The sequence below is a fragment of the Uloborus diversus genome, chromosome 4, assembly GCF_026930045.1.
Source record: "Uloborus diversus isolate 005 chromosome 4, Udiv.v.3.1, whole genome shotgun sequence".
NCBI lineage: Eukaryota > Metazoa > Arthropoda > Arachnida > Araneae > Uloboridae > Uloborus > Uloborus diversus.
This window is the reverse complement of record NC_072734.1, coordinates 89,375,617-89,519,795: the sequence shown is the minus strand read 5'-3', so window position 1 is coordinate 89,519,795 and position 144,179 is coordinate 89,375,617. Positions and strand designations below refer to the sequence as shown.

Genomic DNA, 144,179 nt, shown 5'->3' with positions numbered 1-144,179 from the left:
CTTCATTGCGTGTCATTTTTCCATTAAACTCTTTTATAAGGGCTATACCCCTTTCAGCATTATCATTAACCACTGAAATTCCTTGAATTATCCTTTTTTCTTTCTTAAAACCTTCCTGAAGCTCCAAGATTTCTGGATCTACGTGAATGAAGGTATCAGATAAACCCATGCTTTGAAAAAATGAAATTGACCCCTTTGTCACAAGTTTTTCAAATTTCATATCCATAAAATGTTTTAGCAAAATCTTAGGGAGCTTCACCACATTATTTTTCTTGTTTACTTCATTAATCGCTTTCACCATCTGTCTTTTAATGCAGTGTGGCACTTTATTGACAAAAAGGGCTAATGCCACGAGCTTTTCTGACAAATACCACAGGTGACAGGCAAATTTCTGCATTGCAGTTTTACTTATGTATTCATCAATCTTTTTATACTTCAATAAAGATTAAAATCGTTATACGGTGCATTTTGAGGCATAGAAGCAGTCATCCAAGCCTTTAAATACACACGTACCACAAATATGCATATTTTTTGCAATCCCTTTCCTTCTATTGACGTGATGGTAAATTGACATCTAAGCATCCATATTTTGAAAGAATACAAAATTTTGGACATTCATCTAGCATGATGCATAGTCCCAGGGGCTGCAAATTTGATACCATGTAGAGGAGCTTTAACAAGAAATATTAAGCATAGTTCAAGACATTCTCGATAATCATCTTAATCTTTCAGCAAATACTATTGTATCATCCTTTACATCTGTCACTTGTGCTAAAATGTCCTTATTATTGATGCCTGTGATGTATTTGTCTTTGTCTATGAATTCCCAGTAGGAATGGAATCTTTCAAAAAGAGGTACGTCTGGTGCGGAAGAAAAACCCAAACATTTACTAAACACTGCACCAATAATTAATTCCATAATGTGATGTCCACATGGAAAATATAGTAACCTTTAATTTAGTTTTTGCTCTAGTAAAACACAGGTACCCTTGCTTTCCCCGGTATTGACACTCATTGTGTCAAAGCACATTGCAGAAACTTTGTCAGTTAGGCCCCAGTCCTGCAAAGCTCACCTTTTTTTTTTTTTTTTTTTTGTGTCATTGTCCTTCTGTTTTTTTTTTTTTTTTTTTTCAATAACTTCCATTGTTAATAAAGTTTTTCTAACTTGGGCTGACAGTTTTGGGGTCTTTGTACGGTTATTCTGGCTTTCTGCCAAATTTTTTTAATTTCTTCTATTGTATTTCTTGAAGATTCTCTTACGGTTTTCTTTAATTCAATATGGTAATGAAAAAACATACCCAATGCCATACGAATTGAAGGTAGTTTACTACCTGTCAGCTCACTTATGGTTGAACTAAGAAGATAAACCATGATTTTGATCTAATTGATGTGTTTGCCATGCTCAGTTATTTTAAAGTAAAGAGACATATGCATTTCAAAAATAAGTGCAAACTGCCATTCCAACAGTGGTGAAATCAAAACCAAAACAATTAAGAATACATACATAAGCAACAACAAGTTGAAAATTTATTCGATCACGACTGTTAAAGGAATAGATTTTATGTATTTACTTGTATTTACAAAAGTATTTTCATAATGGCTACTGTTAAGTCTCTATATAAAATAGCAATTTTATAAAGCAATTGTTTTCTTGTCAATAAAAATAGCAATTGTATTTTACCTTAGTGAGGTCAATGGTCGTGTGTCATACGCGTTCTATTCAGCAATGATGAAAACTTGATCAATGTTGAGCTACCTCTAAATATTATTGAAATGTTTTCAAATTTTGTCTGATTTTTTTTTTTAATACTTGGGAACAAAATGGGAGGGTAGGACTCGAAAAATTTTCACCTTCGAAATTTTGGACCACCCTTTGGTTATATCTCTCGATTGATTAATATTTATTTTAATCTATTGTTGAGCAAGAACTGAAATAAATATTTAACCCGTTGCCAAAGGACAATAAGAAAGCCAGCTCTGCTTTTTGTAATGAAATTTCCTACTATGATATGTCAATTGGGAATAGATAAAACGTAGAAAGAGAAAGAGAGAGTGAAGCCTTCATTTCTTGAAAACAACGATTTTAGGTCCCGTGATGTATTTTAAAGTACTGGAAGGTTCACGCAAAACGTGTGTTCTGTCGTCGTAGTTGAACCATGTGACCGGATCGGTGCTTTAGGTTTTCCTAACCAAAAGATCAGAAATTACCATACCTAGCTACATTTGTATCTTGGCTGAAATCCATCTGAGTTTTGACACCAATGCCAAAAATACTTTAAGGATTATCTAACTAATCAGTACATTACATTATTAAAGGAAAAGATAATGGAATTTAAAGATGAAACAAAATTAATTTTCTTCCAGATAAATTACAACAGGGTAGTTCTATACACAAAAGATCACTGCAGTGGAAGATTTTTATCTTTGGTGGAAAGAACAAATTAGGCAATATATGAAGTTTTAAAAGTCTTCGTTCAAAAGATCAGACTGCTAATCGGTTGAAGTTGGCTTTGCTCACTGATCGACTGACTTACAGTAAGGTGGTGGTTTGGCGACTTTGACTATAAATAATAGAGTTGCGTGATCATTTGCTTACATCTTAAAGCTACTGTTAATGTAATTTGTTGTATTTTTTATTTATTTGGCGAGATATTTCAAATTGAAAAGAAATGCTTTTTTTTTAAAGAATTTTTGGTCATTTTAGTTGAAGAATGCATTAATTTTACACCGGGGGGGGGGGGGGATGAGTGATTTTCGATCATTCTGAGAACTGCTTTTACCTTTATCATTTTTTAAACGATATGGCTGAAGGAACGACAACCATCAAGTATGGGAGAAAAAATAGTTAATAAAACAACTGCTCAGTGGACATTAGATAAATCAAAATGTAATAAATATATGCATTCTGACACCATATAGCAACTTAAAACATTTTTTTAAACTTATTTTTTTCAACAGAACGGTTCAAACACTTGATAGTTTATTGAAATTTTTTAACTTTTCAATTTACAAAGTTTGAACAGAACTACGTCTGTCGGGTCCTCTAGTTTTTATGATATATTCTGAATTTATAATACACTTCATAACAAAAAAATCGACATACCAAGAAGTAATCATCCGATTGCTTTGAAATTTTGTATGCATGAGTATTTTGATCAGATATGCAAATGATTAGAATTTGGTGTCCAATGAATGAATAGTTTGATCTCCAGTGCATCAAAACTGTGCATCCAGCAGATGTATATAAAGAGCAGTTCTTCAACAGTTGTTTAAATTTTCAGTTTGATTGCAATTCAGATTACCTTCCAACAACTTAAAAATGCCTCGCCACATTGTTTGGGCACATTACGAGCAACTGTCAGAGTTTAAAAGAGGTCGTATCATTGGATTGAAAGAGGCCGGTAGGTCAAATGGGAGAATAGCTTGTCATTTGAGTCGAAGCGATGCGGTGATTCGAAGATGCTGGCAAGGATAGGTGGAAAATGGCAGAGTTCAGTGTCAGGATGGTAGCGTTAGACCTAGGGTCACAACAGATCGTGATGACAGAGTGATTGTCCGATCAGCTGTCACAGTGCTTTCTTTATCTCTATGAATCATCAGACGTTCAACCCAAACTCCAGTGTTCAACATGACTATTTACAGACGGTTGGGAAAGCGAAATCTACACTCACGCCGACCATTACGCCACCTGCCACTGACGTCTACACACTGCCAAGCCAGATTACAGTGGTGCATGGCACAATCAGGTTCGAATGGTGCCGACTGGGGACGTATAGTCTTTAGTGACGAATCCGCTTTGAACTGTGTAATGACGATCATCAAAGACGTATTTGGAGACACCTAGGGCAGAAGGGGGATCCTGGTTTAATTTTTACATGCCACACTGGCCCTCAGCAAGGCATTATGGTCTGGGGTACCATTTCCTTTGATAACTGAACCCCTTTGGTCGTAATTAGAGGTACACTTACTGCACAGTGGTACGTTGACGACATCCTAAAACCTGTTTTGTTCCCGTTCCTTTTGCAGTACCCTCGGCTGGTTTTCAGCAGGACAATGCCAGATAACGTACGGCACGTGTTGTTATGAACTGTCTGCTAGCTTGTCAAACTCTTCTGTGGCCTACCAGATCGCCAGATTTCTCTTCCATCGAGCATGCCTGGGATATGATGGGATGGCGATTGCATCTGGCAAGGACTGTTGATAACCTTGTCCGACAATTGGAGTGAATTTGGCCGAAAATACCGCAGGACACCCTCCGACAGCTTTATCGGTGTTTGCCACGCCCTGTTTCAGTTTGTATCCAGGCTAGAGGCGGGTCAATACCTTAATTGAATTTGTTACTGTAACTCTCACATAAATTATTCAATTGTTCTTGAGAATTTAATCATTTACTATTCTGTGCATTGTCTTCCTATCCACCAATTTTCATCTGAATCGGATCACTCCTTCTTGGTACGCCGATTTAACAGTTACGATAAAGTTACAGAATGTATATTAATTCATAATATAGTTGAAAAAAATTCTTAACTTCAATAAAGAAAAAATATATATTAACTTGATAATTTTAATTAAAAAAATTATCAGCATTTTCTTCGAGCAAATTCATGGTAATTTAGTGTCAGAGCATCAAATGGGCTACAAAAGTTTATTTCATTATTATAGTTAAGAGGAAAAAAACCATACCAAAGCTGTAAAGGAGTTTCAAATATGTATATTTTTCTTAAGCTGAAAAATTGCCATTTAAGGTCAATTATTGCACTACATTTTGAACATAGGAAATTTGGCTCCTATTAAAACAAAATTAGTTATATTCATGAGTACTAATTTGAATTTTTAATGAACGACTGTAACTTATGTAACCAGATTACAATCAGCTGTTTAAGTTTTATATGTATTCAAATACATTTTTGAATTTTTGCATTCAATAAATTAAGTTTTGATTTAAAGTTTTTAACTAATAAAATATTACTGAAATAGATTTTATTCTGCTTTTGATAATTGCACAAAACACAATTTTACTAAAAATAGTTTTGGACAGGATAGAAAAAACAGTTTTTACCATTGCATCCAAAACCTTGCCAGTTCTGGGCCATTGAGGGAGCCCAGCTTGGAATTGGAGTTGTTTCAGTTATATAAGTTTTACAGGGCTCAGTGAGCTAATTGGAAGGGGGCCTGTCCTGGCTCTTGGCAGTCAGGATTGCAACCAACCTTTGAATAATTGGCATCAAAATCAAATTGATTGCTCCACCACTATAGGAAAAATTGGCGCCAAAAGCTAATGGGCACCAATTCACACTTGGGTGCATAGGTGTACCAAATTTTCTTCGATTTAATAAGAAGTTTCCACACTTGAGTGGCCACAAAAAACCACACCAGTCATGAACGTACAGATGCACAGACAGACATTTTCCAAAAATGGTGAAAATGGGTTCAGCACACCCAAAAAATGTCTAAATTCATAGGAATTCCAAATTTGAAAAATTTCATCAATTCAATACTGTTTTCTACATATAGACATAGAAGAAAGTAAAAATGAAGTGAAGAAGCATAAGAGTAGAATTAGGCAAAGAAGAAAGATAAATACCAAAACGGAGAACAATAAAGACCAAACATGGTATGACATATGCATACATTAATCTCAATATACTACAGTAGAGACAAAAAGGTATAAAACAAGCTGGATGTGTATGCTCAGTATTGTGTGAACGCAACAGTAAGGCATACATTAGTTTGAACAATGTACACAACGTAGATTAGCTGTAGGTGTATGACATGTTCAAACCCTCTCGATTATTCCAATAAATGGGAAACTTTACACACTTTAGACACTAAAAAAAGGATTAGCAGGGATGAAAAACTCGTGATCAACATCAAGACATGAAATTTGATTCTTTTTCCAAAAAAAAAAAAAAAAAAACGAAAGATAAAAGGAGTCTAGCTGTCTAAGGGGTTAAGCCATGATTGTTAACAAGAGTATCAGCAGCAGAAAGAAAAACATTTCATCCTATGGACAAGAGGGACATGTAGTAAACAGAAAGAGAAATTACAAGATGTATCACATATTATACTCCAGGGTCCCCCATACCTACCACTATTTAAGGTTTAAGTAGTTCGATGGGGCTCTGAAGACAGCTCTCTTTTTTGATCCAGACCAGAAGTCAAACAATCCCTAGTCTAGTACCCCCAGAGGCATTGATTCGCTTGGAGGACTTTGTAACCAGGGCAAATGTAACATGCCCCAGTCACTATAACTGAACATGGAGGATCTTGGACCCGGGACACTTCGGTTGCAAACCCGGCGTGTTACGATCAGGCCACCATGACCCAATTACAAGATAAATGCAACATGCTGAATGACTTAACCTTTTTTTAGTGTGAATGGCATAAAGGGGAAGGTCATGTCAAAGGGACATGTCACCACAACATTGTGCCATTAGTGCCTGCTAATATGCGAGAAATAGCAGATTGATGGCACCAAAGAGAACAAAACATTTGTGATTTTTAACTTCTGAACAAAAATTAGTTAATATTATTTTCATATAAAACAGCTCAAAAACTGGGAATCACAGTTGAAAATTATACAATTGGGAAAAGTATTCCAAGTGCTATAATGTATTTACCTTGTGCTTCACTTCTTCACCATTCATTATAATATCGTTTTCCCATTCTGACTGTGTGACAAGGAAAAAAGCATCATCAGGTAATTCCTCTTCAATATCTTCAACCTTTTGCTCATCTGATAAGTCAGAAAGCTGTTTGAAGTAGAAGAAACATGATATTCATGTGAACATCAGTCATTTATTGCTCTAGAAATAAAAACTTGTAAGCATAATTTAATAATTTCAAAAAATAAAACTTTGTGATTTTATTAGCTGATTATAGAAACATCCGAGGATTGAAATTTTAAGAATGCGTTTCTGAAAATTAAACATAAAAACTAAGCTTTAAAAATGGACAACTAAAGGCTGGTAAACAGGTAAACATATTGGGAAACACCATCACATTTTGTGACAAATGCACAATCCCAAATATGTCATATAATTTTAACTCTCCCCTTCAAAATCTAATCGTACTTATTCAAAGAAAAGTAAGTATTATCAGGTTCTAATTAACGTATGGGCCAACTAGACCCAGGTCTTTGGGCCTCCATTTCTTTTCAAAATTGCTTAAAGAATTTTCATTTATTCTACTTTAAAATTTGGATCAATAAAATAAAGTGTAGTTGTTAAAAATGTTTTTTTTTTAATCACTTTCCCTTTACTTTCTCTATTTTTTTGCTGTTTAAATTAAGTAAGCACTTTTTTTTTGCATAACAAATTATCTTAAAGCATAACATTAAAATTATACTTTAGTTTTTACATATAGAGTAAATATTGCATTTAACTCTCTGATGGTTTTTAACATCTTATCACACCCTACTGATCATGTTTCAAAAACATTTAACAAAAGCTTATTTTTCTGATGCTAAATGTTCAATTGTCAAAGGATCCAAGGCGCAAGTTGATAGCTAGGCATTGATAGAAGCAGGGCACTTGAATTCCACGGCAAGTTACTCCAAAATAGTACAGTAAAATTAGGTCAAAAAATGGTAAAACCCAAACATCCAAAAAAAAAAGGTGAAACCTGTTGCAAATTACTTCTTACGCTTCCAGCTAGAGGGGTAAAAGTCCCAGCACTTTGCACGTCGGGTTTTGGAGGGAAGTGGGGGGGGGGGACGAAATAATCCTCTATTTAAATAAAAATAATTTCTATTACTTAAAAAAAAAATCTCAAACCTCACAGAAACCACTCTATAATAGTAAAACAATAAACTATCACAGAAAAAAATTCTAATCAACAGGGGTGCACAGGCAGGGGCGGAAATGGGGGGGGGGGGTCCATGGAGCAGCTTTGCGTCATTGGAATTTTTAAGGTAGTTTTTCCAAGGGGTATTTCTTTCATTTTTGAGGACTTTTATTCTGGATGGGTACTCCGTCACACTTAAGGGGAGCGCCATCGCTTTGAGGGGGGGGGGAGGACCCTGAATTTACATTCTAAAATCAACTATTGCAGTGAAGTTCACAAAAAAATTTCCCTGACTTAAACATTCCTGAAGTACAAAATGCCCCACAACGATATGGTAATGTCAGAATGATAATTCTAAAAGATCCAAGCGAGCTCAGTAACAAAATTATTTGTGACTGGAGTTATTAAACTGTTTCGAGCGCTGGAAAACAAAATTCTTGTGCAGCATAAAAAAGTCCAACTTGTGACCAAAGTTTCCCTACTTCTTCTTGATTAACTTACTTCAACTTTTCTACAATCTTTTGCCACCACCGTAAGGGTGGGACAAACCGGAATTGCCAATAGTGAAACGGGCAATGCTGCAATTCTGCACCCTCTAAGTTGGTGGCGGTTCTCATTTGCAAACACCAAGCTACCTCTCTTTTACGCAGCTGTGAAATTGCTAAATATGCAGACATATACTTGCAACACTATCTGAAACTTTTGAGTACATTATGCGATAAAAAAAATTTGATCACATCAAACATCAGCTAAAACATCAGCTATCCAACGATCTAATGTAGTGACAAATTCAGTTGGTCTACAACCTGTAGTGATTCAACGATAGAACAAGTCTTGATGAGAGCAATGAGCAATACAACAATAGAATGCCAAATATTTACACCTTTTTGTTTCCCAGTTTGGAAATCACAATCCGTTTCTAAAGTCCCCAGAAGTTTCTTCCCTCTCAAGTTGGTAGTGGTATTGCTTGCTGATGATAAGGTGAGTTGCGATGAGACCTTTAACGTTCGGGTAGTAACATCAAAGGATATTGAAGGCAAACTATTTTGTGGCATTTCTTTGTAAAGGAGGTAAGCAGTTATGTCTTTAGCTTCTGTTACGAGAGTAGTTAGGGTCTGGTGGGGTAAAGTGGTCATAAAATCGTAGGTTTTCAACTTAGGTGAATAATAAATATAATAAATTCTTTAAACACTTAAACTTTTTTTGCTTTTATTTTACATTGCATTATTAAAGAACACGGTACATTGAGTTTTAGGAAAATAAATATTGATTTAAGTAGTGTTATAACACTTTCTTTTCCCTTTGTATTTATGACCACTTTACCCCATGGGGTGGGGGAAAGTGGTCATAACATGGGGTAAAGTGGTCCTAGTTAAAAATAGATGCAAAACCATGATAAAAAACCCTAAAATTTGTATATTTCGGTTATATTTATAGTTACAAGTATATGCACAAGCATATGTGTGTATACACGAGTATATACATATCATGTAAACATTAGTAAACACGTTCATATATGAGTAGTAACATGTATGCATCAGATACATGCATGCACGTGCCTATTCAAGTATATTCGTGTATACGCGAGTATATAAGCATGTATACGTGATTACCTACAGGAGTGTATACATGTCTACACGAGTATGTACGTGTCACATGTATTGTACGGGTATGTACGCGTGTAAACAAACATCATATGAGTATACACTTGTATCTCGAGTATATACGTGCATACATCAGTTCATTAGACTCACACATGCATACGTGATTACCTATAGGAGTGTATACGTGTCTACACGAGTATATACGTATCACGTGTATATGCGAGTAAAGCGTAGAAAAGAACATCATATGCGTGTTTTGCGCTTGTATCTCAAGTATATGCGTGCATACCTGAGTTTAAACGTGTACAGTAGACGTATACACGCATATATAAGTGTACATACACACATATACGGGTATACACGAGTTAATTCGTGGATACATCCAGTGTGTGTTTGTACGTGTCTACTCACATTGTGAAGCACGAGTATACGTATGTATATGTGCAAACACGATCATATACCTGTGTAGACGTATATACATACATTTACCTGTATACACCAGTACATGTATGTATACATGAATATATAAGCTTATATACATGTGTGCCTACAGAGTGAATCCAAGCTCTTGGAAAACTAGTATGTTGTGGCCATCACGAAACTTTCTTCTATATCTTTCTTGTGAATTCTGATCAATCCCTATGCTTGAAAAGAATGCAATATTCCCAGCAAAAAAAAAAAAAAACTTGACGACCGTCCGAATTCCTGAATTCCCGCAAAAGCAAAGCAAAGAACGACTTGAAAGTTATTTTAAAAGCCTTGCTTGAATTAATTAGATGTTTTATTTGTTAACAAACATAAAATGGCAACAGTTATTAATTTTAAATCATTGCGATAACATTTCCGATTATCTCCCGAAAATTAAAATCACGTGAAATAAGCAGACGAGAATATTGTAATTTATCTTTCTTATTGTTGCATTTATAAAGCTATTTTTATTAACACAAAAAAAAAAAAAAATCAGACCCCCATGGAGCGATTGGCGCCAAAATTGAAACAACGCCTATTTACAAATAGATTCACATTTATTCCAAATTTCATCCAGAACGTAGCATTACTTCTTGAGAAATGGCACTCACAATGAAAAAAAAAGAACATTCGATTGCGTCACCCCCTTTTCAGTTTTTGACACCAAAATAAAATCAGCTCTTATACCCACTAAGGTCTACTTGCCGATAAATTTTTCTTTCATTCCGTTCATTATTTCTTGAGATACAGCAGTCACAATTGACGACAAAAAACATTCTATAGCTCAACCCCCGTTTGAGTTATTGCCACCAAAATTGAATCAGCACCTGTTCCTGTTAATGGCAACATATGGTCCAAATTTTGTTTGATTCCGCCAGTTACTTCCTGAGGAATAGCAAGCACGCGTAACTCAAAAAACGTCCCATTGCTCCACCCCCCTTGGAGGAATTCGCGCCAAAAACCAATGGGCACAAGTTCACATAGGGGCACATATGTGTACCAAATTTCGTTCGATTTCGTGCGGTAGTTTTTGCTGTAGAGCGGCCACAAAAAACTGGTCACACACAGACGTGACACACACACATACACACATACATACACACACACATACACACACAGACAGACATTTTCCAAAAATGGTCGAAATGGACTCGGCACACCTCAAAACGTTCGAATCCGTCAAAATTCGAAATTCGAAAATTTGCACGAATCCAATACTTTCTTCTATATATTAGATATAGAAGAAAGTAAAAATCTAAGGGGTGTGAGAAGGGAGGATAAGAAGCAAAGAATTATAAGGAACTTACCTTCGCTGACACACTACATGCACACAAAGCAAGAAACTGATGGATGCTAAACAAATCTCAAATTTGTTACACAAAGATGATTTTACCCAAGATTTTAGTTTTTAAGAAATATTTAGAGCAGTTGTTAAAAGTTACGGCCTATAGTAGCTATAATACACTGATTGCAACAAAGGCGCAGCGGCTGATGAAAGTTTTTACAAAGTCTCGTTATTGCAACAGAGCGTGCTTTGTGGTTGCGACGCACAAGTATTACAGCTGCAGGCCGCAAATTTCATCAATCGCTTTAAAATTTTCTTGATACCTAAAATGTTGTGTAAAATTGTCTTTGTGTAATAAATTTGTGACCTGTTTTGCATCCATCAGTTTCTGGCTTTGCGTGCATGTAGCGCGTCAGTATTGTGTTTGTGACCATATGTTCCTTATGATTCTTGCTTCTTATCCTCCCCTCTAACACCTTTTAATAATTTTCCCAAAAGTTTAAACTCACCTTGTATACTTGTATATCATATGCTCGAATGTGTCTACTGGAGTACGTACGCGTATATACGTGTCTACCTGAGTATATAAGTGTTTATATATATACGAGTATAAGCGAGTATATACGTGTATAGTCGAATGTATATCTGTATAGAGTAGAAATACTTGCAGACACCCTTACACGTATTTATTGGTGCATTTATGTGAATACGTCTATATACGTGCCTACACGAGTATATATGCGTATGTACTCGTATATTTAACCCCATTTACTGTAAAAACAATACATATTAAGTGAAATTAATATTTAATTTATATCTGCCTTATACTTAATGATAAAGTGACATTAGAAGAACAATACTTGTTAAGCCTAATATTATGACCACTTTACCCCATCTTACTTAAATTGTTCTAAAAAATTTTCTAAAATATATTCAGCTAACTGCTAATGGGTAAGAGGTTTTGAGACATGTAGGAAGCTTCCTATGTAGTCAATCTGTTCATAATTCTTACAAACAAAATTTCTCAAGGAAGTTAAAAGAGGTATTTAGATTTGAAAACTTTTCATATTCACACAAAATATTTTTTTTTACCAAATAAAATTTTGCCAGTTGTAAAATTTTGTACTCAAAATGTAGTTTCTCACTGCCTTACTCTATAATAAAATTTTCACATTCATTCGAACATTTATTTCCAATCTATAGTCATTTATTTGACGAATGACCACTTTACCCCATTGACCACTTTCCCCCACCAGACCCTACTATCTGTAAAGATGTGTAAGCCCAAACCATCTTTTACACCAAATGGTATGAACAGTAAAGATGGACAAATATGGGATAACAAGATGGAATAACAAATTGCTAAAAACTTCTAGTATGAGTTATGCGCTGATCCTTCATCAGTATTCGATGAATCTGGTTTCAGAAAGAAAGAAATCCTGTATCGTTAAAGTACTATTATCTGAAGCAAAAGGTTTATCCAACATCACCAAACGAACAGCTGGTGTCATATATGAGGCAGTGAGAAGCAAAGGGATGTAAGTGGACATTTTCAAGTTTTGAATAAAACGCGTTTAAAGATAAGATCCTAGGTAGGCTTTCATTGATTTTCTTTTCTAAATCATGCTGTATAGAAGCAACTACCAGGTCTACTAGTACCATTTCTTGCCCCAAGATAGAGGAGAGGTCAAGGGCGGATACAAGGGAGGGGCGGTGGGGGCGATCGCCCCCTCCTTGAGCCGAGAAACTAGTACTTTCTTCAAGTATATTTTCAATATTAAAGTTCCAAAAACGCAATTTTACATAATCTTCGATGGTGATAGAAGAAAGGGAGCTATTCTTTGGAATTTTTCCGGAATCGAAGTTTTGAAAACGCAATTGTAGCCCATCTCTTATTACTCTGGGGATAGGGACTTGAACTTTCAATAGGATTTTTTTTGAAATTGAAGTTTTAAAATCTCATTTTTAGACGATCTTAGATGACAACTAGGTATAGGTTCAAAGGCTCACCCTGAATAAGTTTTAAAAGAAACACAACTATAGGACACTTTTTTTTACATAAGGGTAAGCGATGGGGTTCAGTACACTCCTTTGAAAGTTTTAAGAGATTGAAGTTCCAAAGAGTGAACAGTAAAAAACAATTGCCCCCTCCTTGAACATTTTCTGGATCCGCCCTTGGGAGAGGTTCACCAACCATTTGTACTGGCTATCTCCAAATTTTTAATTTTGCCACTTACATCCCTTTGCTTCTCACTGCCTCATATGTAATAGATGGAAGATACCTGCTTGATCATATTTTTGGTAATGATATGTAAGCTTCAAGGAAACATGCCAGCAATGCAGTGGTTACTTGTAACAGGCATGTAACCAAAACAGAAAGAAAAATACTGAAATTGCATGGCTGTGTGAACTAACACAACCCTGTTAGTATATTTTACTGCAACTGAAAGCTCCCCCATGTTTTTGCATCTATTTAGCAGATTGTTTTAATAGGATATATTACATTAACTGGAACATTTTGAATTTAACTTATAATGCCCCTTCTTTTTCTCTACATACAGTATTTTGCTCTCTCAAAAAATACTGAATTCAGTAAAAATACTGAAAAATCACATGTCTGTTGTAAGTATGGTGAAGCTAGTGTCATTTTTGACGAGTGCAAAGAAAGCACCACAGAAATATAATCTGCATCCTATTACAACAACCAAGCCTTCTGCTCTAGAAAGACTTTCTGCGTCTCAAATCTTGTGCTTGCTCTGAGGGGCACATTGGATATAGTGAATGTTTGAAAAGTCTGAAAGTGGACTGAAGTGCTCAATTATATGCATCAACTGTGTTAGACATAGCTGCAACAATAAAGATTTTGCTGAGGATCTATCCAAAAAACATCTTGATAACGAAGACTTTTTGTTACAAGCTTAGGAGAAAGCATTTGAAAGCAAAAAACAGTTCAGTGTTATTTTTCTGATCATTTAATCAAATGTGCACCATCAGAGGGGTGGGGGGAAGGATAATATTTTAGTATATAATTTCGTTTTGGGACGTGAGCTACTGCTCTTATGGGGTGGACAGTCCTGATTTAATGCATTTTAGATTTGCATGAAATAATACTTCTACTAGAAAAAAAAGGTGGGGGGGGGGGAGATTGAGAATTTATTTTATTTGGCAGAGGGGGGGTGCTGTAGCTTTGAGAGGAGGTGCACCATTGCTCTTGGAGGATGGACACACTTGATTTCTAACAATTTTCTTAGCATAAAATAATGTTTCCATATGAAATGTATGGAGGGGGGTTTGTAGCATTGGTGGGTTATGTCATCCCTCTTGGAGGTGAAACACCTTTAATTTCATGCTTTTAAATTTAGTATAACATAATATTCTCACTTTAAATTTACTCTAAAAACTCTGGAAAAATACCCATAACAGCAATTTTTAGATGCCACCCATTCCAAAACCCGACGCACAATGGAGTGGGATTTTTTACCTGCCTTATTGGGAGGGTAATAAACAATTTGCACCAGGTTTAGCTTTTTTTTTTTTTTTTGGATGTTTGGGTCCAACCCCTATTTTTACTGCACTAAAAAGAAATTTCATAAGAAAGAATTTCACGCATGTTACTCATGACCCATGACCGTCAGAGGGTTAAATAAGATTATTTTATTTCATTTATTTATTTTTTTATAGCATTTTTAGTTGTATTTATAATCCTAGAAGCAGAATTTTTTTATCAAACTGCGACAAAGATGAAAAAAACTAAAAATAATCCGCAAGTCTTAACACTTTTTAAAAATCATAACCAAGGAAAACCTGATTGATTTGTTGTATTGGGTTTTATGGTACAAGAGCTGCAATTGGCTATACTGTGCCAAAGGATAAATCAAAGGATAAAATGCATCAAAAGAGTTATAAACAAGTTCAAAAACAGAAATGCAGTTTTTGTTCTTCTGTATGAGAAAGGTCAGTTTCTGATCTCGAAATTTTTATTAAATCATAATAGCTGAAATTTTTAAGCGTCCCACTTTCAAATTTGGTGCTTCTAATATTTTTGCGATAATCTAGCATTCACTGTGCTAATTAATCCCTTTGGACCATGGCCCCACCTAATTTTTATAGGCTGTGACAATCGCTGAAACTCATGTCAACAAAGAGGGCACTACAGGAAACTGGTTTCCATAACATTGCTATTGATTGGTGGATACAGGGGTTCTGTTCAGCGCCTGTTGTGGCCAAAATGGGCGGCGACCAATCAAAAATAAACAAACTTTGAAACATTGACATTGATGGGTGGATGCATGAGATGATCATAGTTGCATCGGTTTAACACAGAAAAGTCATACATTGCCAAAGCCCGTTAAGCGTCAGTGCCATCTAGTGGGGCCATAGATGGACATAACTGTGAGTAATAGTATGGAAGAGAATATGTAAGGGAAAATATAGCAGAAAGGAGAGGGTTCAATTCAGCCAAATCGAAGTTTTGAAAATTGCCCTTTTAGCTCTTTCAGCCTTGCTTTGGATGTGTTTTTCTTCTTCTCCCTTTTCTTGCAATTAGTGATTTAATTTAATGGGCATGACAATTCTGCGAGAAAATTCAGAATTAAAATTTTATTTGCACAAGTTTTTTTGTAATGTACCCCATTCTTGCGGCCTTGTGTTCTATCGGGAACACTTCAACTAATGAACGTATTAATATGAACTTATAGGTTAATATAATGAATACTAAAGCACAAAAACTTATTAAAATAACAAAATAATGTATTATGGCAATGATAGTATATAGCATAGAGAGAGGAGGGTCTGCATGAAGTTTATGCCCAGGACCTTGCTATGGAATGATCGGGCTTTACTATTATTGATATACATGCAAAGAAAAAAAGGCAAGAAAAATTTTTGATAGCGGATGAAGCAGAATGCTGATTAGTCTTTTCGAAAGGATTTCTAAATTTTAACAATGAATATATATAGATTGTGGTAAAAATTGGAGCCCATTAAAATTGAATAATGTATATACAAACACATATACAGCTTACTTCTTTCATTCTGAATCCATAATCAAAACCATCGCCATTTTTTGAAACATTCAACATATCATACCACAGTTGTGCTGGTCCATACCGCCATGCTGCGAATCCAGAAGACAGTTCATCATTTTTATATGATTCACTATTTGTACCACCTGATTTGTTCTTTTCTTCTGGTTTCAATAGTTTTATCTGCAAATTTTACAAATCTATTACAAAAAATCTATTTAAAAAATAACAACAGAATGGACCACAATTTATGCAGGAATTGAATAAAACAAGTAAAAAAAAGTGTGTACTCAAAATAACAAATGCATATAGGATCCCCATATGCATGGGAAATGAATAAACAATAAAATATATGTCATGTATTTGAAAAAAAAAAAAAAAGCTTGGAAAGACATGTAGCATTTATTGAACACAGATGGGGCAATCTTTCACGCTAATTTTTTTCCATTCAAAAAACTTCTATAAAATAATAATAACTATTCTTTTTAACTAATAATATTAATGGTTTCCCGAAAATGTCAACATTTTCAATGCAATCAATGGGGTCATTTCCAAAATTTTTAAAGTATTTTTTTCTGAAAGAGCATGCTTAAAAACATAGAATCTGACCATTTTTTAAATAATTTCTTTAAAGTTTAATATTTAAAAAAAATTATTTAAATTGGTGCTCTTTCATCATTTAAGGCTTCTGCCGATGACATCACAAATGATGAAATGCTATTCAGTGTTGCCATTCACGGTCTAAAATATTTAGTTCACATCTTTTCTCACGTGTATTGGCAACAATATGGTTGATAGCAAGCATAGAGCGCAATTGTAATTCGCTTCTTGATTATCATAACGAGGAAATGCGGTAGAAAGATGCATCATTTGTGACATCATAAAGATCACTTTAACAAATCGGACATTTTAAAAAAATAATTAAAAAATAACTGTTGGGAAAATGAAAGTATTTTCTGAGTCCATGTTTTTTTTTTTTTTTTGCTTATTCTATCAATTTCAATGACAAAAAGTACTACTTTTGACTAAAGGAAACAACCCCATTATTTATTACATTGAAATGAAACATTTGAAGCAAATATGTATGTATATGTAATGCTGGCTTAGGAATGTAAATTTCATAGGGTTTCGAGAGAAAATGAATAAAATAACTTAAATATTAAAGCTGAAGAAAAGATAACTCAGAGTTTTTTTGCTACACACAAAACATTTAACCTTGTACTTCTTTTACAATGCATTCATTTAAGACCAGACATTTTCGATTGAACATGTGAAATCAGAAGAGTCTTTAAAATCTTAATGACTAAAAATACCTTTACCTTTACTTTTACATTAAAAACACATTGCTTTGAAATTGCACAAATTGGAAAAATACATTCTGAAAAGAAAGGGATCAAAATGTAATGAGCCGATCTTAATTATAGTGTAAAAAAATATACATATAATTTTAAAAAATGATAAAGGCACTTTCTTGGATCTATTGCTTCTAATTTGTTAAAATAATTGATGATTATCTTAAATACAATTTAGCAGATATAAAACATATTCAATAATTCATATATCTCCGAGCAAGGGACACCTTTATTTAAGGGACAAAAAGTCCAGTCCCCTTAGTGCCCCTTATTGAGTGATTCTAGTATACTTTAGTGTTGCTCTTTGTATTGCAGCTGAATACATAACTCATTTTAGCCAATATTTTGATTGAAATATTTGCCCTAAAGGCTTTCATTTCAAAACAGTCATTTTAGACACCATTTTAGTAGTACTCCAGTGACAACAATTTTATTTAATTGACAATATCTGTAATTAATATTTTGTGTTTGATTCCTTAAAATCTTTTACATACAATTCATGATTTTTTTTTGTTTTTAAGACTAGGCAGGTATGTTATTTAAAGTCACCTCAAATTGACAAGGGGTATTGTCCCACTGTTCCCCCCATAAATCCAACCATGTTAAAATAATATAATATTAAACATACACTACCTCTTCATCTGATTCACATTCTTCTGGTAAAGGAGGTGATGTAGGAATATCCAATCTTAAAGGTTTGCTCGCATTTCTTTGAAAATCTCCGAATTCTGAATTTGGCTTTTCTCTCCTTTTCTTTTTCACACCACGCCAAATCTGAGGTAAACTAGTGGTTTTACCAGGTCCAAAAAGACGTGAGAATCTTAACACCTACAACAAAGGAAGATTACAAGTTTTAACTACTTTAATTGTGACAAATTAACGTCTGACATCAAACTGCAAAAAATATCAAGTTTGGGAAGTTAACATGAATTGATGTAAAAACAATACAGTTAATGATTTGAATGTGAAAAATTATGCATAACATGCATATATATTTTTTTTAAATTTAGGTTGAAAAGAAAGCATAATTTACAGTGCTTTTTTGGCTAAATAGCACATACAGCAATAGAAATAGTTGCTTTGGTAACAGGCGTCAAAAAATATGGCACAACGGACACTACTTGCTTAAAATCATTAGATTTTTTAGAACTTTTTAAAATTAAATATCATAATCTACTATCAAAACTAAGTATCGAATGTTTTGCTCCTTATTATCTAAAAATCAAAAAAGGAAGAAAAACATGACAAAAAGCTAAAGATAAAACAAAAGAAGGAATGTAGGTATAAGCTATCCATAAAAACATCACGAAAATTGGGGAAAAGTTGCAAACACGGGCTTATTTGGAACAACGCTAAATAAATTAGTTTGAAATTAATCTTTTGGGATTGTGAAAAGAAACCTACTGATCCCATTCTGTCCCCTTTTTTGGGTGTGTGACTGTGAAGGCTTTCTGCATTCAATGACTTCTCTCTCTCTCTCTTTTTTTCTTTTTTTTTTTTGTTTTTTGTTTTGGCACTTTTGAGCTAGCTGCTTGTTTGTTCATTTTTTAATAGATTTTTATTTATGCTTTTATTTCCTTGATACTCCTTACATGTTTGTATTTTAGCAAGATTGAACTGTTGGAACCACAAATTGATTTTTCCAACATACTTTACATCGAGGGAACGTAAGTGCTATCTACAGTTGTTACAATCAATAGACTGCTGAAATCTTCAGCGTATCTCAAAGCAAAAAAAAGCTTTTGTACTGAAATTTTGTCAAAAAAGTTGTACTAGATATGAATGTGTGATAATTTATTATTTCCTTGAAAAACTTGTATGAAGAGTATAAACAAGAAAGATAAAAACACCTTGTTAAAATTTTGTACGATAGTGCTTTTAGGATTTAGGTAAATTAAGAACATATAACTTACTTGCATTTAATAATTAGAGTATTCTGAGCATAAAAACCTTGCATTAACTAAATATTTCACTTTAGTAAATTTGCTTTTGCTTTTTGATTTATAATACAATCCATACCTGTCCATGCCTAAACTCAGGAAAGAGTTTTGTTACATCCATGTTTTTATATTTAGATGGAAGCATGGCAGCAAGGGGAGTATCAAGCTTCTTCTGCAGTTCTCTATCAAGAATTTCAGCATTTGTCGATGGTTTACTTGCATCTTCAATACCCTTTGCATTGTAACCTCCACTTGATTGGTTTTCTCTGACATCACTTTCTTTGTGCAAGATTTGCACTCCATCCTTTGCCGGAGGAATAAGTGGGGGTGGCATTAAAGCAGCATCACTTTGATCAAGGTCATTTTTATTGGTTTTTATAGCTGCGTCTGGAAAAAAAGCAAAATTAGGTGCAGTAATTTACAAAATTAAATTTATTTATAAATGATTACAAACTGAGTAAGCACAGCTTGCTTCATCTAAACAACTTTGTGGGACATAGAAATTTTGAAAAAAAGCACCCTTAAAATAAGATGCATAAAATTTGACACATCCGAGTGCAGTTTAAGTTGACATGACCAAGACTGAAAGTACTTTGAGCCCCCCTTCTCCCATCCATTTGTGCTCAGATAAAATAAATATTTTTATAATGTCAATAGCTTTTTTATTATTATTGAGGTATTTTCCCAAACAAATACTGGAAGAAAGTTGTTAATACTTTTGTAGTAACTAGATTTTGACAAGGAACATGCTTTGAGCATTCGTCGCCTTATATCATTATTTCTCCTGTATATTTAAAAAATAGATTGGCATGTTTATGCAGTGATGTTCCCATCAATTTTTCTAAGGGTATAATCCCAGTAATACATTGTGCAGGTTATGTGTATGCAATCACATACATAATATGTCCAGAAATTCTTGAGGGTCTAACCCAAGGGTGATCGAGTTTCAGGTTGTCCACGGAGAAGAAAAAACTGGTAAAATTACAGTTTGATATTTTCCTCATGTTTGGAAAATTAACTTATATTGTAATGACTAATAACTACTCTTTATGTGCAGCTATAAGGGTCTCTTGATAAAAATTGTAACCGGTAGCTAGATAATTTCATCTGAGAAACGATAGGAAATAAATTCTTACCAGTCATTTATCTTCTACTTCCCACTATCACCCCTGGGAAAACCACTGCAAAGGGATGGATAAGGAATAACTAGAAGATTTCAGGAATTTCTTTAACTTTTTTATTAAAAGACGAGATAAAAAAAAACAGCTACATACGCTATTAAAATACATTTGCAAAAAATTGCTGCTGATAGGCATTGTCTTTTGATTGAATAAAGATAAGCAAATGATATTGTACTCCTTGCATATGTTCAAAAGGTGTTGAATTATTAAATGTTAAGAAATATAAAGAAATAAGGTTACTTGTAGGAAAATGTGGTTAACATAAATGTATTGTTTTGGCTTTAGGAAAATTTAAAAATCTGATGATAGGATCTAAATAATAAATCAACATTTTAAAAGCTTGAGGGCATACACTATATGTCTAAAAAATGTTTGAAAGTATATGCCGTTATGAGGAGTATTATACCCTATGGGAACACCCCTGTGTATATGTAATTGTAACAGACTTTCAGTATTTTCCATTAGTCATTTAATAAAAAATGTTTGCACTAATGCAAAAAAGGATTAAAATGTGATGTCAAAAAGATAGCATTAAACATACATAAAATTCAGCATTGGGAGCTAATATAAACAAAATACTAAGGTTGGTTTCAGTTCTAGGAGACTATTACTTATCTGGAAAAAAAAAACACTTATACAACCACTTGAATGTGAAAATAAGGTTAAATACACAGGTAATTTTTAAAAAGTTAATACTTTTTCACTAACTATGAAGGAAAAAACATTACTTGGAAAATTTGTGGTGTTAGCATCTCTTGACACATCTACTGTACACGAACTGCTGTCACCTTCACCTATAAATTTCCAAAGCAATAAATACAAAGATTTTAATTTAAATAATATATTCTCAAATACAGTCAAACCTTGATCTCAAACCTCCTTATCTCGAAACACTTGACATCTCGATAAAAAAATTTCCCCAGCATTTTCTATGACAGGGTTCATACACTTATGGTCAAAAAAAATTCCCTGACTTTTCCAGGTTTCCCAGATTGCTTTTCAGAAAAATTCCAGTTACTCGCTTCATTTAAAATTTAGTTTAAATAGCAATATTTTCAAAATAATTAAAATTATTTAAAGAAGCAATGTGGAAGAACTGAAACTTCAAAAAATATAAAAAACTCTTAATTTTTTTTTTCTCTCTCAAAATTTTAAGTTGTTTTAAACATTTTGTTCAAAATTGTTTTAATTCATTTACTACTTTTTGAAAACAGAGTACTTTCAACTTATTTTAGCGTTTCTTCAATGTCACATGTCATGCGTAATATTATAGTGTTTTGCTGTAGTCATGCAGCAATATTTTAGCATCCGCTTTTGGTTTACAATTCCTTTTTTTTATTTTCTTATTAGTATATAACACAAAACATATTGAGCAAAATACAAACTAAATTTCAGTATAAATGATTAACTTGTTGCATCGATGGGCATACCATATAATGCAAAATAACAAAAATCAACATACGTCAATTATAGGCTGATGCCAATAATCATCAGTTTTTTTTTCTTTTGCATATAATTGATGTTTACATTAAAATTTTAAAAAGTTCTAGAAAATAATTAATCTTTAAAAATTCAAAATTAATTGCAGATTTACTTTTAACAGTTTACATTGAGATAAACATCCAATTATGTTTTTGTAAATTTATGTCTACTTCAATCTTGCAAACAAATAAATATGGCAACTAAGTAAAAAATTTAAGATAAAAGTAGATTTTTGAATTTGTAGCATAAAAGTAGTTATAAAAAATTAAAAATCCTTAAAAAACTACAATTAAGACAAAATAGTCAGTTTTTAACACATAAGAGTCTAAATCAATTAGAATTAAAAAAAAAATGTTTTGAAGGTTAATTTTGCATTTTTCCAGAAAATAATTACGTATTATCTGAAAAAAAAAAAAAATACATTTTGCAATGTTTTCAATAGTTTGCATTGAAATGAACATCAAATGCATTTTCAGGAACTTAGGCACTTAAAAAGACTTGTGTACTTCCATCTTGGGAAAGACCAAATATGGTGGCTACGCAAAAAGATAAGAAATAGTTTTTTTACTTTGTTACATGAAAATAATTAAAAAATAATAAATCTTCTTGAAACTACAATTCAGTTGAGAAGTTTTTATCACACTTTCGTCCAAAGCAATGAAGACAAGATTACATTTTAAGAACAAAATTTTTCATTTCGCAAGAAAATTATTAAAAATAATAATGATAATAAAACAATTTGCAGCCCATTTTGTGTTATTTTCATTAATTTGCAACTAAAGAAAAGATCCAATTCTGCTTTGTTTTTGGAAATTTAGGCATTTAAGGATTGTGTCTACTTCCATCTTGTGAATGACCAAAAATAGCGACTACGTTTCACACGTAGCTGAAAAGAATTTCCAATTAAAAAAAAGATTTTCCCCGAACTACCCTCCCATCTTCAGGTTGTACTTCCGAAGCAGTAAATTGTCTTCTTCCCTGTTGAGTTTGTGCATAATTCCTGGTCAGAAGAATTTTTTCCTTGGGAACTATTGAGGGTCGAAAATGGTGGCTACGAAAGTTATTTTGGGTCGCCATTTTTTTTTTTGCTAGCGTCATTTTGCCTCAAAATTTTTAGAATTTTTTAAAAGTAACATCGATTAAAATGAAGATTAGATCTCATATAACAAAATTCCCAGGAAAAAAATTGGGAAAAAAAAATTTGGGGGCATATTAGGATAATTCCCTGACATTTTCGACTATGTCATTTTCCCTGACAATTCCAGGTTTTCTCGAAGCGTAAGAACCTGTATAAAAACTTCTATGTATTTTCCATAGTTACCTCGAAACCCTTGATATGTCGAAATTTTTGCACAGAAGCAAGTTTCAATTCTCATTTTTCTTTGGTAATTTTTGTAGTAAAACCAGATCCAGGGACAATTGCTCAATGTTTTTCATCCCTTTTCTTGAAAATTTTGTGAATAGGGGATTGGTGCAAGATAATAGGGGAGTGTTGGTATGAGAGGGGTGCTGTGTTTTCCCCAGAGTTTAGAATCTTTGTGCATTTCTCAAGAACATGTTGTCCACAAAAATTCAAGCAAAAATGGAAAATACAATCCTCATTTTCATCATTCTGCTTTTTTACCCCTACAAAATGACTGCTAAGAACTTTTTGCATGTGGGGTTACTGGTTGAAGATAAAATTAGAACTTTGAAATTTTTAAGTAAAAAAAAACAAGTTGAAATTGTTGTTCATTTCAAAAAATCTCATTGGCACTTTCAACAATTATAAAATTTCAAATCTAGTGAAATATTGAAGACTACTTTATTGATTGTAATTCAAAGTGGTCTTATAGTACATATTGTCGCCTCCAAGCAACCGTAGGATATCTTAGTGTTATTCCTGGGATTAGATGTCTTACTGTTGCTCTGAGGCGACGATATATAAATGCATATAGCGTATGTGTGTGTAGTTGTGAGAGTTACTAATGTAATTTTTTTTAAACCTTAATAACTCGAAAACTCAATACCTCAAATTTTTTCCCTGTCCCAAGAGATTCGCCATATTGAGGTACTAGCATTTATACTTAATAATTGCTTTAAAAAAAAAAAAAAAATTCAATGAAAGTAAGATAAAAAAAACAAAAAGGAATAAATGAAGACATTTAGAAATACAATCAAACCCTGCTATAACAAACCCTCATCAGACTGTCTCAGGAGATTGGTACAGCCAAGGGTTCGCTACATCCAATTTTTCTATAAAAAAAGTCCACACTTGCTAAGATATTTCTATAATAAACTGTAGAAATGTATATTATTATTTATCCTTAATATGGGACGAAAGATGTAGTTTTTGGATGCAAACTTTGGCATTTCATGTTCATCTCGTGGATTTTTGCATCAATTATTGTAAACAAACCAAAAACTTGTTTATCTAGTTCCTGTCATAAATTTTTTTCCCAAAATAGAGACACCTGCCTTAGAAATCTGCCAGGTAATGACAAAAGTAAATTTCAAAAAGGGGAAATTTCGTTGAAATTGACAATTTGGCTGCTTTTCAATTCCAGAATAAATTTAACTTAATCCTTTACAGAAAAAATGTCTTGCCATGGTCAATATAAAGCTAAGAATATTATCAGAGAAATATTAGGTGAGGAATGATTTGGACTGGGGTATGCTGGTGGAAAAAGATACAGTTACATCAGTTGGTGTTTTTCCATGGCAAAATTGGTAAAGAGATTGATAGCTGGGACAAATGCAGGGGCGTAGGAACCGGGGGAGCTTGAGCTCCCCCTGAAATATTTCAAACCGGCTCAGCTCCCCCAGAAAAATTCTCGCGCTGCAGCCTTTTTCCGCACATTGTTTTCCTCACACCTGATTTCAAAAATGTGATCTGTCTTTTCTAGGCAGAAGGCAAACAGAGTGGTCAGTGCACTTGAGTTCGCCTTCACAATTTTTTTTATATTGTTTACACACCTCGATTCTCTGAAGAAAAAGAAAAGAATTTAAGAAAAGTTATCCTGTTGGCTGCGATGTAAAGCAGCATCATAGAAGAGCTGGTCCTGGCAGTAAGGTGGGCTCTGCCAGCGACTTGCGAAAATCAGTACCAGTACCCATAGGAAGTGTTCCGCCCTCCCCACCTTGAGCTCGTCTTTTGGGAGCGGCATCACAGCTCGGTTCATATTCTTATTAGTTTTTGTTGAATGTAATCGAGTTCTCCACTGGTTTAAAAGAAAGAACTGTGCTTATATCTTATTGGAAGAGACATTTGCAGCTTTCCACGGAGTTCGCAAAATCTCTTCTTTAATCCACCATCGGACTTTGGAGAAAGCTTATTGCTATTTGAGAAACATCATTGGATACTGAAAATCTGCCCTCTATTCTATTTAAAGAGCCGCAGTCTTGTTTATTGGGCTTCACTACTTTTCTCTATGTCTTGCTGTATGTGTGTCCCCATGTTTCGTATTAAACGTATTTGTTTATGTTCAGCTGTCTGAATCACTGCTTTACACAACCTTGCAACAGTTTTGCATGTCGTTCTTATGCTGCGTGATCACAGAAAAAGATAATAATGAGTCCGTTAGGCATTTAAATATGAATAATATGGAATTGCTTGATTAAAATAACCTTACGAAATTTAACGTGAGTGAAACAAAAAGACCAAGTGGTGGCATTTTTTAAAAAATTGCAAACATGAAAAAAAAAAAAAAAAACGAATGTGGAGGGAAGGGGCATGGGCGTGCACAGAAATTTTGGGACCTGCCACAAATGATTTTTACAGGCTCCCCTCCACATTTTTTACCTCTATATCTCTACATATATTTCGCACCTCATTTTTAAAATCTCGGGCCCCCTTCAGGCTAGGTCTGGGCCAACCTGTGTCCCTTCTCCCCCCTTGTGCACACCCCTGCTAGGGAGGGGGAGTCTCATTTACAAAGAAATTTATTTTGCTTTTTTTAAACTTAGTTTCTTTCTCTCTTTTATCATTTTTCACTTCTTCATAAAAAGTTAAGCCCTAGCCACAGAAAATTCTTAAGAGATCTCCCAAAAGTTTAGTAATATAGTTACGAAACAACAAATAGTCCTAAACTAATTTTCGAGGAATTGTGAACACATGTTTTGGGTTTTTAATTCTATGTTTCCATCAAAAAATACGAGTATAACGGGAATCATTGTTTGATGATTTGTCTAAACCGAAAGTAGTCTGGTGTCAGATAGAGAGCCCGACATATATGTTATTCGAACAATTTTTTAAAGTTCTAGAAAACTTAAATTTGTTACTTTGGATGATAAAAGTTGTCAAAAGAAACAATTTAAATCAGTGTCATACAAAGACACTACTTTTCGGAGCGTATATCACTGCTGTGATAAAAGAAAAAAAAGAAAAAGAAAAAACTCAATTTCTAGCACTATATCCCAAGGTAAAAATTTGAAAAAAAAAAAGGAAATTGAAGGAGAAGGAATCTATGAACCTCTTCTGATAACCTCATTGCAGACGCTCTATGTAAATTTTCCAGAGGAAAGCCCTAGACTCCCCCCCCCCTTTCTTAATACAGGGTTCATACTCGATTTGGATGGAAAAATTCCATGACTTTTTCATGACTTCAAGGAAAATTTTCATGACCTCGTTACTCGAAAAGAATAGCACTATTTAATCTCAAACTTGATACTTTTTGGAAATGAGCATTAGCAAAACGTCTACATGAATGCTAAAGCCTCATTTAAGCACTTACTCAAAATGGAAAAAATATAAGTGTACGCTAAAAAAACTATTCTTATTTGTCTTTATCATATAAATTTAAGTAAAGTAAAAATACAGTGAAACGAATATGATGATGCTTAAATGTCTGATATTTTATTTATAAACAGGCAGAATGATCTTGAATGGGACAAAGGTTGAATGAGTTATCACTAAGTTTCAATAAATTTGCTTCAAAAGTTGTCTTTTAGTGTCAAGAGTGCATTTAATCATCCATGTTACTTGACAGTATTTTGGTTCTTTAAAGTAAAGTCACATAGTTTAGTTTTTTATGTTTCTCTAAATCAGATCTTTTTTGAAAAAACAATTAGCAATGAATCAATCTTCTGATTCAAAACTATACTTGTTTTGTTTACTTATTTGCACTTTTTCAAATGCATATTAATTAATAGGTTCAGAATTTCCAGAACATGTTTGATTCCTGACGTTGAGCGTAGCAGTGTGTCGCATGGATTAGTTTTGCGGGCCGTACGTTTGGCACAACTGTTTCAAATTATTAAAATTTCTCTTTTTCTATATTCTATCGTATGACTAAAGATCTTTATTTTCTAAAACCTTCAACAAATTAAGATAAACTCTGATAAGTTTAATAATAAAGTTCTTACGAGTGATGGAATCGAACTCGGATGCAATTGAATTACTTTTTTTTTTTTGAGTGAGCGTGGTAAAACTAAGAACGTGAATTTTCGCTATTACAGAATATGAAACATAAGAAGTGTTGAAAATAACAGTAAATTCAAAATAAGTGATGTCCAAGCAGTAAAATCACATCGCAAAAAAAAAGCAAGTGGCTGCGACAGAAGTGGATGCAATAAGATTTCAAAATTCAGATTTGATATTGGGATCGTTCAATTTTTCACTTTTACCAGCTTTTATGCGTTATACTGTTAAATCACTCAAGATTTCTAATGCTCCTTTAGTTACTGCTACTTTCTCTTTGTCCAGGACATTTTTCCATGACTTGAAATAAATTTCCATGACTTTCAATGAAAATTTCAATTTTCCATGACTTTTCCAGGTCTTAAATTCATTTATTTTTTTTCCCCAATGACTTCCCAGGATTTCCATGACCCGTAGGAACCCTGTTAATAACACATTGAAAATTGTCTACAATTGTGTTTTTGCAACTTTAAATTCAGAATTTTCGGAAGGAGATGAAAACCAATTAAAAAAAATCGTTCGAGGACAATCCCTGAAGTAATATCATTTTCACTAACGTCAGCAAATATGGTATATAATCACATTTTTAAGACATCAAAATCAAAAACTTTCAAGAAAGGTACTCGCACCTTTTCTCCCCTCAACGTTACCAAATATTGCCTAAAACTACATTTATGAACTAGAATTTCGAAAATTCCCCGGACCCCCTATCTCTATGTGCTCATCATTGACTATTGACCGAACCCCTACTTTTATCATTTTATTTTCTCTATATACAATGTATGTATTAAATATGATTGAAAAAATTGCTGGTAAAGGAAGAGAGAGAGAAATGGAAGCACGGAGCACCGAAGCTAATTTCAACAGAGAAAAAATGTGCCCCAGCTCCCCCTACTTTTACAAAGTTCCTATGCCTCTGAACAAATGCTATGAATAGCTAAAAACTTTAGAAATTTTTGGATCGCTATAGCCAATTCTCTATCATTTAAGGATTGTTACAAGCTCTTTAAAATACACTAACATCATAGGGCTAAAGTTGCGACCATTTAAAAGGTTCACTGCAACTGGGGGATCGCTGTATCCCAGGTTCCCTATAGTGGGGTTCGATTGTATTTTTAAGAGAGCACTTATGATCAGGTACTAGGATCAGGTATACATACTGCATGATTCTGAAATCTGAACAGGGTTCATACTTTTTCAGAAATGAAATTCCCCGACAATTCCAGTTTTTCTAGACACTTTTTCAGAAAACTCTAAACTAGCTAAATACGATTTTTTAAGGACAATATTAATTCCCCAACAATTCCAGGTTTTCCCTGACTTGTATGAACCCTGTGTGAATGAAAACTAACCTTTTAAAAGAAATTTCAAACTATATAGAATGTAGCAATTCTTTATAGATTTTTTGGAGTTGTTAAAAGAATGACATGAGAGACTTTTCAACTTTTCAACTCAAAACTTTTCAACTTTTGAAGTGAGCAATTAATAAATTAAAAATTCAATTGATTGACTGATAAAGTAACCTGACAGAAATGCTTCAACATGTTTTACATTAAACCAAACAAAGATGTGACTAAATAGTTGTATACAAAAGCATCTAGAAAAGTAACAAATGAAATACCCTTAGAAAGTTTGGTATGCAACAATACATATTTGAGACAATCTTTATCTGATAAAGCTCCATTGTCAAACAGCGAAGAAAGTAATGCGAAAAGCAATACCCTGCAGTTCTCAATTTTGATTCAAATTTGTGACCTTTATTTTCAATTCAGTCTTTTAACATTAACATGACTTTTAACAGTCTGGGGCAAAAAGCTATCAATTATTTAAATTTATATTGCTTTCTGGCATTTTGAACTGCGTTTATATGTTTTAGAGACCATGAAGTTTTATGAACACTAAACTGTATTATAATGTTTCATGCATTGCATTCAAGCTAGAGAGAATCCAATTTGGGTTCATATCGCAAACAAAGACATTTTGAACAATAGTAATAACAATAACAGCGCTGATTAGATACACAAGTAAGAGCAGCATTTAAGCAAGGAAGAATCCAATTTGGTTTTACATTGCAATCAAAGAGGTTTTGTTCAAAACCTTTTATTAAAAAAAAATAATAACAATAACAGCTCTGATTTAATAAATAAGCAAGAGCAGCATTTAAGCAACAGAGAATCCAATATGGGTTTAAATCACAATCAAAGAGATTTTGTGTGAATAATAATAAAAATAACAGCCCTGATTTAATACCTCAGAAAAAACATGATTGTTCAAAATCAGCTTGAAGATGTTCTCAAGAATATATAAATCAATTATAAGTACCATTTTTGTTAGGTAAAGGAACTCCGTTAGTTGATTGATAAGGTTCAGTATCTTCAGCAAGTTCTGTGATATCAGAGTAGTCAACAGCAGATGGCGATTTTATGTTGCATTCTAAAAAAATAAATCTAACTTTAAACAAAAACTAGCACTTTATAAAAACGAAGTATATTGAAAAGACCACACCAAAAGCCCATAGATGCACAACAGAGCAAAACTAAAAGGTCAAGTAAATATAAAAAGTACACAAGCAAAATAACAAGTTTTAAGCATATTATATGAAAAATACTGATGAGAAAAAGGAAAATACAAGAGCAGCAATTTAATAGAAAAAGTCGAAAGGTTGAATCCAGAGCGTGGAAGGCTAATTATTGGAACTCGTTTTTCCTAATTAGTCGAGGCAAAACACCCTGCTTTTAATTTTAATTTTAAGCTCTTGTTTATTTGTTTATAGTTTAACATGTGGTGCGTTTAGCACAATGTTACTCTCAGGGCTGTCCAAAGAGCTGATGCCACCCGGGGCGAAAGTTTCTTGCCCCCTCCCCCCACACTATACACACAGAAAAATCAAGTTAGATATAACATCAGTCCATAGTATGAGTGTACATGTCATATTTGACTTTTTTTACATATTAATGAACAGAATAACCAGAGGGCTATGCATTATACAAATGAAAACACAAGCAGTGAATCTGCTTCTAATATTTGTGAAACATTAATACCCCAAAAACGTTTTGAAAAATGGAAATGTTAAAAATCCAAATATTTATCTAGTAAAATGCTATCCCACTAGATTAAAACAAACAATTAAAACTGAATTAGTTATTCATATTGATCAAACTAAGAACATGAATAAATAATTTACAGATTACAAATGGGAAATGTGTTTATCCAAGTAAATTACATCAAAATTAAAGTTCGATCTGGACTCATCCAATGATTCTTTTCAAGAGTTTTTTGGTTTTACTTCTACCAACTCAATACCAGCTTTCATATGTGTCAAAAATAAAGACATTCTTTTGCATTTTATAAGTTTTTGGAGAAAGCCCAATTACTCAACAATATTGAAAATCGCTTTTTGGAGCTCTAATTTCGAAACATCACTGGCCCTAATACTACAAAATATGGTCTTACGATTGCGTTTTAAGACTTGAGTTTCAGAAAATATTCAGGCAAGGGTCCCCATACCTCCTTTTTTTTTAATATCACAAGCAATGGGTTTTTGAAATGACACTTACAAAAAATTTATGTGGAATAGCCCCTGGAAACTTCAATTTCAAAATCTTGCAGGGGGGAGAAGGAATTGATTTCAATCTATTTAAAAAAATAATTGATCAGAAACAGTCTCTGAGCTCCCTCCCTTACCCTAACGTCAATAAACAAAGCCTATAATTGTGTTTTTAAGGCTGAAATTGCATTTTCAAAACTAAAAGCTTCAAAATTTTGACCGAACACCTTTTGATCCTTTTCCTATCCAATCAAAAAAAAAAATTTTTTTTGTTTTTTGTTCTTTCAATGTGCTTGCTCTCTTAAAACATTTTTCTGGTCACTTCACTGCAAGCAGGGGCAGAATTCAAGCAAATATGGTGGGAACTAGACAGAAAAAGTGCCTTTTGTTTGATTACAAATAGTTACATGGATGCTTTACTTGCCTATTCGATTAACTCCATAAAACAAAAAGTCGAGAAAACGGATGAAGACGATAGTGTTATCCATAGGACTGAATAGGCCCTCGTGTTACATTTTCTACCATCGGAGGATCAAAAATGTACTGAACCAAAAGTTTAATATAAATTCACATTCTAAGCATTAAGCACTATTAAATCAGAAATGAGGATTTTTTTTAAAAAGTAGAGTTAATCGATTTGGCAACTGAGGCATCCATATATTCTCAGAAATTGTATCTGCTTCAATGATACAAAGGAAACGAATGTTTTGGAGACTTGAAGAGAGGAAAATTTTCGTGCAATAGGGAAAAAAAGAAAATTATTACAATAATTCTCTATTTTTGTATATCTATGAGTGTTTACAAGGACGGATATAAGGGAAGGACGATGGGGGCGATCGCCTCTCCCTTGAGGGACCCTGCATGGACAATTTTCTAAAGTTGAAGTTCTAAAACACAAGTGTAGGTAGGCCATCTTTGACGACGTTAAGGAAAGGAATGGTTTTCGAATCTCTCTCCCAGAAACTTTTCGGTATTGAAGTTTCAGATTTTAGAAGGCCTTCCGCAGGGCATTTTGAAAAATTAAAGTCTTAAATACGTGGTTGTAGAGAACTAAGGCAGTGTAATCAAGGAAAGGAATGGGTTCAGTGACTTCCCTCCGGTAAATTTCCGAGCCTGAATTTCCAAAAAAGCGTAGTTTTAGACGACTTTCGATCATGATAGGGGGAAGGGGTTTCAAAACATTATTCCATGAAATTGCTACAAAATTGAAGTTCCAAAACTCAATTTTACCCCTTCCAATGGAAAAGGAAAGGAATAGGTTCAGGGACCTACTCAGATAAGTCTCTATACTTTAGTTGTATTAGATAAAAATGATGAGGGAACCCCTGACCCTACCCTCGCCCCCCTTCTATAGCATATGCAAATCAGATACGTAGTAAGAAGTAAGTTAAAAATCAACCCTCCCCCATTCCTTGAACAATTTCCGGATCCCTCCTTGACTGTGTATCTACGATACACAAAATGAGGGGGCGCTCCTCATCTTGTGTGAATGTCATCCTGTTCTGTCGAAACGAGGGGCGCCTTGTGGCGTCCCCTCCTTTAACGCGCCCGGGGCGATTACCCCGCTTGCCCTCCCCCCCTTCGGACAGCCCTGGCTACCCTGTATTGCATACACTGGAGCTTAAACACTCTCTTTTTAGTTTGTCATTAAATTTTTTGGTCTTTTGACCACATTTATTGAATCCTCCATGGCTGATGAGCTCTGGATTCATAGGCAGATTTATGGGGGGGGGGCAGAGGGGGCAATCCCCCCCCCCCGTTTTGGGAGGACTTTATGTAGTAACAACACATCTTCCAAAAATTAAAAAAAATATATTATTTTTTCTTTTTTGAACAGTTTATGGGGGGAGGGCATGGGTAGATTTATAGGGGGGCATAGGGGCAATGCCCCCCAGTTTTGGGAAGACTTTATATAGTAACAACACATCTTCCAAAATTTTAATACAAAAAAACATGACTTTTTCTTTTTTGAATAGTTCAATGAAAATGAAGAGAACAGCGAATGTCCTTTTCTGATGGGAGAAAAGAAAAGGGGGGAAGAAAAAAAAAATGAACATTAAATACAAATAGCACAGCTGTCACTGGGGTGCTGAAAATGTGTCTAAATTCACTATTTTGGACTGAAAATCACTTGGGCAAGTATATGAATGAAAATATAGGATAAACGAGCTATACATTAAGCTGCAAAACTTACAATAATTGACGATTATTTTAACAAATTAGAACCTAACGCAAAGGGGAACCCCCCCCCCCCCAATTTGCGCTAACAGAACGATGTACTCGTTATGATTTGTGTCCGCATTTCAAGTATATTTGTGCATAATATTTATGTTCTCAGTAAATTAATTAGTAAATTAATTGGTTTTTTGAGAAATTCTAAAAAACATAGTTTTTTTTCCTTTTCAGAGAAAATAAATACTATCGCAAACTGAATAAATTTCAGTTATCTGAGTGTTCTGATTAAATGAATCTTTTTACTTAGAGGGAGAGTATAATTTTACTTACTTTATAAATACTGTTTAAAAAGTAAGGTAAGTCATAATCATCTAAGTCTAAGTGAGTCAGTCCTTGTCATTATTGAAAACTAAAAACCTGAGTCATCAAAAGTAAAAGTTTTGGAAAAATTTACTGAAATTTTATAAAAGGCTATAAAAACCTAACAAAGATTGGTAAAATCGTAAAAATCCTTTAATCGTAAAAACTGACGAATTTTCGTAAAAATTACAAAAAAATCAAGCAAAAACTTAAAGGTAAGAGTGAATTACAAACAGGGCCGAATTTGCCTATGAGATAAACAAGCCATTGCTTAGGGCCTCTGCTTTGAAGTGGGTCCCTAACTCCCAAAAAAAAATTAATGATTCGTTCCTTAAAAAATGGAAATTGATTGAAAAACCTAATTTCATTTTTAAGTGCTTGAAAACCTTGAATAATTGGAAACGTGTGGCTACATACCTTAAATTTTAAAATTTCTAACAAATGGTAGAGGGGGAGGAATGCCAAAATATGTCAAATTCAGCTCCTTGCCACATCCTTTATTAAAAATGTAAAACGTTTGTAACATATTATTTGAAATAAATTTTTGTGACTCACATGTTTCATATCTTGCTATTTATTATGCAGTATTTTGGAAATTCTTTTTATTGATTGCTTTTATCTTACTTCTTCTGCATATTGTCTACCTGCTTAGCACGGAAAAAATTACACACTACTTCTATTTCTTTTCGTTTTCTGCCTCACTTGCAACTGAAAAAAAGTTGTTGTTATGAGAAATCTAGGTTTTCTTTTTTCTCTTAAATTTAAAATAGCTATTTCTCACAAAGTTAGAACAAGACTGTAAAAATTTACAATCAAGTACTATAATATAAGAGACGGGAAAATACAAATGAAGTGCGTTAAATAATTTTATTTATTCTAGAATCCTTGAAAATAATTAGATAAGTCTTTGAAAATCCTAAGCGAAGTGGGCTCCAATTACTTCTACTGCAAATTGTTAATCTGTTTAGCCAGGAAAAAAAAAGATACACTACCTCTATTCCTTTTTGTTTTCTGCACTACTTATAATTAAAAAAAGGTTGTTGTAAGGAAAAATCTATAGTTTATTTTTTCTTTCAAACTTACAATGGCTGTTTCTTACAAAGTTTGAACAATACTGTACAACTGTAAAATCTAGTTATCGATTTCTATGTCTATCCAATTAACCTTTATAAGGCGTCAAAATGCAGAATTTTCTATCCATTTTACAAAATTTCTTCCGGGGGAGAAACCCCTGGCCCCCTAAAATTGGAGATATTCTATTTCCCACTTAAAAGGGAGCCCTGCTTCACTCTCTTGATACCAGCTCCCTCTCTTAAGGTCAATTAAAAAAGGACAGCATGAAAAGACACATTAATGAAAACGACACACAAAAAAGTAAAGCATGGACTTATGCATCACTGGAAACAGACAAAAACATAGGAGTGGGGGTAATAAAAATGTTGCTAAAAAAAAAGAAATCCTGCCCCCCCCCCAGGAACTCAGTCTTAAATCCGCCTATGTCTGGATTCAACCTTTTGACTTTTTCTATTAAATTCTTACTTCTATTATCCTTTTTCTCATCATTATTTTTCGTATTATATATTTAAAACTTGTTATTTGGCTTGTATGCTTCATATATATACATACTGAAACAAAATAAAAGAAAATTAGAAAAGAATAAAATAAAGTAATAGATAGCCATTGGCTTCTAATAGTAGTGACGAAACCCCAGTGTATAGTTTTAGGTCCTAATTCCAAGAAATTTGTGTTCATTTTTCGCATACGGTGCATTTAGCCCAATGTATTCCTGAATGCTAGCTTTTTCGGAACTGGACATCCTGGCTTTAGTTTTTAGTTTAAAATTTTGGGTCTGTTGATCTTAGGATGAAGGTTCCACGGTTGAGGAGTTCTGGCTTCATCAACTTAGTCTTATTATTAGTTTTAGTATTCTTATTTGTTTAATTTTGTAAATCCATTATGAGTTTATTGTTTGTATTTTGTAATATATATATCTTACTACTATTATAAAGGGTGTCCCAAAATTAACGCAAGATTTGAATTTGCTACCATTTTTTCCATAAATTGTTGGCAGCCATGAAAAAAGAACAATTTGACAGTTGAGAGTTTAGGGTTAGTAAAAATGGGGTGTTATTGTACCATACAGCTAGAGAGAGTGAAACATTTCAATTACTGCATCAGGCATTTCCTAGTCGCGTACTCTCTCATTTCGGTGATCAGAATTGGCACCCTAGATCGTGTGATTTAACATTTTTAAATTTCTTCTTATGGGGTTATTTGAATTCAAAGGTCTACGTCAACAAGCCCACAACCACCCGTGCATTCCCCTGTTGCGATACCGAGCGCCAATAACAGTAACTGCTTGACCAGCCTCAACTTTCATTATTTTTGAAACAATTGTTCAATAATGAAAGTACGTTATTGTATCGTATAACGCTCCATTTTTGATTACCCTAAACTCTCAGCTGTCAAATTGTTCTTTTTTCAGGGTTGCCAACCATTTATTGCAAAAATGGCGGCAAATTCAAATCTTGCGTTAATTTTGGGACACCCTCTATATGCGAAACTACTATTATACATGCGAATGTTTGTCTGTATGGATGGATGTTTGTTACTCTTTCACGCAAAAACTACTGAATGGATTTTAATGAAACTTTACAATATTATAGTTTACGCATCCGAATAACACGTAGGGTAGTTTTCATCCCGTTATGGGGAGAAACTCCCCATAGGGGTAATAAAACTCGACTTTCATACAAATTCTGTAATATAGGAGTGAAAAAATGCTTGCACATTTTAACATTATATGTCTATCGAAAGCTCTGATTTTTCTTCTGAAGATGGCACCTGTTTGAAATTTCTAAGTAGAATAAAAAACGAGTTATAAGCTTTTTAGTTCCATGTTCGAAGGCTTTCCTCAACTCAATACAGTATTTAGTGTATCATATCAACTCCTCGTCGATAGCCACAATAAATTGTTGTATTGTTGAATACTTTTGCTTTTCGTCTGACTGTTCAAGACTATCCTCAAGTTAAATCTTAAGTAACATTTTCGCACAAGATTGGCAAATAATAAATAGATTTGGCTGATTATTTTCCATTTTAATGTAACTTTGATGCAATTAATGGGTACATTTATTTATTTGTGTTGATTGGACACTAACTCATTATCAAAGTGACTAGCAGGAATCTCGCCAAATCTTTTTACGGACAGATTTCAATAGCTAAGGCAGATTTTTTTCTACTGTCGCCGTTTGTGAAGCTAAAGACTACGTAATATTGTTTCTCGGTTTTCACCATGTAACCAAAATATCGCCATTAAAAGAATCTTTAAAACTTTTGTCAAAATGTAAATAATTCGTCAACTAAATTAAGCAAATCCATAAGCAGCACAAAAACTTCCATTAATTTGTCTTTCTGCACAATTTAAAACAATCGCCAAATTTTACTTCGTATTTTGGAAAAATTTCGGATGAAAATGTTTACTGTCCAGCTCCGACTAAAATGTTCAATTAAAAAAAAATAACAATAACTGATAAATCTTTTTCAACATGTGAAGTTTAATTTCATATTTTGGAAATTCCTCAAACTTTATGCATGCTCAAATGTTGTTTTTTCGTTTCGAAAAGAAAATTATTTTGTTCTTCATACTTATTGCCATTTTACTTTTATGTGTAAGAACAAGCTCGATTTTTAATCATGTCAAAGCGGTATGTTTTGAGTTCTTTCAGTTAAAGCAAAAAACGAAGGAAAGTAGCGATTGTTTCTCATAATTATTACTGACCCAGGCAACGCCAGGTATTTTTGCTAATATATATATATTATATATATATATATATATATATATATATGTATATATATATTAGGGAGGTCCTTATTTTTGAAGTTGCAGATATTTTACGCGACGCCCCCTCAATTTGTTCCATTATGCAAAAAAAAGATCCCTGCAAAATTTTAAGTCAATCCATGAATATTAACACATGCCCCTAGGGCCCCCTTTTTTGAGTTGCGAAGAAAAAATTGCGGATTTTCTCATTTTTATGTAAAAATAATTCTAACGTTTTATATTTAAAGTAATTTTGAACCTCAATAGGTGCTGCTACTTCCAGACCGACCATTCTCTCACCTTCATTCTGTAAAATTTAATATGTTACAGAGGGTACATGTACACCAATGGCCTTGGGTCAAGCGTACCACTCTTCTACGCTTGTTCGAACCAAGCAGCAGGGGAATGTTCCTTCCTACCAAGATAGATACAAGGGATTCTATAGGCCATTAATGAATGATTTTTGACAGCAACAAATTGCCTCCTCCAGGCTTCGGGGGTGTTGATTTACACCCCAAGGTGAGCAAATAGAGTCGCAAGGTTTCAATGCTATAAATATAAGTAATTGCAATTATATTTTAATTCGCTGTTCTTCAGTTATAAACATACCTAGTGCTTATACAATTTTTAATTTTTAAAATATAAATTTCGAAAAATCCTCGATTACACCTAACATAAAAATATACTGTATTTTCCATAGCTAAAATATAAATTTAAAAAAAATATTTAGATCAGAACAATGTAGAAATCAATACTTTAAATTAATTTTCTTCTACTTCAGTACATAATCCTTTATTATCATCAAATTCTTACGATTCACAAAATTTAGAAACCGAAATGGATATCTATCCTAAACTGTTGAACTTTTGTTTTCTACAGCTGGTCTACCTCAATGCGAAAAAGTTTGATAACTATTGATATCTGCTCGCCTTTCATCATCGTTAGACAAATGCCATATTAGGGATAGAGATGTAGTTCGTTTATTTACAGCCTATATAGATGCAGTAAATATGAATCCAAATGACCTAGTGATCAATGGTACATTCCTTAAGAGAGCAAGAGAAAATCTTCGAGTGGTAAAATTAAATTTCAAGAATTTAAATTTAGATTTTGTAGTTATTCACTGGGATACAAAGCTACATCCAGATGTAACTGGAAAAAGAACGCCGACAGGATTACCGTGATAGTTTCAGGTCCTAATATTGAACAGCTACTCGGAATTCCTTAGATATTTCTTCAGTTGCTTATGATATCTTATATGATAGCTCTTTATTACTAACTGTTCTAGCTCTAGTGTTTGGTACAACGACTTGCAATACCAATGAATTGTGCATGCAATTTTTTAGAGCAAAAACTGAACGGCGATATATTATATTTGGATTGCCAGCATCATGCATTTGAAATCGTACTGCAGAGTGTGTCCTTAAAGAAGTTCTTGCCTTTCTTAGTTCTAGATCAGATATTCAATTATTTAAGCGCTTCACAATTTTGTGGAAAGATCTCCATCATTCAGAACTTATAACATTTCAATCAAGTACACATACCATTTAAATTCTAAGAAAGACGATGTTCATGACGTATGATTTATTGTTTGTAAAAAGCGGAATTGAGAAAGATTACAGATAATTCTCATAACTCGTAATAATATTTCCTGGTAAATTTCCTCCTACAGGGATATGTATTCGGCAACCTGGAGCATATCCTTGAGCCACATAGGTGGCAAAAAGAATTTTTGTTTAAAAATTTTTATATTTAGGAAACAATTTAAATTGACCTTACATGAAAAGAAAGCCCTTCAATGTTGTTTTACAAAGCTGTTTTACAATTAAATGCTGTATGAAGATATGGTTTTTCGCAGCAACGCAATCGAGGCTTTTTTGAAGAATATAATATGTCTGAAAAACTAGCAGCGTACAAAATGACGACAAACATGCAGCAGAAGCAGTGATTGTAAAATTTATAAATCACTTATAGTATTTAGGGGATAAACTAGTAGCTTTGTCCGTATTGGATGAAGGAATTAACTTTGAAGATAGGAAAACACTAGTCCAAAAATGCTTGTGATAAGGAAGACGTGTCTGATGACTGTTTAACAAATTTCAGATAACTGTAGATGATTTGGAATACTTTCTTGGTAAAGATCTTCCTCTTCATAGAATCAATTACGAGTCAATAAAACTGTTTGATAAGTTAAAAATACTAAAAGATTTTTTCAATTTGATCCTGATTCACGGCAAAATGAAGGAAACTCTTTAAAGGGAAGAAAGATCGTTAAAATACTGAAAAATGTGAATGATACAACTGAAAGAGGAGCACAATATTAATCGAAGAATTTCGCAGCTAATTTACCGAATATGAGTCACAAAAACAATTTATTTTACAGACCGTCCAAGACTATCGGAAAAAAAAATACACACTATCGAGATACATTGGGAAAAGCGTACGATTAAGGAAAGTTTCTAAAGCATTTTTTCATTCTTATTCAACGTAAAATTTTTAGATGATGTAAAGTAATTATAAAGATTATTTTTAGTGCTACCTCACAGTAAAAATATTTTGCAAACCTAGGAGAAACGATGTACTGAGTACGAAGTAAAATTTCGAAAATTTGTGAGAAAATTATCAAAAGTGTTAAAGTTCAACGGCCTAGGGGCACGTGTTATTATTGACCGATCGAGTTCAAATTTTGCACACGTTGGTTTTGGACCACCCTTATATATATATATATATATATATATATATATATATATATATATATATATATATATATATATATATATTACTACCAGCTTGCACAATCTGCTCAGATAAAAAGTAAAAAAAATTATCACACGCAGAAATAAATTTATCACATGCAGCACGTTTTGAAAATAGAGTAGAACCTCCTTTATCTGGACTAATTGGGATCAAAGGTAAATCAGATAAAGGCAGATCTGGATAATCCAGGTAGTAAGCAAAACAAATCCTTTAAGAAGCAGTTGTACCTTTATTACAGCAAAAAAACAATGCTTTGTAACAAAATTACATAAGATTGCTTTGAACAATCCACATTTTATCATTTGTATTAGGCAATCAAACACTTTATCATTTACAGTTCATTTGCAGTGGACATCAAGATATTAGATTGCTATAATTTGTTGTGCTATCAATGCAGGACTTGTACATTAAATCAAAATAAAAAGCAAGTGCTTGGTCCACTTTTGTCTCTGGTATCATAGTCCAAAATTATTATTTGTGTGAATATAATTGTTTTAAAACTCTACAAATTTGATCGGGATTAACCGGAGATCTGGATAAACAGTGGCAGGTTAAATGAGGTTTTACTCTATAAGGAAACTCTTTAATGAAAGCGAAAGAATTCTGAAATGATGAATTAACATTCTACCTAACTTCCAAATATTCACAAGAAAGATACGGAAAAATGTTTCATGACGATTAACACGCATATATTCAGTATGTTTGAAAAATTGAAATTAGTCAGCATTTAGGTAATATAGTGTTTAGACAAGATGGAAAAAAAATGTTATCTACTGCTCTAGAAGTAGTGACATGCAAATGTTTCGAAAGTTTTAAAAAATTGTGTTAGTGAGTTTTGTTAAGTTATGCAAGAGTTCTGTCAATTTTTGTGTTCGACTGAAACCATGTTGCTATAAAAAGCCATGTTTTAGGACGGTTCCCTATGACAAAAACTAACACATGAACAATGAGATATTCGGGTGATAAAATATTGTTGCCGTTTTTTTTTTTTGAAAAGTTAAAAAAAAATAAGAAGCGATGAAACAAGAACAGATGAAAACAGAGCTGTATGCTGTATACAAGGGAGGGGGATCCCCTTGTATATCTCAGCAGAAATCCTCATTTCTGCTTTCATAGTGCTTTATCAATGCTTAGCATGTGAGTTTATATTAAAGTTTTGACCATGTGATGGAATAAAATATAATAGGAGGTCCTATTTACTCCTCTGGATATAACACCATCTTCTTCATAACTTTTGTCTACTTTTTACTTTTTTCTATATCTAATATATAGAAGAAAGTATTGGATTTGTGCAAATTTTCGAATTTCAAATTTTGACGGATTTGAACGTTTTGAGGTGTGCTGAGTCCATTTTGACTATTTTTGGAAAATGTCTGTCTGTCTGTGTGTGTATGTGTGTCCATGTGTGTGTCACGTCTGTGTGTGACCAGTTTTTTGTGGCCGCTCTACAGCAAAAACTACGGCATGAAATCGAACGAAATTTGGTACACATATGTGCCCCTATGCGAACTTGTGCCCATTGTTGTTTTATGGAGTTAGTCGATTTGGCAAGTGAGGCATCCATATACGGTTCAAATACTTGCTGAATAAAACGTAAGAGATTGCAGCATTTTTAAAAATTTTATCCATTTTAAAAATATTTTTTATGTATCTGATCTTTTTTGAATCAAAAAATATCTTCGGTGAGAATTATGGCCTCAAAATTTTGAGCAAAAACACTAAAATGTTCTCCAATTTTTAAAACAGTAAAAAAGGTTATAGTTTTGGTTTGAAAGATGTCACTGTGAAGAAATTTGAAGTTAAACCTCAAAAGGTCAACTAAGTAATCTTGGAGAGAGCAAAAATACCTCCTCTGGTGCTTCAAATGGGGAGTAAATTCAGTATAATGAACAGATATTTTAGATTTTTCAAAATAAAAATTTTCATTCCTTTCATCTTTGCATTATAAGTGTAATCGGATCACATTTCACAGCAGTTCAATCACCCCTATCCCTGAATATGTATTTTGAAGCAGCACACTGCACCTGTTGCTCCCCCCCCCCCCAGTCTGGTGAGAAAAGACAGGACAGACATTTGTCAACTAGGGCTCCTCGTTTCTTAATTCTTTTCCAAAGCAAAATGTATTTCCTGATAAAAATGGCTAAGACTTATGGACATTACGCATATAAATTCTTTTTTTGAATCAAATAATTTCTTCTATGAGAAGTACGGATTCAAAATTTCGCAAAAACCCTAAAAATGTTCATTAATTTTAGCTATGATAAAAAATCATACTTTTGCAATAGGAAATGTCAACTGTGATGAAATTTGATGTTAAAACCATAAAATGTTCGTTAAGTGTCATTAACTCAATTGACTTTTGACTCTGATTACACTTATAAACCAAATATAAAAATTTAAAACACCTGCCTATTGTCCTGAATTTACGCCCCAATTCTAATGTCGGAGGAGGCATTTTTTTTTTCTCTACAAGAATACTTAACTTACCTTTTGAGGTTTAATCATCAAATTTTGTCACAGTTGACATCTTTTAATGCAAAAATATGACATAAATACTGTAAACTTCACTGTAACTGTGAATGTTTCAGTGTATTTGTTCAGAATTTTGAAATTTTTTACTTCTCATAGAAAATGTTATTTCATTCAAAAAAGAATTTAAATCTAATGTCCGTGGAGATTGACCACTTTTGGCAGGTATTACATTTTGCTCTGCAAAAAAGGGCAAAATGAGGCACCCTGGTCTATACTTCAAGTTTAAACAACTCACTACTGAAAATGAAATATATTCATTCTCAATGCAATTAAATCTTTTAGGATATTCTTTGGAAGTAAATATACTTACCATCATTTCCGTCACCTCTAGAGCTATCTCCAGGAGAAGAATCAAAACAGAGAGAATCATCTTCTATCTCTTTCAGTTGAGTTCCTATTCCAAGTTGCTTCAATTGATGTAATTGGCGTATAGATTCCTATTAATATGTATAAAATATTTACAGTCAAATCTTTATAAATGCAGGATACTTTTTGAGATCAACACTAAATGCGAATACTTTTGAAAAACAGTTACAAAATAGAAAATGTATTGCATGAACATGTTTTGCAGCTACAGGGCACCTTTCATAAATGATAAACTACTTTTGAGCTTTCATGTGTTAAGCAGCAGTCAAAGTCAGTTTGCAACAGTCCCTTCTTTTGCTGCATTTTCTGCATTGAAATTAAAGCTCTTCCTAGCGATGTGGAAGATTCTCACGGGTTCTTAGTAGCACTGAAATATTTGTATGCAATAATTTTGTAAGCTTATCCAATCGTAATGTTGGTTCCCTGTTTATTATTCTGCACAAAAGTAAATGTATCTTGAAGTGTCATTAACTAAAAGAAAAAATGAGTGTCCTTAATTCACTTTTATCTCTTTATAGTAAATAAAAGTAAGGTTTCAAAGAAATTCTGGAAGGAAGTCTGTGGCGGATCTGAGTTCAAGAGACCCCATAGCACCAACAGCCTTGAAATTTTGTACAAAATTACTTTGAGTCCTGGAGGTGTGCACCTGCAGTTTCATTTTTTAAGCTCAAATTTCATGTAAATTGGCTATTACTGATTATTAAAGGGGTTAAAATTTACTTGCATATATTAATATTATATATCGTTGGAAAGGGTAGAATGTTCCACGTTCTATGCAATTTGTTTCAATGCTCTAACTTAAATACGGCGAGAGTTATTTGCGTTTTTAATTCGAATTTTTTTACGCTTACAAGGAGACAGCACGACCGTGGGGTCGGAGATTTGTGTCAATTTTTTTTGTGGTGAAAGAGGACCACCAGTACCTTACGTGGTTAGAGTAATATGACGCAATACTCAGAAAATTATGAGAAAAAGATTTTAAGTCGCCATGGAGTCTCCTAGATGCCTTATGAGTTTAAAATGTTAGTATTTTGACGAGCCGCCGCTAGACTAGTTGGTTAAGGCGCGATCTTGTGCTCCAGAGATAGCACGATCGATTCCCACTGGGTCTTTTTCTTTTCTTTTCTTTCTTTCTTTTTTTTTGCTATCACAACAATTAGAGGTAATGCTTTTCACCCCTATATTACTTTCTGAAATTTATTTTTTCCAAAGATTGCAAAATTTTCATTCACTGAAAAACATTCTTGCTCGTTATTCTATTCGGTTTGTTTCGCCTAGTAAAGGATTTTAACCTGTGGTCCCCCTTACGGTTATAAGGGACATCTGCTCATACGACATTCAGATCTTTTTTTTTTGTTACCACAGCTATTATTGAAATATAGTTTCTCTTCCCTACATAATTTTTAAGAATTCATTTACATCATTTTTTAAAAATTATTTTCTTTTTCTTCCAGCAAAACAATTTAAAACAATTCATATTTTTCACTCTAAAGTATGTGAGGAGGAACATTGAGTTTTTACCATGAGAATAACCAAGACTATGAGGAAAAATTCAATTTTTTTTAATGATTATGTACAAAATCCGCAGTGGTAGTTATCACAGAAACAAACAAAGCAATAATTTTTGTGACATCTTGTGCAACAAATGAAAACGTATTTTTTACAATTGCAGGTAATTTGCAATATATCAGGAGAAAAACATACCTCATTAACATTCATGAAAATATTTTGAATAGTGGATAATTTAGACGCAAACCAGGCATATTGAATCATGTCTTGGAATATTGGTGACTATAACTGATGGTGAATAATTGAATGAATTTTTATACAATCTTCCCGGGAATTAATTTCTCTAGTTTGCTCTAACAATTCGCTGCAATTTTGCAAGCACTTTATGAAATTTTTGACTTATCCGTAGAAGTAGACATCACAAGGTTGTACCAATGGAGTGCATTGTACATGGATTCTTTGGGAATTTTCTCTCCTATTCCAGAAGGGCCAGCAACATCTCAGCCAACATGTTAAATTTTGATTGTACGATAACTTTACGTTTAATGAAATAGACACGTAAGTTCATGTTCACCACGAAATAGAAAAAATAACTGCAGTGCAATTCTCACAGGGTTACGCAGTTATGCACAGATGTCCATTACAATCGTAAGAGAACTTCAGGTCAAAAACCTTTACTAGGCAAAACAAACCGTACAGAATAACATGCAAGAATGTTTTTCAGTGAAATTAAAAGTTTGTGATCTTTGGCAAAAATAAATTTCAGAAAGTAAGATAGGGGTAAAAAGCATTACCACTAATTGTTGTGATAGCAAAAAAAAAAGAGAGAGAAAAGAAAAAGGCCCAGTGGGATTCGATCGTGCTATACCTGGAGCGCAAGATCGCGCCTTAACCAACTAAGCTAACGACGGCTTATCAAGAGACTGACATTTTAAACTCATAAGGTGCCTAGGAGACTCCATGGAGACTTTAAATTCATTTATCACATAATTTTTTGAGTATTGTGTCTTATTACTTTAACCATGTAAGGTACTAAAGGTCATCTTTCACCACAAAAAAATTGACGCTAATCTCCGACCTCACGGTCGTGCCGTCTCCTTGCTAGCTAAAATTCAGGCACTACTTTCTTCATTAAATCTATCAGTAAAAAGTGAAGGAATTGTCCCACAGTTTTCTTTTTGACACCACTGGATAGAGCGGCCTTTTTAACTCCAGATCAAACTCAACCTGTGGTCTAAAAACTAAGCTTTTATCTCCAAAGGGAAAAAAAAGTTACAAGCAGTTAAAAATTAAGTCCAAATAATTTCATCTCCATTAAAATTATTGATGCTTTATCTGGCGTTGCCATAGTTACATCTTTTTGATTCGCTTGTTTGCTTTCTTATTAAAACATTATGGGTTTCGATTTTAACTGAAAATCTTTGGCTCAACTCAATTCAAGCCCCGAGCTAAAGAGCAAAATATATTATTAGAGACCAGGAATATGACAGTTACTTTTCAAACGTACTAAACTGCAGTTTTGCAATGCTCAGGAGCCCCTCAGCTCTTATTGTCTGAAAGTTGGTACAGGTTATTTTGAAATCCAGGGAAGGGGTGCTTTTGGTTCCGAAGGGAGCTCATAATGCATTTTTAATGTGCTTCTTTTTAATTGACGATTTAAATCTTTGCGAACCAAATAAGATTGCCAATCTTCGGGGGTTGCTGAGTGTTAGCAAGCAGGGGGCACAGCCCCCTAGTACTTTTAAAAAAAAGGGTGTCCCAGAGGCATTTATTAACTTACTTTGTTGCTATTGTAAAAGAAGATTTTAATGGGCTCTCAAGTTGATATGTTTAACTTGCAAGTAACTTAGCTTATTTTTTCCACTAAAATTTTCCTCCAGAAAGGAGGAAAGCTCAATTGTAAAATTCAGAAACATTTAAGTTATCCCAGGTTGAAACTGTTTTACTGTGCATGGGTGCAACAATTCTTTCATATATTTCAACTACTATATTAGGATTGGCAATATCTTTTCAAACTGAGGTCCTGGAGTTAAACTTTCACTATTCAGAAACATATGCTATTAGAATATTTGTTTGTCTCAAAGGCTTGATATTGCGGTGTCAGCCTTTCCAATCAAAGGAAATGAACTGAACTCGAACTTGTTTTAACTGCAACTGTAACAGCATCCATTTGTTTATTTGCACGTTCCCTTTTCTCCCACTGCTTGCAGAGAGAATTCGACTCATTAGGTCGTTCCTTAAAATGTATAAGTAAAGTGTAAATATCTCAGTTTTCTTAACAAAATGGCAAAAAGAAGCATCTTGATTCTTGTCATAGCTTACACTTTAAGCAGGTACTTGACATCATCGAAACATCAGTACCTGTAATATCAAGGGAAAGTAACTACACAAAATGGGAATGCAATTACAGTATTCAACAACAGCTTTGTTTGGTCACTTTTACAGCAAAATATTCCATAAAATTATACCACCATGTATGTCTTTTTTTTTTGAATTACATGTTGTTATTAAACTCTACTAAATACTTTATTAAATTTACTAAAAATTTTATTTAAAAAAAAATTTTAAATTAAAAACATCTAGAAAGATAAATTCATAGAAGAAAAGAAAAATTTAAACATCAGACACAGTGTAACTTCAGGCATTTTTAATTTTTCATTTTGTCGAATTTTATCCATTTTGTCCAGTGTTCCAGGCTTCATACAAAACTGTGTGTGTGTAAGAGTAAACAAATTAATAAAGCTGCAGAACAATGTAATAACGTTGACTTAAATATAAATCAAGCCTTTTAAATATTTGATTTTGTACTTACAGGATCCAAAAAGTCATTCTCTAACTGTCCATCATCATCAATGTTGCCAAAAAGCAAATGAGTCAATGAAATGACTTTATCATTATCACCTTCTTCATCACTATCCATCTTTCTAAAATTCAAAGAGTGAAATAAGAGGGAGCAATAAAAGAAAATCAAAATAATAGTTTATGAACCTAATTTGAAAATTTTGTATCACTTCCTTCACAAAACAATTTACATACAGGACCCAAAGCTAAGGATTTCAAATTGTTAGCCAGTAACTGCGCCAAACTTAAAAGCCTCTATCAAATTCCATTCACTTTATGTAAAACTTGAATCAGAAAACCAAACACAATTCCATAAAATAAAAAAATGCAAAAACTTATAAAAAATTTAAATATGCAGCATGCAACTAAGTTTAACTTAAGACTTTTAATTGTAATTGCATAATTGTAATTCCGATTTAGGTGGTACTTGTTTTACTTTCAGGTTTGAAAAAAGGAAAAACTTAACATGACTTTGAAGACTGAGGGATAATTTTTATTTCAGTGGAAAGCAGGGGCGGCATTTCAACATTTCATTTGGGGGGTCGAGTTTTTTAAATGTGAGTTACCTCAGTTTGAATTAAAATACATATTGGTTAACAGGATAGTATCATAAAATGGATTAAATATTTATAAAACAAATAAGGCTATTAAAGGAGTTAAAATATTAATTAATATAGTTTTATTTGATTATAAATTATTCCACAAAATATTTTGATATTACAGTTTTTATCTTTCAGAAAATTTTAATGTACGATTTTTAGAATCTAAAAATCTTGTTATTTTATTCCATCAATATGCAATGTCATACTTTTTTGCCAGTACAACTAAATATGCACGTCTTTTTGGCACATTGTGCTGCGAAGATAATTCTCTAACCTCCTAACCAGGGGCGTAGCTAAGGGGGGGGGGGTTTGGGGACAAACCCCCCCCCCCGAAAAGTTGGTCTCAAAAAAAAAGAGAAGAAGAAGATAGAAGAGAAAGAAAAAAAAAGGAAGAAAAGGAAAAAATTCCAAGCGATTATACATACATATATATATATACATATATATATATATATATACATATATATATATATATATATATATATATATATATATATATATATATATATATATATATATAAAAGAAGTAACCCCCCCCCCCCCCCGAAAGTCGGGTCTAGCTACGCCACTGCTCCTAACACACAAAAATGTTCTTTCCCAACTAGCTGAGCCAATTGGAATAGTTGAAAAACATTTGAAGCAACAAAGTTAAGTTAGAAAATCCTTAGATTTTCCTCTTTAACATAACCCAGGTAACTTTGAATATTGTGCTATTCTTCGTTTTTCATCATTGAATAGTATAGTGGCTATTTGCAAAACAATTCTTGTTCAGTGATATAGATTTTACTTATAATTGAAACATTTTATTTCTCCTTTTCAATAACCTATCAAAAAAGATTGAGTTAAGGCCACCAATACAGATAATTCTTTATCGTCAAATCTTATTTTAATTTTATTAGAAACTGAATCTATTATCTGATACAAAATATTAATTCAATTTTATGACTTTATATCATCATGTTGATTTTTTGTCACCTTCTAAATTCATTTGGATTTTTTTCCGCCTTATTAAAATTGGCGCGAATTAAGATTTTTTAAAGTTTCGCTCTTGGTTGAAATATACATCCAAGCAAAATTTATAAACTGTTTTGACTGTAGATTTAGCTGAAGTATGGTACAATCCAAAAATTAAGGTTAGCGGATTGAAGATGTTTTGATAGATCACAGAAATTTTTTAAAACTCTCCACAATACAAACAAAGAGAATAAACATTCAAACAAAGTCATACATGTAAAAGGGCGTCGGCTTTTCCTCCATTGGAAGAATCGCTTTCAAACAGTACAAAATTAACAAGGAGGACTTTTATAAGTTTAACTTTTGAAGAATATCTTGTGTCACTCAGAAATGATAAAGTTAGAGTAACCAGAAAAGGCATTTGTTGATGTTTGACTTTTTTCAAAAATAGCGTGTTTTTTGTAAGAATTTTCTATGAATGTATATAAAGCATTGAGTTGTTGATATGTCTTTCTATCAAAAGGAATCTGTGTTCACTCACTAACTAAATATACATCTTTACTAATAATAAAGCTGAAAGTCTCTCTGTCCGGAGGATGTCTGGATGTCTGTAGGATGTCTGTAGGATGTCTGTGACGCGCATAGCGCCTAGACCGTTCGGCCGATTTTCATGAAATTTGGCACAAAGTTAGTATGTAGCATGGGGGTGTGCACCTCGAAGCGATTTTTCGAAAATTCGATTTTGTTCTTTTTCTATTCCAATTTTAAGAACAAAACTATCATAAGATGGACGAATAAATTACGAAATTATCATAACGTGGAACCGTAACATGGGCACAAGCCAATGGGCGAGATACGAAATTATCATAACGTGGAACCGTAACGTGGGCACAAGCCAATTGGCGAGAAAATTCACTACACATCATTTGTAAATATACAGGCGAACCAAAAGATCTTTTAATTTGCTATTACGGGCGAAGCCGTGCGGGTACCACTAGTTTAAAATATAAGCCTAACAACGTACGCAAAATGCCAAGGAATTTCTTGTAAAATCGTGCAGCCACACCACTGGTCCTCTCGTAACACTGAACACACAAGTATGAAATATTTAGTCCACACGAGGAGATTACTTCTTTAGTTGAAACAAACTGTGATTCTCCATCACTTTCTTCTGTTCTGAAAAGGGCTGCAAATGATTCACAATTTTCTAAGTTACATCTAAATAGCAAAATCCGTTTCTGTTATAGAAATGTCTCAAGATTCATTGACTATTATAGAGAATCAGTGGGCATGTTTTGTAAAACAAAAATACTTTTGACATATCGTCGCCTCAGGGCAACAGTAGGATATCTAAGTGTTATTTATGGGATTAAATGTCGTAGTGTTGCTCTGAGGCGACGATATGGTCGCTGATTAGCGATTTACGTAAACGGAATTTGCCCATTTCTTACCATTCTGTGCAAAAAATTTGGGGGTGCAACTGCCCCCTCTCGCTCCCCCTATTTGCCGCCCCTGGTGGAAAGTTTGGAGAATTTTCCATTTGCCAATACTTTTTCAGATCAGAGTTTGCTTCACTGTCACTGCTTGTTATTTCCCAAACAGTAGGCATTGCAAAGCATACAGAGCAAAAATATAAATGTTCTTTTCACATGTGTGAGTATTTCGTTGTTGAATTCTTGTATTTTGCAGAAACTTGAGAAAAAAAACTGTAGTCATAAAAGTTGTATTCCACAAATCTACAGATTTTTATGCATAATTCTTCCAGTTAACAGAATAATCACATGCATGTAAGCTTCTAAGGAAAAGATTAAACATTTTTGAGATTTACAAAGCTAGTTTTTTTTTGCTCTCCAGGGTTTTGAAGAGAGATGAAAAAAAAAATAAGTAATGTAGTGCAAAGATATCTCTAACATAAATGACTCAGATACTTTACAGCAAAGAATTAAAATAGATAAGTAAGAAAAATGTGTTAATGGAGTCACAGTTACTTAATAGAAATCTTCATTTCTTGCAAGTCGGGCATTGCTGTCAAACGTATTTTAAAATTTTATTGAAAAATTTAAGCTACAGGGCTATTACTAAAAATAGTCGTTTTAATATCCTTTATTTGTCAGAGGCAGAAAATAGTTTCTTAACTATTCTATCCGCTTTTTTTTTCCAAATAGATTTTAAGTCATTTTAATACAATGCTACTTCAATAAATCAACATATTTTGGCTGTGTGGCATGTTAAAGAGACCACTCAAGGCTGAAAGCTAAACTGACCCAGAGAAATTTTCCCCAAAATTTTCCGTAAAAAACTCTCCAAAAAAAAAAAAAAAACAACTTAAAATCCCATTTTTCAGACTTTCATTTAACGATTTAAAATGAACACTAAACAAATAAATACTGACATATTCTGGAACAACCACATTGTCTGCCTACAATAAAAGGCAATTGGCTGCGCAAAAAGCGCTAGAAACGCTAAATTTGCCAGATTTCCGATCATATGGAAATCAAAGCTCATTTTTGAAAAATAAATGTGGTAAGGCTACAAGAAATTAGAAAGCAAAATTTTAATTGAAAATCATTCAGGACAAAAAGAACATTTTAAATAAATTGGCATAGTGATATTTAACTCTTTGCAAAAATCGCAATCACAAAATCTATTTACAAAAATCTTTTTAAAAAGTCATTATTAAATGGAGCAAAATTCCCCCCTACCCTCTTTTTCTGAAAATTAGAGGTACATTTCTTACCAAATTTTCAATTTTTTTTTACAATCCCCTCCTACCTTCTCGGAAAAAAAAAAAAAAAAAGATTTTATGCATTTTAGTAGCTGTTTTACTTAAAGTTAATAGTCCCCATTTTTCACAATTTCTAGCAAAATAATTGTTTTCCCATTCATTTTGCTGACAGTCGTCTTAAAATAGTCGCCACTGGCAGCATTGCAGTTAAAACCAGCTGGAGGGGGGAGGGGAGAGAGTTTTCAAGTTTGAGTTTTTCAGTTTCAGAAACAAAGCTTCAATAATATCAAAAAATTATGACAATTTAAATTACATACCAACCATACATAAAGTAATTAAAATTTTAAAAACTTTATTAAAGATTACTGTTAACATATTTCAAAACAAAATGCTGATAATTACCTTGATGTCTTTAAAAAATATCTTCTTCCTTTCTCAGCATTAAAAATTATCTATCATTCATTTTGTTAAAGGCATTGGGAACCAAATCAAGACCTTTTATGATTTTAGGCATAATTGGCCGAAAACAATAAAAAGAAATTACAACTATAACTAAAATTTAAAGGTGAGTAATTAAAGGTTCAATGCTAATCTGTTTCTACATTATTTAACAAAATTAAGTATTCTTATAAAATGGTTCCTGTATTTAGCAAAATACATTTGTTCTATTCATAAATTATTCAGTGTTTGAAGACAACTAGGCTACTTCAATGAAGAGTCTACCTCAACAAGTCAGTTTTTCAGGTGAAACCTGAAAGAAAAAAAAATAATAAAAGAAAATGTTTGAAGCAACATTTTTCATACTATTTCAAATCATTCACAAAACTTTTGCAGTGAAAAATTATAATTCACTTAAAATACAAAACATATCATGAATAGTTACGTTCAAGGAAAAAATAAAATGCAAAACTGCATATTTTGTGCAGAAACTAGCTTCTGGGGGAAGGGGGGGGGGCTGTTCAGGATTCCTCACAATGTCCTATTTTTATGGATTAAAAAAAAAAAATGTGACAGTACAAATCTTTTTTGGAAATTACAAAACAAACAAAATGTAATGAATCAGTATATATTACATTTATGACTGGGGTACTGCTTTGTTTATGAATAAGTTTGAAAGGTTTTCTTTGGTAAGGTGGAAATATGTGAAGAAAACCGTTTGGTGACTTTGGTAGGCTCAGTTTTGGGGTTAATTAGAGTTTTCTGAAGGATCTCTTTTTAACAATTTGGAATTTAATGTAGGGCCTAAGGGCGCAAATATGCAAAATTGTAAAGGGGGCGGAGGAGGCTCAGATATTTTCCCCATAGTTTAGCAGGATATTCTCCCTATGGAAACTGATTTTAGTGCTGTTTAGGGATAAAGGAGTAATTTTTCCTCCGTGTATAAATTTTTGACAAAGTCAGGGAGTTGGACTAATTTTCAAGCACAAGAGTCGGAGTCAGGTGCCCCCAAACTCTCGAAGTCAGACTCAGGAATGTTCTTCAAGAGCTATTTCCAACAAAATTTGGAATGAAAAAAAAAAATTAATTAAAAAAAATAGGACCAAGTTGTACATTTTCAATGTCCATAATATATTTGTGCTATACTTTGTAGCTCTAGTTTACGCAATCGAAAGGCGGATCCAGCATCTGGTTTTGGAAGGAATTATTTCCAAAAGGTAGGAGTGGGAGGGGGGAGGGGGGTCATAGCTATCATTTTTGGCCATAAAGAGGAAGTCTGGGGGTCAGCTTGTCAAAATACTGTAAAGCATTGGTTATATGTCTCCTGGAATATATGTCGAACCTGCTTACCTCAAACCAACCCATCTCAAAATTTTTGAATTCCCTCTCGTTTTATAGTATAAGTTCAATATCTTTTGGGGCAAGTGTCTGGAATGAATTTTCTTGAAAATCTCGATTTGAATTCCAATTGTTTTTCTTCACATTTGTTCCCCAGCGATCTTTATCAATAATAGCACTTGACACTAATATCAGCAGTCATATAGTCTTCCAAGTCTTATGAAGACACATAGACCATGGAAAACTTTATGTACAAAGAGCAAATTTTCTAGGAATTTCCCCGAGAAGGAACAATGGTGAATTGTCAAAAACCTTTCAGAGTTTTACTTTCAACTCATTTATTTTCTCTGATCTCTCGGTTTTGGCCCTTTTAATTATTTTGATTGACAGTTTGAATGTTTAAATTATTTCAATTGACAAAAAAATAAAAATCTCAACATTTTTAAGGCAATCACTGAAAGATAATTTGCATCTTTAAAAGTATGCAAAAACATAGTATGCATAACAAAAGTATGCACAATCGATAAAACTATTGAAATTAGTAAAACTAAAATGTGTAGTCAAACTGTAAAATTATCAGTAATATGAATGCAACAGAATCTGTTAACTCTTTGACCTTTGCTCCAATAACTTATACAGGGTTCCTACTCAGTTTTAGAAATAAAATGAAGGAGTTTTGGAGGAGTTTAGAAGGAGTAAAATGAGATTTTGAAGGAGTACTAATGGGCTGTCCGTAAATGATGTTTCACTTTTTTTCAACATGTTTGACCCCCTTCCTCTTTGTCACAAAGTGTAACACTTATTTTACTCCTCCTCTTGTCGCATGTCATGTTTTTTAAAAGCATATTGTTATAATAACTGCGTGATGTTTCTTTTCGTCACCCTCTCTCTCCTCCTTGCCACATTTTCACGAACCCATCTCCCCTCAAGGCATGACATCACTTGTGGATGACTCATTTTACAATATCATAACTGTGAGTTGATATACAATTGTTTTTTTAACACAATCACTTCATATAGTTATCTGCTTATGTATTTTTAAATATTTTAATAATAATTAGACAAAATGACTTTTGCAGCTGAGAGTGGGGGTGGAGGGAAAAGCAATAATCATAAAACTTGAAAAAATAGCCAAATACCATTTAAGCATGGTATACTTCATTTATGAAATGTCTTAGTCATCTAATAATAATATTTTAACCTTCTACTTTTATAACTTCTATGATCAATTTGTAAATCACATCTTTATGGAAAAAATAATGGAAATTATGGAAAAAACGAAATTACTACATTAAAATCGCCCTTTTCGCTCTTGTGACAAAGTTAAGTTGTCAATTGAAGTATTTCAAGCTACTGTCATAGAGGAAGAGTCTTGAACTAAGAAAGAAGGAGTTTTGAAGGAGTTTAAACCAAAATGAAGGAGTTTGAAGGGCCCTTCAAAAAAATTTCCTAAATGAAGGAGTATTGGAGGAGTTTTGAAGGAGCGTACGAACCCTGTTATATCTCTTCTCTGTCTTAACTCTGTATATCAAAATCTTTATATCTGGAATTTTTCTTTTGTTCCGTGAAATTTGAAATAGACATATTCAATTATGTCTTTCATAAAGCCTTGATTGATTTCTATTCCTTTAAATTCAAAAGTACATCTTTTTTTTTTTTTGATGCAAAATAGCAATTTTTAAGTCTTTTTTTCTCTTCTTAAAATTCAAAAATGTTTCTGCTTGTCTAACTTTCTCGCATTTGTGTGTGTGGGAGGGGGGGGGGGGGGGGTAAAATCGCTCAGTTATGGACAAAATGGGACCACCTTTTTCATTAAAGATGAAAAAAAAAAAAAACTATTATAAATAAACTTAAAGTTTATTTTGTTTCTCAAAACACAAGTGAAAATTCATTTCTTGAACTCATTTCAATTCATCATTTAATATAATCAATGCTTAAAGGCAATCAGCCCATTCTGACGTTGAAAAAAGATTTTTTTTAGCTTAATGTCTCTGCAAAATTACATTAATATTAGCAATATATATTGAAAAATAAGTATTCAGGATATACAATAAAGGCATGATTTTTTTTCACTTTTTAAAAACTATTTTGTTTTAAAAACTCAATTATAATTTTTAGTATATAGAACCACATTAATTTTTTTTACTAGTTGCATAAAAAAACTTTAGAAGAACTTTAAAACTGTTACATGAATGAAATTGCATTACTGGGGTTAAACTTTTAAAAATAAAAGTAATTTTTCTATTACTTTGTTTTACTCCAGTCCCTTGAAATGACGTATGCACTACATTTTAGTGTATAAGTCTGCAAAAAAGGGGGTTAGGACTCCCTGCCCCCTCCCACTTTCTGGATCTGGATCATCCCGATATGCTTTGGTTTTTGATTGTCAGTTCATCAACAAGTTATAAACCAACAGTCAACAAACATGATGGCCCAAGTATATTCTCGGTACCTACAATTAGACAATATGACTGACAGAGATGTAATATGGCATAGAATGGTTAACAGTATCCTGTCAACGGAAAAGTACAAAGCCTTTTTCATCACTTCTCGCTCAGGTGAAGAATCTCTTTCAGTGACTTCTGTAAAAGCTCAAACAGATGAAGATGGAAAAAAGAGTAAAAAAATTCAGTGATTTATATCTAATTTGGATGGATCCCTAAACACATACACAAACTAAGTAGATATAAACAATATATATAGTATACATCAAAAATATACATTCATCTTAACTCTTGTTGCAATTAAAGAGCTTGTAAAATGGTTTTTATAAACCACAAAACATGAATGATAAGACAAATTATTTGGGGTAAACTTACAACTCGCCAACCAAAAAAAAAGCTAATTTGGTATCAATCCTGTCAGCCTAAGTTCAACAAACAAACAGCTCTTTCCTTTCAGGATTGATCAGAAAATTTAAGGAAAGGAAACAAAATTATATGTATAATCTGTTTTATTTCAATATTATAACAGCAATTACATCCGGGAAACTAAAACAAGCCGACGTTTTCTTTAATATAAGGAACAAAAACAAATCACGAATACAAATGCAAGCTTAGATGATAAACATCTATAAAAGAAAAACATTTAACCCATTTGGAATAAAGAAAGAATTATATTAAATGTTTAACGAGAACCAATACAAATTTACCTTTTGAAATCTAAAAATTTTCCGCAAATAGTTCAAAATACGCTTCACAAAGCAGAGCATACACATTACGTTAAAATAGGTTTTGCAGTTTTTACAATAATAAAATATTTTCATGATTTCAAACAATAATCAGGACATATTCACAATTAAAAAGACAAGCCCTGAATGTTGTAAATCGGTTGACTGCTGTTGATGAAGTGAGCCTACGAAAAAGTGAAAACATTAAACAAAATAAAAATAAATAACAGTGATATTTCAGTTCACTTCACCAAGAGAAGAGAGGTTTCTGACTGGAGGGGTCTCAGGTTTCGGTCGAAGAGTGACCAAGCGCCTGTGACGTCAGATGGCATAGGAAAGTGACGTTATGCGCCTTCCGGGTAGGGCAGAAGCCGAAGGTCACGCATTCGACTTCGAAGACGAAACGTAAAAGGCTATCTCCTCGCATTTAACTCCTCGCGTTTCTGGAATATTAAACCTCTCATCCTCTCGAAAATATTCGAATATCCTCATTGATGTTACATGAGGAAGATTATTTAGATTGTGCTTTAACGAATCCGGTCTCCATCAAAAGGATTATTGAATTTCCAAAAAATATAAATATCAGCGCGCGCTCAAAATATTCCTAGCGAAAACAAGGGATCTTCGGCGGAAGGCTGCCCGTTCGCGCCCTGTGACGTAGGCTAGTGACGTTTCAGAAGAGCGCACTTTTGCGCGTGGATTTTTAAAAAATTCATTAAAAATCAACCATGGTGTTTTAAAATTCGCGCGATGGTGAATTTTTTTAGTTTTGAGGGTCAATTAACAATATCCAATAGCCAGAAACTATGAACATTTAATAGGTTGCAACTTCCCTATTAGAGTAGACCGAGCTTTCTCATTCTTGCTGATAAAGAAAATTGGTTCATAGATGTATCATGGGGGCCGTGGTAGCCTGATCGGTAGGGCATTGGACTCGGGGCCGGAGGGGCTCGGGTTCGATCCCCGCTGGTCGAAGACCCACCGTCGTCATTAAAGGGGACTGGGCGACGTTAAATATGCTCGTGGTCTCAATGTCCTCCAAGTGAAACGATACCTCTGGGGGTGCTAGTACCAGGTAGCTATTAGCTCTTGGACTAGTTCTAAATTCTCATTAACTGTTCGATCCGGGTGATGGTGCTGCCATCTATCGGTATATAAAATAATGGAGGCAAGGCACTAGTATGCAGTCCTCGACATAAATACAGTTGTAGTCAGTTGTGACTCTTGAATAGAAATAGAAATAGATGTATCATGTGACCAGTGAGCTCTATAAAATGGAGAAAACCTACAATAGTGGAAACTTGAGCTCGCCTTGGCGGAGAGAACGGGGTAGAGCGGAAGACTAGATTTGTAAGATTATCGCTGTTTCGCAGGGCGTTACGATTTTTGCTGATGCACTGGAGGACGTGTTAACGAGGATGCGATCGTTGATCTCATTGGATGCAACCAGTTATGTAATAGCTGCGCTATTTGGGAAGACTGGCAGTTTTGCTTTTCTCTTGAAAGGAAATAATTGATGCAAATGAAACTTAAATGAAGTATTGTTGTGTTGTGTACCGTATCCTGTTGTAAAACCATAAAGGGTGGACTTGACACTTATATTTTACGTGTGAAATATATTACAGTAGTTAGTAGTACAAGAACTTATATTAAATTAAAAAATTAAAATAATCGCGACCCTCGATTGCCTTAGCTCATTTTCAGATGAATCTCCGCGGGAAAAAAGCGCGCATTAAATTCAAATTTTTTTTTATAAGAAATGAAAAAACAAGCAAAAAAGAAAGATAATCACAACTACTGAGTTTCTTGCTAGTCGTAAAAGCAGAATCATGAGAGAAAATTGAAAATCCCTTACTAAAACCAATTACAAGTGTTTTGTTTGTTAACTCAAAAGAATTGACAGTAGATAAGAATTTTAAATGATTAAGCTTTCTACTATTGTGTGCCAATAATGAAATCGTTACCAATTGCGTAAATCAAGGTTTAGAATTGTTCTTGAAACTTACTTGAGAAAGGTTATTTATAACTTCAGTTCAATATGAATCTAAAGTCCCAAACGAATGCTTTCATAAGCAGGAAAAATGTGTTCTTTCGATTGCTATCAAAGGGTCAGTCCAAACAAATAAAATAAAATACTTTTTTTTTTTTTTTTGAGCAATCACGATTTGCGTACTATTCTCACTTTATTATTCCTTCCACCTATATGGATTCGCCATCAAAATGTGTTCAGAATATCGGGGGTGTGTCACATTACGGAGTGTTCAAAGAGAAAGTCAATATTAATTTCTTCCAATGTGGTCGCAAAATCTTTTCTTTCTTTCTTTTTTTTGAAATTTTTATACCTATAAACTGTTTAACCTTATATAATTTCACCATAATTGTATAAAAAATACACGGTATTACTTAGAAACATTTTCATAATGATTAAACCAAGAGGATATTAATACATAATTTGTACTTTTTTCTATCAACGAAGAATGAATGAATAAAACGATTTAAAATAATTAATAATAAAGTTGGGAATTTAGACACATTTTTTTTCCAACTATTTCTTTACATTGCAAAAGAAATAGTTCTCAAAAAGATGAAAATATAATGCGATACGTCACAAATCTGTAAAAAAAACTGGGAATTGTGTAAAAGGAAAATTGATAAGTTCTTTTTCTTCAATAAATTCTTTTCTAACGATCAAAAAAAAAAAAAAATCTGTGATTCAAAAATTAGCATGTACCTCATAATTATAGCTAAAAACCAAATTAAGAGGGTTTTTTTTTTAATGTTTTTGAAAAAAAAAAAATTTTTTTTAATAAATATTATGAAGACAACACAATACTTACAAAATATCTGCTGAATATTTGAGAAAGAAAACCTAAAACTTCCCTGCAGAAAAGAGATAAACATACAAAAAACAAATATTGTGAATGTGAAAAACCCTTGTTTTCGTTTTACTTTAATTTTCGCTAGCTCTCATCATTATCGCGAAAATTTAAGCCACGCGAAATATTTAAACTTTCTGTTCTATTCACATACAATTCACTAAATTTTTTTATCTCGCAAAGTCACCGATACGTTCATTTTCGCAAAAATTACGACTCGTGTAACTGTTTTTACAGAAGGTAAATGGGTAATAAATTGAAATAAATCTGCATTTGTTTAAAAAAGCACTGTGTTACTGTGTTAAATAATCCTACATTCTCGATGAAAAATACTAAAATTTTTAATTATACAATTAAAATTTGAATTAACAAAATTATCTGTTAATTCTTACTCTTATTAAGCGAAACAAACAAAAAACGAAGGAAAAGAAAAAACATATCTCCGAGCGCTCCGAGCGATGGAAGTTCCCTCCCTCTCCTTCTACGTCATTTCACGTCACCCCCCCGAGTCTTGGCAATAATGGTTGCCGAAAAGGAGCCAAATTTTTTATTCTTTTACTAAATAAAAGTAAAGAATTTTTTTGTTTAATGATGTATGTATTCAGCAGACCGACAACGTGATGTGGTTAAAAACCGGTCATTTGATAACAAAAAGCAAATGGGTTATTTTTAAATATTTTTTAAAGCTTGCGAGCTTCCTCGTAGAGTCCAATGCTAAGACCACCTCCTAAGCCTAACGAAGGGAACATTGGCGAGATTCGAATGTTACACTCTACCCCAATCCGATTCGACCCCATCCGCTCTCCAGGGTTACTATACAGCTCAATGCATGTGACTAGTGGAAGGGCTTGGCGAAGACTTTGGCAGCATGGTTGCTAGATGGCAGCATTATCTATAGTTTGGCACTCGACATGTATTTTAAGACAATGTGTTTTCATTAAAAAAAACTTCCAGGTGCAGAGATTGAACTGTTTTTCTTTTAGTTATGCATTATTTTGACATTAGTAATAGTTTTTGATCAGTTTTCGGTAACTTTTATTTCATTTGGAGTTGTCAGCGTTGGCGTAAACGAAATGGCGTAAACGTTTTGCGTTAACGCAAAAATGTACTAATCGGTATCTTAAATTGAAACTGTAGGTAAAAATCTTACCGTTTGCTGATTCTTCTTGATCGCTTGCATCTTTATTGCTTAGAGAGTTATTGAAATTGCCTAAAGAAAATGCACAATACTATCTAAACGAAAAACTCACTATATTAACAAAATATTTACAACTTAGAATAACAAATTTACAAATCGGATTCCATAAAAGATCATTCTTCCGTGTTCCATCAATTCTATTAATTTTATTTCGCGCTGGCGTTGATCGTCTGCTACGATTAACGCCCGCTGTTGCTAGGATATCCACCAGTCACATGGTTTGGTTTATGAGCAAAAGGGTTGCCATAGCTCGGTCAACTCTTATTATTAGTCTATGATGCATTAGCATTAGCTGACGTCACTAGCTGTCACGTGACATTCAACCGGTAGCTACCGAATGAGCTAGTCCAGGGCAGTCCAACAGGCGGACCGCATGCGGTCCGCCAACTTTTTATTCATCAATGTTGACATTCCTGCCCTTGTAAAGAAGGCGGATGGGCCTCAATTTTCCCATTAAAATGTAAGCAAATTGCTTTATAATCCTTCTGTTTCACTGTTTTGTAATTAATAATTCAACTATAATTGTTATTGTATAAGAGGTAAGAGGTTATTGTTCAACTTTTTCAAACTGCTGCGGCCCGCCAGGTGATCAGTGACCGGAATTTTGTCCCGTGGGCTCTTTGCAATTGGGCAGCCCTGAGCTAGTCGAACGTAAGTGCGCTGAGAAAGCTGAAATTGCATCTATGGTCGACTATGACACAAAAGCGGTTGAAAATGACAGTCAGAATTGTCCCCCCCCCCCTCCCCCCAATAAATTTCAGCTGATGACGCCAATGGGTTAAACCGCGTGGTTATGACGTATCTCGAATTGCTCTGGAGAGGGAAATTGAAAAACGTATTGTTACAAATTCTGTAAACAGTAGGGTCTGGTGTTGGAAACTGGTCAATGGGGTAAAGTGGTCATAATTCAAATAAATGGCTATAGCTTGGAAATTAATGTTCGAATAAATGTGAAAATTTTACTCTAGGTTAGTGCATTTATAAACTATATTTTGAATACAAAATTTTACAACGGGCAAAACTTTATTTGGTAAAAAAAAATATTTTGTGTAAATATGAAAATTCTTAAAATCTAAACACATTTTTTAACTTCCTTGGGAAATTTTGTTTGTTAGAATTATGAACAGATTGACTGCACAGGAAGCTTCCTACAAGTCTCAGGAACTCTTACTCGTTAGCAGTTAGCTGAATCTATTTTGAATAATTTGTTACAACAATTCAAGTAAGATGGGGTAAAGTGGTCATAATATTAGGCTTAACGAATATTAAGATGAATAAATACCTTTGTGCTGAACAGTAAAGTAAGACAAAACAACGTTAGAAGAAGCACAAATTTGTAAATTAAAAATTTGTGCGTCTTCTAACGTTGTTTTGTCTTACTTTAACGAATATTGTTCTTCTAAAGTCACTAAATCTTTAAGTATAAGGCAGATATAAATTAAATATTAATATCACTTAATATGCATTGTTTTTACAATAAACAGGGTTAAATATACGAGTATATGTGTATGTATACGCATATACTCGTCCCTGCACGTATATATATGTATTCACATAAATGCACCAATAAACACGTATTTGAGTACCTGCAAGTATTTTTTATTTATACAGATATACATTCGACTATACACGTATGGTCGATATATGCGGCTTATATACTCGTATATATACGAACAATTATATACTCAGGGAGACACGTATATACGCATACGTACTCGAGTAGACACTGCATACAAACATATGATATACATGTATACAGGGTGAGTCTAAACTCTTGGTCAAATTATTAAAAGGTGTTAGACGGGAGGATAAGAAGCAAGAATCATAAGAAACATCCAGAATCAAACTCAAGGCTGACGCGCAACATGCACGCAAAGCCAGAAACTGATGGATGCAAAACATGTCACAAATTTATTACACAAAGACAATTTTACACAACATTTTAGGTTTTAAGAACATTTTTAAGTTATTGATGAAATTTGCGGCCGGCAGCTGTAATACATGCATCGCAATCACTCTGTTGCAATTGCGAGACTTTTGAAAAACTTTCATCAGTCGCTGCACCTTCGTTGCGATGCGTGTATTAGAACTACTACAGGCCGTAACTTTTAACAACTGCTCTAAATATGTCTTAAAAACTAAAATGTCGGGTAAAATCATCTTTGTATAACAAATTTGTGACCTGTTTTGCTAACGTCAATTTCTGACCTTTTGTGCATGTAGCGCGTCGGGGACCATAAGTTCCTTATGATTCTTTGCTTCTTATCCTCCCTTTTCACACCACTTTGATTTTGAAAAAAATCTTGGATTCATTCTGTAAGCATACATGTATATTAGCGGATATACTCGTGGATATACGTGGATACATGTACTGGTGTATACACGTAAATGCACGTATATACGTCTAACAGGTATATAATCGTGTTTACACGTAAACATACGAATATACTCGTGCTTTCATATATATTTACGTGAGTAGACACGTACAAACATGCACTGGATATATCCACGAATTAACTCGTGTATACTCGTATACGTATGTATGTACACTTATATATGCGTATGTACGTCGACTGTACACGTTTAAACTCAGGTATGCACGCATATACTCGAGATACAAGCGCAAAACACGCATATGATGTTCTTTTCTACGCTTTACTCGCATATACACGTGATACGTATATACTCGTGTAGACACGTATACACTCCTATAGGTAATTACGTATGCATGTGTGAGTATATACGTGTATACACGTATATACTTGAGTAGGCATGTGCATGCATCTGATGTATGCATGTATCTATTCATATATGAACATTTTTACTCATGTCTACACGACACGTATAGTAGACTCAAGTATACCCGTATATACTCGTACATATACTTGTAACTATAAAAATAACCGAAATATACAAAAATTAGGGTTATTTGTAACGGTTTTGCAGTTTTTTAAAACTGACCACTTTACCCCATGCTATAACCACTTTCCCCCATCCCATGGGGTAAAGTGGTCATAAATACAAAGGGAAATGAAAGTGTTATAAAACTACTTAAATTCAATATTTTTCTCCTGAAATGCAATGTACCGTGTTCTTTAATAATGCAATGTAAAATAACAACAACAAAAATTGAAGTGTTTAAAGAATTTATTGTTTTTAATTTCCACCTAAGTTGAAAACCTACGGTTTTATGACCACTTTACCCCACCAGACCCTAATTATTGTAGTAACGTAACCTGCAAATAGTTTCCCGTAATGAATATACAGCCCCTATACATTCGGCTGAAGTATACAATCCCCCTATTTCTTTTTTTTTTCATTGATAAAATTTGATAACGGTCTACGCATTTTCTAGAAGCATTTCGAATCTTGTGGAATATTTGAGAGCTCTCTTTTCGGTGTGTATATAAGCCGTACGCTGGATAAAAAGTTAGTTTCGATTGAGAATTTGTTCTGAGAGTGTATTAGCTCTGTTTATTGCGAGGCATTTCGCTGTGTTGTTTTCGTATTTGGAAGTAAATACGTGTGTAACCGTTGAGTTTACGGTGTTGAGTGATATTTGTTTAATTGCTGATGATTAACTTAGCAGTTGTTAACGATTTCTTCTGTACATAGTGTAAATAAAGCTCCTGTGTTTTTATCAAGAACTGTGTCGTCCTTTCAAGAAAGTTAGAAGTCTCGCCGGATACGTTACAATTGGCGCCCAACGTGAGGCTTCTTCTGGACTTTCTTGGAGTAAGTGTGACTTTAGACATTTTTTCATAAAGACTGTTTGAATTTATAGACTTTATTTTTTTATGGTGATTACTCGCGCAATGGATGACCAATTAAAACAACTTAAAACAACTAAACAACAATTAATGCTGTGAAAAGTGACTTGACCGAAAGTTTGGCGGCTAATCAAGAACAATTAAAAAATAAATTGGCGACTAACCAAGAACAGTTAAATAGTGATTTAACTGCTAAAATTACTACAAGTTAAGATGAGATAAAAAGTGACCTAACGTCGATGAAAACCATGATGGAGAATCAACTAACCGCCATGGCAGATAAAGTCGATGCTCTGGAAGAAAAATTTGATACTGTGGAAGAGCGCATCGCCAATGTGGAAAATAAGTTGGAAGAAGAAGACAAGAAATTTACTTCATTTAAGGAAGAAATAATTAAAGACATGGAAAAGAGATTGGCGACCGCGGAAAGCAGCTCTGTACAGTTTGGCGCTCCCACATCTGTTGCTCGACCGTCCATTAAACTGGCCACATTTGATGGGAAAAGTTCGTGGCAGGTGTACAAGACCCAATTCATGATAGTGGGGAAGCGAACGGATGGGACTCTGCTATCAAGGCCTGCCATCTTGCAGCATCCCTGAGAGGTGACGCAGCGGACGTTCTTCAGACCCTTCCGGACAGCCAGCGCCTGGATTTCGCCGCCCTCACATCTGCGTTGGAGCTTCGCTTCGGTGAGAAGTGCCAGAAAGATTTCAGCCGACTCCAGTTGAAGTCCCGTTTCCAGAAAACCGGGGAAACCCTGCAAGAGCTAGCGGCGGACGTCGAGAGACTGTCTCATCTTGCTTTTTGCGACTGTCCTGCGGATGTTCGAGACAACCTGGCACTCAACTACTACATCGACGGGGTTCGAGATCCGGAAATCCAGAAAGCTCTACGGATGGCGGATGTCAAAGACCTAAATTCTGCTGTTGTGTATGCGATGAAGTTGGAGGCCGCCCAGCAAGCAACCCGCAAGGATCGTCATTCAATCCGCGGCGTGAAAACTGATGAGCTTGATCCGGTTTCGTCACGTTTTGCTGAACTTGAAAAGCAAATAAAAGAAATTGCAGGAACCCTCAATAGGATTTCGGCTCCCAAGGACCAAAATCGACAGCCACTTAAGTGCTGGAAATGCGGCGGCGAGGGTCACTTACGAAGAAACTGTGAAGCTCGCCAAGAAACCAGAGGGAAGAGCACCTCTCTCACTCAGGTTCAGGAAAACTAAGCCATGGCAATCTCGCGGGGCGGAGGTCGCCAAATTGGAATGAGCCCCATCTTAAAGTTTTCCAGATTTCATCGACGAGTGGCGGCAGTAATGGACTGTTTGTTTACGCATATGTAAACGGGTTTCCCTGCGAACTGATTATTGACACTGGAGCCAATGTTACAATCATTAGAACAGATGTGGCTTGTCAATTTGGACTCAACATTCTGTGGACGCCGCCCTGCGTTACCCTCCAAACTGTGACAGGTGACAAGATCGAGATTGAAGGTAAAATGAACTTAGAAATTGTGTTTGGAAATGCCATTTACCATCATACCGCATTCGTTGCTGCTATCACAGACCCCTTCATTCTCGGATTGGACTTTTTAAAGAAGTATGACTTCAACCTCGACTTTAAGACTAATGAGCTGCACTCGACGAGAGAAGACATAGCCGTTTTCCCCGCAGAAAGTGATGTAAAGTCCGCTCACCAGATAATAGCCCAAACAGATTTATCGATTCCCTCAAGGTCAGAATCATTGATACCTGGCTCCATTGAAGAAAGCAATAGTTTTCGATTTGGACTCATTGAATACCCTAACCTAAGCAATAACCTAAAAGGAGTGCTGGGAGAATCTACGCTTGTGGACATTTCTAAGGATGTAATTCCTGTGAGAATCGCCAACGTGAGTGAAAGGCCAAGGAATATCCGGAAAGGTGAAGTGTTAGCAACCTGTACTCCAGTAAACTGCATCATTAGAAGAATCAATTTCCCCGAGACTGTGTCTTCTGAGTCTTTGACATCGAAGTTAATCGGGAGTGCGCCGTTATCGAAAGATCAAAGAACTGCTGCGGAACAACTGGTGGACGACTTCAAGCATCTGTTTTCATCTACATCGGAGTATGTGGGCCGGACGAATTTAACGCAGCATAGGATCTACACTGGAGAACACCTCCCTATTAAACAGCATCCAAGACGACTACCGTTCGCCAAGAAGGAAGAGGTTGAGAACCTCCTGAAAGAGATGCAGGAGAATGATGTCATCGAACCCTCGTCCAGTCCTTGGGCCTCTCCCATCGTCTTGGTCCAAAAGAAAGATGGCTCCACTAGGTTTTGTGTCGATTACCGACGGCTGAATGAAATCACCAAGAAAGACAGTTACCCTCTTCTACGGATAGACGACACCTTAGACACTCTTTCCGGACACAAGTGGTTTTCGACCCTGGACTTGAAGAGCGGCTATTGGCAGGTTGAGATACACCCTGATGACCGAGAGAAGACAGCGTTTACAACTGGACAAGGCTTATGGCAGTTTAAAGTGATGCCCTTCGGCCTCTGCAATGCACCAGCTACGTTCGAGCGTCTTATGGAGACAGTGTTAAGAGGACTCTCTTACGAATCCTGTCTGGTCTATTTAGACGATATCATCATCGTGGGACGCAGTTTCGAAGAACATCTGGCAAATCTTAGGAAGGTGCTGCAAAAGCTTAAGGAAGCCAATCTGAAGTTAAGCCCGTCCAAATGTAATTTGTTCCGCCGGGAAGTGAACTACCTCGGTCACATCATTTCTTCTGAAGGTGTACAAACCGATCCAGAAAAGCTATCTGCAGTCAAGAGTTGGAGTCGTCCCGAAAACATCCATCAGCTGCGAAGTTTCCTGGGGCTCTGCACGTACTACAGGAAGTTTGTCAAGGGTTTTTCCAACATTGCACGACCTTTGCATAAGCTGACTGAGAGCAAGCAAAATTTTGAATGGTCCAAAGAATGCGAAGATGCATTTCTACGACTGAAAGAGGCTTTAATATCAACGCCTATCCTCGCCTATCCTCAGCCTGAAAAATCCTTCATCCTGGACGCTGATGCGAGCCACGAGGGCGTCGGAGCTGTTTTATCCCAAGAAATTGACGGCAATGAACATGTCATCGCTTACTGGAGCAAATGCTTATCAAAGTCGGAGCGAAATTACTGCGTCACCAGAAAGGAGTTACTGGCCATAGTGAAAGCTGTAGAACACTTCCATCATTACCTCTACGGCCGAAAATTTCTACTTCGGACAGATCATGCCTCGTTAACTTGGCTTTTGAACTTCAAGAATCCAGGTCAGATAGCCAGGTGGATACAGCGGCTCCAGGAATATGACATGGAGATCAAGCACCGAAAAAAGGGTTGTCTCACGGTAATGCAGACGCTTTATCAAGGAGACCCTGTCCTGAGAACTGCAATTATTGTTCCCGAATCGAGAAACAGTATGGAACGACTAGCCCTACTGCCTATCAGGTGACAGTGACTCCAACATCATCAGAACCTGATCCATGGAGTGACGACCAAGTTCGAAAAGATCAACTTGAATACCCCGACATAAAACCAATTTTGGAGTTCATGGAGAGTGACAGTCGGCGACCTAGCTGGCAGGATGTTTCCATCTTCAGTACTGCAACAAAAAGATACTGTGCTTTATGGAACTCGCTCCATTTACGGAACGGCGTGCTACACCGGAAATGGGAATCTGACGACGGCAAAACATCTAGGTGGCAGTTACTACTTCCCCGATCAAGGATTTCAGATGTTCTGAAAGAAATACATAGTAGTGCGACTGGAGGACATTTTGGTGTCTTGAAAACCCTCAATAAAATTCGGGAGCGCTTCCTCTGGAGCAAGGCGAAGGATGACGTGACACCTGTGCTGCTCGTAAAGGACCGATGAAAAGAAGCAGAGGAAAGCTACATCTGTACAACGTTGGAGCTCCTTTCGAACGAATTGGGATCGACATCCTGGGTCCTCTACCAAGAACTGCTGATGGGAACAAATACATTCTTTTGTTTCCATCGACTATTTTACCACATGGCCCGAAGCGTATCCCATTCCAGATCAAGAAGCGACCACCGTAGCAGAGACTCTAGTCCAACATTGGATCTCGAGATATGGAACACCTTTGCAGATTTATTCCGATCAAGGGAGGAATTTCATCTCTGCTGTGTTTAAGGGCCTATGTCAAATTTTCGGAATTGAGAAAACTAGAACAACACCATTACACCCACAATCGGACGGCATGGTGGAGAGATTTAACCGCACAATCCTGAATAATCTCTCACTTATGGTCTCCAGAAATCAACAGGATTGGGACAAGAAGCTACCTTTGTTCCTGCTGGCCTACCGCAGTGCTGTCCACGAGACTACCGGATTTGCCCCATCTCAGATGCTCTTCGGACGAGAGCTTCGGCTACCTTGTGATCTCGTCTTCGGTCGTCCTCCGGATGCGCCTTCATCGCCTGAGGAGTACATCCAGGATCTCCAGACCCGGTTGGAAGACGTTCATAACTTCGGACGAGAGCGAATCAACATCGCGGCGGAGAAGATGAAGACCCGATACGACACAAGGTCTACTGGACATGAATTCAACGAAGGAGACAAGGTTTGGTTATGGAATCCCATCCGACGGAAAGGTCTTTCACCCAAATTGCAGTCGCATTGGGATGGACCCTACAAAGTCGTTAACCGACTAAATGACGTCGTAGTGAGGATCCAAAAATCACCTAATGCAAAACCTAGGGTTGTACATTATGATCGGTTAGCCCCATACTATGGCCAAAGTTCATGAGTATTATGTAAACAACCATGGTTGATAACAGAAAAGTTGTAGATAATTTTTTTTGCTTTTAATGTTTAGTAATATTTCTTGTTATTATTGTGTTTCCTATGCATTATTTGTTATTATTTAATGTGTGTATTTGTGATAGAAGTTTGGCACCCTTTCTGGGGATTGCACTGCCCGGGACGTGCAGTCCTTAGGAAGGGGGCAATGTTACAAATTCTGTAAATAGTAATTATTGTAGTAACGTAACCTGTAAATAGTTTCCCGTAATGAATATACAACCCCTTAACATATGGCTAAAGTATACGACTCCCCTATTTCTTTTTTTGTTCATTGATAAAATTTGATAACGGTCTACTATTTTCCAGAAGCGTTTGGAATATTTGAGAGCTCTCTTTTCGGTGTGTATATAAGCCGTACGCTGGATAAAAAGTTGGTTTCAATTGAGAATTTGTTCTGAGAGCTCTGTGTATTGCGAGGCATTTCGCTGTGTTGTTTTCGTATTTGGAAGTAAATACGTGTGTAACCGTTGAGTTAACGGTGTTGAGTGATATTTGTTTAATTGCTGATGATTAACTTAGCAGTTGTTAACGATTTCTTCTGTACATAGAGTAAATAAAGCTCCTGTGTTTTTATCAAGAACTGTGTCGTCCTTTCAAGAAAGTTGGAAGTCTCGCCGGATCCGGAACACAGAAGGCAGAATTCAGAAGATTTTTGCTCCTGATTTAATTAGAAAAGGACATGTTTATTTTAATGTCTTAAAATATGTAGCAAAACAACCGATGGAAAGCAAATTTTTTAGCAGTTACATGAGACTTTTCAAAGCATAGAATAAAAAAAGAATTTGATTAAGTCTTAAGTGAACTCAGCAACATCTATCATCTGGAGTGCGTCTTCTAGGAGCACACTTAACGATTCCATCCACACGGAGAATCATCTCAGCAGCTTCTGTTGCTCCACTGAGGACTTGATGTTTGACTTTATATGGTTCAACAATTCCTAGAACTGACATGTCATCAATCTTTCCTTCATTCATATCTGTAATATAATATTTAGAAAACAGATAAGTTCAATTTGTTTTAAATACATTTGATGAGGGAGAAAAAAATTTTGTGAAGACCAAATTATTTAAGATTTTTGAATGCATGAAAAACAAAAATGATTTATTGCTATAAAGAACGTAAACAATTAATTCGCACAGAATGATATGAAACAAAACAATGTAAAAAAATAAAGAAAAGACAATGGTCAAATACTGAGCTTCTAATTTAAAATTTTTCAAATCATTGAACATCACTTTGAGTTACTTTCATCACAATGCGTTGTTTTGCCTTTCTAACTATAAACAACACACATAATTTCACTGTTCAAGAAATTAGTTTAAGATTCTTTTTGTTGTATCATTTTTTTTTTTTTGTGAAATTTGAATTGGGTAGTACTGTTAGTCACATAAGCAACATCTAATCTATTTGTTGACAGAGCATGATTTTGATTTAATGTACTAGTATTTGGTTATTATTTTAACCCCAGTGGCAAACTCTACCACACTGCAACGATGTCACGGACAACGACACCCTATCATGAACAGTTCTGTCTGCGCTAAACAAATAAAAGTTGTCTGCAAAAAAAAAAGCTGTCTGCAACTGTAGGACATAATGAACTGCTGACACAAAAAGATAATGATCATGATCGCACACGTGATTGTTCTTATTCCCCTGCCAGCCTGCATGCCGCACTTATAAACCAAAACAAAAAATAAAACAAAACAATCTTTTTTAAATTGTTTACTGAAAAAGCAAATCTGAAATCAAAATAATGCATATTTCTGTGTACAAAAAAAAAAAAAAAGTCTGCAGATTCCTGTGATGCAAGCGATAAATAACATAGTGAATACTTTTGCTTGTTTGTTTTATCATATTGTTAGCAGTGGTGTTGTTATAAAGTTCTCTGAAAATGCAGTGTAAGAACTTTTTCTTCCCGCTAATGAGCTAATGACTAAAAAAAAAAACATTTATCAGCGCATTGAAATGTGATCACTTCAAATAGAGGTACCAGTTTTAAAATTAATCGCCATTTAGTATCTGATGTTGAACCTTTACTCATCCTTTTGTTTCTTCACGAAACCGAATCTTCGGTTAATATGCCAGTGATATTAATAACATTCAATATGCAGACCTGTTAAATGGTTATTCTAAAATTATTTTAATAAACTTTTTCACTTACCATTTTTATACTTTTAGTGCTTTCATTTTGAAAAATGCAATTTGATTGCATCCGATATGAGAATCGAAATTTAACTTTTTTTTCAACCTACAGTGGTGGTAGAAAAATTGCATCACCCGTGAAATCCAAATATTTTTAGCATTTATAAGTAATTATGAAATACTTAACAGTTTTTGCATCATATAACACAAATTGGCATCGGTACATGATGTAAGCTATTGCGTAAGATTGCATCATCCTTCTAAATATATAAAAAAAACTAGTTAAACTTATCAGTTGCAGTGTGTCGAAATACGTTCAACCAACAAAGAAAGAGGGGCAGTGGTCGTCCACGAATGTCCAATGCAGCGCAGGACAGGTATTTGATTTGCATCATTTTGTGCAAGGAACAGTAAACGGTCAGGTGTATATTGGCGTTTTGGAGGAGAAATTGCTTCCTACTATCCAGGATCACTTTAGTTCCAAACGTCATTTTCCAGGATAATTCTGCTCCGTGCCATAGGGCAAAACTGGTAAGTAATAATTTAAAAACCTTTATCCTGCCATTAGACTTTAATTGACATGGGGTTAAGTAATTTTTTTTTCCTCTAAACTCACACGCAGGTTCAGAAATGGAAAAATGAGCATGGGGTCAGCAGTTTGCTTTGGCCCGGAAACAGCCCCCGATCTAAATCCAATCGAAAATTGTTGGAATAGAATGGGTGTAGAAGTGATGAGACATAAGTCAACATCACTTGCAAAACTCCGGGAATCAATAATTTGTGTCTGGCACCATGAACTCAGTAAAGAATACATTCAATCACTCATCCGTTCAATGCCCTGTAGATGTCAAGCTGTCATTAAAGCTAGAGGCGGACCAACAAAATGTTAGGTTATATTTTATGATGTTTAAACATTTCCATGTTACTTTTGTTTATTTTTGAACAGAAAGTTGTTACAATTAAAACCTCTACTTACTTTTTCGTCGTCCACTTGGCAACATGGATGCACTTCACATTGTACTTGTTACAGTTTTGGCCATGTATTTCCATAAATAAAGTAAACAATTATCGGATTTCTGCTGTTAAATATTAAGTTTTGCAGAATTTCACATACATTCATCGTTAATCGGTCAACTAAAACTTCTCACATATCCCATTGTTGTGAAAATGTGAGGGTGATGCAATTTTTTTTACCAGCACAGTAACTTTGCTTTATATGGAGGCAAATAAATGAAAAGTCTATTAAAACCATCATTTCAAGATTTAAAAACAAAATTATGTTTTTGTTTATGAGTCAAAAACTTAAATGCTGAATAGATGGTTTAATTTTAGTTTTGCTGCAACTGTGTTTATAGATATTAATGATCGGTTTATCATAGGCTTCTAAAATGCAATTCTAAAACAATATTTAAAAAATTAATTCTTTTAGGAGCCGTTTTTATACTTTTGAGAGTTGCAATCTCTTTTCACGCTATGAAAACCGAATTTTTCTAATTTTTGATGTTTAGTACGCTTTGTTACAAGGTAAACAAATAAATTCTTCTTTTATTTTTATTGAAATCACGAAATTTAGAAGTTTTAAACAAAATTCTTAGAGTTTTAAGAGTTTCAGGAGTTAAATGCTCAACCACTGCTTGAATTATATTTTTTAATTTCAATTATTTTACAGAAATTACTATTATTAACAGAAAAAATATCACAAAAACACTCACTTTGAAATTTTGTTTTACAATCCCCCCCCCCCCCCCACAAAATTATTTGATTTTTCACAAATAAAATGAACATTGAAAAAATCCTAGATAGACCCCTGTTCAATAGCAGGTGCCCACCAAGGACAGGGGGGTGGGGGGTCATCAGATTGCACCATTGAAACTTTTAGGAGGAGGTAATTTGAGAAAGATTTTAGTCTCAGTTTTTTTGGAGGGGGAGGGGGAGGTCTCGTTCTTGAGAGGAGAGTGCTTCAAAGAATTTAGGGCAGTGCGCCATCGTCTTTGAGAGGGGGGAGGCACTTCCTGCCCTATTTTTAAATAATTATTTTAAAAAAGTCTCTTTTATTAATTTTTTTAATTGAAACCACACCCGAAATTTTGCAGACAGATTGCGAAGTTCTAAAAGCTTGTTGTAGACAGGTACAAAACTTTCTGCGACTGGGATTTTAACTATTGTTTTTTACACGTAAATTGAAAAATAAAGAAATAAAAGGAAATAAAAAAATTTTCTAGGACAGAAAGCATCAAAAGTTATGAATCTTTCAACATTAAGCTAGGATTTTTTTGAACTTTGCAAGCACTGGACTACAATACAAAGTATGAAACATACATTTGGCTATGAATCCTTTTCACATTCAATGCAGCATTTTTCTGATTTAAAAAAAAAACGTTTTTTTTTAATTAAGAGGTCCAAATTGCACACATTGTTAAGGCAAAAAGAAATTGAGGAAATTCAAAACATTGTCAAGCATTAATGAGATTTTATATACATTCGGACCTCGCTTTAACGAATTCATCTAACCAACGCTTTTATACGTTAAATCGGGGTTATTCGTAATATCAGGGTGTAATTTTTTTTTTTTTAAATTGCATTTACCTTATCTTAAACTCAAATAAGCAACTGTTCAAAAATATCCATAATTAGAAAGTATACACTTTTTGTTCAGCATTTGACGACTTAAAACACACTAGTTAATTTGAAATTTAAAACTATACTGAGTAATAAATGTTAGACAATTCCTTGATACTTGATTCAAAATCGTTATCTTTCGACTTTATGGAGAGAAGAAAATTATTGTGTCATTTGCAGTCTCCTGCATGAGATATGTTTTTAGTTTCCAGGCCATGTAAAGCATTTGAAAAAGTAAGTTTTAATGGAAGTTTCATTATCGCTTTCGGCATCAGAATCAATATGTTGGTTGTCCCCTCACCCATAAAAATTGCTGATTCAAAGAAAAGTCTTTTTTTGCTTTAGACAACATGGATTTAACATATGGAAAACAATCCAATATTTCCTAACTCAAATTAACCTCCAAAAAATTTTTTGCAGCTGTTAAAATAAAAATAGCGGTTCGCTAAATCCGGTTCCGACCGTGCATTAAAAATATGCCTCAAAATTGTTAAGATAATAAACTTAAAAAGATAGTACTCACTTAAACCATAAGTAGATTTTCCATCTGCGTGAGCAGAGCGCAATTCTGAAATTAACTGGGCACTGTCATAACCTCCATTTTCAGCAAGAATGGTTGGAATTTGTAATAAAGCTCTTGCATAAGCCTCCATGGCTAGGGACTCTTTGCCAGAAGTTTGAGCTGCAAGATTATTAATTGCTCTAGCCATAATCATTTCAGAGCAGCCACCTCCTAGAATCGTCAGGCGTTCAGAAACAGTGGTAACTAAGACACAAAGCACATCGTGCAATGCTCGCTCTGCTTCATTCAATATTTGTTCTGTGGCACCCCGCAACACAATGGTACAGGATTCTGGAACAGGTAGACCTGAAAACTTCAATAGATAATCTTCACCAATCATCACTTGTTCGATTAAGTCACACTTTCCAAGCTTGACAGTATCACATCTCTCTATATCTGATACAATTTCACCACCTAAATTTTTTTAAAACATAGAACTCAATAACAATTTCTAAAATTCAAAAACCTCATTCATACAACTACATGATAAAAATCAGGGTTTAAAAAAAATAATGATTTTTTAGGGGGTGAGGGGAGGAACAGATTTTGTACCTTTTAAAAAGCTTCAAGAATTTTAATTTTCTGTTGTTAATTTACATTTATGAATGTTATTAAATGTTGCATAAAAATGTTGAAAGTTTACAAACCCACTTTATTTTAAGTAGTACTTCAGTAAAAAGTTTTCATTATGTGATGTTAATCAAATTTTATACAAGTGGCACAGTATTATACTAGAAATAAAGAAAAATAGGGGAAAATTAACCAATTTCCTAGTCTTAAAAATGAGATAAAAATAAAATGACTAAATTGAGAGAAAACAAAGTTTTTTTTTCTTTTTGACAAAATATTTTTTTAAAGAACACATTGTTGAAGCACTTAGGAGCAAAGGGGTGTGTAAGTACGAAAATTTAAAATTTAGAGATAACTAGTGCAAATGAGAATGTTGCATCTATTTTGGGATAAATGATTGTTTTTTAATAGTAAACCTAGCAGCTACTGTCATACAGCATGATTCCGAAAAAAGTTTTAACGAAAGTCTACATAGAGTATGAACGTTGCATGAATTCTTTTACTGTAAAAAAAAGCCCACTTGCATCCCTTTGCTTTTCACTGCCTCATATCAGAAATTTAAAAATACATTTTACTCCTCTATAGAGAATCTCTCTTAAAATCTGATAGCTACCCATTTTTATTTCTTCACTTATTCATAAAATCTTTTTATATCTACCTGTTATATGTTATAGTAACAGTAAAAAATAAAATAAATAAATAAAAAAATCAACCTCTTTATTTGATGAATATTTTTTAAATACATAACATAAAAATATGTATTCTATAAAATTTACATGTACATGCTTTGAATTATTTTACGAAAATCCATGGGGGGAAAATGATTTTTTAAAATTTAAATTTTTTTGAAAAAGCAAAAACTTAGAAAATTTTCAGTTATTAATTAAATTACATCAATAAAATGAACTTAAATACATAATTAAACTAAAATTTATATCTTTGAAAAATACAAAACCATTACAATTTGAGTATTACTTCACCAAAAAACTTTCGTTATGTGATATAAAACCACTTTATTACAAATGCACATGGTTCAAATCAAATTTTATATAGATGTCATAGTCGAGTTATTACTATAAACTAGTGTATGCCCAGTGGTTAAAATTCGACCATATTCATAAATGAATATTTGAGAAAACTTGTATGAATTAACTGTTTCCAACATTTTTATTTCTACTCTTAATCATGTTAACTGCATATCTGAAAACATACAATTTTTATACGGATCCACAACACCACAGTAATAATTTATTTTAATTTCGCTTTTTATTTGTTAATCTCGAAATAAATGGATGAAAGAGGATATTGCGGTAATGGGGTCGTTTCCGAAATTTTCAAAGTCTTTTTTACTGAAAGAGGATGCTTAAAAACAAAGGTTTCAACCATTTTTCAAATAATTTGAAAAAAATTAATATCTTTAAACTATTTTAATTGGTGCGCAGATTGAAATTAATTTTTTGGCATCAAAAGCTATAAAATGCCACACATTGATGCCATTAGCGCAGAGCGCAAATTATCACAATGCGAAAACCTGGTTGAGAGCAAACCCTGAATATTTAGCGCGGCAATGGAGTCGTACGCCAAAGTACATCACTTATATCGTCATAAAGACCATGCCTTATTTCCAAAATAGGACATTAAAAAAAGTAAAAAAAAAAACAACTGTTGAGAAAATTAAAAGTTTTTTTCTGGCTGAACATTTTTTTTTCTTATTCTATTTCTGTGACTAAAAGTAGTACTTTTGATTGATGGAAACAGCCCCATTGAGAAATTGGTGTGGTCGACAAATTGCTGGCTTGAATAATTTTATTTTGGATATCATGCTGCTTTGTGCTAACCCTATGCAAATAAATATTTCAATACTCGTTGTTTACGTATGCAAAGGAAAAACATTTTTTGTGCTGGCATTGGAAACAATAAAATTCACGCCAATGGATAAAAATCACCAATTATCCAATTTTCGAAACCTTCCTGCATGAAATGAAGCATCAAAACTCAATTTATACATAAAACTTCTGTTTGAACAATGTTACTAATAAAACGTCGACTATTATTGAGTAAGTTGCTTCTTCGTCATTAGAAATATAAATTTCAAAGTATCAAATGAACGAACTTTACACGTGGAAACATATAACTGTCTATTCAAAAACACTGGGTGTCGTAATAATAGTGCAATTTTAAAAAAAGGTCGACCTTGTGATTTGTTTAAGGTTAAGGGCGGTGAATAACTCATGTCACACTTTTCAACATTTTTGACCACCTCCCTCCCTTTTGTGACAATGTTTTCTACTTCATTATACCCCCTCTTCCCTTTGTCGCATTTCAGGCTGTTTTTTATAAACGTTCCTATTAAGAAAAAGGCTTGTTGTGACATTCTCCCCATTGTATGCTCCTCTTGTCATGTCTTTCCTCTCCCTTGTCACAAACTGTTACTATTTCATGAATCCCACCTTTAAGCGGGACTTCATTCATGTACAGCTCCTATTTTGTGGCAACCGTATGCAAATATACATTTCTCTACTCTTTGTTTTCGTATGCAAAGTAAAAACATTTCTCGAGCTGCAATTGGTGCCAAAAATTTGACCCCAATAGATGAAGAGCACCCACCAATTTAACAATTATCGAAATCTTCGAGAATGAAATGATCTTGAAAAACTTATACATAAACCTTCTGCATGAACAAGGCTTGTTTTAATAAGTTTAATATTATTGAGTAAGTTGCCTTGACCTCTGCTGTTAGAATTATTAAATTCCAAACAGTCTTACTTGCTACACGAATTTTACTTGCGACATTAAAAATCGTCCATTCTAAAACACTGGACGTCGCAATAATAGTGTAATTTTTTTAAGAAATCGTAATTGTGATTTGTTTACGGTTTAGGGGAAAACTGACAAATGCACTTTTCAAAAATTTTGATCTCTCTCCCCTTTGTTGCAAAGTTTCGCATTTCAGCATAACCCCTCTTCCAATTGCCACATATCAGTTTTTCATTAAACGTTCTTATCAAAAAAAAGATTGATGTCCCATTCTCCCCATTGTATGTTCCTCTTGTCATTTATTTCCTCCGCCTTGTCACGAACGGTTACAATTTAATGAACCCCATCTTAAAGAGGGACTTCATTCGTAGTCAGTTCCTTGCAAATAGACATTTCTGTAATCTTTTTTTACGAATGCAAAAGAAAAATATTTCTCGTCTTGGCACTGGCACCAAAATGGATAAAGTTCGCCAATTTCAAAATTATGGAAGTCATTCTGAATGAAATGATGCCGCAAAACTCCCTTAATACGTAAAACTTCTGTACAAACAATATTTTTTGTAAAAGTAGGCATGATCTTGCCATTAAATATAAAATTTCCAACAGTCAAATGAACGAACTCAACTCACGGCAACATGTAATTGTCCATGCGAATGCACTGGATAATACGCCAATTTTATCAAAAGTTTCACCTTGAGATCTGTATGTGGTGATAGCAAATGCAGGTATTATTGGAGTTGGAACTGAAAGTCGTCCCTCACTCCGTAAAATAATTTATTTAAATATTAAAATCGCAAAAATATAATCAAAATGAAAATATTTTAAATGCCCGTAGTTACCCAAAAAGCCTCAATAATAAAAACAAATGCAAGTATTTCATTTCTTTATGCCCAAGCGAGAATTGGCAACACCACAATATTATCCAGCAATTTCTTCACGCTAAGTACGCCGCGTGAAAAAACAAATAAAAATGAATTAGCACTAACTTTTAATTGCTTCTAGAGCTGTTTCTAGCCAACATAGCAGGTTTCGATTTTCGCGCGGTAAACAGGGTAAAACGTGTTTAAAAGTATTTCTTGCTAGCTTTCCAACCATACTAAGCTCAAAGCATTAAAATGCATTTTTCGTGTAGAAAAAGCGGTTTAAAAATGAATAAAAATTTAATGTTTCAGGCTTCCAACAAAGAATTTCAACAATGGAAAAAAGAAAGAATTAAAATTTTTGAGTTTCGCTAACTAAGAAACGCTTATAACTTTTTTCTAGTGGATTTAGGCTATTGGACCTTGGGTGCCCTGACAATTTTTTTGTTAGAAGTGTTTTTTAAAGACCTTTCCAACAATATCAAATTCAAAAAAATTGAACCATCGGTTTGTGTAGAAAGAGCCATTTAGGACGAAAATGCTTTTTTTATTAATATCTCCGTTAATTAGTGTTCGATTTCAAAATTTTTTATTGATGGCACTAAAATTCGGCAATAGCTACTGAACAAAAAAAGAATGAAGGAAATCGGTTCACAGAGGAGAAATCGGTACCGAAAGAAAACGGCTTGCTAATTAATACAGTAAAACCTCATTAAGTAGTCACTCGGATAAGTGGTCACTCCGTTTAAGTCGTCGGTTTCCTTTGGTCCCAACAAGGTTCTAGTCATAATAATATAAAATGACCCTCGTTTACTCGTCACCAAAATTAATTCTACCCCGGTTAACTAGTCACCCAAAAATCGTTTTCTAAAATTTTCCTTTCTTATCGGATCTTAGAAAATAGCATCGGACTGGGTAGAAATGATATGTGATGGTTATTTTCTTAAACCTAAATTTCAGTTTAAAACTTCCACCCTTGGGTAGAGGATTAGAAAGCTACAAGTGATATGAGGGACAATTATAGAAAAGAATGTATAGCTCCTTCAGAAAGAGAAGAAAAGGGTAAGAAGTGTCATTCACATTACTCACGGGCGACAAGATTAGTAACTGAGCAGCACACTGATGAGAGGACAAAGGGACAAGGGGGAAGGCAGAGTTTTAAACTTGGCCATGTGGCCAGAATTCCAGGTGCATTGAAAAAATTTCCATTAGGGAACAAAAGGTTTTGTAGTGCAATCGCCTCTGAGTTTTTCATGAGTGACAATAGCTCTATATTGCTGCATTTCATCCATTTAGGGGTATTTGATTCTTGGAAGCCTCGCTTGAAATGTCGCTCTTCTTAGCTGGTTATTCAAAGCATCAGTTCTTTCTGCGACTCTGCCTAGTGCAGACGTTTTCCTTAGTCATTTGTGACCACTTTTGACTGTGACTACATTTCACAGCGAGTAAGCCCCGCTGTAAGGGCTGTTTTCTCTCTTGCAGCATCGTGTTTCGATCAAGCTTTTAACATGTCTGGAAAACGAAAACTTACCTCTTTTATCTTATAAAGAAAAGAAGGACTTAATTTCCCTTTTCGAAAAGTCGAATGTTTCAAAAACAGCTTTTGCCAAAGAACACCGTATTCCCAGAACCACTTTAAACAGTATTCTTTCCTCAAAACAAATAATTGAAGAATCTGACATCAAAGACAAAAGAAAGAGGATGAGAAAATCAAAGTATGACGAGATTGAAGAGGTTGTAGTTCGCTGGCTAAAACATGCAAGGTCACAAAATGTGCCTATTTCTGCTGTGATTCTCAAAGAAAAAGCCTTGGAAATTGCCGAGGAGTTCAACATAGAAGATTTCAGCGGCAGCAATGGTTAGCTGGAACATTTTAAAGACAGACATTGCCTATCCTTTAAAACAATTTGCAGAGAAGCAGCATCTGTTGAAGGTGACGCTATAGAAATCTGGAAAAATAGTGTTCTCGAGGACATTTTATCAAAGTTTGATGCCTCAGATATTTTTAATCTGGATGAGACAGGTTTATTTTACCGTCTTTTGCCCGACAAAACTTTATCATTTAAGGGTGAAAAATGCACTTCTGGAAAAGCAAGCAAGCAGCGCCTAACATAAAGCTCAAAACTCGCGGTCGCCAGTCGCCAAATGCGACCAATTTTCAAATTTTGGCGACCATTATTTTCACTTCAGTCGCCAATGTGGCTACCATTCGCCAATGCAACCTTCCCTGACCTATAGTCTTGATATATGACCTTTCCCCAAATTCTTTTGTCCACTAAAAGTTTGTCTATCGGATCGCCAGGGATGAAGGAGGGAAGGGGGGAGTATTGTCCAATTGTGGCTAATTGTGCTATGTGTTCTTGTTCTGAATAGAAAACAAAAATCGCAATCACGATGGCAAATTCGTTACAAAACATGCTATTTCGAAAACTCGGCTTTCTTTACACGCGATCGTAAAAATAGACACATTTCATACACCAATTTAGTAAATTATGCTTTTTTGATCTTAAATTCATTTTTCAACTTTATTTCTCCTTAACAAATGGCTATTTCTTCGTTTTGTGGTATTTTTAAACTACGCGTTTTCAAAATGGCGTCACTTTGTTATTGTTTATTTTACCAGTAAGGACGAAAATGTCCTTTCCAAAATAAAAAGAATTAATCTTGTACATTTGGTTTACGTATGAATAAACAAAAATGGCGCCTTTGAGTCAAAATGCACCAAGACAAGGTAAAAACTATATCGCTGAAAAAAAAAAGTTTTTTTGCAAGATTTTTGATTTTTTGTTTTATCATATTGTTAGTTTTTCCTTTTTTTTCTTTTTAAAATTAAAACCTACTGGAGGAGAGGACATATCCGTTTATTTACTTTATTTCTCCTTAAAAAAGTTGTTATTTTTAAGTTTCGCGGTAAATTTTCAAAATGGCGTTCCGCGTTTTCAAAATGGCGCCACGTTGTAGATTGTCCATTTTCACCATTTAGAAGTGGAAATTGTGTGTTCCAAAACCAATAAAGAGAAGTACAATCGTATTTATAAAACACATAAATAATAAAAAAAAATGGCATTCCTGCATCTAGAGAAGGTGGAAAGAATATGGCTGAAACCCTTTTTTTCTTCTGCTGGATCTTTTATTTCACTTTTTTATTTTTTTTTCGTTTTGTTTTATATTGTTTACCTTTCTTTTATTTATTCATTTTTTGACACTCTGGCTTCGATTTTTATAAAATTCTGCATGCATTTGTAAAAACAAAAAAATATTTTTGTAGAATCGCAAATGGTTTAGGTTTTACATTCTGTTCGAGTTTTTGGTATTTTGTTGTTTTCTTTATCAAGGAACTAACTCGTGTTTTGGTTGAAAGCTGTGATGTTTCTAGAAGTTTTGAAAGCTGAAAAAAAAAAAAAAATTAATAATAATAATCCTTTTTATTTATTTATTTTTTTATCCTGATGTGTTTTTCTTAAAGATAAATTAATGCAGATTCTAGTTTGCAAAAGATGTGTTAAATAATATCTGGGCAGGGGTGCCCGTTCCCCCCCAAGTTCAATTCCCCCCCCCCCTCCAAAATTTTTCCTCAACCCTCTTTTCCTTTTTTATTTTTAGCTCATTTTTATTTTATTTATTTTTTTAATATTTTTTATTTACTTATTTATTTTTAATTATTATTTTATAAGAAAAGTTCTTTGCTACGCCAATGACATATGCACAAATACTAAATAAATAAACGGATTAAAATAAATTAAATAATTTAAATTAAAATAAAGTTTGGCTATCATTTTTTGAGATTTGGCTACCATTTTGTGAGGATCTGGTAGCCATTGGTTACCAATTCAAAATTTGAGTTTTGAGGTATAGCCTAACAGTTCTGCTTGGAGCAAATATGAACGGAAATGAAAAACTGAAACCACTCGTGATAGGCAAAAGCAAAAAGCCTTGCGGCTTTAAAAATGTTAAATCCGTGCCAGTTGAATATGAGGCAAATTCAAGTGCGTGGATGACAACAGTAATTTGGGAACGACATATTCGTAAGCTGGATTCTCAGTTTTTTCGGCAGAAAAGAAAGGTTGTCATCATTGTTGATAATTGTAGAGCCCACAATCAGCCCGAAAATTTAAAAGCAATTGAAATTGTTTTTCTTCCCCAAACGTAACTGCTCTTCTACAGCCCTTAGATCAAGGCATAATTCGAGACTTTAAACGAAGGTACAAAAAAATGCTTGTACAGGACTTGATAAAAGCATTGGATAGAAACAAAAAACTAGAAGTTTCAGTTTTAGATGCAATTAACTACATTGACAAAAGTTGGAGTTCGGTTACAGCACAAACTGTTTCAAATTGTTTTCGGCATGCAGGTTTTGTGGTAAATGCAGAATCAGAAGATAACTTTAACGAAGAAGCCGTCATCGACCCAGAACCACTAGAAACTTTGCTACAAATCGCAAATGAAAAGGAGTGCAGCGTCAATGATGTAAATGATTTTGTTAACATTGACAATGACATTGCAATCTGCTCTCAAGAGACTGTACAAGCTTTGACTACTGAATATTTAAAAGAAAAACAGTAGTTCAAGTGAGGATAGTGATGTCGAGTGTATGAGTACTCCACCACCCAGTAAAACAGAAGCAATCGAACACCTGGATAAAGTTAGACTGTACTTAACATCCATTCAAGGAACAACAGACGCAGACTTTAAAGCATTAAGTATGGTAGAAAAAAGAGTTTTTTCTAGTAATCAACAGATTCATCAATCAACATTGACAGATTATTTTAATGTACCAAAGTAAGAGGAAATAAAACATTGTAATTATAACAAGGTAATTTTTTTGTCTTCCTTTTTATTTTATTTTTCTAATTTATAGGTTATTGATTTCATAATCATTGTTTCTCTCGCCGAATTCTACAGCAATTCACGAAAGTATTTCAGTGATTTTTGGGCGTTTTTTTTTTTCCTTTAACTTCCCACTCCGCATAAGTGGTCAAATTTTTTTGGTCCCTTGAGTGACGACTTAACGAGGTTTTACTATATATAAAGATACAGATAAACAGGGGACAATAAGCAAATTAATTACCATTAAAAAAATAAAATCAAATAAGTTAGAGAAGGAAAAACAAAATTAAATATCAATTTATTATTATTTTTCTTTTCATTGAAATCATTTTTCTTTTAGAATTCTCTTAAAAGAAAACATGTTATTAAAAAACAAGGAGCCTCATTACTTTTTATGTATAGAGATGGTATCTTAAAATCAGGTAGCTACCCATTTATATTTTCCCACTTTCTTGTAAAAGGACATAAAATCTAAACATTCACTGCTAATATGTATAATTAAAGTAAAAAAGAATTACAGCCTTCAATCTTTACTTCTGATGAATACTTTACAAATCTTTTTCTACCATGAACATCTTTTAATTTTTTTTTACAAAAATTCATTTCATAGTTGTCATTCTGTATCTCTTAATGGCTCTCATCTGAAGTTTTCATTGAAAATCATTAAATCCACATGTGATGAGAGATTGCTGTAAGGCTACATTCAGGCAAAATATATTCAAATGAAATTTTATTTTGACGTACAGGGTTCATACTCAATTCAGATGAAAAAATTCCATGACTTTTCCAAGACTTTCTCATGATTTCATAAAAATTTTCATGACCTTGTTAAACGAAGAGAATGGTACTATTTAATGTCAAACCTGCCAATTTTTGGAAGTGGGCATTAGCAAAAACTTTTACATGAATGCCACTACCTCATCAAAGCACTTACTTGACTAAAAAAATATCAGTGCACACTGCAGAAACTAATAAACTATTCTTATTTGTCTGTATCATATAAACTTCAGTTAAGTAAAAATATAGTGAATGCAATACATTGATGTTTAAATGTCTAATAATTATTAAATAAACAGTGCAAAATAGTAATGAATGGGACAAAAGTGGAATGAGTTATTACTAAGTTTCCGATCTTAAATTTACTTCAAAAAAAAAGTATTGCCATTTGGTGTCAACAGTGCTTCTAATCATCCATGTAATTTGACAATATTTTCCTTGAAGTTAAGTCATGTTTATCAGTAAATTAATTTTTCTAAGCCAGATATTGCATCTGGCCACATGGACCAATTTTGCGAGCTGCACATTTGGCACCAATGTTTGACTATTAGAATTCTCCTACTTGTTATCGCCCGATTAAAGTCTTCATTTTCTAAAGCTTTCAGCAAATTAAGATAAACTCCAACAATTACAAGTGGTTTAAATAAATTCGGATGCAATTAAATTAAACTTTTTGAGTGGGCATGGCAAAATCAAGAACATGCTAATCCCACTACTACAGAATGAAACATATAAGTTTTAAAAATAATGGTGAGTTCAAAATTAAGGATTTTTCAGCAGTAAAATCACAATACAAAAAAAAGGCGGGCGAGTGTTACAGAAGCGAATGCAATAGGATTCCTAAACTCAGATTCGTTTTTGAGATCGTTCAATTTTCGAGTATTAATAGCTTTTACATGACATGCAATATGGTTGAATCACTCAAAATTTTAATTCTCTACTGTTCTTTATTACTTTCCTAGACATTTTCACATGACTTAAAATAAATAATCCATGACTTATAATGAAAATATTAATTTTCCATGACTTTTCCAGGTCTGAAATTTGTGTAATTTTTTTACATGACTTTCCAGGATTTCCATGACCCATATGAACCCTGGACGTAATATTTTTTTTCAGGGTTTAAATATTCTTTCTTTTCACAAATTAAGTACTCCATTAAAATTTCAAGTATTATTAGAACAAAAAAATTTAATCTATAGTATTTCAATCCAGAATACAATGGTGGCCAAAATTATAAGGACAAAAGAAAAATTCCCAAAATCTTGACTGCATTTGGTTGGAAAAATATGCTAATTTTATAACTGGAAACTTTGGTAAAATAAAAGATTTTTAATTACTTTTGTTGGAAATTCATAGGAATTTCGTATTTTTAGAATCAAGTTTAAATTTAGACCTCCCTGTAATTTGGTCAAAATTGGATTGTTTTTTCTTCTGCACACTGGACTACAAAGTGTAATAAATGCTTAGGAAGCGATTGGGGAAGACTTAATTCTTTTTTAAGTCATTCTTCTAATTACAAAAAAAAAAAAGAGTTTGATAAATGTAAAGTGGTTGCCTGAAAAATTTCACGACGTGCTGTGCGTCAAATTGCAGCAAATTTGAATCGAAAGAGGTAGGTCATTTAGAGCTATTTCAAAAATTCCAGCAAATGTCGACAAGGACGAAAATATAAGAAATCATCTTTATCTGTGTGTGCATTAAACTAATGATGATAAGAGACAAGCTTGCTCTAAAAAACAAACATCAAGACATATTAGATGGCAGTTCAAGTTACGATACAAGGCTTGAGCTGTTCAACCTCTTTTACTAAATGAGAAAAAGTTTCATTATGCAAAAGTAATATGACAAGCTCTTAAAAAAGTTTATAAGAAACCAAGGGTTGAGCATGCCAAAAATGCTTGGTTATGGGTACAGAGGGTGATAATATAATGTTTTTCGATAAAAAAAAAGTTTAATTAGGGTGGAGTAGATAATTTTTATTACTTCTGGTAGCATCTGGGTGAAGGAAAAAACAAACCTGAAAGCATACATTTGGAGGCGGCTTAGTAATGGACTGAGCAAGTTTCGTAACAAATGGAAACTATACCAATAATTTTAGTGCAGGGCAGAATGCAGAGTATTGTTGATATGAGTTAAAATCATCTGTTTAACCAGGAGAATGCCTAATTACATGTTTCTCGAACCTCAAAATGATTTTTTTTCATACTTATTTCGTGAAATTACTGTACTGGCCGGACAAAAGGATCGATTTAAGTTTAATGGAAACTTTATGAGTCATTCTAGCACCCAAAGAGTGAAAAAATGGTATTCAATATCGAAACAAGCAATATCTCATTTTCTCCATCGAAAAAGTCAGAATAAAAATTTCTAACAATGTTCTTCAACTTCCATGATATCAAAACTGATTCAAGTGACTGAAAAAAAAAGGGAGGATATTATTGAATACTAAGAGTTTTAAGGGCAAAATGCTAGTTGTTCTTATAATTTTCTCCAGTTTTAACACTGACAGTTTTTTACTAATCCCAGTAAAACATTAATATGTTCTATTTTTCAAATGTTATGCATTCTACAATGATTTATAGTATAAAAAGGTATTTTGTGCATAAATTTCACTAAATTGTTTTAGAAATATTTTTCTTACAGTGCAATTTTCTGTGTCTTTATATTTCAAACCACCACTGTATTAAATTTTTCATTCAAATTTAACAATGTACCTGTGACTAAACCAATTCTTTCAACTCCTTCAAAATCTGCATGTTCAATAGCCATAACACCTGCATCAGCAAAGAGCTGCTCTGGATAATTATACAATAGTTGTCGGTTGATGAAAACATTAATATTATGCTTCAGAAAGGCATCTACCTAAATAGACCATTTTATTAAACAAAATATAATTAGTACTAAGTTACTTGAAATATTTTATGTAAAGTAAATGCAAAATATTTCTTCAAAAGAAATTAACTAGAACACTTGATTTTTAGCATTATATTTGAGCATTCATAATTAGCTTTTCTCTGTTAGAATAAAAAAGTTAATGTTGCAATCAACAGTTTCTTATTAAAAGATACATAATGCCATAGATCAACACAATATAGCATTTATATTCTAAGAATCTTAGCATTAACAGCAAGACAACTGCAGCTTTTCACAAGAATTAGCATGCAAATAGTTTTTGTACGAGAAATTAAATATTTTCTACCTATAGCTGCCTTTTCTATTATTTTTCTGTTAACCGGGTATGTTGCATAAAGTATAAAGATTGGTGCCCAGAAAATTTTTCGTTATTCTTTTGCTGAAAATGGGTCGTTAACAAGATAAAATCGGAAACAAGGAAGTTGCTTATTATATCATTGTTTGAAGTTAGGAAAAAACAGTTAACTCTGGCTTAAAAAAAGAATTTACTATCTATGTTCTCGAATATTTTAAAGGAATATAGGAGGATCGACCAAATAAAAGAAAAAACCAAAGTAAATGCTGTAGAAAGCTTGCAACACGTATTGTTTCACTTGTATTTTTTTTTTACAAATTTTTATTTTAATATTCTATTTTTTTAACTCAATGTAAAGTATCATCACTATAAACTTTTGGATAATTCTGTATAAGATAATTTTTAATGAAGTTTATATGGAATGTTATGTACACTTTAAAGTCTTAAAAAGTCGACAAGTTCATTTAAATACCTACTTTGCTCTTATACTTTGTTAGCTTAAGCTTTTTCTCCGAAAAATAAAAGTGTTCTATTTTTTTGAATTTGAGTTGTATATGAAAAAAAAAAACCTGGCATTAAAGTTTTGGATTAGACTCGGAATAGTCTTGAATTGAAAATTATTCGTATAAATTAAATACAAAATTGCTACTGCTTTTAAGATAAAAACTTCAGAATTGCTCTATTAGACCCTGGTTTCGTGAATTAGTCAGGAGTATATTCAGAAGTTTTCTTCTATGTGGGACTGCTGCAAAGCTCTCCTAACAGCTCATGGAGAATAACAAAAGTTGAAGTGTTCCTCATTCGGATTTACATTTCTAAGTATATGTAATATGATTACAATTATGCAGAATTCGCATTGGCAACAGAATTTGTATCCATTGCTTTGTTCTGCGTTTTCTTAAATATTGAAATAATTAAAAGTAAATAATTTATTAATCTTAACGAAATACGATAGAGATTAATTCTACAACTGGATTTTATCGGAATAATACCATCATTGCAGAAGACAATACTCGGTGAAATTAATTGCACCCTTTTTCACTAGTGATGCTGGTTTTTTTGAACCCCCAATGTTTTATAGTACTTGCAACTAACTTTCAGCTCCACAACTGCTCTGTGACAAAGCTGTTTATTCTACAAATTATGTCACGTTTTAGGTATGTATTATCTTTTGTTAGGTATGAACTTAAACTAGATAGGTATGCAAATATTTTCGCCACTTTTCAAATTCACATTAAATGAATTGATTATTCTAATTTTTTGACCCATATAAAAAAATCAAAATATTTTTCAAATATGTTAACAACCCTTAAATTGTTAAAATAATACCTTTAAGGTTGCTGAAATTGTTTTGCATTCATTAATAAAACATGTTTTACTTTGTTTAATTGGCATACATTCATTTTACCTGACTCGGTGACAAGTTCCGTTTAAACAGTTCTAATATTCTATTTTTTTGAATTTGGGTTGTAGAATTTCACTTGAAGGGAGGAAAAGCGGGGAAAATTACTTTTCCAATATCTGTATTATCAGATATGAAAATTCGTAAATTATGCAATAAAATCGTTTATAAATTAGTTGGATTATGTATACCACATTGCTCTATTTGACAGGATAAATTCAGGAGGATATCTTTGATCAGGGATTCTCTTGAAAAATACAATTTCCTGCACCTTCAAAATGACCTTGAATAGCCGCCTTTAATTATTCCACCTAGATCTGCAACACACTCACACAGGTGCAGTCACTGTGCAAGTAGTAAATTTCAACCTCCTTGCTGGATCTTTTGGGAAATTGCATTGATGGACTTTTCACTCTCCAACCATCTTACAATGAAATGGTACGTACTATCCAATTCACTTAAGAAAGATTCTGCTCCCTAATTTTTTTTAGGCTATAAAATCATCAGGTTATCACCAAAACATTACAAACACAGAAAGTAACCCCCCTCCCTCTTTAATTTCATCTCTTCAAGTGCAGATCTAAATGCAAAAAGTTGACAATAAAGTTTCGACTTAACGTTCAGCATTTACATCCCTTTGTTCCTCACTGTCTCACATGTAGAATTCATATTAACAGAAGAATTTGTTCTGCTATCTAATGCTTTATTCCATGCTTTATAAAATATTGCATTTTTCATTTTTTTCAATTAATTAAAAAATAATTAATCCCAACAAAATGTAACTAAGATTTACTTTATAAATCTATTTAATAGAAACAATACCATTATTGTTTAAAACCAGGGTTCATACTCAATTTCAGAAATAAAATGAAGGAGTTTTAAAGGAGTAAAATGAGATTTTGAAGGATTACTTTCGGGCTATCCTCGAATGTTCTCACACTTGGTTTTCGACAGATTTGACTCCCTTCGTCACACTTGACTTTACTCCTTCCCTTGTCACATGTCATATTTTTCATTAACATATGGCTATAATAACTGTGTGATGTCACTTTTTGGCATCCTCTCTCTTCCCCTTGTCACAATTTCATGAGCCTGTCTCCTCTTTAAGCATGACATCACTTGTGGATGACTTTTTACAATGTCAAAACTGCAATTTACTAAACAATTGCTTTTTTAATGCAATCACTTAATATAGCACATCTACTTATGTATTCTTTACTAATAATAAAGCTGAATGTCTCTCTGTCCGGAGGATGTCTGGATGTCTGTAGGATATCTGTAGGATGTCTGTGACGCGCATAGCGCCTAAACCGTTCGGCCGATTTTCATGAAATTTGGCACGAAGTTAGTATGTAGCATGGGGGTGTGCACCTCGAAGCGATTTTTCGAAAATTCGATGTGGTTCTTTTTCTATTCCAAATTTAAGAACAAAACTATCATAAGATGGTTAAATTATGAAATTACCATAACATGTAACCGTAACATGGGTACAAGCCAATTGGCGAGATACGAAGTTATCATAACGTGTAACCGTAACATGAGTACAAGCCAATTGACGAGAAAATTCACAATACATTATTTGTAAATACAGGCGAACCAAAAGACCTTTCAATTTTTCTGTTACGGGCGAAGCCCGTGCGGGTACCGCTAGTTTTAAATATTTAAGTATTAATTAGACAAAACTTTTGCTGCTGAGAATGTGGTGGAAGAAAAAGCAAAAATTATAAAACTTGAAAAAATAGCCTTGCACCATTTAAGCATGATTTACTACACTTATGAAATGTCTTTGTCATCTAATAATATTTTCACGTTCAACTTTTATGATTTCTATAACCAATTTATAAATCATATCTTTATGGGAAAATATTTCAAACTACTAGGGGTCTATCTTTATCTGTATTTAAAAAAAAGATAGTTTTTCTTTTTAATATGAATATCATAATACTTATGATTTTCATACATTTAAAAGGGGACAATTACTTTGACATGTAACTCGTGCATTAGATTATTATAAAGCAAAAGTTTGCAATTCCATTATCTTTTGAGAGAAGTATGCAAAGGAATATTTTTGTACTAAAATTTAAAACATAATATAATCTTTGTTTCCTACATTTACTGAATGCAAAAGAAATTGCAGTGAAAAAACCCTACAATGTTAACACACTTAAAAACATTTCATGGTCATTAACTATAATGTTCAGTGTGAAAATGTGTGTGTATATATGTTTTAAAATGTCTAACAGTTGCAAAGAGCCAGCAATTTCTGACATTCTCTGGAAGCAGTGATTTAGTTAAAAAAAATGTTAGAATGAGTGTTTTAAGTCAAGAAACCAAATCCAGTAGCACGACAGCTTATGAGGGCCAAGGCCTACTGTACCAATCTCACTCCTTCTGACCAAAGGCTCTGGGGTGCTAGGCAGATGTTCCGGTTAAGAGGTCAGCCTAACGCGGAACCCCCAGGGTTTAGTTCCGAAGCATACTTGGTACTCATTTTATCGACACACTGAAGGAAAGAACAGCTGAATCAATCATGCCCAACCCGGAGATCGAACCCAGACCTACAGCATGGAAGCTCTACCACTGAGCCTCTGGGCTTCAGAGCACTTGAATATAATTTAAGAAGAGAGCAGTGGGCTACGGAGTCTTTAGATGAAAGATCTGAGTGCAGATGGGTCAGAAATGCTGCCGATAGGCTAAGGTGCACAAATGCACATAGTCTTCAAATCGAGAGGATTCCGCAAGTGTTTCCAAATACATTTACGGATCAATCATGCACTTTCCTTGAGAAAAAGGGTTGACCTAAAACTGATAATTATAAAACTGGAGAAAAATATTATTGCAGAAAAAAATATTGATTATTATATAACACTAATATTTGTCATACCTCGGATACTATTTATTTCATCCGATAGCAATGTGCCTTTTAAATTCAAACTTAAACCATTTCCCGTTAGATTAGCCTTCCAAATGACTGTAAATAATAAAGCAGAGGGTCAAATGATTTTGTGAAAACATATTAGCAGTAAAATCAGGTTTCACCATTCAATTTGTTGCTTTACTTTGTCACTGTGGTTCAGTTTTTAACATCAATGCCATTGCAAAAGTATGTGAAATGTTTCGCTCTTTAAGTCTTCACGATTCAATTTGTTGCTTTATTTTGTCATTGTTGTTCAGTTCTTAACTTCAATGCATTACAAAACTAAGTGACATGTTTTGCAATGAGAATTGTCCAATAAATTCATTTAGTCTATGTGGAATAACATAATACAGTGAAGCACGGTTTATACGTTTCTCTTCTATTTGTTTTTATCAATTATACGTTTTTTAAATTGTTCCTGGAGGGTCTAATATACATTAATCTTTACCAATTATACATTTTCTCATTTGTACGCTTTTTTCATAGTCCCTTCAAAAACATATACAGTGGCTCCCAAAAGTGTTCGTACACCTATGACTTTCAATGAAATAGGCCCCTATGCATTGGTTAAAATTGATATTTCGGAATAGGTATTTAATTATAAGGTCTGTGATCTATTTTTAACAAATCTACATGAAAATTTTTAATAAAACATTAAAACTTATTTTTTTAAAAATCAAAAACCAAAAAATGCCGGAAACTTTATCTCACAAAAGTCTTTGTACACTTTGAAAAAATGTAAAAAAAATTAGTAAATAATCTAACTTTTTACAAAACTATTGTTTAGTAGAATATCATGTAGTGTCAACAACAGCTTTTAAACGTCTGGGAATAGACTTCATTGTTTTTTCTTTCTTTTTTTAATGCAATTTCTGAATAAGTGTTCAGCTGCACTTCAAACCTTACTGTTTCTAGTTCGCTTTTCGTTTCAATGGTGTATTTTCGTAATCTAGCCACCAGATATCTCCAAATATGTTCAATTAAGTTTAAATCTGGTGATTGAGGAGATATTTCTAAGTTTAAGGACAATTTTCGAGGCACCAAACGCAAACGTGTACTTCTTATTGTTATCTTGATAAAAAACAAAGTTGTTTCCGATTGCTAAATTTTGGGCTAATACTTTAAAATTGTTTTTTGAAATATTTAAATTAACAGCATGATTCATTATTTCAACAAAAAATACCAAATTTCCCAAGTCCTGATGCTCTTATGCACCCTCACACAAAAACACCTTCACCGTCCTGATTAACTGATCCAGCTAAGTTCTTAAGATTAAATTCCTCATTTTGTTTTCTATTGACGATTATACAACAATTTAACCCAAAATATTGAATTTATTTTCATTTATAAGTAAGACGTTGTTCCAAAATGTTTTGAGCTTATTTATTATTGATTTTACGACGGAAAGCGCATGTTTACTGTTTTTCCCACAAACAATAAAATTTCTGCGGGAAGAGGTCCCCTTTAATCCAGCTAATCAGAGAACTTGGAGAACAATTTTAGGTGAAAATTAAACGTAAAATGTTTCATTCAATTCTGCAGAAACTTTTTCAGCGCTCAAATGTGTATTTTTCATAATTTTTTCAACTGTAAACCTCCGATCACGCTTTGTTAACTTTGCCAGTTGACCTTTTCTTACCTTGTTTTCGATCCGATTCTTGTCTTTAAAGCTTTTTATCAGGCACTTAACTATATAATGGTATAAATTAACTAATTTAGAGACATTTCAAACCAATTTATGGCTACTGTGAGGGAAAAAAAAAATCAAATTTCGAATCGTGTTTGTTGTTTTCTACGCATACCTGCGATTTTAAAATAATAAGCAGAATATTAGGGAATAAATAAACAAAAAATTAAAAGCAAATTACTTTACAGTGTCATTACAATGCAAAAATAATAATAAAACCACATATGATAATTTTAATCATGAATTTATTCGAAAATGTTCCAGTGTACGATGACTTTTGTGGCGTATTTTTTCTCTGTCTCATCGTTTTTTGAAAGATTTCAAAAATAAAATTTGGCAATATTTTGAAAAAAACTACTGAGTTTTATTCAGAATGGCATAGGAATGGTGTGAAAAAAAATTGGACTTCATATTCGAATTCAGTTTTGCGTTATTTTGGTTTTACTACAAAACTTCAAGGTGTACGAACACTTTTGGGAGCCACTGTAAGCGGTGATTCACTGTATATAAAAAAATAAAACTTCAGTATTTACAGGTTGCAGTTAGTTAAGCTTGACCACGAAAAGAAGGCGAATGACCTTCAAGGGAAACATCATTTGCATCATTTGTAATAGGTAGAATCTTCCAGAAAGCACCAAATAGTAAGAGACACAGTTTGGCTAATCCTATCTATTCCAAAATAATAACAAACAACCTATTACAAATGATGTTTTTGCATTAAGGTCATCCACCTTCTTTTCGTGGTAAGCTATAGCATGGCTTTGGAGTTGGACTGGTTTTATGGTAAAAGAGTCGGAGTCAAAGGTTTAAAATTTCAAGAGACGGAGTCGGTAATTTTCTCTCAAAATTCGCTGCTCTGCCAATATTTGCGGAGTCAAAGTCCGACTAATTTTTGGTAAAGGAGTCGGAGTCTCTAAAAATCCTGCAGTCGGAGTAAGACATTTTTCCTCCGACCATGCAGCCCTGGTAAGTAGGGAACTTTATTTTTTGTAAGCATTATGGTTAAGGGAAAAACCTTTCGACATCAACATTAACTTTGCAAAGGATTTAAAAAAAAAAAAAAGAAAATCATAATACTTCTCTGCATGCAGGATAGAAAATTTCTGAGTTTTCAGATACAACAGAGACATAATCAAATGATATGACCCTTGAATGCCTTACATATGGCATGTCTATGACTGAAAAGTGGTTTTGTCAAATATAAAATTTTTTTATCAAAAGTTTGATCCTGTGCGTTATTTATAGTCATTAGGAAAGCTAATCTAACAGGAAATTGTTCATGTTTGAATTTAAAAGGCACTTTACTATCGGATAAAATAAGTGGTATTCGAGGATAAGTATCAGTGTTATCATTAGCATTTTTTTAAAAAATAAAATAATATCTTTCTCCAGTTTCATTACTATCACTGTTAGTTCAACTCTTTTCAGTGGCGTACCGAAGGGGGGGGGGCGGAGGGGGCGGTCCGCTCCAGGCCCCGCTTTGACATAGGCCCCCAAATTTCAATTTTTGGTTTTCACCAATATTGTCGCATATCTTGGTTTGAATGCTTAAACAAGTTGGCTTAATAAATCATAATTTTTTTAAAGACCAAATATTTGTTCAGGGATACAATCAATACCTCTTCGAGATCAATGGAGGGTTTATGATACCCAGGCCCCGCTTTGACATAGGCCCCAAAATTTTAATTCGTTTTCTCTTTCGACAGACGTGCCTTATGTCATGGTTTAGATAAATAAAAAGTTGACTTTTTATGTAGAATGAATATTTTCTCAGTGACTTGCCTCAACAAAGAGAGGGCAAATTATGTCCCACAGGCCTCGCTTTGACATAAGCCCTGAAATTGTATCTTATTTTTTCCAGTAGATCTGTCATATACATCATGATTAGAAATATTAATCAGTTACCTATAATATGCGAGTATATATCATAAATTTTGTTAAATATGACTTTTTTTCAGTGACTCGTCCTAGTGTACAAAGGTACATGAGCGCTTGGGCCACGAATTTAATGGGGGCCCCAAATTTATTTTTAAATTAACTAAACCTATAAAAATCATTTGCTTTTATTTTGTTAAGTGCTTTCAGCAAAGTTTTATGCATTTTTTTTTCAAACAATTTATAAAAAAAAAACTAATGCATAACAGATGCACGTTTATAATTTTTAATCATTACAGTATACAGCTAAAATATCTGTTTTATGTTTTGTTTTGTGTATTAAGACTACGATGGTCTAGTCTTAATTCATACACTACTAATCGGGGGAAATTACGCTCTTCGCTTTAGAAATCGGATTAGTTAGTTAAACCCACGCATACGCAAAATTTTTTTGTCTTAATTTCTGTCGAACATTAAATATTTTTAATTCTACCAGCAAAGCCGCGCGGAGCGTTTTCTCCACTTCAATCAAACGCACCAGACAAGTATAGGGTCACACCAGAGTTTTTTTGTCTGAAGAACATAAAGAACGTTTTTTTTTTTTGTGAGTGAGACCTAGCAGAAAAATTTTATTTATACTGTGAACGTGTGAATTTCATCCTTATTTAGGTAAGCATGTTTTAAAAATATTTTTCTCTGAGATTAGGTGATGTTATCAGGTAAATAGTTAACTGGTGTGTCTTACTCAAAGGAATAGTAAAGGGTTTTTTTTCTGTAAAAGAAAATTTTTATCCTAAAATTAATTAAATCTGGAATGCGTAAACGTTTCTGTTCACTGTACTTGGATGTTCAGATGCAATAAATTTTTAAGATACAATATAATTTTAGGACTTTTTTCTGTTTTTGATATTTTCTGACAAAGCACAATTTTATTAAAAATATAGTATTTACTTAATTTTACTTAAAACCATGTGTTTTGCCGTGGTATTTACAACAGTGTCCGAAATCAAACCAACACTACTGAAATATGTAAAAATGTACCACTTAAAATAATTATTGTAATATATGGTACGTACACATAGTTTGAGAAACTTCAGTTTTAATACCAGGTAGGCCCCCATTTCGAGTAGCGCCCCAGGCCCCCATCTGTCTTGGTACGCCACTGACTCTTTTCACCAGTAAAGTGCATGGTTATACCGGAAATATGTTTGAAAACACTTACAGAACTCACTCGATTTGCAATTCGCAGTTCACGGCGTGCGTTTGCGCGCCTTATCCTATCGGCAGCATTTCTTACCGATCAGTGTTTAAATCTTTCATCTAAAGACTCCCAAGCACACTGCTCTTTTCTTTGTAAATTATATTCAAGTGGTTGAAAACACTCACTCAAAAATCAAAATTCTGACGCTAGATGCGAGTATGCAGCACTTGTAAACAACAATCGTGATCGTACGTAAACAAAGTGGATCGTTGCCAACGGAGAAAAAGAAATAAAGGCTCGTTTTGCGCCACGCATGAGCGCTTTATATATATAGATTACTTTAAAATCACTCTTATACCTTCACCCTTGTGACAAAGTCAAGTTGTTAATTGAAGTATTTTAAATTACTGTCATAGAAGACGATTATGGAGACTAGATCTAAAAAAGAAGAAGTTTTGAAGAAGTTAAAACCAAAATGAAAAAGTTTGAAGGTCCCTGCAAAAAATTTCCTAAATGAAGGAGTATAGGAGGAGTTTTGAAGGAGTGTATGAACGCTGTAAAACACACACATTGAAAAACCTTATTTGCACTCTTCTGCAAGTGATATGTAGTTCTTATCATTCACCGCGGTACATATATTTCAGTGATAAAACAGGTTTCTACAAAAGTATGCTCAATAAAGATGTTTCTAACAAAATGGAATAAAAACACAATTATATATTTTTTAGAATTCCTTTTTCATATACTTACATCTGTCTGAAGGCATTTTTCAAAATGCCCTTTACACAGTTGAACTAGATCCCCATGCAAAATCAGTCAAAGGCAAGAAGAAAACCCTTCAAAGTACATAGTTGCATTTTAAATTATTTTAAATACTTAAATTTAAAATATTGTTGCAACAGTGAGCAATCTTTTTTATGAGTGATTTTCCATATATTATTTTTTTTTCTTAAACAGTCACTGCAAAACATACTGAGCGAAAGAAATATTTCCAATTTACAATTATTTTAATGTTTCAATTTAAATAGTAAACCTGTTGGTCTATTTCAAATAATATGTGAATGAAAAGAAAGTAAAATAAAATTAATTTAAATTTTGACATCTGGAACTCAAATTATTGTTTTTCACAATAACATGTGCGTTTGTGTCTGTGTGCAGGCATGAGTGTGTGTGTGTGTGTAGGATATGGACGCAACCTGGAGACTGTTTTCGCTAGAGGATAGTGAGGCCGGTCGACAGTGGTGCTGCAGAAGGAGGCGGGGGGAAATAAAATCATAGGAATTCAAAACCATCAAGTGAGAACAATAAGCAATGTGATTGCTCAAAATATGGCTCCATGTTTTGAAACATAAGAAATTGTACCCACACTTTTGGTCTCTTTGGAAAATTGATATATTTTTCATCTTCATCTGAACAAACTGCGGAAAAAAATAATTCTGCAATTCTGAAAAAAGAGTTCAAACAAATTTGCTGACTAAAGGGGAAATGCCATGAAAACATAGCATGCTTTTACTACTGTCACCAGTATTGTGGTTTTACTAATGCATTCACATTTTTATGACAAAAAAATCACACCATTCTGCAAAGAGAAAGTCAATGACAGTATCTACAAGAGATAAGTTTTAGAGTATTTCAAAAAATTCATTTTTGATTTCCCACAAACATGAATAAAGTATTGACTAAACCAAAGTACTTTATTCTCGGTGGAAACAAATTAAACATGTCTGTACAAAAAAAAAAAAAAAAAAAAAACTGAAGAAAAATAGAATGACAAAAGCGTAAAAAAACAAAACAAAATTGTCGAAACCACCATTATCTGCCCAGGGCAGTATGTATAGACTCATAAAGTTATTAACAAACCTTTGCCTTCATTTTTTCATTTTCAATCAATTCCATATCTCCAAGTTTTGCAACTGAATCTAGTGTTATTCGAGAGCCAAACACTTTGACTTTATCAGTATCCATTGGAGTGTTAGCAATGAGAATTCTTGCATTTTCAACACGTTTTGGCTGATGTACACCAGGCTTTTTGTCCAGTAGAAAACCTTTAAAAGTTAAATACATTGTGCACTGAAAAATATTCCAACAAAGAAATAATTTTGTAGAAATTGATTTAACAATATTTTTATACCTATAAAAACTCTTGACAAAATTTGAGCATAAGTTTCCTTACATTAAACAGAAATATGTGAAGTACCATTAACCTTTCCATAACAAGGTAGATAGGTTCCTAGTAAATGGCAAGTTGTATGAAACCCAGTTATATGAGCCCCAGAAACAGTACAAAAGGAGGGAGTCATTCGAAAAACTCATTACAAACAATCATATTTTTAAATGTTTCACATAAGAAACTGGGTTAGTATAACAATGAAATGTAACTCAAAATGAAAAGGATAAAACTAATGAAAATTTATACTGTAACACATAAATAGAATAATTTTCTGTAAAAAGTTTTAGATTCATACATTTCTTCTTCATAGTTTACTTTTTGCCAATCCAACAAGAATGCTTTTTTTTAAATTTAATAAGATTCCTTACACTTTCTGAATTGTCCTTTTCATTTAGTGTTTTGTATTTAGTGTTTTGCATCATCTGTGCTCCAGTAAAAGTCAGTAATCTTAGTTTGTTTGCTAGTTCTTACAAGACTATAGTAGACAGAGTTCTTGGTATGGTAAAAGACCCCTTTTGTACCCCCTTAAACCCCCCCCCCCTTTCAGTGGTAGTGTCTGCATTCTTGAAAAAATTTTCCAGATGTTTTGGCTAAGTTTAGATCCATGATTGATTTAGTAATCTTCTCATGGAAATGATACATATGACATTGAATGATACTGATTACAACATCCACAATGACCTTCGTTACATAATTCCCTTATTGGACAAGGTGTCCTACATGTTAGTGTGACAGATTTTTTTAGTTCTTTTTTCATTGCTGCTATTGTACAAGTATTTCATCAAATAGTTCACCAATATTTGCCCGAACTGAAAGCCCCAACAGTGACCAAAGATCTACAAAGATCTATTACATCTTTGCTTTAACTATAACAAAAAAAAAAAAAAAATTAAAGTTATGCACATATGCGCTATCTATATATATCAGGGGGTGAATTTGTAAATTTTTCAGTACCGAAACTCCAATCCCAAGTTGTGACCTTTATTTTTTCAGAAGAACAGAAACAGAATGGCGTTCAGGCATCAAATCATGCGATATATATATGGGTGATTCTCCAAAAATCTGACATTTTCTCATCACAAATATTTTTAAAATAAAAATACTTCAAAAAATCTGGAAAAAAATTATACTTACTCTTTGTTATGAACTTATTAAGGGAAAAATGGAGGGAACTCACTTTAACTATGCTACACCCCTCAAAACAGGGGGGTCAAATTTTCACACACCAGGAGAGTGACAAGCAGTAAGTTTCATCAAAGGTTATCAAAAATTAATTATAATAGAGAAATAACTGTAACCTAAACCAAAAAGTATGTTATTGCATGACAAAACACAATCTATGTAAAACCTCTCTGAATGGACACTCCTTAATAATGGACATTTCTTCGAGTCCAGGTCCCTTCATACATGTTTTTCCATACTATTCACTCTAAATATCTTAATGGACAGGATTTTTAACAAAAAAGATTTTTTTTTTATTGCTAGACTAAAATTCTAAACCAGCAAATGAATAACAATTTTCCCATTTAGATCTAGTGTTTGTTATTTCCAATTCTCTAGTTCAGAAAATTATTTACCTAATTCTAGAAAATAGTGCTTTAATTTATTTAAGTCAGACATTTAAAGCAACATCATTTATATATTCAAGAAATTTCTTTTTGAAAGATTCGTCTAAACAAGAAAAAAGAATAAATAAATGGAATTTCTCTACTGCCACATGTTTTATCATTCGACAAATACAGTTCATTTTAAAAATCATAATTTTATTTTCTAAATAATGTTTTGGAAAGACATTCTATTCTACTAAATGTATTGCAATATAAATAATGCTAAGAGAATGACTTTTTTTTGCGCCAGGAGTACGACCTTTTTTGGGACAGGAGAATGACATTTTCTTTGTAATTTGCCTGTTGCGTAAGCCCAGAATTTTAATTAAGGTATCCAGTGTTATTTTTCGATTCTAACCTCTTAATTCAACTACACACTATATATGAATAGAATTATTATTTTTCTTTTATTTAAGACAGAAATTTTGTCCAGGAGAATGGCAGCAAAAATGTTACATACCCATTTTTGAACTTCAAAGCTTTAGTAAGAACAGCAGACAAATCATATTAACTTAATACTCAAGGAATCTAACAAAATGGTGATGATAAACAGTGTTGTAAAACAGCAAATCAAAAATTCCTTTTTTAAAATCTATAATAATTGAACTCATTCCTAGGACAGGAGAATGACATGAAACCTGGGGAAAAACTTAAAAATGATGTACCTAGATTATTTAAATAATTAAATTTATTTAAAGGATGTCATTTAACACCTTTAAGTATGCGTAATTTAATACTACAATATAAATTTGTGGAATGTTGATATAATATTTTTTTAAAAATTTAATTATCTTTGAGAAACGAATGGGGACAGGTCAAAAGAGTGGCTTTTTGGCTATTTAAAAACTTTTGTAGGAAAAAATAAATGAGTTTTTGCTTTAATAAGAATTGAACGATATTAGAATATTTATTTCTAATTATTAAAAGAAAGAAAAAAATCTAGGTCAAACAATCCTTGTGTTAGGTTCCTGGTTGGCCTAGGCCTGAGCCTGAAGGGGGCTTGAGATTTTAAAACGAGGGTGAAATGAAGGTAGGGACGTAAACAATCTGAAGAGGGCCCGTAAAAGTCATTTGTTACGAGCCTTAAAATTTCTGTGCAAGCTCCTGATTAGGTAACTGTTAACTCAGGACCAAACAAGTATTTCATATAAAGCAATAATATTTCACATTAACAAGGTTCAAATGTATATAAATGTTTACAAATAAAATTATATGAGGATCAAATGATTGCATACTAACCATCATCCAAATAAGAATCTGTTAAACATCCACCAAGTTTCTTGATAAATTGTATAGCATGCAAGTTTGTGGAGCCTTTCAATCTTTTTACAGCAGCAATAGCTATATTAGCAAAGAAGTCCTTATGTCTACTTAAAATTTTAGAACTTAAAGTTGTTCGAGCGATGTTCATAAGATCTTTCTCAAAAAGTTCTTCATCCAAGCTATGAAAAATGTAACATAATTGATATTAAACATAGGTACTAGAGAATATGCTAAATAAAATTTTCATTTAGGGTAAATGCATCTTTTTCAGCCAATACCCAGAGGTCAGCCAATGATATAAAATTACTTAGAAATAATAAGTGTTTAAGGGGTTACAGTACTTCAAAAATCATGAAACAATCAAAAAAATTTTTGTTGCTTATTTCAAAACAAAAAACTATCCTGAACACAAGGGAAAAGTTTCAATGCTTTAGTTCAAATATTATAAAAGTTATGAGTGGTTTTGGGCCATGCTTCCTATGTGTTCTTATGCAAAAGAAAAACTTCAAATTGCTTTTTTTTCGATGATGGTTTTTTTGTGTTTTCATGTCATAAGAATCCCTAAAGATTTTTTCTATTAAAGATACAGCTTTAAAGTAATACTTTTTGCAATTGGGATAACATATTTGACAAAACTGTGCATTGGATAAGCATTTTATAAATTACTCTAATGTTTAAAGCATGTTAAACCTTTAAAAACAAAATTTTAAAAAAACTTTGATTTTTTTACATAATCACAGAAAATTTTCTATTGTACTCATAAGCAAATGAATGCACAGATTTTTAGAGATGATTATAGTGATTGTTTTGCAAAAAACGTTTTTTAAATTAGTGCAAAAATAAAAAAGTCTTAGGAATTTTAAAAAGTTGAAATTTTTCTCATTTTTTGAATTTTCAAAAAAAAGTAGGCAATATTTTGGAATTTTGAAAATAAATTATTGATTACGAAATAAGAATGCATGTTATGGTTTCAAAGAAATATAAAATTTATATAAATTAAAAGAAATTGTTTTAAAGGTACTGTGACCCCTTAAAATTTAAGTAGGATATACTTCCATGTTCACTTAACTTTTACATATCATCAATCAATAATGAATTTTCAGACCTTCATCTTGAACCAGTATCTTTCTTTTTTTATTCTTTTAATAGTGGGACTTTTCTAGTTTGCGTTTTTTTTTTTTTTTTGTTAACTGGAAGAATTATCCTTAGATGGTAAGACCATTTTTTATTGCATTAAATTTATACAACATTAAAATTTGTAGAATAGGTAGCTCATTGTAGGACATTATTTAATGTTGCATTTCCAATAATTAACCCAACCATATTGCTTGGTTGAATTCTTCAAGCACCTGCCATTTCCAAGGTAATGAGCAGAACCCCTTGTTATATTTCAAGATAGAGACAAGAATGATTGGGGGGAGGGGGGAGGAACAGATTTTTTTTTTTGCATAAATGCATGTAACATACTAAAATAAACCTTTTCCGTAAAAATTTATAAGTTTTACACATTTATATACCGGAGGCAGAATCACAAAAGTGCTATAGCTCGAGGCAGCTTATGCCCTATTTTTTTGAAACATCTTTTTTATCCAAATAAGTTATCAACCAAAAAAGAAAAAAAATGAAAGAGAGCAAGAGTATCAAGCGCAATGTCTTCACTATATGTCGACAACTCATAAGGAATAGAAAGATTTTAAAAAGCATAATTGCTTTAAAACAGAAAGTTGGGGGGGGGGGGGACACTTCCGTTACTGAAAAAAAAAAAGATTTGAAGAAGTTTGGGAGCACAGAAATGAAAGAAAAAGATGACTTGTTCTGTCCGTGACCTAAGATATGTAGATGAGGATAAAAATGTACTAGATGTGGTGAATGTCAAAAAGGGTTCCGTTTTTAAATGCAAGCACTAAGGATACAAGCAAAGACATCAAGAATATCGAAGTCTTTAATTCACTTAGCTGTAATAATTCATTTGGCACAAAACTTTTTTAATGAAAATAAAAAGAAATTTATGTACTTCATAACAAAATTTAAAAAATTGCTGGAACAGGAAAAATCTCATACTAAAGCGTTTTATCTTATTCCACACTGTTTAAAACTTGATAAAAAAGTTGAACAAATAAAATGACTTTTTTAACAGTTAGAAGTTTAAAAAAAAAAAAATTCTTAAAAGACATTAAATTTGATAGTGGAGCTATCAGTACCTTCTGTCAAAAATATGAGAAGATAAAGCAGTCTTTGCTTCTTGCATCGCTTTCCGCCAACCAGAAATGATAATTTGAGGATGGATTTTTGATCCAATGAGTTTGTCAGCTTCTCTTAGCAATTCTGAAGCAAGAACAGCAACAGTAGTAGTACCATCACCAACTTCAGAATCTTGAACTTTAGAAATTTCTGAAAAAAGAATAAAGTTCTAATATTCAATTTGAAAAAAAAAAGTGATTAAGCATTTTCACAGGGTTATTTTTATAATAATACCATTTTACTGACAACGGTGATAGCAGTTTTCCCAAATCAAGATCAAAACCATAAATATTTAAAGAAATACTTTGAAATACAGTTGAACTGTCAATACAAAATCACAACTAAATCAAACATTTTGTAATTAAGTTTGGTTTAGTATTGAACTACATCAGCGGTTAGCAACGTTCTTCTTTGTGCGACCCATCAGTTTTGTAGAAAACACCACTGAGCCCACTAACAATTATATATTAATTGTACAGCCAAAGTTTACTTTCTTAGGGATGGGGCATCTGCTCATTACTGTCCTTAAGTGTGCATAATATACCCTATTAGGATTGAAAGTGTATTAAAAACAAGAGCTCTGTAGATATTAATCTCCTTCTCCCCTCATGCTGTACCGCTGACATAGATAAACTGTACAAGAACAATTTTAAGAATGATTTTTTTAAAAGAAAACTTTATTGCATTCACTTAGCTGGCATAGCTGTAAGAAAACTCAAAAACAAGTCATTAAAAAGATCCATGAGATTTTTGGCGCTGTATTTCCTCGACGAGAGAGTTGGTATCTGGATTGAAACAGGATAGATTTAGTCTCAAATAACTCGTAATATTCAATGCATTCCAATACTATTTTTTTAAAAACTGCAATGAAAAGTCTCGCTCAAATAGGTAGGTTATCGAAAAGCCACTAGTGTATCAATTCAATGGTTAGTCATGCGAGTTCAACTAAGGAGGAGCATTTTTAACTTGAAGATAATACTAGTAGTTTCTTCGGCAATTTTCTTTAAAGATGTTTCTGATTCATTCGTTTTTATCTTCAATTTTAGGGGAAAGTTTCTAAGATGTATGAAAAATTTTAATCCTATGGTTCTTAGCAGGGCTGGCAAGTTTCTGTCGGGGCGGTTAAAACCACTGGTAGAAACCGGTTAAAACCGGCATGGCAAAAACCACTTTCTGCCACATTTTCAGCAAAAACTGGCAAAAACTCTCAAAATGACCAAAAAAAAAAAAAAAAAACTCTTGACAGACAGTAGAAAATGCATGGAAAAAATAATTAATTGTTAACCAAAGCACAGTTTAATCTACAATATTATCACAATTCAGAATCAAATGTTACATTGCTTAGACCCAGCAGTTGCTTCTTGGAAAAGGTGGTTCCAAAAATCTAAAGTTTCTCAATTTAATGTGCACGAATGAGGAACTTTTGAATATTCTTGCTACAGAAGAGCTAGCAGGCAATGCATAAAGGAACAAGCAATATTCATAAAACTTTCAAATTGTATATTTTTTTAAACTGGTCCATCATGTAGTAATAAGGGTAGTGGTAAAAATTCCACTGTGTGGAAGAATTTCGAGAAGTGGGGCCAATTTGTTTTGCAAAGCTGTGATATTAGGTACAAAATCTAGATTTAAAATATTGGAAAGTAAAATTCTTGAAGCACATGATAATTTCAATCACAAGCAATTTAGATGAAGCTTATTTGCGAGCAAATTACAAACAGTAATGCCAGTTTAATTCTGCATGTCACGCCTCTATCCTAAGAACCCATATTATTTTCGTCCTTTGTTAGATTAATCCAAATATTACGAGCATCAGCAATTGAAAAGTTCCCTTTCTAATTTAAACCAAGGGCACTAGCATAACATTTTATTTTTTACAATGATGAAATGAAGTTTAATTTTTTAGTTTACCTAAACAAATATCATTCAGTAATTACTTTAGTTTTTTATGACGATTTTAAGTTTTTTCCAGTTTCTGCCGGTTTTAACCAGTTTCTGCCACTGGCATTTCAAAAACTACTTTCTGCCGGCAGAAAGCCAACCCTGGTTCTTATTAGCTATGAGTCAGGGAGAGCTTTTGAGTAATATTACACCTTGTAAGTCAGTGGCGCACACAGGAATTTTGTAAGGAGAGGGTTCAAAATCAAAAGCGTTATTCTCCTATCATACCCCAATGTGCCGTGAAATATATTGGCTTGATTTTATCGATTCCCGGGAATAAAAAACAGTAAAAAATAAACTATTGAAATTGAATTAGCATTGTTTAATGAAATATACTTAAATAACCAGAGAGCAACATAATTTATGCTTTTACTTTTCTTATAAATAAAAAATGGATTCAAGTTCATAGAATCTCATCTCATTCTGTAATTACAAAACTAAAAACATTGTTGTTGCAGTGTATTCATTTATAATCACCATTCTGCTTCTTACAAGCAATTCGTTATAGAAAAAGAGCACAACATTTTAAAAAATCTTTTAACATGAGGATTTTATTATTTCACTTATAACAACTGAAAGTATTGTTACCTTTGTTTGAAAATATTCTACATGCAACATATATAGAATCATAATCAATCGGTAAAAAAGCAAAACCTATGGGAGGGGTCCGGACAACCTGGACCCCTCCCTTGTGTGCGCCACTGTTGTAAGTGAATTTTCGCAAAAAATGGAAGTTAAGAACCAAAGGTTTATTTAGGTTCAAATCCTCAACCAGTGTTCATGACCCAATAACACTCGGTTCGCAGCCCACTAGAGTGCTGCGGCCCATGGGTTGGAAACAGCTGAACTACATTAAAAATGTCACGGATATTACATAGAACAAAAAGAAAGTTTCGGTTAAGACGAACTAAACTCCTAACCTCTTCACAGAAAAAAATCCTGATTGAATAGTTTTTTTTCTGATACTTTACGTCATTGCAGAAAGCTCACCCTGCATTCTTAATTCTTTGAGTAACTTCCTGCCTGTCTTTTAGTGAGCAAAATGCAAAGCTAAATTTCAGTATAAATAAGATTAACTTGTTGCATCGATCAGCATACCATATGATGCATAGTAACAAAAATTAACATCCGCCGATCATAGGCCAATGCCAATACTCTTTATCCTTTTGCCTTACATTAAAATTTCAATATTTCTTTTTCAGAAAGTAATAGTTTATTTTCAAAAATTCATAACTTTTTGCACATTTTATGTTACTTTCAATACTTTACATTGATATAAATATCCAATTCTGTTTTTGGAAGTTTACGTCTATTTCCATCGTGCAAACGACTAAATATGGCGACTAAGTAAAAAATTTCAGATAAGTAGATTTTTGAATTTGTAGCACAAAAGTAGTAATGAATAATTTATAATCCTTACAAAACTACAATTAAAACAAAATAGTCAGCTTTTTTTTGCACATAAGTGTCTAAACCAGTGGTTCCCAACCTTTTTCACGTTGCGACCCCTTTTTCATCAACTAAATATCCCGCGACCCTCTACGTGTTCCCCATACATATGTATGTAGGGTGTTCCGTTTTAACCTGCAAGACCTGTATTTTTGCAACCGTTAATCCTAGATATACACTTCCAATTGTAAAAATGTTCAAAATCAGAAGCAGAGTTAAGATATTAAAAGTTTGAAGTGAAAATAAAAATAAGTCAAAAAATAACAAATTTAACTTTTCATATGGGCGCTAAGTCCCCTAGCTAATATTTAGAGATATATCTCTATGTGTTGGACTTATTTTTCAATGGAGATCATTTCCCTAAATTTTAGTTATGGAACCTAGGGTCTGTATAAAAAGTTAAAATTTTTATTTTTTCACTTATTTTGATTTTCACTTCAAGCTTTCAATATCTTAACACTGCACCTGATTTTGAACATATTTGCAATTGGAAGTATACATCTAGGACTAATGGTTGCGAAAATAAAGGTCCTGCAGGTTAAACACCCTGTACATTAGTAACTATATTTTTGCTTGGAGTGGCGGTGGGTGTCATTACTAGCAGATGAACAATCAAATTAAGAGAATTGCGTTATATTAGTGGAGAAAAAGAATTAACAAATAAACCAAAAGGCAAAGGTCCAACATTCATGAAGGTCCTACCCCGGAAAATGTTTGAAGTTTTAGTTCTAAAACTGCATTTTACAAGATCTCTGGTAGTGGTCGGAGAAGGAGAATTTCAGGGACTTCTATGGCCGGTTCAATGCGGTTGCTTCCTTTAGTCGAAAGAAGTTCTTATCACTGAAATTGATAGAATGAGCAAAAAAAAATAACGTGGACCCAGAAAATACTTTCATTTTCCAAACAGTTATTTTTTAATTATTTTTTTTTAAAAAAATGTCCGATTTTTCAAATAAGGCGTGGTTTTCATGAGGTCACAAACAATTCACTTTGGAGCATCTTTCTATCGGGTTTCCACTTTATGATAATCAAGAAGCAAATTAAAATTGCGCTCTACACTTGCTATCAACCATATCGTTGCCAATACAGGTGAGTAAAGATGCAAATTAAATATTTTGTTCTGTGAATGGCAACACTGAATGGCATTTTATCATTTGTGATGTCATCGGCAGAAGTACAAACAATAAAAGTATACCGTTTTAAGAAATTTTTTAAAAATATTAAACTTAAACAAATTATTTAAAAAATAGTCAGATCCTATGTTTTTAAGCATGCTCTTTCAGAAAAAAATACTTTTAAAATTTTGGAAACGACCTCATTTCAGAGAGACTGCTACTGAAATTTCATGAAATTTAAGTTCTAAACATGAAGTTTTAGACGTTTTAGACTATTTTAACAATAGGAAAGAGGGAGGAGGATTGGGAATGCTCTCTAATTTATCCAAAATGAAAATGATGTGTCCTATTAGCTCAATTGTAGATCATCTCTGTTGAACCTAGGAAAGAAAAACGGTTCCAATGATATTTCCCCAAAAAAAATTGAATTTGAGGTTCTAAAAATGCAATTATAGACCACCTTTGTAAACGTTGGGGAAAAAAGTTTGGATTCATAGCCTCTGCCCCAGATTTTTTTTCGTTCCAAACACGAAATTTTAGATGAGTTTTAATAATGTGGGGGGAGAGAGGATTGAGGGTACTTACAAGGAAATTTTTTGGAATTCAAGTCAGTATCTTGCCTCAAAATTTTTGCAATTTTTTTGAGAAACATAGATAAAAATGAAAACTAGATCTCATAGAACAAAATTCCCTGGAGGGAAAAATTTTATTTGGGGCACATTTGGAAAATTCCGACATTTCTCCTGACAATTCCAGGTTTTTCCGGAGCGTACGAGCCCTGTTTAATTTTTTTTCTTTTTTCGCATAAAGGGCTGCAAATGACGTTATCTTATTTGGAAAATAACGACAGATTTTTGTTCTAATATTAACTGATGGAGAGCACAGCAAACTTGCTTCTCCTACAGCAAATTGCCTGAAGAGTAAGACTAAGAGAAACACTTTTCCCGTAAAATTTAATTTCTTTGTTTTGTGGCACTCTTCCAAATGAGCGATATGCATTTTTTCTTTCCCATTTTACATGTTCACGGATGTTACAAATAAAGGCTAATACGAAAAAATTCGTGGATTTTCGACATCTTGTATTAACCAAATTCGAATGTAATTTTAAATTAATTCACAAAAAGTTTAGGAATGGAAAAAAAAAAGTAAAGCAGAACCAGCATGGTCAAATGCAAATGATCTTTGATAATTTAAAATAACAATAGTTTAGGATCTTTTTCAGGGCAAGCCTCAATTAGCCAGTTAGTTAAAACAGCAATTGAATTTGTTATTTCAGAAAGAGCATGAGTCCCAGTCATGACATCAAGTATGTAGCAAGGTTCAACCTTTGATTGCATTTTTTGAAAAAAGTGAAAGGACAAACTAAATTGCATTGAAATCGAATATACATAAGCAAGTTGAAGTACATGAATAAATCAGACACAATTTTAATGAAATAAGACCTTGAATAGAATTTGCAAATGGCTACATCATTAAAAGCTCGAATTAGCCTCAATGCGTTAAATCATATTTATATACAAGAAGTCATGCAAGAAAACTGCTTTAAATGAGATGGTGGATATTATTCAACTACAAATCACACACCTATTCTGTACCGGAAAAAAAAATTATTTTTTTCACCGCCAGCTCAGTCATTTCCAGCTGAGGACTGCAGTTTCGTGCTTATTAGCACTTATCAGCCCGGCAAAGGAAAGTGACTGAGCTGGAGATGGAAAAACCTCTTAAGGAAGCCAAGAGTGCCAAACAAACTGGTAGCTAATATAGAATTAGTGCAGACCAGACGAGTGACCGAAACAATGGTTCGGTTCAACTGCTCACTGAGCTGGCGGTGTATTTATACTTTAGCCCTGGCTATAGGGCGGTAATTTACTGAATATACCATGCCTTGTCTTCAATATTCGAGTTGAACCGAACCATTGTTTCAGTCACTCGTTTGGTCTGCGCTAATTCTATATAAGCTACCAGTTTGCTTGGCACTCTTTGCTTCCTTAAGAGGATTTTCCATCTCCAGCTCAGTCACTTTCCTATGCCAGGCTGATGAGTGCTAATAAGCACGAAACTGCAGTCCTCGGTTGGAAATGACTGAGCTGGCGGTGTATTTATGCTTTAGCCCTGGCTATAGGGCGGTAATTTACTGAACATACCATGCCTTGCCTTCAATATTCGAGTTGAACCGAACCATTGTTTCGGTCACTCGTCTGGTCTGCGCTAATTCTATATTAGCTACCAGTTTGTTTGGCACTCTTGGCTTCCTTAAGAGGTTCTTCCATCTCCAAACTGCAGTCCTCGGCTGGAAATGACTGAGCTGGCGGTATATTTATGCCTGGCTATAGGGCGATAATTTACTGAATGATTTTTTCCTTTCTTTTTTTCACAACAAAAAGCGGGTTAAAACTTATGACCAAATTGAACCACACAAAAATTTATTCATATAGTTTATTTTTAAAAATCTATATATATAATTCTCTTACGTGCCGGCAAATGAAGGGGTGAATTTCTAAACCTCTGTTGGCAACACTTCGCCGATAAATCATGTAAACAAACTTCTACGTTGTTTTGAAATCTTGAATCACAGAATACTCAACGAACTTTTTTTTTTTTTGAGATGAGTTTGAGTCGGGCTGTGGCCCATTTCAACCTTAATCAGCAAAGAAAAGCTCAAAGAAGGCAGGAAACCGTTCTTGAATCCAATTTAAGACGAGCCATTTCCAGAGTTGTATTCTCTGATTCGCTGCCGATAATTTTTAGCGGCTGGGGAATTTTCAGTCAGCAGTTCCTTCAACAGATCAGGTGCGTCACACAATGCCGGTAACCGCACCTTTCCGTCATGGCAACATTTAGTATATTTATTTGCAGTATTACGCTCTTTCTGCCAATAAAGAGCACCACAAAATTCGCATTCTTCACACATTGCTCCACAATCATGTTCATCGGCAATGTTGTTTTGAACGCATAGGCGCTTTGAGCGTCGTCTATTCTCTGCTTCAGTACGACAGTTCAGTTCAAAATGAATAACCGAGAAAAAATTTACTTTATTCCTTTTATTCTCAGCTGAAAGGTTTCGCCAAATTTGTTTAGGGTTATAGTAGTTTTAGTATTGTGCAAGCAAAGTAGCCTTGGCGAGTTTTCGCGTTTTTAGTTAAACCATTTTTTGTTCGTGACGTGGCAAGGATTCAGAATAACAACAAGAAGGACAAACGTTTGAGAAAATATGTTTGGTGCTCTCTGAGCCTGTTTTTAGTCATGGCCAGCTCTATGTGGCATTATCAAGAACAAGATCTTTTGAAGCAGTGTCAGTTGTGGCTCCCAAACGGGACATTTTTAATTGTGTATATGAGGAAGTTTTCTCAGATTAGAATATATAAGAGTGTAAATATGTAAATATATATAAGAGTGTAAATAATGTAAATACATCCCTCGGGGGAGCCTGTAACCCCTAGAGGGCGCGTCCCCAGGTGGCGGATAGGGGAATGCCTTCATTGGTTTTCCAATGGGTGGTAGAAGGGAAATAAAATACCTTCCGCGGACCAACAGGTAGAAGTGCAATCTCTCCAAAGCAATGACAGACACTTTTGTATCTATAATGGTAAAGTTGTGCACATTGCCAAGGCAGTCATCTTACATACAGCAAAGTTAAACTGTCGAAAATCTGGCTAAAGCAGACAAATTAACATTATGAACGTAATTTTCATATTGGTTAAATGGATGGTGACCTAAATGCAATTACCAACTTTAATTTTTACGGAAAATTTTAGCTAGGCTAATGTATTGGCATACAGCGAGCGAGCGAAGCGAGCATGGATCGCGAAGCGATCCAGTGCCCGGAACTGCGTAAGCAGTTCCGGGGGTTGGCGAGCGATAGCGAGCAGGGGGCGATAGCCCCCTAGTTTTCTAAATTTACTAAAACTGCTCATTAGAAAACACTTCAAGGCTAGAGAACAGAGTATTTCTACACCCGGTTAAAGGGAGGGATAAAGTGAAAAGAAACGCAACACAACAACAAAGATGTATTCAAAAAAATTTTCAATGAGAAAAGGGAAAAAGAAACACTTACCCACTAATATTTTTGCAGCAGGATTGTCTACACCAATAGATCTCAAAATAGTTGCACCATCATTTGTCAGCTCAATAGTGTTTTGTGCTCGTTTCGAATGTGAGAATAGAATTTTATCCATCCCTTTAGGACCAAGTGTTGATTTCAGAAGATCACCAATTGCAATTGCACCGAATATGCAAGATAATCTTGCATCTTCTCGTTTTTCTTCTTCAGAGTCTTTTTTCAAAACATGAACTGGGTTTAAAGACATAGCAGCAGCCTGTTAAACATTATTTTACCTTGTTAATGAGTTTAATTTCCATTAAAAAGGAGCATAATATACTTAGCAATATCAATATGATTATACATGGTATGCAATTACAACAACTAATAGTTAAGGATAGGAGATTCTTTCACCAGTTTCATCATTTTGAAGTTTTCTAGGGAAGTAAAGGATGTAGGGTTACTCTTTTTCCACGGTAAGTAATGGTCACCAACTTTTTACTGTTAAAAAATGTTTTTACAAAAAAAAAGCTAAATTATGCTAAGTCATCCTTATACATTCATTTTTTTTTCTGTATCAAGGTCAAAAGTAATGAAACAATGAAAAAAATAAGAGAAAAGTGTTCACACTTCTATAAAAACATCTTCCAAAAAGATTGCCTCGGAAAATAGCGATTTTTTTTCAAGATTCCGTGTTGGTAAAACACTTTTGAAGGAACAATTCTGTTGGTGCTGTTCTTTAATAGCAAATGGTCAAAGCTTTTCATACCTAAATATGTTTTTTCTCCTTTTAAAAAAGTTACCCTTAAAAGTAGACTGGTTTATACTGCTGTGTGCAGGTAAACAACAGTATCTGCAGAAATGAATTTGAGATATTTGAAGAAATGTGTGATGGATTCAATACTAACAATAGGAAAATGTTGGAATTAACTTTTTTTTCAGCAGAAACCAAATAAGTGAACTTGTACAATAAAGATAACATACAATAGATGACAAAAATGCAAAAAAATGAAAAATTTGCAGTTACTGCCCTTTACCTGCATATGGCAGTATACACCAGTTCAGTGGAGTGATTTTGGGTCAACGGGATAATTCTTGGTCAGTATGTTTTCTGGCATATTTCCTCTCAATATATTTTCTTATTTTTATCTCTATGTAAATAATATCAGTAGGCATTAACTTCAATTGGTCCTTTTCTGTGCCAAACTCTTTCTCAAAAAGAAATGTAATGCTCCAAGTGCAACATTAGATGATATACCATCTTCAATTGCTGCTAAAGTGTCACGCCCTTTCGGCTAGCAAATCAATTCCGGCTTTGAAGATAAACTATGTCAGTGCACAATTATGGCACAAATCATGTACCAAAATATGCAACAAATTAATAGGAATCCTTGGAGTACCAAATAAGGAGGGAAATTCAATTGTTATAACAAATCAAACTCTTTTGTATCTTGTAACTGCAATGAGAAAAAGAAGCAGCAGAGAAATCAAATGCAAATGCAGTTATCGATAAAACCCTTGCTTACAAAAAAAATAAAAGTACCTCAACAAGCTGATATATAAAGAAACTAAATGTAAAACGAGTTTATTTTGGAATTGTTAATGACAACAAGAAAAAGACGATGAATTAGCAACAACACAAATGCAAAAACATTCCTGCTTTAAAAATGTTAAAAGATGGTGCTACAACTAAATTCATTCTGTACTTGAACATCAGATAAACTTTGTTGTGTATGATGATAGCAATATATTCTACAATTTTAAAATAACTTAAATTTTGAACAGGGAAAAAGCAGAATTTTTTTTTCTCAAACAAGGTGTCATGAATTTTAGTTTATCCAAAGCAAAAAATTTTTAGAAGTAATTTGAAATTAGTGCATTCTTTTCAGCATAGCTAATAGAAAATGAAAAGAAAAACCCTTGCAGTTGAAAGAAACATGATTAATGAAGAGAGCATATAAATTTGTAGTTGGGGACTAGTAAGAGAAACAACAAATTATTTTGATAACAATGTGTTACTTCTTGAATATAAAACTAAAAAATCTCTTTGTGGGCTAAGAATTGATAATTTAAAATAGTTGATTTTGACATGGATTAATTCAAACCCCATAATTCTCCTGTCTGACCCTACACTTTTGGTGCATTTTTGGAAAAACAACAAAAATCATGCTCACTTAAACAAAGTTCTCGAGGGGAAGGGGGGAATTAAGATGCACCATTCTGTATCCTTCTTATGTCTTTCAGATACATTACGCATTTGTAAAAATACTAATCAGAGGTGTATTAAAAGGGCATAATATGCTTCAAACCATGAAAAAAGCTTTTAATTCCTTCAATTATTTTTGCAACACAGTGACAGTTGATTCATTATCCATGTGAAAAAACTTCAATACAACTTGGTCTGATAATATTAATAACAAGTATAACAGATAAATTGTAGCTAATAAATAGAGGAAAACATTAATGGAGTCAAACTATTAAGGAGGTTGCTTTTATCTGCTTGAAGAAATTGATCAAATCCCTTTGTCCTTTGACAAATTGCCAAAATATAATGAAATTGGTATCACAAAAGAGCAGGGTTGGCAGGGTTTTGGACACTACGGTAAAAACCAGGGTATAAACCCTGGTTTTTACCGTCCTGTCCAAAACCCTTGTGTCCAAAACTTTCCAAAAGTGTCCAAAACTATATTTTTAGAAAAATTGTATTCTGTTAGAAAACATCAAAAACAGAATAAAATGTATCAAAGTAATGTTTTAGATAGAACATTTATTCAATGAGAACATTCAACTTATTTATGCAGCTGATTTAAAACTAGTTATATAGAAGTTGAATTCTTGATTAAAATTTCAATTTGTATGCATGATTTTATTTAGCTTTTTTATATTAGTAACCAAATTTCCCTATGTTTATGCAGGTGGGAAAATAAAAGCAGGGTTTTTATCATCCTCTTCAAAACCATTGTGTCCAAAACTACTTTTTGAGATTTTGTGAGAAAATATTAAAAACAGAACATATATATATATATATATATATATATATATATATATATATATATAAATAACTTATTTATGTAGCTGATTTTAATCTAGTTACATAGAAATTAAATTCTACAATAAAAATTTCAATTTGCATGCAGGAGTTTTTTTTTTTTTTCCACAAACCAAATTTTTCAACATTTATGCATGTATGCAAAAGAAAGTGTTCAAAATACGGTGCTATAACTGACTTAAATGCAATAAATTACAATTTTTTTTTATAGTTACAGAATGTATTATATTAAAAATATGAACAAAAAAAGAATAGCACTAGTTTTATAACATAAGTGTTTCATCATCAATTTCTTGTTTTTTCATCTATGATTTAAAAAATAATTTTCGTTAAACCATCATGTAAAACTTATTTGAAAAACCATTTAAATTTTTTTTTTCTTTGGCTCCTAAATATTGCACATTTTGTAATATTCCTTTGAGTTATAAATGGAACTGAAATTAGTTGTCTTGGTTGTGACGTGAATTTCCTTTCATAACTCTACCAACTGTTACATAAGATAGTTTTTATGTAGTAGTTATTGGCAATTTTTTTAAGTAAAATATTTTTAATTAACATTTTGGAGAAAAATATTACCAAATATTCATTAATTAAACCTCATTATTATCTATAATTATGCATTACAAATATTGCAGTAAATACAAATTGATTAGATAACACCTGTAGCATAGTTTTGGACAGTTTAAGACAGTTTCAGACGGTAAAAACCACCTGTCCTGTCCTAAACCAGTTTTGGTCAGTCCAAAACCCAACCCTGCAAAAGAGTGGTAGTTAGTCGCATTTTCAGACCAAAATTTTTTATCCGGCTCCAGGCATCAAATTTGATGCCTTGAGCTTTTAGATTGCATCAAAGCTTTTCAATTTCTTTTGTACTTTAGAGCCAGACTAATGGAAGTCCAAAAATTACGATTTTCTGTTTAGAGCATTATTAGAACAAGTGAATTCTATTTTGCATGGAACCATATGAACATGAACACAACCCTATAAAGAAAATTTCTTTATAATAATTTATCAGTGTTAAAAGAGGGTGAGTCCTATCTTTTACATGCATCAAGCGATCATTTTACTGTTCTCCTGTAAAGCAGTGATTATGAAACTTACATCAGTCTGGCTCTGAGGTACAGATTTGACTCATTAGTCATTATTATTGAGACCAAGGACATACATGAAGAATGAAATTGTAAACGTAATTTCAATACACAATCAATTTTGCTTTCGCAAAAAAATTTTCTTCCGTTTATTTTACATTTTTGTCTTATTTCTATTTAATAAAGTTTTTTTTTCTTTTGTATTATGCTATGCATAACTGGGTGACATGACAGCATAATTGGAGTAGAAGGTAGGTTCCTCACTTTGAATTTTTTCAGAAGGGCGGGGGGGGGGGGGGGGGGGCAAAGGGGTACTCTTTGAGTAGATCGAGAAAAATAAGTCACCGGTCCAACAAGCCAATAGCTCTTCAAAATTTCACTGGTCCTTAAACACTTAATAATCTATCATCCTTGCAAACTGGTTTTAAATAAAACATTTAGAAAAAATACAGTAGAAGACCGTTATAACGCCAATCTATATAACGCAATTCTCTATAAAACGCACAACTTTTCAGAAGTAAATAATATGTTTTTAAGTTTGAAAAATCCCTCTGTTTTGCTTTGCAAGCATAAAAATTGTAAGGCAAATTAAATTTTGAAACAGTTTTTCATCTTTCCATCTTAATTCAAAGCTTTTAAAGGAAAATTAGTACTTACAGTAAATAGAAAATACCAGAGGGCTCTTGAAAACGCAGCTGTTATGCAAGCCATGAAGCTAGCAAAAGTGTAGGATAATGCACTTTTTTTTTTGATTGTGAAACATACCTATTTATTTGTGAATAACTAATTATAATATTGTGCTTTAATACTCATTGCAGATAAAACTTATTCTGAAATGCTAATATATAGATATATTCTGAATATTAGTTTCAAAATTTGTGAAATGATCTATATAACGCAAAAGCTCTGGTCCCCCCCCAAGGTGTGCGTTATAACGGTCGTCTATTGTATGTGCAACAAAATTATGATAAATGAAATCAATTAGTTTTTTTTAACAAACATGTCCGAGTGACTGGAGAAGAGAAGAAAAAGCTTTCTGTTCACCGATTCTAGTCACGAACCTAACTAAGAAAATTTCATCTGTATAGTTACTTTGGGAGAAAGGCAAAAATAATCTGTTTTAAAACTAGTAATTTCTTTTATCTTCCTTTCCTTGTAAAGAAAACCTAAACATTGTAAATAAAGGTGTAAACATGCTCTCAATTGTTTCAAAAACAATGCTAAAAATTGTTTAAAAGAAAACAGGATGAATAAAACTTCACTGGCCCAACGGACCACTAAAACTTTTCTTCTGCTGGTCTGGAACCAGTGGCTCACTGTTAATCTCGAGCCCTGTACTCGACTCAAATTTCATAAGAAAACAGGAAAAATCACGTCCACTTGACAAGCCCCTGAGAAAGTCACAAAAATTTTAAATGGCAATGCCAAATTTGAAGCAAGAGGCAGTGAGAAGCAAAGGGATGCAAGAGACAAAATTAAAAATTTGGAGATAAACACATATATGGTAGGTGAACCTCTCCTCTGTCTTGGGGCAAGAGATGGTACTAGTAGCCCTGGTAGTTGCTGCTATACAGCATGATTTAGAAAAAAAATTCAATGGAAGCCTACCAAGGAGCTAATCTTTAAACGTGTTTTACTCAAATCTTGAAAATGTCCACATGCATCCCTTTGCTTCTCACTGCCTCATATGGTGTTTTTTTTAACTCTGATATTTAATCACTGTTGTCAAGGGGTAAGGGTATTTAAAAAATCAAATAAAGACAACAACAGTTCAAAAGGAACAAAATAATTTATTGAAGTAAGAGCAAATGATAACAATTGATTCACTGGCAAAACTAATGCATATTTAAAAAAAAAAAAAAACCTTCGAAAGAGTGAATATTTTCTCTTAAAATCTTAAAAGAATAAAAAACATTACACTTCCAGAACTACATTTTTCAGCAATAAATGAAAAAAAAAAAAATAATCAGAGGTCCCTGCTTCAGAATCAAGCACAACATTACTGTAATTTACAGAAGTAAAACTACAGTTGTACCGAAAAAACCTCAAATTATTTAGGAACAAGTTGTATAACGTATACTAGTAAATGCATAAATCACAGCTTTATGATCCTAGATCAAAACTTATTTAATCCGTTGAATATGAAAATCAATGATCTTGGGACTGGTTGGACGCTGTAATGCGTTCGAAATCGTCCAATCTGTCGATTTCGAACGCATTTTATCCGCTAACAAATTTAAATGCCGCTAATTTGATAAGTGAAACATTTTAAAATATCAAGAAACTTGTCAATTGTCAATAAGAGTATGCTTTCTTAAATGTGAAACTTTATAATGTAATCTTCCTATTATGGTTTTAAATGACCTCATCAAATAATGTTCAAACCGGCTCCCACGTGCAATTTTAACAGCTGAAAGAATAAAAGTGCCCAAGAATATCAGGAAAAACTTGGGTGAGCTAAATATGTTTTCAAAAAAAAGATCTTTTCAAGCAACTAATTAGAGGAAAAAAATGAACGTTACCATGATTTTTGTCAGAAATATTACACAGTAGCGTGACAATGATGACAAGAAAAGTCCAAAACGAAAAATATGTACAGATTTTGGCGATGCCAGATTAATTTCCTGATTTCATAAACTTGTCGAGAACATTCATGGAGCTATTTGAATTTATGGAGAGACACTTGCTATAAATGGATCTTATTCACAGTATGGCAACGATCCAAATCGTAATGTTAACGACTGCACTGTAGTAATGAGTAAATGTGTTTTAATTGACTCGTGATTGTTGTGTGGTGAGTAATGCTCATTTTAAAGAATGCTTGAGTGTCGATAAAAAGCACCAACACAGCTAGAAATACGGCACTTAGTAGGACATTACATAAGACTTAGAAAGAAGTTGTATTTCAAATACAGTCGGATCTCAATAACTCGATGCTTATAACTGGAATATTCTTTTATCTCGAAGTTTTCATTGGGTGGAGATTGCTGTGGAAACTTTTCATATTTCGGGCTACCAATAACTTGAACGTTTTAGCCGATCCCTTGGGGCTTCAAGCAGGGTCGCGCCGTCCCTATGTGCAAGGTCGTGCGGTACACGACGGCGCCAGAGTCAAAAAGGCGCCGAGCTATACCGATCAAAATTGCTCCAAATGAAGGGAAAAAAAACTCTAACCAAAAAAGTAACTTTGAATTCTTCATTATATTTAATGGTGGCGTTTATATTATACTGCTTATTGAAACATTCAATCAGTCTCGCTGAAGATCTTAAAGGAGAAATGATTGACTTATGTCTAAACATGCTATTCAAAAGCGCAATCTTTTACACTGAAAACAAGTGACTTTAATTAATGCATACATTAGCATTTTCCTTCTTAATGTGGAGCCGTGAATGCTATTTCGGTATGTCTATAGTCAGGGGTCTGTCCAGGATTTTTTCACAGGGTCCGTTTTTTGTGAAAAAACAAATAATTTTGTGAAACAATGAATTAATTTTGTGAAAAATCAAAAAAATTCGCAAATATATATATATATATATAATATATATATATATATATATATATATATATATTTGTTAAAACGAAATTTTAGAATTTAGAGATGGCACAAACTGCATCAATTAAATTTAAAGTTGAGTGTTTTCCTTTTCTATGACAAGAAAATAATTCTGGATTTTTTTCTGATATTTGTCGGGGGGGGGGGGCATCGCTCTTTCAAGTATCAATATTTATCTACCATTCTACATTATGTTAAATTATATTGGATATATTTCTGTACAATATTTAAAATAATTGTAACAAAAATATAAATAAATAAAAACAAAATTCAGAATAGGGTTCAGCATTCAACTTTTTGACCCAAGACACTCTTAAAATGCACAGAATTTCGTTTAAAACTTATAAATTCCGTGATTTTAACGAAAATAAAAAGATATTTCAATTGTTTACCTCTTAACAAACCTCTTAACTTATCAAAAATTCGAAAAATTCGGATTCCCATAGCGGATGCAAAGAGATCGCAATTCTCAAAGTGAAGGCATCAAAGGTATAAAAACGGCTTGTAAAAGAAATATTTTTGATAAAATTATTTTAAAATTGCATTTTAGAGTCCTATGATAACATATCATTAATATCTGTGGACAGAGTTGACCACCCCCCCCCCCCCCCGAAAAAAAATAATAAAATAAAATAAACCATCTATTCAGCATTTTAATTTTTGACTCATAACAGAAAATGGAATTTTGCTTTAAAAACTTGAAATGAGAGTTCTAACAAAAATAAAGAGACTTTTCATTATTTGAAATCCTAATAAAGCGAAGTTAGCTTGAAAAAAGAACAAAATATGATCCTCATATCGGATGTTAAAAGATTGCATTTTTCAAAATGTAGACATCTAAAGAAAAAAAACGGTAATTAAAAGAGTTTATTTAAAGTTAATCATCCTTGTTAGCATCGAAAAGTCAACACCCATATAATTTTCTTCCAAAATAACAATTAAACATCGTACCGCACCGTAAAACGCAAATATTGACAAGGCCGACAAAATGATGAGAATATTTCTAATCAAGTTGTTATAAAGGTTCAACGCCAGACGCTAAGTGGTGATAGTTTTGAAGTTGGTAACCCTATCTGAAGCGATCATATTTTTTCCTCACCCTTACTATCCCTTTGCAGTTCTAGTTCATTTCGCAGATATATATTATTATTGTTTATTAAATCATGAGCGGAGAAAAGTGCTTATCAATGCCTTTTCAGAAAAGTTTACAAACAACATCGCTGCTAATTAGCTGTGATAAAACAAACAACCATTATATTTATTTGGCAGTAGCAATTATTTATCGCTTGCAGGAGCATCACAAGAGTTCCGATTTTTTTCTTTTTTTTTTTTTTTTTCAAAATTAGCCGATTTTGTATAAGCTATTCTTTTGACTTAAAAAAAAGGTTCCAAAAATTATCGGTTTATACACAGAAATATGCGTTATTTTGCTTTCAGATTTGCTCTTTCAATAAACAATTTGTGACAGATCCGATCTTGTTTATCAGAATTTTGTGAAGGGTCTGTTTTGTTTGATCGGAATTTTGTGAAAGGTCCGTTTTGTTTGATCAAGATTTTGTGAAAGGTCCGTTTTGGTTGAACGGATTTTTGTGAAGGGTCCGTTAACGGACCCAAATATCCTCTGGCCAGACCCCTGATAGTACACAAGGTTAAGCATACGAGGCAGGCGCAAGAAATTTGCTAACACCATTTTGGTTCATGAGGTGAAATACCTTGTATTATAAATTGCAATTGTAATGTTTTTGTAATTTTTTATTCGTGGTAATTCTACTGCTTTGTGTTATCATACCTAGAAAATACGGTAAGCGCATCTGCATATTATTTAGATGTGGGTAATATTTAAGTATTATAGACAATAATTTAGGTTAACTTTTTAGTTCCGAAAAGTAAAGACTTGACCATAATTACTCGATTCTCCCCCCCCCCCTTTATTTCTTTAATTATTTGTGCATTAAAGTTTTTAAAAAAGCTTTTTGGGAGACTATGTATTTGTTTTTGATATTAAACTCAATGCCTTTTTAACGGTTTCCGTATTTTAGAATTTTTGATTTTTTTTGCAAATGTGTGTGTAATTTCTTTTTCAGGTTTTAGGGGGAATATCCTTTACTTCATTTCAGAAATCTATTCAGTACTCTGTTGTCATGATTTGACAAGCATAAAACTTTGAACCTATTTATCAATTAGATATTAGAGAGATATTTAGAGCGGCGTTAACTTTAATAGTTAAAATATTTTCTTTTTCCAAAAATGCATTGGCATATCAAAGGCAGGGTTGGTGAAACCGGCCTGGTTTTCTTTTCTTTCTTTTTTTTTTTTTTTTCAGGCAGGCATACGTTAAAAAACCCAGTATCTCGGTAAAGTGGTTTTTTAGCGATTTTATACATTTTGAAACATTTACTTCAGAAACAAACTAAATATTGATCAATACGAAGTCTAGAAATAGACATCTTGCTTCTGGACAGTATATTAAATATTAGAAATTTAAGTTGCGTAATAGCCGTCCCCCCCCCCCCACCTTTTTTTTTTGAAGGACTCATTAGACTAAAATGAACAATAATTATTTCGATCAAACTCCAAGATTTCTTTTCTTTTAATTTTGGGGGTAAAATGCTTTGATTAACTGAAAGTGGCCTCCTCTTTTTTAACAGCAACTCAATGCAAGCTTTCCAAGAGAAAAAGTCAAATTTCAAAAGTTAATTTCGATCACCCCTCCCTTACATCCGCCCTTACTTGAAATAACTTCGAGACATAAAGTAAAAACGTACACTGCGTTCCAAAATTAAAAATATAAACTGTTTTTCATTTGTTAAATTAAATGCCAAATATATTTTTTTCCACATTACATTTGTCTATAAATCGTAACCCAGGTGTTAACTATATTTTTCCCGAACGTTACTGCATAAAGGCGCTCAAAAGACATTTGTACGACAGCGCCAATCAGGCTTGGTACGGGCCTGACTTCAAGTTATCGAGACTTGACTACTTTAAAGTTAAGGGGGGGGGGGGAGGGTCATGATACCCATGACCCTCCCCTTGTTTCAGTCCCTGTGCCTACTGAAGGGAGGTAGGAAGATCATGGCGCAGTTCAATTTTAAGTGTCGATTTTTTTTTAATTCTAATAAATTTTCCAGTTTGAAAAAAAAAAAAGTTCCTTAAAATATGAATTCTGTTTATGACGTGTGAACAGTGTTTCTTTCAGACCTTTTGCCTCGGGGGGGGGGGGGCACTTTAAGAGTTCGGAGGGGATCAAGGGCGTATTTAAGGAATGGGACACGCCCCCCCCCCCCCCAAGAAATAAATTAAAAATTACCAACTCTGAATGATTTTATAATATCAGTTTGTAAAGTTACCCTTATATTTGGCTTGCCGTCCCTCTTGAAATAAATCCCTGTATGCGTCCACGGGCGAGACAATATGAGTTTTAAAAAACATTCTTGGTTCATTATATCGTTCCCATAAAAATGTAACAGGTCGAAAGTCTGACAGTATTGCAATATTATGAAAAACAGAAAATTTTATTTGAAAATACAAAAAAAAAAAAAAGTAATGAAAATATTTCTTAACCATTAAAATGTACACAAAATCACTTTAAGCGAGAAAAATAGTGCAAATTTCGACGGTCCTCCGTCATACTGCAAATGCATAAAAAACTTTTAAATTATTTATAAAACACGCAGTGTAGCATGAATATCATGTAATAAAAATTATTTAAAACTAAGCACATTTACAGAAAGAAATATTCGCTGATTTGCTCCTTCTGAAGTCAAATTTTGTTTCATTAAATTGTCTTACATTTCCTAAAACTGAAAATAACATGCAATAAAATAAAAATTGCAAATAGTGATGAAAAATAACTCTTACTAAGTTTTACCGGGAAAAAAAGACAAGGAAAATCATTAGAGCCCGGATTATGTGCACTAAAAAATCATGAAAAAATGCATGCATATATATATATATATATATATATATATATATATATATATATATATTATATATATATATATATATATATATATATATATATATATATATATATATATATATATATATATATATTATATATATATATATATATATATATATATATATATATATATATATATATATATATATATATATATATATGCACTAAAAATACTTAAAAATATTCACTAAACGTCAAAATATATGCGCTAAAAACAAAAACAATAGTTGCCCCCCCCCCCCCTTTTTCCAAAACCTTACGTAAAGAAAGAAGTGAAAAAATGGGTAATGCTAAAATTTGAGCATAAGTTATTAAATGTCAAATAAGCACGCGTGAGAAACTTTTAAAGAATTATTTCTTTTGCTTAAATTTTAAGAAAATGTTATGAGGGTAAATAATGGGATCCCAAATTAGTTTCAATTTAAAATTTCGATTGCATCATAAACAGAGGCGTTAGAAAGGACTATTTATTATCAAGTAGCCAGAGATTTGAATTAAAAAAAAAAAGAAACATATCGTCGCCGCCTCAGAGCAACAGTAGGATATCTTAGGGCAGGGGCTCTTAAACTGCGGCACGCTGGGCTGCCGCCAGAGGAGGAGGCGAGGGGTGCCGCGAAGGATTCGTGTTATCAATAAATATGTTAGGTGGGTTTGCAAACAAGATCATATAAAGCCATTTCTCCCATTTTTTGACGTAGCTTAACAAAAATTCGCTAGATCGTGACTTCATTCTTCATCAGAAATTTTAACAGCTGATAATGTGTTATCAACAAGCATTTTTTATTAACCAAGCAAAAGCTATTGCAGAAAAATGATGTAAAAACTACATGATCTTATTTTGCTTTTACAAGGTTCGTTGTTGGTTATTAATAACATTGTTTATTGCTCTTGTAGCCTACTTTATGTGGTTGTCTAATTCAAGAGGATAAATGTCGCTGTGTCTTGTCATTTTTGCCTGTGGTTTGCTAACCCGGAAAAGTAGGTAGTGGATAGCCCTCCTTGCACTCCGGTTTCCTTATAATATGACACCGGAGTATCGGGTGGAGAATATGATCAAGTTTTGTATATGCTACTCTAGAGATGTAAAATTTCCGGAAATTTTGAAGTGGTGGTGAAAAAAAAAACGGTTTTTTTCCCGAGAAAAATTGGAAAAAATGGAAAAAATTGATTTTTTTTATGAATAAAAATAGGGTTTCTTAATAGCTCTGTGTTTCTTAGAACATATGAAGGGTTAAGCATTAAAAAACATATTCAATCCACAAATCTTTTTCTGCTTGACATAAACACACATAAAGGTAAGTTTAATTTAAAAAAGAAAAAAAACTTTTTGTCTTATAACTGAGAGCTTTCATGGTCAAACACCAGAAATAAGTCAAGTCGTCGTTCATCCAATAATATTGGGTAAGATGTGTCTAATCATAACAATTACATTTTCTATTTTAGATTGCGTTTGAAACTTGAAATAATAATTGTAATTTTTGACTTTCGAATCTTAAAATATAACTTTACTGTCTGAAAATTAAAGATATTGAGTTTTTTTTTTTCCAATCCAGTCTAAGTCCAAATCAAAACTAAATTGGTTTTTCTTTTTCTTTCCAACAGAAACCCCAAACCAAAACTGCGTAATGGTTTCTAAAACTGAACCAAAACTTAAACTAGAGTTTCAGTTTATTCATACGGCCGTGCATAAAGACCGTAGTAATAATAAGTAATCATACCTGCACTTTTGAGCAAAACTGAGTTATTATAACCTAGTTTTTCTCTGTTTCGTATTTTACTTAATAAATAAAATGTTTTATGGTCATTTGATCAGGAACTTTTTTTAAAAAAAATATGAAAAAAGAAAAAAGGGCATCTGAATCAAATGTATGGAAGAGGCAAACTTTAAAACTCAAATTAAACATTGGAGTTCATTCTTTTATACAATTTTTAAAGTAAACAGTTCAATATTATCATGAGTGATTAATGTATATAAAGGGAAACGATATTAAAAACAAAAACTTCCCTCAAAATGATTTGTTTTTGACTCTGATTGCAAAGATGATCGCATAAAGACAGTAAAGACTTCTGTAGGAAGACTTAAAACACGTTAGAAGGCTTCAAGTTCTAGAATGATTATGAAATAAATCTGTTTTCACCAGAGAAAATCCGCGTAGATTTTCAAAATTTTTCTAATTGGCTAAAAGTCTTGTTCTACCTCAAAACTGTGGGATGACATAAAAGGGGAAATGGGTAGTAAAAGATGCTGAATTTTCAGAAATTTCTTTCGAAAAGAAGACGTTGACATCATGTTATTTGCCATATAAAAGAGAAACGAACATAGGCATTATAAGCATTCCCATTATTTACAGACCACAAAAGATAACACAGCCCACTATCTATTCCTCTACATACAATTAGAGCTCCTATAGTAAATCACCCCATCCCTATTACAACAGCAATAATAACGGACAACAAACGAAAGAGGGTAGTAAAAAGGGGGAAACATACCTGTTTCGTTAATTAATTGCGCGTATTTGTTTGTTATAGAATAAAAATGAGATTTTAGCAGTTTGTGGCTAGCGAGGGACTTTCCATCGACACAGCGACAAAATGGAGACCACAGAGGCCGATCCCCTCCCCCCCCCCGCATAATAGAGTTTCGAATTTTCTATAATTTCTCCTTTTTTTAAACTTTTACATAGTAAAACAAGTGCAATCCAAATTTCTCTCCGGAAGGGGGTGCAGTTCACTTCCTCCCGGGGGGGGGGGGTGGAGCACTGCTCCTCGGAGAGATGCCTGAAAGAAACACTGCGTTTGAAAAGTGCATCAATGCTCTTAGGTAAATATTTCTTTTCAAATACATTGAGGGTGTACTCTGTTCGTTTTGGAAAAGAAGAAAAAACGTGAAAAAGTTTAAGAGCAACTGGAAAAAATTGCTTTCTTTCTTTATTTGTATTTTTTTTTTTTTTAAAGTAAGGTCACAGAAATTGGGAAAAGATGTTTGTGGCGGGACTACGTCCAGGGGACCCTATATCACCTACAGCCTTGAAATTTTGTACAAAATTACTTCGAGTTCCAGGAGTTTGAAGTTTGCACCTGGGTATTTCTTATTTCAAATTTTGAATTAGTTTTTTAGTAATTAATTTTTTAAGCTGAAATTTCACACCAATTCCAGATTAAAGGGATGAAAGATTTCCCACATCCCTTAACAATCTATGTCGTTTAAAACAGTTCCCCCCCCCCCCCCCTCAGCATCGAATGTAACTTGTTCCAATTTTCTCACATAATTAGGTCAGCAGATATAATGATTTCTATTTTATACTCCATACATGCCGTATACTCTCGAACATTTTTTTATAGACATATAGCGTATATATGACCGCATACACATATTGTGCATAATGGAATATTAGGAGTATACCCTCAGAAAAATTGATGAGCACATCACTGCTCATCAGCCCCTTAGCACACATGGCTGTGCAAATTGGTACAAGTTAGTTTTGAACCCGGGAAAGTTTTTTTTTTTTTTTGAACATCCGTGTAATGACGTTCGGATAAATCTGCAACGGTCTACCACTGACGTCACAGCTGCGTTGCCTTATGATGTCATCGGAAGGGGTGGAGCTACGTTTTCTTCAGCCGGTCTGAAATTAGCGGATTTACGTTTTTTTATTTCGCTTTTTTTTTTCCTTTTTCTTATATTTTTGTAATTTTACTGGTACGACAATGATGTGATACCTATTATTTCCACAGTAAATAAGAGATGTGCACATGGGTGCCGGCAAGGGGGGGGGGGGTGCAAGGAGGATTTCTTATACCTCACGGCTTTTGAAAAAAAAAAAAATCGAAAAATAATTTTTCAAAAAACATTTTTTTATATTAACTTTTTTACTAGTTATTTATAAGAAATTTAAACATATATCACTAAGTTTTCTTTTATATTTAGGTGTTTATATTATTTTTAGGGGCATTCTTCATCCTTGACTTATAAAAACTAAATTGGATTAGTTAAACATATTGAAAAATTACAAAATATCTTAAAGAACTGCAAAATGCATCACGATTAAAATTATTCCATCGCTTATGTTTACCTGAATTGGCAAGAAGCCCCCCCCCCCCCCCCGTCGACTTTAAAAAATAAAGTTGCAATAATTTAAAAACAAAAACTTTTTAATACTTTTAAAATATTTTTAAGCATGTTTTTAATGATACTTAATAAGAAAGAAAGTAACTACTTTTACTGAATAAGAAAGAAAGTAAAAATAACTGCATTTTAAGCAAAGGGCAAATACAAAACTGCAGAAATACTGTGATCAGAAAAATCTAACTTTTGAACTGAATAATTAAATAGAAATACGTCTTAGAAGTCGCTTTAAGATAAATTAAATGAATAAATAATTATTCACATAATTTTTTAAAAATTGGAAAATAAATAAATAAATAAAAATTAATTTTAATTTTGACTATGTCTTTCGCAATCACGTGTATGTGTGTGTATGTAGGCGTGTGCGTGTAAGTCTATCTGCAGTCATGTTGTTGTGTGCAGGCGTGTATATGTAGGTGTGGGAGTGGTGTATGCAGGCGTGTGTGTGTGTGTGTGCAGGCGTGTGTGTGCGTGTAAGCCTCTGCGTGTGTGTAGGATATGGATGCAACCTGGAGACGGTGTCCGCTGGAGTAGCAGTATGGGGACTGGGGAGGGGGTGGACAAGGTGGAGTCCCTCCAAAAATCCACCGGTGGTGGCAAAAATAAAATCAAAGGACGGACGCCCAAAACGGTCAAGTGAGAACAATAAGCAATTCACAATTGCTGAATTTAAAAAAAAATGTAAAATAAAAAAGTTTATATAAATATGTTTTTGAGCAATCGCGGTTGTTTATTGTTTTTACTTGACAATAACTGATTTCCTTTGATTTCATTTTTCTATGCTTATGATGCAAACTTCTCTGGTGCACGGGCCTCCATGAGCGTGTCCATCTTCTTCAATGGTGGCGCCCATCTCCTCTGTTCCTCGGGGCTCCGCTAGCATGTTCCACCCCTTGGATGGTAGCGTCCATGCATCTCGAAATCGAATTATTTATTAACGAAATTTTCGATTTCACACATCCTTTTTAAGCGAAAACATTATCCAGCACGCAACATCCAAAACATAACATCCAGTATCAAGCCCCAGGCAATCATTTGAATTTTGAAGTCAAGAATTCAATTACAGCGTTGCGGTAAAATCCATTAGGGGGAAAAAGAAGCCCATTGAGTAGGGTCCCTAGGTAAATGATACAGCGACTTTTGCATGTTCTTAACATGTGGCCGTATTCTTCTGATCGGTAGGGCGTTGGATTCGCAACTGCAGGATCGCGGATTCGATGCGGCTGGTCGGAGATTCTCCGTGTACGCTAATGGTGACAGGTTCACGTCACGTTTAATCAGTCATGATCACGAAGACCTCCAAGTTTCCAATCCAAATCGACATTTCCGAGGGTGCTGGATCGATCAGGGATTGCCCGGCTCCTGGTCTGGATCAAGAAACTAAGAAACTTAACTGTTTTCAGGGTCCCATCTGACCAATGAATCCATGTGTAAGCGGTAGGTACGGGAACATGGGCGCCCATATGCATAATTTTAAAAATGGGGGGGGGGGGGGGTGCTCAGATTTTTTTTTCACGGTTTAGCAGGATATTTTCCCCATAGAAACCGATTTCAGTGCAGATTAGACTTTTTGAAGTGTGACATTTTTAATAAATTATTCATTGGTGGCTATAGAGAAGAAATATTTTTACATTTTTGCAAAGAAAACGTACTAAAAGCAAGGATGTTCCAATATCAAAGGGGGGGGGGGGGCTTGAGCTCCCATTTTCCCCCCTATATGGGCGCCCTTGACGAGGAAGCCTGGAGTGTAGGCTAGTGTTATTTAACAAGTTGATTACGGAGGTATTGCTATTTCTGTTACTTTAATCTGCTATTAATCTATTACCAAGTATTTGCTAGAAAAGAAAGTTACACTTCCATCTCATTTCATTCCCCCTCCCCCAAAATTTTAAACTTTTAAAAATTCAATCCTATATTTACAAGTTTATGCATTTAAAAACGTATTGCTAGCTTTGTATCCTTGAAATTAAAATCAACAAAAAACTTATCAACTAACATTTGGCACTGGGGTGCTAAAATCAGATGTTCCGGTCAGCCGAACGCGGAGCCCCCAGTGTTTAGGTTCCAAGCACACTTGGTACTCTCGTTTTATCGACAAGCTGAAGAAATGAAAGGTCGAGTTGACCGTGCCGAACCTTGGCATAAAACCCGGGTCTGCAGCGCAGCGAAACGAGCAGGGGACTGTTATTCAAGTCATCTTAGTTTATTCCATAAAATAATACAAAAAAAAAAAAAAAAACGAAACTTTGTCAAAAGCAGTCATTTAAAGGAGTTGGGATGCCTGAGCACAAATGCGATAAACTTCAGTTACGTATATTTTTCGTTTTAATCCATGCCTATGTTTCCTCTTATTCATTAGAAATAATTTGGATTTGGTATTACAATCTTGACTCTCTCCCCATCCTGCTCTTCCACTTTCATTGGTTTTTTGTCAGCTGTTTTATTTCACGGACTCTTAAAACCTATTGTTCCCCATAAACTTAGCTATTAAATTTTATTTAATTGCTAAAATAAAAATATAATGGTTGAGTAACTTAATAAACTTATTTTGACAATCGCCACCCCCTATTTTAAACTTTAATAATATTATTAACAAGAAATAACCAATGTTTTTTAGTATAAATAAACAGATTTTTACCGGATGTCTTTACATCCAAAAGTTCACAACTTTGAACTGAAAAAGGGGTTCCTGGGAACCCCGAAACACGTGTATTCAACACTCTATTTATTTGTGCTAATAAATGTTAGATATTTCCTGTTATTTCTCGGCTTAAAGGAATTAAATTATTTCTTAACAAAAAAATTCGTGATTTTTTTTCCATTTTTTTTTCGTATACCGTTTTATTTTACAGAGAGATAAACTTAAAATCTATTTTTTCCCCACAAAATAGCTAAAATAGATAAAATAAAAAATATTTTGGTAAATAACTTGAAAAACTATTCTTGATATCTTTTCCCCCCTCCCATTTTTCGAATAAAATAATCATATCTTTTATAACGCCAAATTTATGTCTTAAAAACAAATAATATTTTAATTAAATATGAAGTAAAACCATTATTGCTTTAAAAAATAAACGCCCTTTCTTTTTATAATAATAATAAAAAGGAAATAAAGTTAAAAAAGAGAAATAAATAAATAAAAAAATATGATCGAAAAGCGAAAAGAAAAAATTATCAAACGCGAAAATCAACTAGCAAAGAAAACGATGTGACGTCAGAAGGTTAGGTAGCTCCACCCATTCTTGTGACGTCAGAGGTAGACCGTTGCAGATTTATCCGAACGTTTGGTACGGTATACTCGTAACGCGTTTTTAATCCGGTTCTTTTTAACAGACAATTTAAATCTTTGCGAATTAAGAAAGATTGCGAGGCGATTCGGGGGTTGATGAACGCCTGCGAGCCAGGGCCGGATTAGCCATAGAGCAGAAGTAGCAAATGATACGGGACCCCGCGCTTCTAGGGGCCCCGCGCCATGAGAAAAACTTCCAGAAAAAAAACTACTTTCCGTATACTTTAACCCGTTTAAATTTATCTCTATCTTTTTCATTTATTTAGATTTAGCTTTTCTAAATGCTCAGGTAAATTTAAAATCTTATTTTTTCAATAGATTGCTTTCCAGAAATTTCTCCCAATTGAAGTCTTAAAAACGCAATTTTAGTTGATCTTTCTTAGTGGAAGGAGAAAAAGCTCCGTTGGGTCAGAAAAGCTTCAAAACTGACCTAAAAATTACAATTTTAGGTAAAGTTTGGAGAACGGAAAATTGGGTTTTCTCTGGATTTCTTTTTTTTTTTTCTTTTTTCAAAATGAAGTCAATTTTAAGGTATCTTAGGAAATATAAAAGAGTTAGGGTCCTAAAACTTTCAGCTATTCAAGCCTAAAAAAAAAGAGAAAGTTTTGGTTATTTCATAACAATAGAGGAAAGGGGAAAGGGTTCTTTCCTGAAATTGTGCTCAAAACTGAAGTCAATTTCCGGCTATCTTTGGGAGGAAAGGGTTTGAGGGATCGACCCATGGTATAGCTGAAAATAAAACTTCAAGCTTTGTGGGAAGATTACAGAAAGGGATGAGGGTCTGAACTCCCCCAGAAACAGTTCTGTCTTCAAGTTTCAAACCATGATTTTAGATTATCACTGGAGATGTTATCGGGGGGAGGGGGGATACGGATTTGCTTCGCAAAATGTTAGAAACTGAAACTTTCAAGACGCAGGCTCTTTAGTTCTAATTTTAGGTAAAGAGTGATGCTTTGGAGCCTTTTCCCCCGAATGTTGAGAAGCTAGGGAAGTAGGTGAGTATTCCCCTTTGGAGTTTTTTTGAAATTTTGAAATCGAGATGGTTTGAGAGCTTCTCCGGAATATTTCGGAATTTAGGCTTTAAAAACTCAAATTTTAGCAATTTTTGTTGATAGCAAGAGAAGGAAGATGCTGAAATTCTTAAAGCATAAATCCTAAAACCACATTTTAAGGCTCTCTTTGGTGATGTTAGACAAGAGAGGGGAAAGGGTTACCATCCAGAAATTGTTTAAAAGTAGCTTTCTTCTAAAAGCTTTCGAAATTGGAGTCCTGGAAACGTAGTAATTAATCATCCGAAACTCTTTTTGGTTACTTAACTTCATGTCAATTTACCACCCTCAAAATTTTCTGCCCGTGACACGAGCCCTTAGATCCGACACTGTAAACAACAATGAGCAAAATTAAGAGATCATGATAGAAGAAAAGAAAAAATTCTGAGATTTCACACTTATGTTGAGCGAAATAAATGAATTGTTAAGAGAATATTATTTTTTGATGAACTAAAATAATTATATGTGGAAGAAAGACTTTAAATGTCGTTTTTAATTTTTTCCTCTGAGTGGGAGGGAACTAAAAAGCTGTCACCCATGTCCCGAACCTAATTCCTTTCTTTTGCATCACCAAAGTAGCCACCAAACTTTTTATTCGAACTTAAAATTCAGAAAAATTCAGGAAGAAAATTGTTTAACATAATCGAAAACCCGGTAAAACTGCTTTCTGGAAAGTTTCGAAAAATTTCCATGGGTGTAATCCCGAGCCCGATCCCGTCCTATAATGTCGTCTAATAAGGCGGCCTACAAATGCGTATTTTGGACTATAATTTCGAAAACTTTCAATGGGAGTGTACCTTTCCCCCTCCAGCATTGTTAACAATGGTCTAAAATGTACTTTTAAGACATAAACTTCGAAAATTTTCCGGGTTGTCTCGGAGAGTGCCTGAACCCCATCTCATACCGAAATGTAACCCGCGATGGCCTACTATCTATCACGTTTTCACAACTTCACTTTCGAGAAATTTCGAGGGGATGGCTTTCGCGAACTCCGCCCCAAAATCACCAAAGAACGTAAAAAAATACCATTTCAGAGCATATTATTTCGAGAATTTTTGCTTAAAACTGTGTTTTTAGATTAATAAGGGATAATAAATTCAAAAAATTTCCAATGGGACCTCCTTGAACCTCACTCTTTCCTCTTTCTACAACATCATTAAGGATAATCTACAATTTTATTTAAGACTTCAATTTTAAAAAACTGCCTAGAGTCGCTGTGAACCCTTTTTTTTTTTTCTTTTGATCTTAACCTAAAATAGGATGCAATCGCGTTCTTTGACTTCAGTTTCTCCAAATTATGGACTCCGAATCTTCTCTTCCTAATATGATCAGGGTCGTTAGAATTGAGTTTTTAGAATTGAAATATCGAAAATTTTACGGGGATAAGCCCCCGGACCCCCCTTTCCTTTATATCGTCCAAAAATTGCGTTTTTGGAATTAAAAGTTAAAAAAGTGTAGTAACGGAAGATGAGGGGTAATTGAAGGGGATCAAAACCATCGTAAAGCTCTAAACCTATATCCACATTTATGTATTCATGCATGTTATAGGTGCACCTCAAATCTCCATGAAGAAGTGCATATTGTTTACTATATCATTCGAAAACGAGGGCCTTTGGAAACATCTGCTACGGGCCCCGCGCTGGCTTAATCCGGTCCTGCTGCGAGCAAGGGGTGGAACTCCGCAGTTAGACATATAATACTTCAAATTAAAACTAATCATTTTTATCTTCAATAATATCAATGCACTCGCTAACATGGATTTTTTTTTTCTTTAAAGATTTTAAAATCATCTATCAGAAAAAAAAAATCAGATTAAAAACGCGTTACGAGTTCATTTTCGAACAAAATGAAAATCCCTCTCTCCCTCCGTCTCTCCCGCAGAAAATGGAACTTAAGTATAAAGAGAGAGAGATCATAATTAGAACAAAATCCTGCTCCCACCAGAAGACAAAGAAAACTTGATAGAAATATGAATAAGAAAAGGTGCTTTGAACAGTAGTCCTTTTCCGCGTTCCAAATTAACTTGGACCAACTTGCACAGAGCAGAGAGGTGCTAATGGACTCCTGAGAGTTGAAAAATGGCAGTTTTGTACGTTTGAAAAGTTGCTTTCAAATTCGTGGTTTCTGGAAATATATTGTAGCGAACTTCTACGCGACAATATTTTGCTTTTTGACTTCGGGCTTGAATTGAGTTGAGCACTTGAGCCTAGAACTTTTCGCTAAAGTTGCTGGATGCACGCCCGCTACAGACATCTTTTCAATTTCTTTGACGTTACGTTTTTTTAATACCCTCCATCGAGTAACACTCTGACGGCACCAACAATGAAACTCGCGCGATAGCTTGCGAGACGGCATTATTTCATTGTTGCATCACTTAAAATTCCATAATTTTATTTATAACTAGCCGCCTTCGGCGACCAGCTGGTCCGCCTTTTTACGCCAGGGTTGACGCCTTCGGCGGTTGCATAGATAATTTAGCGACGGTATCCATCAATATTATCATCTGCCTTTTTACGCCAATGTTGCCGCCTTCGGCGGCTGCTTAAATAAGTTACGTGGCGGTATCAATCGATCTATATCTATATCATTATTAATTTAAATAAAATATTTTCTAGATCTCTCTCCAAAGTTCCGTCGTTTGAAATATTTTTAAATGAGGGGGAGGGGAGACACAAACTGCTTGCACTTCATGCAAATTTTGTCGAAAAATAACAAAAAACACTTCCACTTTTACTTGGAAGCATTGTTTTTTCAAAGTCATGGTGTGTGGGGGGGGGGGGGGGTGGCATTGACACCCCGTTGAAGTTCCTTAAATAACGGGCATGTCTCTTTCTTGCTCTCCATCTACTATATCGACCTCTGCATTTGTCCATCTATCTATCTATACGATTCTATGCGTATCTACCTCTGACAGTAATTAACAATGTTTTCAAATCGCTGCGGCGCCCCCCCCCCCCCGACCCCCGTTGTTGTTCTTTAAATAACGGGGTCTGTCTATCTCTCACTGTACATCGACCTGTAGATTTATCTTTCTCTAGATCCATGGAAATTTACCTCTGATAGTAATTAACAATCTTTTTTCAAAGAAAAAAGTATTAATTCGAGAACAACAAAAAAAAAAACAAAAAAAAAAACATTTTTTGTACATTCAATGTATATCAATCTACCTATTCGATCCATCTCTAAATTTTCTCATCTATCTCTATTTATTTTGATCTAACCTCCAATCTTATTCGCTAACAAAAGGAAAATCATGCAAAAAAAGCGCACTTACTTATTTATTAAAATGCCCAAAAAATTGATGTCTTTGTGGTACCCGGAGTTTGCCAAAGTATAAAAATCATTGTTTTTATTGAAATTCAAAAAAAAAAAAAAGTGGCTGGGACCAAAACGATCCGATGTGGTCCGTCTGATTAACCGAAATCGAATGTTTAGCAAAACATCCGGGGGAGGGGGGGGGAGAAACAAATGAAATACCTGGAAAGAAAGAAAAAGCGAAATGAATCCTTCGAAAGGAAGAAAAGAAAAAAGCAAGTTACGCACTTCAGTTTGATCACGTGGTTGCGTTACGTCATATTCGCAGCGGTCAGCGGACAGCAGATCTTCGGTGAAGCGATAGCTCATATCTTCGTCTGCCTTCAAAAAATTGTAAAAAAAAACTTTTGAATATTTTTGAAAACTTTTTTTTTCTGTAGAGGGCGAAATGTTCTGGCTACTACATAGTAAAATTGTAGAAAAGCGGTTATTGTATTTTTCACGGGATGCGTTTAGAAAAAAATTAAACCCAGAAAAAAATGCAAAATAAAGGTTTTTTCAAAAATTCATAAAAAAAATACAAAAATTGCTCTATCTTCAAAATTTTTTTGTTCATCATATTTAAAATTAAATTTTGAACACTATAGTGCAAAAAATATTTGTCTGGCGCGATTGGTCCGGGGTCTGTGAGGTTAAAAGTACTAAAAAGAGCTAAAAATCACATAAAACATTAAATAACTTTTTTTCTAATTAAAATATCAAAAATCGAAGCCCGAGGTGCACAACTTCAGCAAAAACTACACCTGTATACCAAATTTCATCTTTCTAGGCCTTACCGTTTTCCCGGGATGCGCGCCACAAACACACACACGCACACACACACACACACACACACACACAAACACAAACATCTTATTTTATTATATGTATAGAAGATAGATTGAATGATATTTTTTGGCAGCGTTTGAGAAGCAGTAGACGTTGAATAAAAATAAAAATAACTTGGTGGTCCCTATTATGTTCGAGCCATCATAGAAATGCTGAATTTAATTTTTTCCCAATCAAAGTTACACATTTCTCTTTCATATGTATCTATTTGAACTCGTCAAATTTTACGCGAAATATTTCTAACAAAGAAGCAATTTGCACCCGTCCTACCATCACGGGTTTTTTTCCAGCACAGTCAAACTCGCTTATTGCGAGCGCTATGGAACCACGATATTTGCTCGCCATAACCAAGTGCTCGTGAAAAACGAGTTCGAGAAAAAATCATAAAAATTCATCTGAGTTTTTTTTTTCTTCTTTTTAATCCCTGAGTTCCAAAGAAAGAAGTTGGTTTCTTTTAACTCTCTAAATGTCTCTTTTTTATGTCATTGTTTTTGACGAATTTACATATATACACATATGTACTTTTAAATGTCTATTTACTCCACAAATTAAAAAAAAAAGTGTTATCATCGCTTGTTCTCAGGATTTATGATTTATTAGTAACTTTGGTAAACTTTGGTTAGCTTTGGAATGTGAAAGAAAATTTACCAAAAACGGCTAAGTTGAGCTGGAAGTCAATAAAAAATTTTATGAATTCCAAAAATGTTGCTCGCTTTAAGCGGGATTTGCTCGTTAAAAGCGAGTTATGCTCCCGTAGACTTAACATTGCACCAACCAAGTATTTCTGATTTCCTCGCTAAATCCGGATTCTCGATAAATCAGGGCTCGTAACGAGAATCCGAATGTCGAAAAGCGAGTTCGACTGTATAGAGATAATTAACTTGAAACGATCCTTTCTGAATGACAATGTAAAATGTTTTGTGATTGTGAGTTGGAGATGGGAGTGGGGGCGGGGGGGGGGGGGGTTGCGATAACACAATGCATAAGTTGGGGGTCCCAATATTTTTTTTATGTTCTTTGCTCAAGGCTTCCTGAAGTCAAAATGGAGTTCTGGTGGCTTGATATCAATATTAAACTATTTGACAGGTTAATTTTGCAACTAATGCGGAAAAAAAGGAGATACCGGTGTATTTTAAACGTTTTGATATATTTTGAAAAAACTAAAAATCGAAAATTTTCTTGTTGTTAACTCGCCAGTTTGGTGCATTTACTTGTCACGCGACAAGTGGCCAGCCCTGGATCTATAAATTTTGGGACTCCCTGCAACAAAATCTGCTGGGACTCCTCCTCCGAAGCCAGTAGTAGATATTTGCAACATTTTAGTAGTTTTTAAATAAATTTCTTGGGCCGTTGGGCCCCTAAGGACGTGCCTCTGCCCCCCCCCCCCCGCGCACTACGGGTCTGCGGGTACGCAGATTATCTGTCAGACGACCCCCATTTCCTCAATAACTTAGATCATTGAGACACTCTCTCAACGGTCTAAGCCTAAGCTCAATAACGAGTTCTAAGTCGTTGGGTTTGAAGAGGTACTGATGACGACGATCGACTCCTTCCGCGGCCACCGTGCTCTCTGGACCTAACCCCAAGCGATTTTTTAAATATGTTACATCAAAGATAGCAGGAGTGCCCCCTCAAAGAGCAAGGGCGCACCCCTTAATGTCATAAAGACTAGGGCTCGACCGATGGCATTTTTTGGCCGATGGGCCGATGCCGATTGTTGGCCGATTGTTCAAAGATGGCCGATGGCCGATGGCCGATTGTTTTCCTCCAAATGGCCGATTGCCGATGGCCGATGCCGTTGGCCGATGGCAAAGAAAAAAAAAAAAGAAAAAAAATCAAACAAAAATAAATTGATGAAATTGTCAGTTATTTAAAGTATCATTGATTCATTTCACTTTACTTCCTTTTTACGAATAAGGAATTGTAAACACAAAAAAAAAAAAAAAAAAAAATAGATTTCGACTTAAATTTCTATTTTACGATCACCATATTTATACATATACTCTTGTGATGTCTTCATGCGCGTAAACTTGCGTCCCTCAAAAACGTTATGAAATAGTAAGTTGAAAACTCATACGTATGTAGGTAGTATGATCTAAAAGTTCGAGGACAAATTCTATAAAACCTTACCCTGAATAGTTCACATTGCTGAAGCACATCTATCTACAAAATAGTCACCTTGAACGACTATGCACTTCTGCCAACGTTCGTATAGCTTTTAGAAGCACTCCTGGAAGACATTTTTCGTAACCTCCCGTAAGGCCTCTTGCGCTGCTGCTTTTAACTTCATCGTGGGGAAGAAGGCGACTTTCATGTTAAGGATGCACGTTTCGATTGGTCAATACTCTGATATGACAAACAAATAACATAACGTTTCGTCGGACTTAGTTCCGTGTGATTTTTACTTGTTCCCAGCAAAAAAAAAAAAAGCGCGCCGCTTTCTTCCGTGAGGAGAAGATAAAGATGCATCATAGAAGATAGCGAAAAATGTTTCCAGGAGTGTTTCCAAAAGTTATATGAACACTGGCAGAAGTACACAGTCACAAGACGACCTTTTGAAGGTGGATGTGCTTCGGTAGTGTGAACTATTCTGGGTAAGGTTTTATACAGCTGGTCCTCGAACTTTTGGATCGTACTACGTACAATCTGTATAGGGTGTAGTTGTGCTTCTCCTTTTTTGACTGCTGTGATTAAAAAGAAAGAACAACAGCAAAAAAAAAAAATGTTTAATAGACTGTTTAATAACCAATTGATTTGTCTTTTTTTTAAATTGAACATATAGCTAAGATTTCAGTAATATTGTAATAATGTATGGATTTAGGTACATTAAACATAATTAAAAAACATTAAATTATGTTGTTTAATCATTCAAAAAAAATTAAGAATAACACTATGAAACAGGAATATATTTATACTTATTTAAAATTTATGAATAGAAAAGTTTGCATTTTTCAAAAAAACCTATAACAGTGACATAAATTTTGCTGGAAAAAGAAGTAGCCATGAAAAGAGCGAGATTCTTAAAATGCAACTACAATAAAAAAAACTCAATATTTACACCAAGTTAATAACTGAATACATATACTACGTGATCTGATGTTTGCACAATATTGAGCAGTTGGATTATTTAATCTTTTATGAAGCTTTACAAACAAGTTCAAATTATTTTTTTCAATTTAACAATAATTTTCTGATATTTAAAAAAATTGCATAATAGAAAATCCTTGAAACTTTTAATAAAAAAAACTAAAATAACTTATTCATTGATTTTATATAAATACATAAAAAAAGTTACAACAGAAAAAAATCGATTGCTATTAATGATGCAAAAAAGACGGCGCATTACGAAATATAAGTGAAACAAGTATGAGAAATACGCAAAATGACACTCCTTGACCAAAATAAATAATCGCTAAATATTTAAAAAATGCTTGAAACGACGAGGTAGGGTTAGGGGATCACCCTCTGATTTTGGAGTAACTCACACTTCGGCCCCAACCTCGGCCTCATTTTTTTAGTACAGAACCGCTACCCCCAACGCCTCGGAAGAGTTTCTGAATCTACTTCAGCACTTCTGAAGAAAAAATTCAGAAGTCCCTTTGATTTCCGAATTATGTCACCATTGAAAACGTCTTTAATCAATTTCTTACATTAATGCTCTAAATTCTTTCTAAACAATAGATAAAGTTTGAAAAAAAAATCTTTAATTTTATGAACGGTGTTAGTTTTAAACAACTCAGAAGTACAACTAGAGTTTAATTTCAGAAATATATAGGGAGTGGAAGGAGAGGCACGCAAATGTTCTCGGAAATTCAAAAAATAGTCGTAAAAAATAGAGTTCATAATAATCATAAACATTCAGCAGAAAAACCTTTTCAAAACTTGCACCCGAGTTTGTTTTGACGTGCAGTGGCGGAATTAAAATATAGCAAATGTTGCAATTGCGCGAGAGGCCCCATAACCATAGGGGCACCGTAGGAGTTACAAAAATGCTTATGATAAATGTTTTACAACTTCTGTGATAGAGAAATAGTGCCCCAAAATGTATTTCGACGGGCCCCAAACTTGTAACTCCGCCAAAGCGATACAGAAACGACTGCATAACTGTGATTCATATAACAAATACCGAAAAATTACAAATTGTCGTCGGTTCAAAGGGACTCTAATAAAATGACACAAAAACCGGTTTCGCCATCTCATATTTGTTTCCATGGTCTGAGATGCTATATTAGTTTTGCATTGAAATAAGTAATAAATAGCCACAAAAAATGAGTAAACAGGTTTTTCAGAACACCCGAGCGAAAACAAAAAGGGAAGTGCACAACTGGAACGTACGCAAACCCCACATGCGAAAATTTATCCTTCTACAGCTTACCATTTTTGAGTTATGACTTAGGAGAGATGCATACGTAGTACATCCAGCTGCAAGAAACAACGCAATAATTAACTTGTTTGGTACCTGAATGCAGTATTAAAAACTCTTTTAGGGGTGACTAAAATAGAAATTCATACTGAAATTTAAGTAAACAATTTTATATAATAACAATAACTCCCTTTACTTTGTACTAAAATATAAAACAGCAAAGATCCTTTCTTTTTCAAAAACATACTTACCTTTAGTACAAAGTAAAGGGAGTTATATAATAACAATAACTCCCTTTACTTTGTACTAAAATATAAAACAGCAAAGATCCTTTCTTTTTCAAAAACATCGGCCAATTCCATCGGCTTTTCGATGTTTTTTAAGGCCGATGGGCCGATGTTTCCTGCAAGTTAGCATCGGCCGCCGATGCCGATGCCGATGGCTAAATTGTTGAACCATCGGCGCCGATGCATCGGCCAGGTCGATACATCGGTCGAGTCCTAATAAAGACCCCCCCCCCCAAGAACAAGAGCTCCCTCTAAAAAGTAAAAAATACCTCTCAACCCGCCCCCCCCCCTTCCCAATTTCAATGGCTCAGTCTGCGCCATTACACCCCTCTCCCTCGGTTGTTGGCACCCCTGAAAGATCGTGACTTCGTGCCCCATGGGGCACGTGATTTGCAAGATTTACGCCAAAGATTACAAACGCATTTTCTACGATTGATTGTGACATGGTACAGTAGGGTGTCCCCCCCTCCCCCCCCCCGTTGCCCCAAAAAAGAAAAAATCGGTTTTTCAAGTCGCACATCCTCTTATATTTTTAATTTTAGGTTAAAACAACTGTTTAAAAAAATCATATAATTTGAACAACGGCAATTCGTACCGATTTGCGCCTGAAAGTGTGAACTAGCAGTGTACTAGACCGAATCGGGAAAAAAAAAGAACTTTTTGGAAGTTCGAAACTTCATGTTGATGAAACGTTGCACTTACAGCCCCACATGTGCCAAAAAATTATTTATCCAAACAAAAAAATACTAGCAGTACCCGCACAGCGATGCCCGTGCTAAAAATTTAATGGAAGTTCGTTGAATTAAAAAAAAATTTACTCCCCCTCTGATGCAAAATGATCAACTTTCTTCGTATAAAATGCGTACACCTCTTTTCAAAGAAAGAAAAAAAGCTAGTAAAGTTTCTTTGGAATTTAAAACTTTTCGTCAAATCATTAAATTAGATTTACAATTGCTTTAAAACTCTATTTAGCGAGTGAAGCTGTTTTTACTGCAATCTTACTACTATTATGCGAAAGTTTGTCTGTATGGATGTATGGATGTTTGTTACTCTTTCACGCAAAAACTACTGAACGGATTTTGATGAAACTTTTCAATAATATAGCTTATGCATCAGAATAACACATAGGGTAGTTTTCGTCCCGTTACGGGGGGGAAAAACCCCCTTAGGGGGGCAATAAAACACATTTTTCTTATAAATTCTCTAACTAGGGGAAGAAAAAATACTTGCACATATTTACATTATATGTCCATCGAAAGCTCTGATTTTTCTGCTGAAGATGGCACCTGTTCGAAATTTCTAAGTAGAATAAAAAACGAGTTATGAGCTTTTTAGTTCCATGTTCGAAGGCTTTCCTCAACTCAATACAGTATTTAGTGTATCATCTCAACTCTCTGCCGATAGCGACAATTGTTGTGTATTATTGACTATCTTTGCTTTTCGTGACTGTTCAAGGCTTTTCTCAAGTCAAATCTTGAAGCAAGATTTTTGCACAAGATTGGCAAATAATACATAGATTTGGCTGATTATTTTCCATTTTAATGCAACTTTGAGGCAATTAATGCGTTTTTTAAAAATTTATTTGTGTTGACTGGGTATTAAATCGATCAACAGGAATATAGCCAAACTTTTTTTGTGGAATCATTTCAATAGCTAAGGCATTTGGCAATCTTTTCAACTGTCGCTGTTTGTGAAGCTAAAGAGTACGCAATACTGTTTCTCGGTTTTCACCATGTAACCAAATATCGCCACTTTAATATTTCCTTCTTTAAATTTGTTAACACGTAAAATTATTCGCCAACTAAATCAAGCAAATCCATAACCAGCACAAAAACTTCCATTACCCAAACTAACTTCTTTAGAACTCCTGAACGTTTTCGTGATTAATTTTGTGTTATTTTTTGGGTGTCTTCTCAGTTTCGCCGACATTTCATTCACCCCCCTTTCCTCTGATTTTCAGTTTTAATCATACCTTGTGATACATTTAAAGGGGCAGGCAATTTGAAATGTCAGCGAAACTGGAAACAAACCACTTTTTTTTTGGAACTATTTGACCTCTGCCTCTGTTGACCGTTAACTTGAATCGATTGAAAAGAAACTACATCAACGTGAGCGAAGCCGCGGGTAAAAGCTAGTTTAAAATGTTTCGCCAAATTAAAAAAAAATAATAATAATTTGAATTTTGACATCTTGAATTCAAATTATGTTTGTTAGAAACTGAAGTGAAGAGAGGTCCAAGTGAATGATAGATGTGTGCACGAGAAATCGTCAGAACACTGAAAAATAAAATTAAAATCAGTTGGAGTTTAAAAATGGTGCTGTAATGCACAAATGTTTTTGGCTCTGTAGTTTTCTGGTAGTTTTAGCAAAATAAATGTCTTTTTTTATGAAGAAAAGGTGAACTTCTTCGATTCCAGCACCACGCATTGATTTAATGCAGTCCTGATAAAATAACTCATCGTTAGAATTTGAGTTTGTATTCAACATAATTTTGGCGTCCGTGACAGGACGGGTGCTTGGAACTTGTATAAGAAGATGGATTAATTCAAAAACACAATGAGAAGCCAACCCGAGAGCCAAGAGTTGGCGAAATTATTTTAATTGGCGACGATTATAAAAAACGTATGTTTTGGCCTTTGGCGAAAATTATTGAAATGATTCTTGGGCGAGATAAAAGGGT

General features: G+C 33.7%; 2 protein-coding genes across 2 annotated transcripts in view; both read right to left on the bottom strand.

Annotated features, from left to right (window-relative positions):
* Window positions 1–56,801, bottom strand: part of LOC129221372 (transcription initiation factor TFIID subunit 1-like) — a gene marked incomplete in the record, with an annotated part of 170,910 nt that extends 114,109 nt beyond the window's left edge. The window contains 10 exon segments of the mRNA XM_054855844.1: window positions 6,621–6,752; window positions 16,167–16,349; window positions 18,152–18,346; window positions 19,538–19,845; window positions 21,368–21,433; window positions 29,842–29,952; window positions 43,024–43,150; window positions 47,401–47,512; window positions 52,113–52,461; window positions 56,638–56,801. Coding sequence (XP_054711819.1) covers window positions 6,621–6,752; window positions 16,167–16,349; window positions 18,152–18,346; window positions 19,538–19,845; window positions 21,368–21,433; window positions 29,842–29,952; window positions 43,024–43,150; window positions 47,401–47,508 — 1,230 coding nt within the window.
* A 13,216-nt stretch (window positions 56,802–70,017) lies between these two features.
* Window positions 70,018–119,322, bottom strand: LOC129220008 (T-complex protein 1 subunit beta-like). Its single transcript, XM_054854336.1, has 8 exons — window positions 119,247–119,322; window positions 112,603–112,864; window positions 104,004–104,193; window positions 101,779–101,981; window positions 98,623–98,807; window positions 87,187–87,334; window positions 74,640–75,092; window positions 70,018–70,331 (listed from the first exon to the last, which is right to left on the bottom strand). The coding sequence occupies exons 1-8, from the start codon at window positions 119,247–119,249 to the stop codon at window positions 70,159–70,161; spliced, it is 1,617 nt and encodes a 538-aa protein (XP_054710311.1). The 5' UTR covers window positions 119,250–119,322; the 3' UTR covers window positions 70,018–70,158.
* Window positions 119,323–144,179: the final 24,857 nt, after the last annotated feature.

Coding starts and splice junctions, on each gene's coding strand:
- LOC129220008 (XM_054854336.1), bottom strand. Junction 104,194..112,602: donor TGCTGCAAAAATATTAGTGG/GTAAGTGTTTCT, acceptor TTCTTTTTTCAG/AAATTTCTAAAGTTCAAGAT. Junction 70,332..74,639: donor AAAATCTACTTATGGTTTAA/GTGAGTACTATC, acceptor ATTATATTACAG/ATATGAATGAAGGAAAGATT.